Raw genomic sequence first — 133,179 nt, forward strand, 5'->3', positions numbered from 1 at the left:
GGGGTTAAATCTCTCACCGTTCAGTAAAGCCCAGAGCTTTATCTGTTTGTCCACGATGGCAGACAGGATCGGGGAACGGGAGCTCTCTGTCCTTTTAAAGACGGTGTTATCCCGCAGTCACAGCCTGATAATACGGGCTTTACCAAAAGTGGAGCAATTTCTTCCCCAAAGTGCAAGTGCCGTTTCCATTAAGTTACTCTGTGGATTTGTCGACTTGCGGAGTTTCGCTGTCTTTGTACGCTGGAAATGTTAGGCAGTCTCTTGTATTCATATGAATTATGCTGCTTGGCAGAAATCCTTTATTTTGTATAATTCATTGTTCATTTTTCCCTCTCTCCTGTAATAATAAGGGGAGAAAAAATAAGATAAAAAAGAACCAAGGTTTTAATTCCTGTTTGGGTGCTGTAAGCTAGGAATAATTGTCTACAATCTAGCAGTGTCTTTTTAGTAAACCAATTACAATTTCATAGTAAGTCTCTGGTCGTTACCGAGTTTGAAATGTCAGAAAACGCAACAGCATTCCCATTTTCTCTAGGTATCCATTTTGTGCATTGTTGGCTTGCTTTTTCAGGACTCAGAAATACTATACTCACCTTCACACCAAGGCAACGATAGGTACAATACAGGTGTTGTACTGATTTAACTACGGTTGTATAAAATACTGGTAGTACAACTCTCTAATGTAAACAAGCCCGAAGTCATTACTGGAGGCAAGGCAACAGGAAGAACTGCCCCAGAAACTTTATTCCGAGAGCTCCTGCGTTCCTGAAGGCCCTCGTGAAAGCACGGCGTGGTAAGCAAATCGTCTGCTTTCATCGCTCTGGCCCCTGAGCCCTTTGCAGGCTGGAGGCTCCCCTACCACCCAGCCCAGAAGAGGCTCCGTTTTCAGCCCTTCCCCGAGGGAACGCAGCCAGGCAGCAGCTGCTCGGCTGATATGGAACTCTCCGACCGGCATCCATGCTCAGGGGAGATCACGACCATCGCGCCGCCGAATATGAACGGGGACTGATGGAAGGCGCCAGGAGCCACCATGTTAGGCATCCTTGTGCGGGCACGTGCGTTCCTCGGTCCGGCTAAAACCCTCCTGGGCACCAGTGAGCCTTTTGCTGCTTACAGAGCCTTCTAGAGTTGAGCAGAAAGCCCAGGTTTGGGGCAGAGAGAGTAAAAATCCATGGTGCTGGCAGGGCATTCATTTGCCAAGCAAGGCTAGCCCCACTCCTGGTTGTTATGCTGCCTGGACACCAGCCAAAGCCCACAGAAATTAGTAGAAAAACCAACTGGATCAGGTCCATAAAGCCTGAGGACTCACTTCCATTCTTATCCCTTTGATCCAACAAGAGTATATATTTACCGAGTGGGGCCTCTCTAGCCCTCTTTGTTGGCCAAATGCAGAAGTGGTAGCAACAGGTTTTTCATGCGATTTAATCGTTTTCTCTCTCACCGCATTGGGCAGAAGCCTCTTTGTGTTTGTTTCTACATGATTTCAGTGCTTTTATGTTCGGGGTTTTTTGTAGGGCATCTTCTTTGTGGTAGTCCAGTTGCATTTCAGAGGGAGAGTCAGGGCCTGAGATTGTTTGATACTTGCAGGGATTGAAGATATTTTCAGTGCGTTGGTCATAGCGAGGTTTAGTTGCAGAAGTTCTTCCAGACTTTTCCAAAGGTTGATTTGTCCCATGCAGACAGCAGCGGGCATTAGAAGGACCGAATGTTTCATTCCCTCCTCTGAGACAGGGAGGAATTTAACCCCAAAGGATGCTGAGCCCCGTGGTATTAAGAGAAGGAGCTGCCAGGCATCCACGGATCTTCCCCAATTTGCAATCTACTCCAGCACTTGCCCTGCAGTCAAATCCAAGGTCAGCATTCGGGGGATTGCTCTGTTTGCAGTCAAGTCATAAAAGTGGGCATGACCTTCCCAAAGATCTTTTCAAGCATGTCATCTAAGACTCAAGGAAGCATTAACTTGCCCTATTGCCATTCCAGACATTAATCAGAGCATATATTGCAGACAGTCTCCTGAGCAGTGTGCTTAGGTGAGTTGTGTTTGTTTTATGGCTGTCCTGCTGATTTCTCCCTGATAATGAGACCCTGTGCGTGCACTGGAGTATTTGTGAGTATATATTGTAGCAGCTAGGGCCTTACATCTCCATTGTCAAATCATCCTACCAAATGGATAGGCTCATAGCACTAAGCTGCATATATAAATTACATACTAACTTGTTGTATTTGCTATAACACGGCTATCAATAAGGATACACCAACCTAGCGACATGCATTAAGAGCGCAAAGGACTCTGCAGAGGTACTGCTGGCGCAGGTCACGTTCAACGCCGCAGCAAGAGCTTGCAACATCCCTGTCCGAACCAGCCAGGCATTTAATATCCCACCTGTACTTCAGCTCCCTTGTCAGCGGCTGGGAGACAGCTTCCTCTCAGTTATTCATCTTCCATAGTTTCACTCAGCTTGCCTAGCCCTCAACTTCTGGTTGGTTTTGTTACAATCTGCTGTGTTCTGGATTTCTAGAAATGGTAAATGAAGGTACTTTTTCAGCTTTTAAAAAGTCATTGGTTTTTTTTCTGTAAAGGGAGCACACTTCTTGGATTGCAGGGGTGAAGGAAATTTGCATGGCATTGATAAGACACACGCTCCTCTTTGAGAGGGTTTTTTTCCTCTTTCACCCTTGCTAATCACCCTGGCAGCCATATTTTAAAGTTGCTTGGGTTTTCTTTGGCACATTCAGAATATAATATATATTTACTTTAAAAAATCTAATACAATTAAGCAAGTTATTTCCTTTTTAATATTTGTTCTATTTATTTATCTATCCATCCCCAGGAAGGAAATCTGAGAGCCTGTGTCATAAATTAACAGGTGTATAGAAGTTTGTATCAGGATATATAGAGAATGACAATGAAAGGCCATAAATAACAGTGGATGAGACAAAATTGGTGTCTGCTTTGGGACCAGGCGTAAGATTCATCAGGCTCAGACAAAGGTCTTTAAATCAGAAGCTGATGTATTCTCAGAGAAGCTGAGCAGCACTGGTAGGGTCCAGTGTAGAGTTACTAATTTCTTATTAAAGGAGAGGTTCTTAATTGGCATTGCTCTATTTATAAGCAAATAATACTCCATGTTAACAATGCACTTTATTTTAGTAACTCCCAGAAGAAAACAGAGCTAAATACCGCAGAAGTGTTTTACTAGATTAGGACTGGGAAATCTCACAATGGAAAGCCTTGCTAAGCAAAAATATAACCTAGAATAAAGGGCTTAGTACTAGTGATGTTCTAGTGCCAGTTTAGCAGCAGTTCCTCAGAAAATGTTTTGACCCAGGATAAATTCATTTTACCTCCAACTATTACCCTGAGCTTTATAAGGCAGAGAGTTGGTGTACCTATCCCACTGTCTGTAAAAGGTCTCTTAAGCAGGATCCTCTCTTGGGACTTGTGGGGTTGGCCGAACATATTCTTAAAAGTGTTGTGATCCTCGTTAAATAAATCTGCAATCTCGGGGCATAAACGACTCTCTCTTTTCCTGTGTGTGTGGCATATAATCTCGCTCTTCTCTTGATTTTTGCTTTTCCACGGGGTTTCCAAATCGACTCAGCCTGAGCAAATATAAACAAGCATAAGCATCCCAGATGTGAGTTAAAAAAATAAAATCCCAAACATCTCACTTTTCTCCATTCCCTATACTAAAACCTTCACGTGCTACACAGTTCACACCATCATTGCTACTATATCTTTGTGTTGGCCTTAGTGATGCCCACTTCTGCCCTCTCGAACTCACCCAGATAGCTACAGCAATCACCTCTGCTATTTCTTTATCCTTTTATCACATAGCGAACCAAAACCAAGCTCCTTGTTCCTACCTCCAAGACCCTCTGTTATTTGGAGCATCCACAGTGGCATCATCTTCTAGCCCCCTTCCCTACCCTCCCTGGACATTTTCTTCTTCCCTCCGCCCTGTATCCTTTCTGTGCTGTCTTTTGAGACTAGAACTGCCTCCCTGGCTCAAGGAACCACACTTCTTCCATTACAAACACTATTTCTGTCTCCAGATACATGAACTACCAATTTTTAAACATATTGGGTCCCTTTAGCATGGGCATCTGTCTTCTTCTTCACCATGCCTCAATCTTTCTTTGGTGTGGTTCTCCTCAGTCTAGTCAGAGGAGCTGGGATGAGGATTTTGGGAGAGGTGGCACTGGATGGGAAGGATTTGGTGGTGAGTCTGGAAGCTCTGTGCAGAGAGAAACTGTGCTCGGCATGCTCCCAGCCTCTGCTTGGCTCCTTTGGGAGCCTCTCGTGGCTCTAAGAGCAGTCCAGCCCCCAGGAATGGATAGAAATGGGAGGCTGGGATGGAGAGAGCAAGACAGACCATTTTTCTAGTCAAAAAGAGCTGCTGTTGTCTCAGGGCTGTATAGTAGCCATCACACTGGTCGCTCCACTTCCCTCTGATGTATTCCAGGTGGAGGGGAAGTCCAGAGAATGTCATGTAAGAAATGCAAATAAAAACATCTTTCTAGACTTCCTTCTTGTATGTACTGTCTGCCAAAACCTTTGCTCCCCTCCTTTACTGTTTTGCCTATGGATGTGTTTCATCCTTTTATCTTGCTCTTCTGGTAAAAGAAGAAGTACTTGCTGCGAGTTTACATAACTTGCCTTTTACTGCTCTGGAAACGAATGTGGAACTTTGGTCTTAATTAGACTCTCAGTGTAGGTCCTGTTTTAATGAATCACTGAAATATGTGAATAACATTAAGCTTCAGAATATGGCTGTGGAGTTCACTGGGTGTTGGATACTTAAAGCTGGTCGGCCGGCTGGGTCTATAGGGAGACGAGCGCTTAGCACCCAGGTGAAGGTGTAGTAAGGGGGAAGGGACTCCCTGAAACTGGGGAGTAGGTTTGAATTTAGCTGCAGGCAGACCCCTCCTGCCTGTAGAAGAGTTCCGATTTCAGAGCCTGTGCTTGTGTACTGAACACTGTGCTCCTGCATCACGGCTTCACCGTGCAACGAAGTGACAGACTTCACAACGTCAGGGGTTCAGGCTGCAGTCTGAGATCCAAGCTATTACATTACTGAGTTCCTCCTGCAGCCCAGCGAAGAGCCTGAGCTCCACCTGCACCCACAGAGGAGAAGGTTTTTAGTAGTTTGCCCTTGGAAATGAAATGCCTCAGAATATGGGATAGTAGAGATGTCAACAAATGTGCAAAAGCTTGGGAAAAAATACCAGCTTATTAAGACATACTTCTGAAGCTTTTGCAAAGCGTCAGTCTTGTCTGGCCAAACCGGTGACACTTATTAAAGAGCATTTGGAAAAAAGGCTTCCAAAAGACACTCAGCACCATGCTTAGCTGGAGGTCAGCCTGTAACAGTTAATAAGTGAAAGGAAACAACCTGGAATGGTAATCACCTGCCGGGGACCTGTGGACGTCACTGGTAGGATGTCACCTGGTCAAAGCAGGGAGGGTTGAATGGACCACTCTCATGGAAATGCACTAAACTAAAAGTAACATTAAATGGACTAGGAGATTTGCGTTAAGAAGCAGCTGTGGGCTAAAACCCCCTGGTTTTTACATCTCCCTCAGTTTGGCTGACCTTCAAGACCCAGACTTGAGGATGTGCCTCGATGGGCCATTTGGCTGGGGTGACTGTAGGACCTGAGTTTGCGTAGCCAGTAGCATGCAGTGATGTGCTGCTGCTCATCTCTGCCTTTAATTTCATAGTCCAAAAGGCTAAGTACTTATTTTCAGCCGAGTGAAGCAGCGATAGCCTCCAGCCCAAGTCCAGAGCAACGTTCAAACTACGCCTTTGTAATCGGGATACTCTCAGGCTCTCTGCTGCCTCTTGGGGATGAATATGGGGGAGGATTTGTGACTACTCGCATTTAGAACCAGACTTGTAAGAAGGCGGGGAAAGAAAGGGAAAGCAGAGGTCCTTTTAAGATCAGTTATGATTAAAAAAACCTGGAATTGATTTTTTGTTTGGTTTTTGGGAGTTACACCTGAACTCTTGCAGCTCTTCCAGCATTTGATGCAGAATCAATACTGAGAAGACCGGCTCTGATGCAGAGACTGAAATCCAAACAATCTCTCCTAACTCGAAGATCAAATTGCCGATTTAACTCATGTCTACAGGTAAGGTGGGCAAATGTAAGGAGATTTATATAGAGGAGAGATTGAAAAGAAAGAAATTGCAAGTTAAATGGTGTTTGAAGTGATAGGGAGCTCTGGGGAAATAGGCAAAACCTGAAGAGCAGCGATAGGATAAAAATCATTAAGTCCTCTAGAGAGGCTGAAAAAAGTACATTTTATTCACTGGAAAAATAAGATGGGTAAAGGCTAAATCCCAGAATTCCTTACTCATGCAAGGAATCCTGTTGGCTTAAATACTTGTGTAAAAGTATTTCTGAGGGTAAGGGATTCGTTGGACTGCGTCCAAAGCCGGGTTAAGGTTGATGTTTTCACAGAGACGGCAGTCTTTCGTATGCCACCCCGGATAGTAAACAGCAATCATGGGACACATTTTATAGGACGCATGAAATAAATTAAAAAAAAAAAAAAACCCTTTGCTTAAGTGCGTGGGAGGTTCAGGGTGGCGGGGGGCTGAGAGGAAGGTGACTCGGTGGCCTGGGAGGCAGGGTCGCTGGTTACGAGACTCTGCCGCGGCCGAGCGCGGACCCTCTGCCGGAGAACGCCGCTGCCAGCACAAACTCGCACAAGTTGTTTTGGCGCCTGGCCTAGAACAACACGGGGCTGTTTTTTCCCTTTTGTGCTCAACTCCGTTGCACTGGGACAATGTGAGATTTTTAATTAACAGAAGGAAGAAAGAATACAATCTTTTTTTTTTTTTTCCTTTTTCTTTTTCTCCGCTGTACTTATCTTTGCGTGTGGCAATGTTACAAAGCCAAGTCAGCAAATATTTTATTCCGACGACAAGTTTTCGTGCAAAGGGCACAAGGGGCGGCTGTGAAGGACCAGGGCACCTGTAATAGTCACAGACAGAAGACCATGATGTGCTGCCCCTGCCTTTAACTTTCTGCAATGGGTTCTTCAGCTGCGGGCTGCCAGGTCCAGCTGATCCAGAAAGAGGGAGAGAGCAACGAATGGAGCAGGAAAAGGGAGGTTTTAGGTGCTTAAAGCCCGATAGATAAATGAGATAAAAAGTCCTGTCTCTCCCGTGCCCTGCTCTTGGCACCAATGACTCAGGGAGCCAAGTTGCAAATCTTGCACTTGTCCAGATGTGCCTGGATGGAGATGAGTGACTCTGGCCACGGACGACTCTTCCCACATCTTCAGCGCAGCCAGCGGAGTGACCCCTGTGCGTACCTGCCCAGCAGCACCAGGAAGGGCTCCGCTCTGCCTACATGAGCCCAGTCCAAGAAAGCTGGAGGAAGACTTGCTCATCATCCTCATCTTCCTCCAGGACTTTGCAGACGGTCCTATGAACGTGCACAGCCCCAGTGGCATTGAGGCTTAGTGCTAGGCAGGTGCTCCCTGGATCAGGACCTAAATGGTTAATTTTCAAGTGGCTTCTTAGAGCAGATGTTCCCATGTGTATCCCCTCCTTCCCTCTTCTGACACATTTCCTACACAAACAGCAGATTGCATTGCTGCTGTCCTTTTGATCCGCGGGAGGGGGAGGAAAATCCCACACAAATGATATTAGTTCTCTTCTCAGGCAGGCTGGTGACGGTGCGTACGGGCATGTGCCTCCCTCCCACCTCTCCCTGCCCAGATGTCTTTTCTGGAACTTTCTTCTTTAGCCTCTGCCCACTTCTGGAGCTGGTTTTAAGTTGCTTACCTTAAAGCCTGGAAGGAAAGAGGAGGTAAGGTTCGGCAAATTGTGGAAAAATCATGATTGCAAAACACTGTTGTCTGTCTAAACACATACGGAGGCTGGGGTACAGGCTGATCCGTCTGCTGCCACGCTGCTGGTGCTCGTGCGGTGCCTCGCACTTGTGTACCTGCGCTCCTTGCAGACGCTGATGAATTAAGCCACACTGCCTGGGTGAGGCTTAAGATCTTTCCAGACAGGAGGCTGTCTTTGAGCTTGTGTCCAAGACCATTCCCAATCCCAAATTTGCTGTCCAGGCTGGTGGGATGTCGACCCACATGCCCACGTAGCCTCAGGGTGGTCGCAGAGGGACGGCTCTTGCAGCCTTGGTGCGAGGCGGCTCAGGGAGGGATGGCAGGAGCTCGCAGGATCGGATCAGTATGGGAATATCAGCCTCTTTCTTCTAGGATAAGAACCAGGGACAGCAGATAAACTTGGCAAGACGGCAGGTTCAGGATGAATTAAAGGAGGTGATTCTTTATGGGATTGTAGTTAAGGTGTGGATCTCCTTGGTACAGCACCTTCAGGGTGCCAAGACTGCATGGGTTTGGAGGACCACGAGAAAATTTCATGGTCAATAAATTCACTAAAAGGTGTTCAACACAATGCACTGGTTTTGTCTTAGAAAGCCACTCAGTGTTGACAGTGTGAAGAATTTTCTGGGGAAGTATCACTGTTTGCTCACCCTGTTCTTACACTCATCCCTCCATACCACTGCTGGGTTTTGTTGGGGTGTACCTTTGGTCTGCCCCAGAATGGTCTTTTTTATGTTATTATCTCTAGATCGAGATAGGGAAGAAAGCTTGCTTTCACTGTGCTACTGGCAGCAGTTGCAGAAGCCCTCTAGACATGGTGGAGATGATGGAGGTAGGTGTGGTGGCCACCAGTTTTTCTAGCATCATCCTCATAATTTCTTCCTGTGACTTGACTGGTCTGAAAGAAGCAAACAGTTCTGCCTGAGCTCTTTCCTAAAAGACCAGACGTCGTCGTTCGGGAAGAGCCTTTGGGATGGCTGGGATGTTTAAAGCTGCCGATGTGGCTGGCCTTGCTACAGCAGCCGGGTGGATGCACCGACACAGGGCAGGATGCATGCGTGAACCAGCCTAACGCTGAGCTGGCTGCCACCAAGAAATCTAAATGTAGCCAGTGGAGTTTCAGAAATTGGATCTTTTTCTTCATTTAATTTTGTCTTCTTTCCCTGCTTTAGCATCATCCTCATTTCTAACCCCCAGCAGCAGGCTTATAGTATCAGGGCTCTCTCCTGTTGTCTTTGGGGGCTTCTGTAGCAAACACCTGATTATTATGATAATGATGCTTCTTGAGGCAGGGGATGGGAAGGCTCAAACGTGACACTGTGACCAGCCAAAACAGCAAGCCAGGGACTCACTGATGGAAATGCTCTAAATAACAAATTCTTTTAAACCAGAAACAATTCCAAAGAGACTCAGCGTATTTGCAGATGTTATTCATACAGAAGGAGAGTCAAATATCATCAAATAACCCACTAAGCCTGCCTTGCTCACTGGCTTACAGAGGATACACTAAGCTTCGCGCTTTATTTCACTCGGTTTCTTGAGTTTGTAACCAGAACCAGGCAGTTTGCAGCAGTCAGCCCGCATGTTCAATTCAGCTCATTCTTCTGTAGTTAAAATTGTTAAAATTGCTCAAGAGTATGTAACGAGCCCATGTCTGTGTAGCTGTGCACCAGCATTTCTGCAGAGGCATAAAGTACCCGTGGATGCTGGGTGGGTCTGTGCGGTTGTGTGCATCTGGGAAGGAGCGTGCAGCGATGCGGGCTGGCACGGGCAGTGCCGGCACCTCCACGTTCCCAGCGCCAGAACATCTGCCCCTGGCAGAGGGCACCGGCGGCGAGCAGCGCCGCTCTCGGGGGGAGCCCAGCCCTCTGCAGCAGTCGGGCAAAAAATACACGTAGCAGCAACAGGCAGGAGTGGGGAAAGGAAGGAACAGGCTTGTCACACTCCTGGAAAGAAAAGTGTAGGTTGTTTTTCTTCCATGGTGTTTCAAATGCAGCAGCTTTTCCAGGAAGATTTGGGATGTTTCTTAGATGGCGATTTTCTGATATCCTTGGGTTTAGCAAATTTCTGATGTTTAGTGTTTCACCTTGACTCCAGGGGAAAAAAGAAACCTGCCCAGTTCTTGGTCTTCCCCCTTTAGATTTCCTCATTATTTCTCTATTACAACCCATCAAGTGAGCTCTCATTTCAAAACGTATGGGGGTAGGAAATCTGGAGTTTGCTGTACTTTCATTTCCTTGTAAATTTTCCAAAGTTGATGAAATGATAAGAAGTTAGAGACTGAAAAGAAAAGCAGTGGGGAAAATGGGGACAAATTAATCCCTCCCACTCCTCATCCTGGCATCTCCCCAACATCTTTCATTTTATTTTCTTCAGCAGTAACAACAATAGGAAACAGAATTATTTGTCAAGTAATCAAACATCCTTTGTGAATGCTCAAAAAAGTGATTTTTTAGTTTATTTCCAGACGTATTGGGCTTCGCTGCTATATGTTCTCAGGGCTATTTAAAAGGGGGGTTGTTTTTTGGGAGAGCACATTTCGTTGAAAGGACACCAGAGTTGCCTAAAGCAAAGTCATTTCAAATTCAGATGAAATAAGGTGAGAGAGGAGGAAAAATGGGAAAAGTTAAACATAAAAGCTTTGGAGAAAAGCAGGTTATGGTAGGCGCACTCCCAGCCACCAGAAGTTCAGGCTGAATACAGGAGGCGAGGATTCGCCCAGCAGCGTGGGAAGAGCGGGGTCTCCACAAACCACGCAGGCATGCTTGCTCTTAAATATTATTCTGTCCATCAGATCATGTTCTTTGTACTATATCAGTAAGAGCTAAAAGCAATTTCTTTGTTTGTGTCTTCCCCAAGGTTACCGGCATCCCTCGTTCCCAGCTCGCAGTTGACCCATTGCGTGGTACCAGCTCTTCTTCCCAGCTGCTTTTACAGGTCATCCCGGGAGTGTTACCAGAGCCAGGGCTTAGGTGTTTGCCCTTCACATCAGGAGACCGTATGATGCATTTCAGCATTTAAAAAGAGCATTTTATCAGTTTCATTGCCTTGTGTGTAATATATATTTATGAAGTGTGTGTCCATATGATTTCTACCGCTGAGCTTCTAACCCTGTGGCAGCCCTAAGGCTTAGTAGACTTACACACAGCGAGACTCAAATTCTTTCCTTTTTAACATCAAATTGTTCATTACTGTGTGATTTGTTCAAAGGCTGCAGCATGGAAAGTACGAAGTGCCCTTGTTGCCAATAATATAATCACATGTGGGGCTTAATCCTGTAAACACGCACAAGTGAAGTTACTCACATATCTAAGTCTTAGGCGCATGCAGCCATTTGAATGTAAACTCCTCAGCCTGAACGTGCATCTGTACAGTATTTAACGTGAAGGGTTTGAGCCAGCCTGGGGTCTTTGTGCTAAATATATAATAATTATTATACAGAGGGTATTAATGATTTGTTTGTGTGCTGTTCTTACATCTAGTGCCAAATATTCTATAGAATGTGTATCTGGGAAGAATTTAGCCCTTCGTATTTTATATCTGTAATAATCCATGACTGAGTTGCTGGATTCCATCTCATTTGTATATGCCATATTTTTTTCCAGAACATCTGTTTAAACCCACATTGGATAGCTGCCAGATTAGTGGAAAGGATATGGTATAAAGAAGACTTTTGTTTCCTCCGAGCAAGGAGAAAAAATAAGTTACAAGTCGGTGCATATTGCCGAGAAGAAGCAACTTTTTCTCTCCAGAAGCAGATGTCCTGTAGTGTTTGAAAATGAAATGGTTTTGTGTCTCGCAGGCAAAGGTTCTGTGCTTCAACAATATTGATTGTCAGTTAGTACAGGCTGTCAGCCTGCCGTGGTTTAACCTACCAGTTGTTGGAGAGACAATCATGAGCAATTAAGAATCCCATTTCGCAGTTTCAAATGCATCCATATTGCCACTTTATTCAAAATCCTTTTTTTCATGTTGGAAAGTACATTGGTGAGAGGGAAGGAGTTTTCTCTTTTCCCCCTGCCAACCATATTTTCATTGCTGGCCAAATTAAGAGAGATATATATTGCTCATAAACTTACTGCAGTTTCTTGATTAAAATCTTACATGCAGCACTCCTTTCAACATCAATCTATAATAATAAGGAGGGAGCACATTGCATTGCATGTCTTTGTGTTGTGCCTTAGATGCAAAGCATCAGGGAGGCATCAGGGAAAGATTCAGCTGCAGAACAAGCAGTAGCACAATGAGAAAAGGACCGTTCTTTGCAAGGAGGGACCTTTGTGATTTGAAATGGGGAAAAGCATAGGAAGATTAAAACCAAGAAGAGCCGAAGGCTTAGCAGCTGAAGTTACAATGGTGCCGGCTATGCGGCGATTATGGGAACAGCTGATAGAAGCAAGGTAGCAAAGGGCTGAAATCAACCTGTCACGCCAAGAAAAACAACCCACGTGAGAGGAATCGCGGAGTGCTACGCAACCCCAAAATCAGCAGTGCCTGGAAAGCTTGTGGCTCTTGTCACCTCTTTGCCAAGCACCTTTCAAGGCTTTGGTAGCTGGTGGCCTTTTAGAGGGAAAGATCAGAGACACTGGGTCTCTCAGCATAACTCGATGTGTTACAGTGCCAGGCACTGTGCACATTATGTTGTCACAAGCTGCCTGCATGCAGTCACCTTGGCTAGTGGTTTTGGTCCAAACACCTGGGAACCATCTCAGAATCATGAGCCAACATGCCTTAGAAGGACTTCAGGCAAAGACAAATCCTGCCTCCTTTTCCAGAACTTTTCCAAATCAAATAATTTCCTAAAAGCAACAAAAATCCATCAGTTCTTCCAAGACAGCACACTACTCATGGCCTCAGAAGAGACCTCTGACCATCAGATGACTCCCTCCATGGGGTTTCTCAGCACTCCAAACCTCGGAAGCCCTTCCCACGCCTCTGCCACCCACCTCTCATGAAACCCATGCGTGGTCTGGGTCCATAATGCTCAGGGGGATGGGATCGGGAGCAGCACCGGCAGGTTTTGCAGGTGGGAATATGCCCCTTGCAGAACACATGAGGTTCTGCCTTATACACAGGGAAGGCAAGTAAGTGTCAAGTCCTAAGCAAAACCGTATACATCATTCAGAGATTGTCAAGAGCAACTAGTAGAAAATGTCAGCACACGCTTCACAATTAAGAGACTCAGAAAGGCAAGTTGTCTGTGAACCTGTCCATGGAAAGGATTTCTTTCCCACCATGCATTCCCCACCATCCCATCATCATTACAAAAACCCCCAAATCCTGAGAAACATCAAAAGAGAGCAAGCCAGCAATGGACCTGAGCCGAGTATCGCAGTGCTGCCCTGGCATTGCAGCACTGCCGGATTAATCAAGTGAAATCTTCATGATTTAGGATCTCAGCAGAAGTATTTCAGAAGGGATCGACAATTTGGGGCAGCATTACCAGCAAATGAAATGTGCTGAAAATGGGGAATCACAAGAAAAAAGGGAAATTATGTAGCTGAATAATATTGAGAAATCATCTCCCACGCGCAAATATGCACAGGTTCTGATACCAAGGCTGGTATGAGTATAAAAGTGAAGAGTTTCATCTTTAGTAAGACTTTGTCAATTCAAAACTTAGATTAAAGGGATTTCTGTGCAGTCCCTCTCTCTGACTATCTTCACCTCTCTTCTGTACAAAACACAAGTTTGTGGTTTCACAATCACATTTTCCTATTTTTAAAACATGTTTTCTCTGCCGTCTTGCTTTGCGAGAAAGACACTGAAACTGCAAGAGAAACTGTCTCGACGGAGGAAACTGAAATGGCTTCGTGTATGACATGCGAACAACGGAACAAAGTAAACACTGACAAAAATAGAAAGCAGTGCTTTATTTTCTCTCTGATCTTTCATTTTTAGGGGATATTTGTGATTATGGAGAACTTCCAACATTTCAGGCAAACGGGAAATTTTTAAACAACTGATGCAATAGAGAGCTTAGCTGTTAGCATGTGATGAAACAATATCTTATTCTTACTGACAGCAGGATACAAAGATTTCTTCTATTTAGGACTCTTCCTGAAACTAGTAAGAACGATGGATAAATGTCTTTAAATGGACTGCAAATCTTTGCATCACGCTCAATAACTAAATGCTCTGTCTCTTTGATTCTTCTAGGATTAAACATTCAAGAAAACTAAACATGCTTTTCCCCCTCTTCTATATTTGCCTTTGACTTGAGGAAAAATTTTCTATCAAGCGATTCAAGCTGTGGAAAACATCAAGTACCCTGAGCACCTTACTGTGATTTATGATCCCCAAAATCTTGATCCTGATACCAGAGATGAGAAACTTGGGTCTGCTTTGAGAAAATGATTTGATCTTATGCTAATCTCAATCAAACTGTTGACATTGACATTAAGCAAACATAGTGGGGTGTAATTACATTTTACACTGATCTATGAAATATTCATGTAATAATAACGAATACATACATGCAGTCATACAATATCATCATCATAAACTGTGGTCAAATACATATGATATTTGCAATGCTTATACCTTGTTCATATAAATAAATATTCATTAGAACTGAAACTAATTACTGCATGGTCGATGACAGCTGAGAATATTAAGCACCGCTACTAAATTATGCCTTCAAAAGCAATTTTGAAATGACATTCATTTTCAAGTTGTGGGTCAGTTTATTTGTCCAGCTATGATAATATTTTTTTCCAATGGAAAGAATAATGTTTATACTAATTGTCATGAGAATGTCTAAGCATTTTCTGTGACTGGTAATCAAATTAGGGAGTTGTGAGTGTCTGTAAGTACACCAATGTTAGTCTATTTTCATACTTAAAATTGCCCTTTCCCACAGCTCATTCAAGTTTATGTTCTAGCCACATGTCCCACAGATAAATAAACAGATGCTCTATATAAAGAGTTAGATCATATTCTGAATGAGTGAGGAACATATGTCATCATTAAGGGAAGCTTCAGTGCCAACGCTGGCATTAAGGTAGAGGAAAGAAAACAAGGAAGAACTTGAAATAGAGCAACATAATCCCAAGGAAGTTGTCAAAACCAAAAGAGAGGTTATTTGCGCTAGAGTTGGCAAGAAAATGTTGTTCGGCAGTTTTTGCTGAAAAACAAAAGAATAGCAAGAGGAATTTTTCATTTCTAATTAAAAAACATCCTCTGTTGTTGGCAGCTTTGGGCTGAAACCAAAAATTATGGGTTTTCACCTCCACATGCCAAACCCCTAAGTTTTGTTTCAACAGAACTTTTTGCGAGGGATTTAAGGTGCCCACTCCTCCAACGAAAACAACGACAAGACAAGTAAAGCTGAAATTTCCCAAGAATATTTCTCTTTGTTGGAAATATAATTTTTTTTTTCAGTAAGAAATTTTCATGGAAGTTTTTTTTTCACATGCCACTGATGAAAGGAGGATATCCAGATATAGCTGATAATAGATCTTTACTGTCTGAATATAACTAGATGGCATTGTTTTTATTGTTACTATTGTGTTGTGCACTTCATAAATAGAGACTGGAAAGACAGTTCATGCCCAAGAGATCATTGTAATCTAAATATAAGTCTAGAGGCTTTATTTATAAAATGTACAGAATCAGGGTTTTTTAATTGCATGCAGAAATATTGTTCAGAGAAAAATACTGTGCACACATTAAAAGAATTTTAGTTCCCAGGATTTGGGAAAATCATAAATGAAAAATCATGTTCTAAGTAAAAAAAAAAAAAAAAAAGAAAAAGTTATCTGCAAATGCCTTCCCCAATTTATCTGCAATTCGATCATAGCAGATGAGCAGAGGGCTAACATAGCAAACCTGGAAAAGACCGAAGAGCTCCCTGAAGTACCAGAAAAGGGAGGGGAGTCTGGGAAGGGCAGAGGAGAGATCACTGATGCAATTAGAGGGTTTATGTAGGATATTGTTTCAGGTGACGGTTGATTTCCTAAACCACAAACTTCCTAAGATACATGTGAAGGTGCAGTGAATAATAATGCACAAAGCACTGGAAGGACAGAGCTGCTGTTACAACGATTTTTATCTCTAAATTCCCTAAAAAAGAGTTTATTTCTTGGATGAAATCCACAAGAACGGGGGGGATCCAGGGGTGGGAAGGGAGAGACTGTCTCAAGGAAAGGAAAACACCCATTTCCCTGCTGTTGGTGTAGCATGGTGGGATCAGGAAATCGGGGGCCAGGCTGGGAAGCCGCTGGCCGGTGGTCTGCAGGGGAGGTGGGACGTTCTGCATCAGCTCCGGAGGAGGTTGCTGGATTTAGCGAGCTGGATTTTGGCTGCCGGTTGCATTGGTCAGTGGCAGTGTATAAAGATTTGGCAGTACGCGGCCGGATCTGTGTGAGACTTGGCTGCCTGCACCATCTTTTTATGCATTTAATTTGAGAAATGAGTACATTGCACAAAATTTCTGATGGCCTGACACAACAGAAAACATCCAGTGCTCTGTAAGCTGAAAACGTCCTATAAAGCCCCAGATCCAGGTGTAGTCTATCTAAAGGAAACACCTGCCTGGCACTCCGGATTTGGAAAAGAAACTTTACCAGGGAAATTGTCAGAAGGTTTTTTCGGAGCAGGACCATTCACACCAACAAGCTTTGGGCTATTTCTTGTCCAGGGTTGCGCAACCGCCCTTCTACCTGGGTCTTCAGCGCTGCCACCAAATGAGCCCCACACCGACCAGCCCTTGCTAAGGGCTTCCAAACATTTGGGAGTGAGGGAAAGGGGCAGCCTGGTCCAGGGGGACCACTTTTGTCTTCTCCCAGTCGTTGTGGCCATCACCATCTGCTCTGCGTCCCTTGGATGGCAGGTCTTCTGAGGTTGACTGGAAGGAGAGCAGAGCCGTGTTTTGCTGAACGCAGTCAGCGGGTGCTGGCAGCCGGTCAGCAATCAGGTACGTTCCTACCTCGCTCCAGCTATTTCATTTATGTGACAGTTTGTGGGAAACATCTGGCACGGCATCTGACTGACATGTCTCCAGCTACAGAAAGCTGAGAAAAATCAAAGCAGCCACCAGGGATAACAAAATGCAGTTTCATGCATCTTCAGCCTCATTCTCTTCTCTCAACCACCAGTCCTGAGCCAGGGGCAATTCAGCTAAAGTCAGTGAAGGACAGGCTAAAGATAGCGTGAACTTTGGTTAAAATGTTCCTGCCTGATGAGACGATCCCTGAACCAGGCCATCCAGGTTTCCCTACTTGCACCATCACTGATTTTGTGTGCGACCCTGGGCAAGTCATTTCTCTTTCCCTTGCCCCAGTTTCTCTCCCTAAATGAAGGAAAGGAGAGACTGCTTTGGTCACACATGTTGATATCTGCCGGTGCAGCCTAGAAGAGTTAAACGTAATTACAGCCATTCTGCCTCCATCGACGATTGTACGTAACTTTTGGTGATCATCCAACAGCCAAAGGTAAATTAGGACCAGGAATCATAGAATCATAGAATCATTAAGGTTGGAAAAGACCTCTGAGATCATCAAGTCCAACCGTCAACCCAACACCACCATGCCCACTACACCATGTCCCTAAGCGCCTCATCTACACGTCTTTTAAATACTTCCAGGGTCGGTGACTCAACCACTTCCCTGGGCAGCCTGTTCCAAGGCCTGACCACTCTTTCAGTAAAGAAATTTCTCCTAATGTCCAGCCTAAACCTGTCCAGCCAGGAGCTGGGAGATGAAATGTTTTCAGTTCAGCCTGAATGTGTAAAGCATGTTTTTAGGGCAGATGATGAGCCACTGCGATGGCTTACCAGTGACCATGGTGGATTCTGCACGCAGAATATCTACAGGTGGTCTGGGTGTTTTTCCGACATTAAAAATAGAGGTTCTAGAGGACTAGAAATGTGTTTTAACATTCAGTTTTCTTTCATCCAACACCTGATGTCCTCACTACTATAGATTAAAGATAATACTAGTATTTGAGAGAAACCCGGGTCTCTGCAGGGCTCGGATGCACAATCCAGTTCCTGCGAGTGAACAAGCTACCTCATGTCAGCTGAGATGTGGTAACTCTGCGGGTACTTGCTCCTACAAGCAGTAACAATAGCTCCCTACAGCAACTGTGCGCTATTTCAGTTTTGCTTTCCCCACCACAAGAAGTGCCATTCCACTGCCTTTACAAAAGACAAAGCGTGCACACGGTTATAACAGTTGCCCAGCTCAGTGGGGCTGACAAGCGCTAGCTTGTCAAACGGCAGTAACTCAATCGAATGTCTGAACACTAATATTGAAACTCCGCTGAAAATGAGAAGACCTTTTTGGAGATGCGTTCATTCTTAAGACGTGGTAAAAGTGGATGTGGTTGTACGGCGGCAAAGTTCAAACAGGTAGCCCACAATCTTCTTCCCAGGTCTATGCGAACGAAGATCTGCAGCTTCGTAACCAGCTGCTGCTATCCAAAGTCACTGCTTAAAACACTCTCTGCTGTTGGAATACACGAGAACTCCTCCCACATCCAGCCCCCATACAGAACGATCTAAATGCAAAAGAAATGACAAAAAGAGTGGTTTTGGAAATAATTAGGTCAATTAGAATGTAACAAGAAGAGTGGTCTAGACATAGACGGCATTTGAATTAGCAACAAACTGCTCCATTTGAGTTCTTCACCTATTTAATCATCAATTAATCTATGCGAATTCCTAGCAAATTAGAGAATTTGCTAATTTAACATACCCTGAAGGTGGTGACTAAATTATGTATCAATGACACTGATGCCTGCTCTGTCTAACGCGTAAGAGAAACGCAGCCAGGCTCTTCAGAGAGGGGCTTCGGTGTCACACGCTCTCCAAGGATCACACAAAATGCTGTGTTTTAGAGAGGTCTGTAAGGTTAAAAAAATCACTTTGGTTTTGCATTAGCCAATCTGAATTTCATTTAAACTTTCCTCGCCCCAACCTGAAGCCCATGCACAAGGCCGCCGATAAAAGAGGGGGAACTGAATTTCACTTTCAACATGTCCTGTACTCCAAAGCCACAGGTGGTCATTTTTGAAGCCAAAGGTAATGAACAATAATCCCTTTTATAAGTGATACAGTATAAGCAGATCTAAAAGTGGGAGATGATACAGGAAACCATAGCGTTCTCTTATATGATACGCTAAGAAACTAATCCTATGGCTTGTATAGCACTTCTCCCAGGCCATACAAGAGGCCATCAGTCTCTCGCAGTGGAACTAACCCTTACCTGGGCTGAAACCGGCCCCCGTGGAAAGCCTGCACAAGAGTTATCCATCACTTCGGTTGCTCCTCTAATTGCAAGTGGCACATAAAAAAAATCTGTTCTGGCTTTATAATTGATGCCCTGCCAGAAGCCTAAGTGTCCTTCCTCAGGGGCTCAGACGTGATCCTCTCGCGTCCTTCTTCAGGACTGACACGGACTTCAGTGGGACTGAAATCAAGCTCTGAAGAAAACAAGTGTACGGTGCGTCTCCAAAAGAGATCTGTGCAGAAAACATGGGTGGGGAGGGAGTGGAAGATGAGAAAGTTGGGTGGGGAGCATATCTGGGAGGAAAACAAAACTGGAATTTTTGAAAAGTCTAATTTTATGCTGCACAACCTGCATGTTTAACCCTTTTTCCTGTTCACTTTCATTTTAGACCCAGTAGTTTGAGGAAGCCCCTACTGTGTAGTCAGTAACAGATTGAGAACTCAATCTTTGGCTCTACCTAGAGCAAAAAAGATGATATTATTTGTCACACACAGTAGCTCTGCTCGGACATCCCCTAGAAAAGGGCATGCTCCTGTCTGGTGAGACCAGGCTGACAGTCCCAGGGATCCTTTCAGGTATGGTGGATGGAGTGGTACCTCTACAGGTAAGAGGCAGCATCGTTCCAAGGTGAGGCGCGCTTTGTCAGCACACCGTCATCTGCAGGGGTTTCTGAGAGGTTACGTGGTGACTTGAAAACAGGCCTACCGTCAGAGGGTTCAGATGCGTCTTGAGTGGTATTCAAATGCCTAGAGATATAGGGATGGGTGCAGCCTTGGCAAGATTTTAAAAGCAAGATAAGGAGAAATGAATAATTAGGCATTTAACTGGAGCTGAAAATTCACATCTCTCCGCAGGATTGGTGAACTGCTTTGGCTAAAATAAGATGCAATTTGAATCTTTGCCAGTTGCCTGTATTAAACTGAACCCAATTTTTTTCCCCCTTAAGATCAGAGATTGCTTTGTTCAATGTTGGAGCACGTCAGAAATTCTTCTGGGAGCCTTGGAAGTCTAAGTGAGGGGGGATGGAGAAGAAGGAGTTACCATATTGCTGCATTTGGCACGGGGTGCAACTGAGTGAATGCTGCCTCCAGGTCTGGGTCTGCGATTCTGCAAGGATTTTGATAAATTAAAGAGGCTGCATAGATGCCGGTACCCACCTCGGTACCCCTCCACACCTGTTTTAGGACATTTGGCTTGGTTAAATATACACTCCAAAGGGAGGGTCCCTCTGCTCACCCCGGGGCTGGCTGTTTTCAGAGAGATTTGCCCTTCAGCCCAAGACCCTGCACAGACACCAGCTTTCTTCCATAGCCACTTGCTGGCTTTAAAATGACTTGCTCCCTTCCCAGATGAGCCCAGTAACGGCAGGGAGCTGGCTGGCCCCAGGCCCTCGGGACTGTAAAAGGTTGCAGGCACCACCGCTGCAGCCCAGAGCAGTGAAAAACTCCCTTTGACTTCAGCAGAAAGTGAGATTATTTGGGCAATAAATGAATACAGCAAGTATATGCTAACGTGGCCAGATCTGAAATGAAAATAAAGGCAATTTTAGCATTCCTTTACTTTACAGTGCCTGATTGAGGAATCTGGTCACATGGCAGGAAAGAAGGTCACTAAAGAGCGCTCTTTTAACAGAAGTTCATTCGTATTTTAAACTGGTCACATGCCTTTTCATTTGTGTCTTCTCTGACGTGAGTCTCCTCTTCCTTCATCGTTATTTACATTGATCTATTTTCATATTTTGCTTTGAATTGCAAGCAGACTTTTATCTACTAGCCGGTTTGAAAGGGTGGCAGAAGCATCCCCACTCCACAACTGTTTGTCCTGTGTCCAAGAGGAATCATTTTTCCTAATGAAAGAGCATTATGGCAATCGCATTGACACGATGCATTTTATGCTGACTGGTCAAGATCAATTCTAGAAACAAAGTATAGCATGCGAGTGTTTCTACTCTTCCATTTGTCTCTGCAGTCAGGCACCCGTCAAATACATTCCACGTCACGTCACGGATCAGAACAAAAGGTTTGCATCTAAAACGGTGGGACTCATAGCTAACATTATCAGAAGTGTTGCATAGTGATGCCATTGTAGCAAAACACAGATTTCTATCAGAGGAACATGCATCGTGTTCAGAAGGATAGCAGCGTTTGTAAAAGCATGCAGTACATAACGAGGAGAATTTCATCATGCAGAGCAAGGAGACGTGTCGGCGGCTACAAAGCAATAGTTTTAATTCATACCTGAGAATAATTTGATCTTCAGTTTTCCCCCACACTACTTACTATGCCCAAACAGCTTGTATGAGCTATTGACGGGCAGAAATTGTCGGGGAGTTATGGCTTTTTAAGATCTGACTTTCTCAGCAGTTGCAAATGCAAGAGCAGAATGCTGATTAGCTCTAAGATGACATATGCATAAAAAAAAGGACCCCAAGAATATAATAATTCAAGGCTACTTAAAATGAAATGTGTTTTTTGTAAACATTACGCAAATAGTGATTTGGGGAATCTGAGCCCTGAGCCAAAAGCCAGGCTGAATGCATTTAGTACCTCGACCGTGATAAGATTACAATGAGCATTTTCGACTATTGCTAACTATAAACAGAAATTTGAGCTGTGTGGGTCAACGTGGTGACTCAGCAATCAAAGTTACTCAGTCCTGCTGCAGTCAGAGGACTGCAGTTTGGTTTCCAGCACCACGTTTAGGATTTCCAGGGGGAACAGGAGATGAGTCAGGGAATTGGAGCAACCTTGCATTACTTAACTAGTGCTCGTGGCTTGATCAATGGCACTGGGAAGGCTCTGCTGTAGGGAACCCCTGCAACAGTGTCGCAGTGTGCTCGCTGTTACAGCGCTGTGGAGGCTGCCAGTGCTGTCAGATGTTGGGGGGGGAAATAGGGGAGAGAAGCAAAAAAATAGACGGTCAGCAAATAATGTGAGAATTTACTGTAGCATCACATGGCAGATAATATTTTCCCTATTGTGCGTGAACTGATACATACTGTATCCCAGCTGTGATGCAGGTAGACACGAAACTTTATATCACGTGGCTCAAAAATACTGTTATTTTCAAGGTACAGTCAATCACCAGTAAACTGGAACACACACAAACCCCACGATGTTCCTAGAGCAGGAGCGCGTCCTCAGCAGTCAGCTGCAACGTCAGGCAGGTAATTAACAAATGCCTGGATAAAATGAGCAAGGTCTTGTTTATCAATCAACATACTATTAATTAGCTCACGTGTCAATTTTAATTGAAGTGATTTGTATTAATAATGGTTGTCTGTGCAAGTTGTATGGCACACCTGCACGGATCGCTGCTTGCTCCTGGGCTTAACTTCTGGCAGATATTCTAACCTAGGAAACACCTTCATGATTTCAAAAATAATAATTTTGGGAGAGATAACTAGCTGTGTAACTGATGGCTATTTATTAATACAACCTATACATGGAAAATCATCTAACAACTACATCTGAAATAAAAACAGAGTAACAGTGTTATGTAAGAAACTGTCTAGCTGAAGTCGTGTCATTAAAAAACTCCAATGACACACGTAAAGGGGGTAACATTATTTGCAAATTATAATAATAGCTTTCCACATCTGTTCTCATGAAGAGGGAAAGCTGTGTGGCTGATGGTATTTTATTTAACGTTTGAATCCATCCATACTGCTTTACATTTTGTAAAAAATCTATGACTCTTCATTATACTTTTTCTTACTTTGTCAAAGGCAATGCTGTAGCTCAGGTTACTCTGGGGTTGTCATCATCCCAGGATCAGGTTGAGCCTCTTCTGGAACTGAATCGTCCCAGGTGTGCTTTCAATTTAAAAATGAATCTATGAGGACAAATACTAGGGCAATCACAGCTGCTTCTGTGCTACTGAACATGATTATTATTTTATCACTTACAGGATTGCCAGAGCTCCCTGGTGCTGTGCAGTGTCCTGGCACCCCACAAGAGGCAACGGCTGCCCCAAGGAACCTATAATCAAAAACCAGAGAAGGGGCTGGGCAAAGGGAATTAATCAATGATTGACTTTCTCTGCATTAAATACAGGAGTGTCTGAGGTATGGAGATTAAATGACTTGGCTAGGTTATGCAGAGAGTCTATAAAAGAATTGGGAATTGAAAGTAGCCCTCTTCCATCTAAATTCAGACATGTTGAGTCATCAGTCAATAACAAGACTGATTTCCATGGCAGTAGCCTTTGGAGGCTTTAATCAGGTTTCACGTCCTATTATGCTGGGTACTGTGTAAATATAGAATAACAGATACTCTCTGCAGGCATGTCCTTAAACAGATCCCTGCTGATTTCAGTGGAACTCTACACGTCCAGAAGGGTACCCTGGGGTAGATCTGATTTTCTAAATAGGGATGAGATGCAGTAGGTGGGAGTAAAACCTGCAGGATTTATGGGAGAGAGGTTGTAAGTAATGGGATCACAGGGGTGCCTGCGTAAGGTATGCAGTGTAGCAACTTTGTTGATCACTTACTTTATTTTGGAAGAGGGTAAATGAAGAAGGGAAAACCATAAACTTTTTTGCTGGAAGTCTGGTACCTATATGCTTTGAAGTGTCCAAGTTCTGGTGTTTTACTGAACCGCAATGTTTTCCTGCTCAAGAATATAGCAAAAACACTTAAAACAACTGCAGCAAAGCTCTTTTCCATTTTTTCACAAAAATAGTCTTTAGCAGAGAGTAACCTCTTTGCTAACTTAAAAGGTGGGATGGTGAAACGTAAATGGAAAATAAAGATGCTATAATGGGAAGAACCGTGAGCACATTTGGAGGACATCTGCTGAGATTTTATCAGTGGCGAAGAAGCCCTGCCCATTTGGTGACATCATTTTCTACAACTTCCAGCGTGTCCTGGCAGGCTCAGGGGCTGCGGCGGGAACGCTGTGCGAGAGCCAGGCTGGATGCAGCAGAAAAATACAGTGGACCTGATTCCCTCCAGGCTGGCAACGAGTATCCGGCTGAGGAACAGCTAGTTCTCCAGCCGAACGCAGATGACAAGACCGCAGTGAAGACCGCAGGGCAGGTCAACAGGTTGATTTCTTTCACAGTTGCCTTTATTATTTTAATATTTAGTGTGTATGTTAGATGAGCACCAAGAAGCTCCTGCAGAGACCATGCTCGGCACTGGACACAGACATGCCGAGAGGTAGGTCCTGTCCCACACAGCCCCGAAGGGATGGCCCTGTTATGCACGGGCTCTTAATGCCTGAGCCATTCTGTTCAAGGCTGGGATGGGAAGTTCAGCAGACAGGCAATGTTTGCAGACTCGAGATCCAAGAAAACCGGTGTTATGTGCTGAGTGTGGTGAGGGGTGGGGTGGGGAGGGCCACCAAATAGGTACTTCTTATATCAGCACACATGCAGGGTTTTTTAGCCTGAATTTTGCAGTCTTTGTGCATATGCCTGATTCTTATTTCTAGTATCTTCTTAAACTACTTCTTCTTCCTAACATCATCTTAACCTGGATACCATCAGCTCACGTGGCAGCAATGTTTTCAATGCCTGCGTCTACGTTAGCATGTTTGAATCAGGAGTGTGCTTTTGAAGCAAATCTCCTGATCATGCTGATTTACTGTGCTTCGGTTTGTATCACGGACCAGTCTGGGAGTGCATGAACTAGGCTCCCTTCCAGCAAACCTAAAGCAGTGATGTCCTCAGACCAGTTCACGTGAACTCTGGCCACCACTGGGCATGCAGTCCATGGGATCGCATTACAGCTAGCCCGAAGCACCCCCACTTCACCGAAACACCTTCAGTGTGGAGATGGGGTCCTCGACACCAACTGAATCACTCCAGAAAACCACTCCTCTAGGGCCACTGCTGCTCACGCAGATCGAGCGTATCTCGGCTTGTCGCCCACAGGAAACTTCAGGCTGGGGGGAGAGGAAGAGGGTTCAGGCTTGGAGAGGAGCTCTGTCCCTCAAAGCAGGATGGCCATAACTCGCTCTGGCCACAGGGTGCAACAGCCACAAACCTATCTGTAGCTAACAAAACCAGCATAGATGTAGGCAAAGGCTAGTAAAAGCACTTGAAAGTTTTGTGACAATAAGAAGTCAGGCAGAAAAGGAGACCTCCGTGATTTTACTGACGGCGAGTGGTAGTATGAGCTCAAATCTGATTAGACATCAAAGAACTACAGGAGAGAGATGCTCTAACAGCAAAAAAAAAAATTTATATAAATATATAGAAAAATATGTATTTTTTAATATACATATATATAAATATTTATATAATATATAAATTATTACCGGGCCTCTCCTTTCATAGGACTGCTTCTTGCATTATAAATAAAGCAGAAACTCCTCTCTCTTGTTGCTCCATAAGCCGTTGCTTTGTGGTTGATGTCTGATCAGCATGACTGCAGAAACGAGGACGCAGCAGGGCTCTGAAGTAAAGAGAGCACCCAAGATACGAATTTATCTTTCCTCTCTTTTATTCAGGGTAGTGTCATCTCTTTTACCGATGAGGTGTGAATACAGATGAAGACATCACTAAGTGCAATTTTATGGCTGCAGTAGCCTGAGGGTCAGACCAGAATGATGCTGAAATGGTCCCTTCTGTTCTTAAAAGTTTCCAAACTCTACAATTTTGAGGTGATTCAAAGCGTAGCAGATTTTCGCGTGCACGCAGATGCCATTAAAAACACACTGAAGAAATTAAAAGCAATCTCTCCTCTTTTAGCATTAATATACAAATATTAAAAAAACCTGCTAGTCCACTGGATAAATGTCATACATATACACATTTTAAAGGACCTAGGAAGCTCCTGTCACCACAATGCCTAAAACCTTAACAGCTTGATTACAGCTCTTGATCTCAAGGAAATTACAGATGTCATGAGGAAGACTGACCTGCTCTGCGCTGGCTTTCACCTGGAGCTCAATGCAGCCAGAACCGGCGCTCCAAGAACCCGTTGCTGTGCCCGTGCCCATGTCCAGCAGTGCAGCTGCTGCTCCTTCCACACTTCCGTGCAGGGATCTGCAGGGGTAATCAACCACTGATACTGCATCCAAGTTAGTATGCCCACATTGTGCTTAACTCTGTAGTTTTAGGTGAAGAGAGTAATCAGCGTTGGGTGTGTGAGACTTGGGAAGGCAACAGGAACCTGAAAGTTTTTTACTTTTGTTCTGTGTATATAACTTCAGTATTTCAGTCTCAGAGGATTTGCATTTCTGACTATAGTTAAGATCTTGATGTTTACTCACACAGATCATTGGAATTTCAGCATTTTCAGGTATCTTCCCCAAAACTAAGAACTCATGAAATGTTATTTTATAAGCAAGGGGGAAAAGCAGTGGTTTGAAGCAGACTTCAGTCCCTTCAGACCAAAGACTGTATCTTCTGATGTGTCTCTACAGCGCCTAACGGTGCCTGGTCCAGACTGGGAGTTGAGGTTATTACTGCAACAACAGCTGTAACACCACCACGCCAACTACGTTCTATATCTAACTAGCGCATTTTCTATGCAAACCAATTCAGTTCCTCTTCATATACCAAATTCCCCACAGCGTGTTTGCTGCCCCATGTCACAGCTATAATTTCTGGTGAAGAGGACTGTACGACTCTTGCTTTGGAGTTTGTCAGCACCATTTGGGACTCAGCCAGAAAAGCTCTTTTGCGTGCCTTCTTCCTCCCGCTCCGGCTGGAGAAAGCACACTGCTGTCCCAGGGCTGTCCACCTTTAGCACCCTGGCGACCAGGAACAGAAGCTGGAAACCAAACCTAGGTCTCCTGTCCGACCTCTCCCATGGTTTTTAGCGAGCCATCAGCAAGAGCTCCCAAAAATGCTTCAGCAAACAGGCATCATTCAGTTTGCTGCTCCTTAGCGGACACTTAGTCTTGTAGGAAATTCATGGAGGTACAAATGAAATCATACATTTATTTATTCACAAGATGAATTTCTAAAAAGCAAAATGACAATGCTTCAGTATGACTATACTTCTTATTTTTTCCAGATACCCTGCTATTGTTTTGCTATTGAGAAACACACCTTCAAACATTGGATTCATTCAATTTTAGAAATACAACTATGTTTATTATATTTGGCACCACAAAATGCACTTTTCATCTGTATTTTTATTGAGCTAGATTTTTGTCTGAGACCAAACCTGAGTGGTTTGTTTAAAAGCTGTTAATGCCTAGACTGAGATACCAGCTTTATAATTCTAATAGGATGTCATATAGTCTCTCCCTTTGAGTACCTTTGAGTACAGCCCACTTTTTAAAAAGGGAGGAAAAAATACACTGTTGGCCCATAAAGGTGCTGTCATTACTTCCAATCATGGAACAGAACTTGTTCTGCTGGGGGTTAACTCAGTAATTCCACTTCATCTCACCGTGCTAGTCTTTCTTCTTATGCCTGACTGGATAAAAAACATTTTTATCCAAAGCTGCATAATTTCAACATTTTAAAATAACTTTAAATCAAGTTATATATTATCTATATATGTGTTAAAAATGGATGAGAACAGGAGTGTCTGCTCTTCTGGCGTGGTATTGATACACCATCTTTGGCAATCAACCATTCTTCGCCACTAACCCTACATTCAGTATTTTCAGGCAATACAATACCAAGGAACAGTTGATGCACCCTATCCTGAAGCACTTAATAAACTAGAGCCAACAGATGTGAAATTTGAGGAAGCGCTTAGGGAAATCTCGGGACTTCCCTGAAAATTATGGTTTATAGACTATAATCCCATTGATGATAACTGAGTGATAAAACCCACATTGTTTGCATTTATAACAATTCCTGAGTGATTTCATTGTTCTCACAAAAAAATAAAAAGCCTGCTTTTGTTCATTGTTGATACAAAGTCACTCTTGTTGTCACAGACCAGGCACTTCCTACTTTACCTGGGTATTTTTATCCACAGTACTTTACTGTGTTCGAGAGATAAGCCCTTACTCCAGGCTTCGAATTGCACTTCCCCCTCAAATTTGGGGAATGTCGGATCCAGATCAGGATCCAAACTTTCTAGTTTGGGCCTGTCTTTCATCATGGTAAATCAACAGTCGGCAAATCTAAACAATCTGTTCGTGTTGAAATTTCTTTTTTTTTTAATTGTACTTCCTTTCTAGCAAACAACGGAGGTTTATTTTCTTCTCTTCAGGACAGAAAACTATGTTTACTGTATGACCTTATTTTTTAAACTGCTGCTTCGTTTGCAGGGGGAAGTCCTAATGACCTTGCTCACCACGCAGCCTGGGAGCTTATCAATCAGGACGGGGTTTGGCAGGAAGGCAAGAAAGCTCTCCTGCAATCAGATCTATTACCAGAGATCCCCCTGCCTGGACAGAAGCGTCTTACAGCCAGTGAACTCCTGTACTTAACACACGCTCGTTATTGCGAGGTGTAACTGCAGTCTGAAGACTCAGAAGTAGTTCATAAATGAATTTTCTTCCTGTTTTTATTAAGTTCTATACATGTCCTCTGAGCTGCCTGCAGCTTTGCAACCTGATGATTAATTTAATTTTAAATATATCTTTAATACCTACCTACATTTTAATCTACACTAAATATTCTGAATGTAATGCACGGTAGGTCGAAACGTGATCACAAACACAGAGTTTTCCTTTCCGTTACCTTTGCATCTTAGAAATTTCTCACAGCCACTTTATTCTGCCCTGATATCAACAGAAATCTTTCCACTGACTGCAGCAGATGAGGATCTGACCCTAAACTAGGTAATTGGGCCTGTACCACGGGGTCTGCTTATTCCGCTAAGTTGCCCGAATGGTACATTTTTAAAACTGTGCTGAAACATGCCCCAGTAAACCTGAAGGACAGCCACAGAAAATACCATGCTGGTGCAGCAGCTCTGCCAGGAACTGCTGTTTCTTAGTGGGAAAGGAGGTCTTGCTCTGCCTCCCCCCACCACGAAGAAAAGTGAAGCCTTTCCTCCTCCGTCTCATCGTTGGCTCCTCTAGCACACTGGTGTACCCAAAATCCAGTGATCCATTTGACGGTCAGAAACCCTCGTGACAGATATGATTAGACAGACCTAGCTGATCAAAATGGAAGAAGAAAGTGAATTTCACTAAATGTGTACAATCATTCAAATTATGTGGCAGAAAAGCCTCTTATATCAAAGAGGTTTGCCACCAGTGTGAGTGCAGCTTTACTGCTGTAAATGCCTTTTACGCACCTTTATGTAGTTAACGGTGCAAAGCTGCGGGAAGATGTGTTGTTTTCGAAATTCCAGCTAGCTTTCGATTGCAGAAATGCAATCATCAGTGATCGTATGTTTCTATACAAATCCAATCAATTCTTACAGCCTAGTTAACGTTTGTGGCACTGTCAATTAGAATATAAACAAAATCCCTTAATGACCAAAAAGGGCAAATTTTGATACTGGAAGTGCGAAGAAATAATAAATCTGTCAAAGGTATTTCCACAACATCGTTTTTCAGAGCAGAACGGCTCTTAAAAATCTTAGAAAATATTGCTGCCCTGTAAGCAATAGTTCAAGTAATTTGTGATGTTTTTGAGCCATTCCTGCTGCGAGAGCAGGATGGCCTCGAGCGCAGCAAGGCGGCCGGGAGAGCGGCATCCAGACCCCTCTGCCACCCCGAGTCCCCGGGCGACCACTTAACCTTTCCACGCCTCACAGCCCGCCTGCTGCGGGAAGGGATATTGGAATACCCTCCAAGGTACCGTGATACCTCACTATTTAATCAATCAGTATTTCACGAGCACTAGGGAAAGCTCCGAGCGCAGGGTAAGCGGACTGGCACCCCACGCTTTTGGGGAAGCTTGCTGGGGGCACCCCAAGAGGTTTACGGGGCCTGGCCCTTCCCAGAGGTTGGAATGCCGGGGGCTGCCGGGGCCTCTGCCCTACGGCGGCGGCGGGACCCCGTTTTTTGGGGTAAATTGTCCGCACTCTGGGCACCAGGTTCCTAGCGCTGGCGGCTTCCCGCACGGCCGAGTCAGGAGAGGCCACATCACCTCGCGGGGCACGGCGTCCCAAACGCCCGGGTCACGGGCCGGGCCGGTCCCGGGGCCAGGCCGCGCCGGGGGCCCGGAAACGCCGCCCTCGGGGCCTGGGGCCGGCCTGGCGGGTGGGCGGAGGGGGGCGGCGGGAGGGCCGGGCCGGCGGGCGCTGCCCCGCCGCGCTGAGGGGAGCTCCGAGGGCAGCGAGGCGGGGCCGGGCAGCGAGGCCCCGGCGGCGGAGGATCCCCCCCCTCCCCGCGGGGAGCGGCGCGGAGCGGAGCGGCCCCTCGGCGCGGCGGCGGTAGGACCCGGCGGCCGCTCCCCGGAGGATGTGAGCGAGCGCCGCGGAGACGCGTGTGGGACGAGCCCGGCCCCGGCTGCGGGAGCTCGGCCCGGTGGCGCGAGGGGAGGCGGCGGCTGCGGGGGGGCTGCTGAGCGAGGCGAGGGGCGGCCTCCCCCTCCCGGCCGGAGGCAGGGCGGCGGCGGGGGCGAGGCGGAGCGGCGGGGAAGGCAGGCCGGCAGCCGGAGCGGGCGTGTGAGCCCCATGGGCCGAGCGCCTGCGAGAGGGGGAGGAGGAGCCGCCCCGCCGCCCGCCGCCCGGGGATGGTGAGGAGGCGGCGGCTGCCGGGAGCCCAGTGAGGCCTTCGCTCGGCACCCGCCGGAGAGCCCGCCTCGCCAGCCTCCCCCTTCCCCCTGCTCGCTCGCTGGCTCGCTCCCCCCTTCCCTCCCCTTCCCCTGCCTCCCGCCCCGGCTCCCTTCCCCTGCCGCCGCCACCCTCCCATCACCTCCTCCCCGGGCTCCAGCCATGTAAGTGACCCGCTCCCCCGGCTGGGAAGGGCTGGGGGAAGGAAGCGACGGGGCCGGGGCCTGCTCCGCTCGGCCGCGCCGTGCCCGCCGCATTGTGCGGGGCCGGGAGGGGAGGGGAAGGGAAGGGGGGCGGCCGCCCTCCGCCTTCTCGGGGCGGCGGCCGCTGACCCGCCTAGGCCGCGGCGGCGGGCGGGGGGCTGCCCCGCCGCCCCCCCCCCCGGGCACGGCCGGGCTGCGGCGCCCCGGGGCGGCCGGGCGGGGTGGAGGGGGTGAGGGGGGCCGGGCTGCGGGCGGCCCCCGGCCGGCGTCTTGCCGGCGGGCCCGGGGCGGACAGGAAGCTGTTGGCTCCCCCGGGATGCGGTGGATGAGAGGGCGGCGGGGCGGGGGGCTCCCCTGGCGGCCCTCGGGCTTGTCCCGGCCCCCTCGGAGCCGCGGCCCTCCAGCGCCGACGGGGGCTGGGGCCGCCCGGGACCTGCCCGAGCATCCCCCAAGGAGAGGGGGGTGGCGGGGGGCGGTATTTCTAAAATTGTGGCAAATAAAGTCGCCAGGTGCCCCCCCCCGTTCTCCCACCTCAGCCGCCCCCATTTTCTCCTCCTCTGTAGCCGCGTTGTTCAGCCCTGCTCCGTTTTGCGGACCACTAAGTGTTTGCCGACGGGGGTGTGATTATCTCCGTGGGCATTTGGCGTGTGTAGGTGGCTGTGCAGCGTTTGTGGACTTGATTTTTTTTTTTTTTTTGCAGTCGTGTTTTGCAGAGCTGTAGGGAGCTGTCTGCAGATCTCCCCCCCCCCCACCCCCCCAGGTGAAATTCTGCAGTTGCCGAGATGTTCTTGGAGACTTCTAGGACTTTTGCTTCTGTTTCTTTGTAAAACACATAATTATAATCGAGTATATGAACATGTTGGGACTTTTTATTTATTTTACTGACAGTACGCTAGTGATGCTAATGCAGCTTGCACCTTATCGGTATCCCCCCCTCCTCCCACCCTCTTGGGGAAAGTGTTTAACTCTCTTTCTTTTTGCTTTGTTTTCCTACCACCTCTGATATATAAGAAGCAAATCCCTGATTTGCTCTTGTTTGTTTTATTTATACCACAGGAGGGATGTACATTTCAAAATACAGTTATAAAGGGGAGTTACTAACACTTAATTCAGAAGAATATTTGTTTACAGGTAAATAAATTTGACATACTGCATGACTAGTAATTACTTTTATGTAGTAGTTAATTTCCTGATGACAGCCACAACATTTGTCTGAGTTAATAGATTTAAAGACGCTGTGGAACTACCTTTGATTTTTTAAATAGGAGGGTTTTTGTTGTGTGCGATGTTTATAGAACTGTTTTTGGTGTGCAGCGGTGGTAAATCAAATTTAAGAATTGATCCAAAGTCTGCAAGTAACTTGTAGCTCCAGCATTCACTTGCCTGCTTATAAAAATGTCCTGTAAGTAATTACATTAAGAATTAAATAGGTTCACGACTGACTTGGTTTGTTTGGGGCCAGAACCAAACTTCCGTTATAAATGCTTCAAAATGGAATTTGATTAAATGCATTTAAAGTTGGTGCAGAAGCTCTGAGCAGCACCGTTCTTAAATTGTATGAGCATAAACTGTAAAAGGACCTGTTCTTGTTTGGGAACATAAAGCGGATTTTGTCTGGCCTGTGTCTGACAGAGTATGAAGAAGTCTCTTTTCTGTCATCACTCAGTTTTGAAATAGGCAGCTTAGTCTGGCCTATCAAACTGCAGTTGTGGTTGCAGCTTGGACAGCTGGATGTCGTAACTCTGGCCCCTCACCTGAACAATATTAACCTCCTGACTATTGATCAGCAAAGACATGAGAGCACAAGCATTTCAAATTACAGTTTTGTAAACCTAGATTAGGCGAAGAGATTGAAAGAAAGTGGATGTGGCTTTAGAGATTTTTATTCTCCACTTACCATTTTTCCTATAGGTCTTAGTATCAGAGAAGCCTTTCTGAACCGTGTGATAAGCTGCGTGTGCAGCCGTGAAATACCAGTTTAGACGTGGTGTCATTTGACACAGAACATATACTAGCAAATACGAGTGACCACACCTAACTCATGGCCCACAATGCGTTTTTGTGAAGTAAGCTAAGATGCTGGAACAACCTGGTCCCTCTAAGCTTTCTTGAAAGCTGTCTGCCCAGATTTGGTAACTGGGTCATGGTGCGAAGCTACTACAGTGTGCTTAGAGAGCCTTGAGCGCGTTGGAACCGCTGCTGTTCCTGCGAAACACCCAAGGCAGGATTTGCATAATGCAGGAGAGGTACTTCGCTGGTTAAAGCCTGGTGGGGACACTTATCTATATGCTCCACTTGAAATGCTGGCTGGAGCCCAACTTTGTTGTATCTGTGCTGTTCAGGTGCAATTGGCTGTCCGCTATGAGCTTACACTGGGATCTACTGTGGGAAGAGAGTTTGGGTTGCTCATGATATCCCATGTAATGGGCCCAAACACACACCCGTCTGCCCCCCCCAGTTCCTGTGTGTCTCGTCTACTCTGGTGATAGTGTCATGTGGCCAAGGTGGGCAAACAGGGGCAGCTGGATCCTTTTTTGCCTGGTCCTGCTGTTGTGCGTTATAAGAACATGTGAGGATGCATAGCACGTTAGGGCTCAGAGTGTCCTGGGAGCATCAGGACTGTGTCACACCAGGGCAGCGGGCATCGGTAACTGGTGGTGTGATGGGCAGAGTGTTAGTCCGGGAGCACGCTTTGCTGTGACCTGCGTTCTGATCTGGGCTAACTAGTACAGCCTAGGCACAGCCTAACATTCCAGGTGAGGCAGTGGCAGGACCAAGGTTGGTGGGTCCGATCCTCCTTCAGTCTCTTGCTTATACTCCCTCATAGACGAGATAATTACCATAGATGCTCCTGCATCCCATAAGCTTAGGTTTCAGCTTCAGCGTTACGGAAGAATTCCTTTTCTTCCTGCTCTGCTTTAGGGTGTGAGTAGAAATGAATATAAAATTTCATCCTGGAAAGAGGGCAAGGAGGACAGATTCATCTCTCGATCTCGTAGAGACAAAAGAAAGTGAGCATAATAAGTGGAAGAGAATGAGAGAAGGAGCTCTAACATGACTCTCCCAAATACGGAAAAAACGGTTCTGCTCCACCTTCTGTTGGACGGTTGGTTTGACTGACTCCTTAAAGCAGGTTTCGCTGCTGCAGTGCCTAGGGAAGTGAGTTATCTCATTATTTATGAAGACGTTAATAACCTTTAAGGAATTAATACATGCGTAAAACCAGCGTCACCGTGATACGATGCTGATGTCATGCCATTCATGATTTACTGTACTTCAGCCACGTGAGGAATACTTTGGTATTGAAAAAGGTATTACAGAAACGTGTACTGAAAAACAAGCAAACAGAAGGCTAAGAGAGAGAAGTTGTTTCGTTTTTGACAGTATTCCGTCATGTGCAGACACAGGCTGGAGCAGCCAGGTCATACTTACCTCAGATGCCTTCTGTTCACTGGGAACCATTCCTAGATGGTCGTAAATGAGGACTGTAATCTTCCCCCCCCCCCCCCCCCCCCAAGGATTTTATGGAAAAGGAACTTATCTCTGTTTTACGCATCTTCAGTAGTACGTTGACCTGTAGTTAACCGGCTCTTCTATTCCAAGAAATTACTCTTCCTTGCTGTCACTGTCTTCAATAGCGACTTTTACTAAAATAGATATATTAGGCACAGCTTGAATGTGTGTTTTAAAATATACCAGATAGAGTGGGTTTGCTTCTGTTGGAGCTTTGTCTATGGGCATCTTGTTGGGCAGTGAGAAGCAATTCCCAGCTCTTCACACTGTGAAGAAAAATTAACTCAAGTTCACCCTTATAAAATAAGTGCTCTGGCATAGCTGATAGGAGGACTGAGGTGGAGCCCATGCTGCAGGTTGGTGGCAGGGAATGTTTTCCCACTTCATTGTGCTGTGCTGCTCAATCTTCTGTGCATGGCTCCTTTACAATACCCCCTACGCTCTTCACCACCCGTCTCCCCGTGAAGGAGACGGGCAGCTAAAGACACATCCCTGACAGCAGGGCTGCAGTAGCAGGTGAATGTTTCTTGGGTAGACATTGTAGGGAAAAGGCAGTCCAAACTTTTTGGGCACCACAGAGAGTAGAAAAAGTAGATCCTCTGAGCTTTGGATTTCTTTGTTGATCTGCTTTTTTGGGCTGTATTGTCATTCAAATTCAGATTATGAGATGACAGTTTAGCCGATGACAAGAAGGAGGCTGCCAAGTGGTAATCTTGGCAAGCGTTAACCCAGAAAAACCTGGAGTAAGTTAGCTGCAGATTGCAGAATTTTGGACCTTTGCGCTTTTTCTGTTTTTAATAATAGGATTGTCCTTTCTACAGACTAGTTTTTTACATATGGTTATTGAAAAGGATATTGATCGCTCAATGCAGCTAAATTGTTGAATTCAAGACGCAGAGGTAGGTTGCACAGTCCCCATGTTCTGTTATGGCACAATGTTAGACGTGTTAACTTTCACACCTGGGTGTTGCATTTCCAAACGTAAGCTGTGATAATCTTACGGGTTTTGTTCAACACTTTGCAAATTGCATGATGCTTAAACAAAGCCTCTAAACGAGGTCTAGTCTCGACATCAACAAGTAAGTCTAGCTTGCATGACTGTTGTGCATGCATTTTTGAAAGGAGAACAAAAGCCTGCCATGTTCATCAGGTTCTATCCTAATTGCTCTGGAGCTAAAGGAGTTTGTTTCAAGGTAACTCTGGCAGCTGTGGGTTACTGGTTTCTATTCTGCAGCATATGGTGTTCTCATATTTATTTATGAAATTAAGGAATTCTTACATGTCTCTTGTTCCGATGTAATTTTTCGTGTGTTTTCCCTCCCTCAGGCAAACAGCTTATCTGTTTCTTGGAGCTGATAATTATAACCAGTGAGATATGGCAGATTTGTCATTTGGTAAAAAAAAAACCCCAGCTTGTTTCTGGGGAAAAACTAGAAAATAAAGTGTTACTGGAAAAGCGAACAGTGATAAACAGTGAAAGTTCATAGGCAAAGTATCAGGGGAGTGACCTCTTTTCTCCCAGTCCATTTCTGCTTGCAGTGATGGAACTTGTTCGAATTTGACCTCCTTGCTTTGAAGGCTGCCCGTTTCAGAGCACTGGTGATATATGATAGAGAGCCTTCTGTCCTTGCTGGGGTTTCAGTTCTAGGTTGGATTCATTTTGACCACCTGTTTCTTCCATCCAGGGTTGTGTCTTAGTGAGTTATGGGGAATTAGTTGCTTTTTAATCTAGTTTCTGATGGATGGCTATCACCTGCATGCTCAGAGATAATTGATGCACGCGTGCCAAATGCATGCAGAGACGGTATATATTTGTTAGGTGGAATGTGATGTTTCTGTGGTTGGAGAGAGACTCCAGTAAAAGCCAGGTCTTTGGCGATGAGTTACAAATGCTGCTGGGTTCTGTTTTATTAAAATTCTTGGTTATTGCTGGGAATTTGTCACCAATTACATTTTTTGATCACCCAAGTAATACCAAATTGAATGGTGGTATGGACACTTCGGAGAGCACAGAAGTCATTAAAGAAAAACAAACAGAACATTGTACCACAAGCAGAAAAATAATCAGATTCAATTTAGAAAAATAATAAAAGCTAATGCATTTGGGAAGAGATTACTTTCATTGAGGGAGAGAAATGCGAAGAACATTTCTGTGGTAGTCAGCCATGAGCTAGACACATTTTCAATAAGATACGGCAATTTTGAGCTATTTAGATAGGGACTTCATCTCATAAAGCAGAGGGATAAAAACCCTAAGTTGTGGTTAGGTGTAATTCATTGCGAGAAAGACAGCAGCAAACTGCAGTGCGTTCAGGGAAGGGCAGTAAAATTGATCAGGGTGCTGTAAGGGCTGATTTAGGATAAGAGAAAGGTATGTGAGCTTATCTGAGATTCTTTGTATACCTCTAGGAGAGGTAGGAGTTATAAATATTAAAGATAGAGAAGACACTTTTTGGGATAGTTAAGGAGATCTGAGTGGGATTAACAGGATGACGCTGAAGCTATGAAAATTTGAAGGAGAGTATCAGGAATTTTGACTGTTAGGAGTGTATCTCTAAGATGCACTGTGTGTTATTTGATAGACTGCTATACATCAAGCTGTAAAGAAACCTTCCAGAAGACGTTTTGGAAGGAAATATTTAAACCTAGACTTTGTGAAGTCTCAGAATTTTTATTGTTGTGGAGAGTGAGGTGTTGTTGGAGATACAGAGGTCTACTGGACAAGGTCTTGCATCCATCTCTAATCCAGACAGTTGTGAGTCTGCCCACGATCAATCTGCTCAGTGAAGAAGCAGGACTTCAGCAAGCATGTATTTTGGCACCTCCACCTGCCGAGATATAAAAATCCTTGTGAAGAGCAAAGCCCTCATTTAGGATTTGTAATAATAATAAAAAAAAAACCCCAAACCCCAATGAAAGCTACTCCTTGTTGTATCCCTTATTGTACATATGTGACATGCTTCAAAATGATGGTGCACTCTTCTTTTGATCCTTTTAGAAATAGCTGAGAAGGAGAAAAACGGAAAAAAAAACCCATCCCTTTTGTGGAGCCTTCTGCGGGAGTTCAGGAATTTCAACAGAGTGATCTTTTGGCATAAACTGGTTTTTCAAGAGACATTCCTGCCATTATGAATGAAGTAGCAATAGTGAAGGAAGGGTGGCTTCACAAACGAGGTAAGTGTCTCTTCCCTCCAGGACAGTAGATTGGCTTTCTCTCACGCGGTGATCTGTCCTTTAGCAGCATATCTTCAAATAGTCTGTTATTTTCCCGTTCATCCTAGTGTGCGTGACTTGCTATCAAGTTTGAGAAAACGCACGTATATGGGGTTTTCTTTGGGTGTGTGCATGTGTATGTGTTCACCAAAAACTGCGTCAGCTGCTTTGAAGATGATGATAAAGATAGCAACTGAAGGAGATGCTACTTAGAGTGTTAAAGGTTAAACTGCAGCAAATTATTTTGTTTTATATATAAGTCTGTAGCCTTTCTTTTTGTGTTAGAAGGTAGAATTGTCTTGAGGTGAATCTTCATTTGAACAGTGAAAAATATGCCTGTATTTTGCGAGCAATGCTGTGCTCTTGCAGAGACTTGCTAGAGAATGTGCTGTTTTGTTTGTGTCTGAACTGCTCTTGGTACCAGTGTCCTAGACGGGAAGAATAGCCTTGAGTTTGTGCACTCTGTGCATTTCTGTTGTACCACTAATGGCATTTGATTTTTATAAAGTGTCTTTATTCTTGACTGGGTGGCAAAACTGAAATACATAGTCATGTGTACTGTTATGCTTTTTGCATTCTTAAATGTTTTATTCCCAAAACAGTGGGTTGGTTTTTTTGGTGGGGGGCAGGGGGATGTTTGTTTTCAAGTACTACAGCATTGCTCCTATAAGGTACTTGACTTATCTGTTTCTTTGTATTCTACTATTGTTTCTTGGAAAGGAGAGAGCAGTGTTAGGTACTTTCCATAATATCGTCATTTTTTTGGACCAAAAACAGAATCTGTGTGCTCCAGCAGTAGGGAAGCTCACATGGTTCTGCAGACTCAGGATTTTTCTAGAGGGTTTGCAATAACTTACCTAAAGGTGCAAAGGTGTAGCGTAATTATTTCTGGAAGAAAATGGAAATACGCTATCATAACCTTGATAAAGGCTGATGGTTCTTCTGCAACAATAAGAAATTTCTAAGAATTTAGAAAACATGTTGATAATCCATGTTTTAAAAGGGTGGAAACGTGTATTTCTAACAGCTGGATATGCAGCTTAGTTTAGCAAATTGTCTGATGCTTGATGTGAAAATGTTTTGATAAAGTGTTTTCTGTTTTTTTTTTGTTCTGGTTTATTTCAGTTAGAAACGCCTTTCCACTCATTATCTTAAATAACTCGTGATAATTCTAGTGTACCCAGGCTACCTTGTTCTGATAGATAAAGTATTTGAGAATTGTGCTGTGTTTGGATAAAACAGGAGAAAGAAATACAGAATTATGTTTCCCATTCCCATTTATGAATCTAGAAACTCTTCAAATTAAAGAGATATGTTTTTAGTTTTAAATTATGTTTTTAGGCTCAGGTTTTTTTAACCGTCTGTTGTTACAATTCTTCGTGCACTTACCTGTAACTTGAAAAAAAAAAATTATTATTTGGAGGAGCACTGTACAAAAATCTGGGGGAGAAACATTTATTTCAAAAAGTATGAAAATGTAATTGTATGGAATTGTCAGGATGATTCAGAGGTCATGTGTCTGAAACTTTAAAACAGTCACGTTGTATTTCAAGCTTGTCTGTATTTACCCTTGAGAATTGAATTTTCGTTGTTTCTAGGATTATGATAAAGCTACTTTCAAGTAAGGAGACCTCTGGAGGAGGTTTTACTAAAAGATGCCCTTATCTCCTGATCTGATTTTTTTTTTTTTTTTAAATTACCTTGGAGAAACAGATTATTGTCTCTGATGATTTGCTGATAATATTATGAGATTATCTGCTGAACACATTTCCATTTCCAAAATGTTACTCTGCATGTTCTGCATATTTGAGACTGCAAATTTATGCCCAAACGCCCAAACTGTTAAACGTGTCTTGGCGTTTTCTGGATGCCAGGCTTCCTAATCTTTTTAACCTGTTCCCCAATGCCTTTTTGCCTTCTCGGTATGTGCGGTGACACCTATTTCATTCCACTTAATTGACTTTGCAACTGTTAATTTGGCGTTGTCCATTTGAGGAGGGCTTTAGAAAGCAGTGCTATCTCTCCTCCTCGGCTTGCCAGTGTGTCAGCTCCGTTACTCTCTTGGTTTTTGTAGCTGTTTTGGGATCAGTTGACAAATTCAGTTCTTTTGGCTGGGGCTGTGTGGGAAGAACTGATCCACTTGTGTGCACGTGTTTTTTAAAGGATTTTTTTTTTTTTTTTAAACATCTACATTTATTGCCAGACTCTATCAGTTTGCTGGCTCTGCAAGATCAAGTGCTTGAACCACAGGATGTTTCCAAAACTGATGTCTGATACTGTGAGCTTCTGAAGTTAAGGCATAAACAGTAATTACTGCAGGGAGGGACTGCTAAAGGAGGATTTTAGATATAGGAAATGTATATTGTTTGTCTTTTGGATCATTTATAAAACCGAAGGTTGCACTGCATGTGTTCTTTAAAGATCCTAGGGCTTTCCACATGCAAATATTTTAAGTAGTGACTGGCCGAAATCCAGATTGGGCAATGATGTTCTGTCTACCTAACGTTCCCCCATAGCGTTGGTTGGATATGGTGTCTCTTAGTTCACGTCCTGAGCAGTTGAACAGCATGGCTCTGTGCAGTTGAACAGTTGCTACATCTCACCCCAGCAGTGGCTTAATTTTGGTGGTTTTAATGATTTGTGTATGTATAAATCAGGCTGCAAAGTGCTCTGGAGCCCTTCTGGATGGCAGGTGTATATAAGCATAAAGCTGTCATTAGCAGGAGCAGGTGTTTTGGCCTGGCAGGGAAATAGCAGGGCTTTCTAGAATTGTGGGGTTGTTTTCTTCTGTCAGCATGCTTTACATTTCTGTTTTTGTTTCCAAGATTAAAAATACAAATGGAGAAATGAAATTAAACATCACTGCCTGGCCGAGAGCTCTTGGCAGTTCTGTAAGTCAGTGGCTTAAAGGAAGCTCTACTTCCAGTAGCGCAGATGTTTGTTTGTGCAGGGGCCAGAGTCATCTCCATGACATGTCTAACCTCAACCAGGCAGAAATAGAAGAATTCATGAATGAACTGGTTTTTTTCCCGTTTTCCTTGTTGGCAGCGCTTGGTGCTGTTATTCTAATCACAGTGAGGCGGTAGACTGTGGTGTGAAGACAGAAACAGTAGCAAAAATACTAACCGCTCTTTGCACAACTGCGTGGCTGAAGTGTTCCAACACACACATAGAAAATGTGAAGAAACTCAGACTTGGGGTTGGTGTGTTGTATGTATATGTCCAGAATATGTAGTCCCTGGTTGTGTTATGTTGAAGGTTTGTTTAGTGGGAAGGGATGGAGGAAATGGGTAGATGTAGAGGTGCTATAATTGTGACTGAATAGGAGGGGGGAAGGAGTAAATTATCTGCCCAAATTGCTGCTTGTTGAGTTCTGAGATTATAGGTTTTCTGGATGTATGTAATGAGTATCCTTAATTTTGGTTGTGTGTTGTGGAACTTTTTGGATAAAAGAGGTATGCCCGAGTGTATTTTATTTACTTTACTGATCCATTTTAAAGATCTTATTGGATTTCTTGCATCTTTCTGCTGTGGTCCCTGTTTATAAAGGTCCTTCTATTGTCTTCAGTCTTCATCCTGTTTGTTGTTTTTTTTTTTTTTTTTTTAAAGTCTTTCTGCAAGGCTAACAAAGAGGGGGATTGTGCGTTTTGATACTCTGTCATCTCCGTCTTCCCTAGTATGTCCGGTTTTCTTATTAGGGCATAAACTCGTATGGAAAAAGGAGTCTTTTGGAGGCAGGGAAAGAGGGGGAGGGAAAAATGTACACTGACATTTAAAAAAGGAAATAGAAATCTCGATTTTTCACTCTGAGAACTCTGAAGCAATTATAAGCAGCAGGAGAGACCTGTGTATTCATCCATTAATATTTAGCAGCAACTGTGGAGCTACTTTTTGCTTTTGTTTTTAAATAGTATATAAACACCTCACAGTAATTTTAACCGTGAAAACCAGAACATGTCCTCCAAATGTCAATTTGTGTGGACTTCAGGCAGCTAAAACTATTTGACTGGTTGGAAGTTTGGCTTTTAAGCTGATCAAAATTACTAGAGGACCTTAACTGAGAAATTATACAAAAGGTACTTACTCCACTTATGGAAATACTGCTAATTTTTTTTTGTTAAAGAATTATTTCTGTAACGAAACGGAGTGATACAGATGTCCTAATAAATACCCAGTAGTCCATTGTGATTTGTCTTCCTTTAGCTTCATTGCATAAGATGCATGCATGGTCCATATGTAAAATATAAGCCAGGAATTAAGTGCTGATTGTTGCTCTTTTAGCTTTCTCTAGCAGAATAGCACAGACGGTGAACTTTAGCTTTGTTATTTTAAGCACAGGTTCATACTTTCAGTATTCTGTTAGTATGAATCAAAACAGGATCTTACGAGGTATGACCAGAAGTGAACTTTTTTTAAGCCAGTGGGTCTCTTGTGTTGCTGTTTTTCTTTACCTCTTCTTTCTTCTCTCTTTTCTGTTCTCACCATGTTCCCTACCTCTTTGTGTGTGTGTGTGTGTGTGTGTTATTTTGGGGTGGTTTTTATTTTTTTACTTTGGCTTCTGTCAGTCCCTGGGATGTAGCGGTGCGCTTTCTTGATGACCTGTATAGCCAGAACCTTCGGGGTTCAGATTAGTTCAAGGATCGTCTGACTTTCATGGCATTTCAAAGGAGTGGCTGTGGCACTTGATACAAAGGATCCTAAGATACATCTGAACTCTAAAGATGCCAGCTATAGAGGGCATGGCTGCTTCAGAGGTAAAACCGGGGGGAAGAGGAAAGGTAAGAAACAAGATAGGGGCTGAACAAAGAATGGAGGGGGGAAGTTTGTAACAGAGGGAAAGAAGCTGATGCTACTTCCAGAGCTGAAGGATTTGGTTTATAGAGAAATCTGTTGCTCTTCTTACTGGAAACAAAAGGTAAGCTGTGTCAGTTTGTGGTTTTTCTTGTGTGTCTCTTTTTCAACACAAGGGGCAATAGTTTTGCAATGCTAGCTCTCGGTTGCTTTCATTTTGCTTGCCCTGTTCTGGGAAAAGGGGATTGGGGAGGAACCAGGAAATTGTCGACCAATAAATCTGACCTTGGTGGTAGGCAAGATGCTAGAGACATTAAGAAAGGATGAGATCACAAAACATCTGGAGAAATATGAGCTGATAATGGCTAGTCAGCTAGACTTTTGGAGGGTAAATCTCATCTGATGGAATTGTTTGTGGAGAGATCATAGGAAACAGGCTGGATCCAGTGTACTGTAAAAAGTCTGCTTTGGATGACAGGGAAGTCAGATGCTGAGAATTACCTAGTACAGTGTAACTATACTGTACTACATCTTTGAAAGAGATAGCGTAGCCTAGAGATTGCTCATCTTCCTTCCACTGAGCAGACTACTTAAGTCTTTGACCATCTTTGTTGCTTTCCAGTGTCCTTTTAGAAAAGTCTTTCTTCCAGAACATTTTTTTCGTGTAGGAAAACCAGTTCTTTAAGCCACAGCTTCATACTTTTGAAGGGTGAAGTCCAAATGTTTCTTTTTTCAGTAAAAATTACACCAAAAAGATCTTTATTCCAACATTTTCCCCCACCTTTTTTGCAAAATACTTTCAGTTCTTCAGACAAGTCATGCTAGGTTAGATGTTTTTCTCTGTGTGTGTAAACTGACTGTCTGGAACTTACATGTGAGTGACACCAAACACTCTCGCTTTGAATGGCAAAGAGGAAGAGCTCAGATGTTTATGCTCACATTATTTATGTCAGTCCTGGAAGTTTACTTTCATATTCTGTTTTATTGTACATCAGAAGCGAAACAAACTAGCTCTTAATTTTATCTCTAAAAGTGGGGTAGCATCATAAACTACTGTTACTTTTGTTAAAAGAGATTTGAGAATGAGGGATCTAGGACGTTGCAAGCGCTGTTAAAGTGAGCCTGGGAATGCTTGATACAGTCGATCATACAGAAGCTGCCTGCATTGGCTTTGATCCTCTCTTTCATGGTTCCTTCATTTTCAAGAAGGAAAAGGTAGGCCTGTGCAAAAAAAAAAAAAGTTGTCCACGTGTGGTTTTCTGTTCTTTTTTTCTCTCAGTAGGCATACTGAGAAGTCATCAGGTTTGGATTTAGGAAGAAAGAAGTACTAAGTGCATGTGCTATTTTGAGGTAAAGAGAGAGCAAGAGAGTAAAGCTTGCTCGTTGTTCTTGCAAGAGTGGTTTTAGGCAAGGTGTTGTGCCATGTATTTTAAATTTGGCGCCTTGTCCTCACTTGAAAATGTCTTCCCATGCAGCCCCCGTGTGGATGCCAGACGGTTCCTTCCCTTCCAACATTCCCTGCTGGCGCTCTCCCTGCCTAAGCACCATCAGTTGCACTCCTTGCCTGTGCCCGCGGCTTCCCTTGCCTAAACTTGCTCTGTATTAGCACTCTTAGCCTTAGACTTTGCCATCTGAAAAAGCTCGTGAGGACTTTGATGCTCTCAGAGCAGTACATGGGGACAGCTAGTGTATCTCCTTTTATCCACAGTTTGTTACTGGCAAATTCTCTTAAAAAGTGGGGTAGTTGTTGGTCTCGGACTCATTCAGGAAACAAACCTTAATATGTGTTGGAAAGAAGGGTTTACTTAACCTTTGAACATTTAATTTGAATGCATTTTAAAAGACAGAGCATTGTAAAAAAAAAAACTGTCAGCCTTGTGGTTTTTTTCCCTTTTACATATTGAAGTAACTGATTTACTAAGAAAAAAAAAAGAGTTAAATTTTATTTAAAAAGTCATCTCTCATGGGGGGAAGACAGAGGCAGGATTATTATTTTCAGATGTATTATGTTGCAGGTACAATGTGCCTCTTAAAGGGGGAACAAAAACCAGGAAACTATATGAGGAAAGAGGAAGAAAAAGAATGGAGAAAGAATAGCACCATATTAGGTGTGAAGTAGTGTGCTTCTGTGAGAAATATTTACTGCAACTGAAAGGGGGAAATAATGAAGACCAACTTTGAGTGCAGTTGAAAAACATGTTACAGAACTCTGGGATTATTCTCCCACCTCTTCAAGTTGAGCCAAAAATGTGAAAAAGATAGCTGGTCAAACAATATTGTGAAATTTGTCAATTTATGCAAAAGTGCATGGTCATATTTGAGGACAGCAGAGGTAAACAATTATCACAGACTGTGGGCAAGTCAGTTGCTGTTTTCCTGAGTCTCTTGGGTAAGTTGGGAGAGCGTGTTTTGAAGTGCTGTCCAAAGCCCAGGCCTTTGGTGAACTGCATGTAGAAGTACGCCTTGGAGTCAGGGGTTCTGTGCATGACTGCAGTGGTATTTCGTGTTAATATTGAGACTGAGTGCAGCATCCGAATCATTTACAGGACTATCAAATAAGTCTCTTCTGCTTGCGCTTTACTAATCTACTCTCAATGAGGAGCACAGAACGTGCATGCTAGGGAACTGAGTTCTGTGTCGGTTGTGAACCATCGCCTTCATAGGAGATATCTGTTTTGGGAGGGAGCTCCGGTCTTAGAATGATAGGATGGTTTGGCTTGGAGGGGACCTTTAAAGATCATCTAGTCCAACCCCCTTGCTGTGGGCAGGGACATCCTCACTAGATCAGGTTGCTCAAAGCCCCGTCAACCTGACCTTGAACACTTCCAATGATGGGGCATCCACAACTTCTCTGGGCAACCTCTTCCAGTGTTTTACTACTCTCACAGTAAAGAATTTCTTCCTTATATATAACCAAAACCTACCTTCTTCTAGTTGAAAACTGTTATACCTTGTCCTATCACTACAGGCCCTGGTAAAAAGCCTCTGTGAGTCTTTTTTATAAGCTCCCTTTATATGTTGAAAGGCCACAATAAGGCCTCCCTGGAGCCTTCTCTTCTCCAGGCTGAACAATCCCAGATCTCTCAGTCTTTCTTCATAGGAGAGTTCTTTTAAGACAAGCATTGTTATGCTGATAGGAAAGTCTCACTCATGAAGTTGAAGATGGTGTATTTTAGTGGACTTTAGGTGCCAATGGGGGTCAGGGCTGCTTACAGCAATTGATGCTAATTCTCAAATTTTAAGTGCAGCCCTTATGTTTGTTGTGGCTTTATAAATTGGTTCCCACCTGTAGAAGTTGCAAGATTCTCAAGGTTTTGCCCCTTTTTGTTTCTGAAGCAGAGGAGCTTGCTAATCCTCATGATGTAGAGGAAAAACTGGAAAACATAACCCGAGTGCCTTCTCTACAATTTAGACTAAGGAGAAGAAAAAGGGCTGTTTAATTACTTTTAGTAAAAAGTCTCAAAAAGTACACGATTTAAAATAATCTTATAATGTGTGGTTTTATTTTCCTGAACACTCAGCCTTAGCAGTATACCCTACTATTTCTGCAATTCTGTCATGGGGTCTGGGGATCAAGAAATGTACCCTGTTTACCCTTCAGAAAGCAAGCGATGTGAAAGAATAAATTTTGCATTTGCTGCAAGAGGCTTGACTGGTCTAATGGCTAATATAAACATACAAATGAAACTATATTTGAACTGCTTTTTTACCCATCAAAGTCCAGTTAAACTAAATCTCAAGATTTAAGAGAAAAAATACTTATTTGAAATTTTTGCTATGTGTTTCCATATGAGCCTTTGTACATGCCATATTACATCTGCCAAATTAATGCTGCCTTGTTTGGAATGATGTAGTTATACCAATTTGGGAAATACACAAAGTAGGGTCTATGCCCTGAAATGCAAGGATGCATACCATTTTATATATTCTTGCCATTATGCCTAGGTTGGAGCTTCACAGTTGAGGTGTCAGTAAGAAGTTACACCCTTTGAAGAAAACTGTTAAGCAGCTCAAAATCCATTGTCAGGCCTCTTCATCCCTGCAAAGTGGGAATACTACCTTCTATGTGCTGCTTGCTTTTCAAAGACTTCCAGGCATGGATTGTCTGGATTGGGGTTTTTTTGTGGGTCATACATGTCCCTGCACCTGCCTGTGGTCTGTAAACCTTCTATAAATAGCAGTCAGTTAACTAAATGAAAGTGTTTTCTCTGTGATGCAGATTTTTGGGCATTTTGTTTTGTTTCTCTAATTTTTAACTTTTGATCATGCAATCTCCTTCCATTCCTGTCCTCATTGAGGAGAAATGAAACTTTGAGAACACCAAGAGAAGCAAAGGCATTTATTTCTTAATTCAAGACTTGATTTAAATGTGTAGTTAGTTGTATAGTTTTAGTTATATTCCAGTGCAAGTTTATGCAAGGAGCAGGCGAGAATCCAGTTGTGGTGACAGTGCTGGCTGTGGGGCTTGGAAGTAGTTTTATAGGTGGAACTTGATTTCTGGACATAAGGTATGAATCCTTTGCCACTATAAATTAAGTAATCAAGTCACTCTGTGATAAGTGTTCTTTGTGTTGCTCTGGCAGTGTCTTGAGGAGGCCGTGCTTTAGATTGGGAGGTTAAACGCCACTAATCATCATGGCTTTTTCTTCAATAATTTTTTAAAAAAAGAAATCTGGGCTTTTTATGTGGTTGTTAACAGAAAAATGGTTTCGCTGCTTTAATATCACCACTGCCGTTGGTGATATGTTTCCAACAGTGAAGGAGTAGGATAGTAGTTGACTTTTTCAACCTGAAATTTTCTTTGCATCAGAGATCATTGTAGTTCTAGGTCTTTTTTTCTGGTACAGACACATTTTTACTAAAGCACGAACATTTGAAGGTATATAACTGATGTATCTCCTGGTGTGGAAGTCGAAGTTGCCTTGTTACTTGCATGATAGGAAAAGTATTTATTCTAAATAAGAATTAGGGAAAAATTACTTTTTCATACATGGAAAATCACCGCAAACTTGCCAGCAACAGCCTTCAGCTGACTTGCAGAGATATTGCCTATTGAACACTATTGTGACAGCTTGTTTCTGTCGTTTTCGCTGAAGTTTAGCCTGTAAAGTCAAGATATCTTGATCCGAGAGATGGGGAGACAGTTAAATTACATCATCATGGAAGAATACCAGCATACTTAGCTTTAAAGCCATTCAAGACTACATTGGCACCCCTTTGTTATACAGTGTAGCTGAAAACGAACTGCAGCAATAATGAACCAATCCATCTAAATCACAGCAGCTGAACGACTGACTGTTCTATCTCAAAATGCAAATGCCTTGTGCAGAATGGATTTAATTGTAAATGTTTGCTTAGTAGGGAATATGAGCCTTTTAGTTTGCGACAATAATCATGAATACAAAGGCCCACAGAATTTTAGGGTTTACATAGCTTGTCCCTGTTCTCATAACAATATTTCGAAGTCAGTTTTTTAAAATGTACCATTTGGCTTTTTTCTAGCCAGTGAATAGAACTCTAAATGCCCAATCTCTAAGCGGTGTTTCGAAAACTGAAAGATAAATTTAGCTCTGTGTATTTAGATCAGGCAGGATTTTCTGTTGTATTTCTTTCAAATCTATGTTAGGGCTTTTATATAGCATCAGATAATCAGAGGAAAAAGTGCTGACTTTCAGAGCTTGGATTTGGTTTTGCAGTGCAGAAATGCCGAGTGTAACTTAGAGTATTAGCATTTTCTTTGAGGTTCTAGTAAGGTGCCTCTCAAACAGTTAAAAGGTTACTGTTAGGAATTTCTGTTCTAGTAAAACAACCAAACAAACACACCCCCCCCTTCCATATTAAAATCTTCATTTTTTTGTTAAATTCTTGAAACCTGGCTGCTGAATGCAACTAATGAGGATGAATCTCTGTCACTGATTTGAATGAATTAAAATAAAATAGCATTGTCATTTTATGGCAAGGAAAGGAAAAAGCTTTCAGAGTATCACTAGTAAAAAGAGAGAAAGCAGAAATACCTGCCTCCAGGCTGTGCCGAGGTATCTTTCTGTGTAAGGAAAGACAGATAAAACTTTGAAAACACACACACACACAAAAAGTGTGCATGTTTATGCTTCTGTTGGCATTTTGTATGTGTGTTCTTTAATAGCCTTCACATGTGGATTAGTCCTTCTGAAAAAAAAGGCAACCAAACCCCCTGAAGAATAGGCCTTTGTGACACTGGAGAAGTTTACTGCGCCAAAGTTATGGTAAGAATTTGTAAATTTTGGCTGCTGGAGTACTTCCTTCCCTTGCTATGTTTTTAATGTTGGAAACTTACAAGTGTGGAGTAGAGGGTGTTTTTTGGTGGTGGTTTGTTTTTGTTTTTGTTTTGTTTTTTTTTCCAAAATGACAATGCAAACATTCATTTCACAAACTAAACCGCCTGTTCACATGGCGCTGCTGGCTGTATATAAACACCCTGTTGATCTTGTTCTGCAGAAGTCTTCGTTGGGCTTCCTGAGTCATACAGAACTGCTCCGCTGCTCTTTTTGGGGCTGTGCTGTGGACTTAGGCTGTATCTGCTCAGATTTAGTTTGCCAAATTAATGTCCCTGAAAAAAATGTTTTTACTTGGAACAGGGCCCTCAAAGCCAGGATGTTTTTCTATGTCTCTTTTTCTGTGTGTGTTTAAAATGTTTCATTCTGCTATCTTGGGAATGGTTTGTTTTGCCTGTATTCCTCAGATAAAGCTGAACCTGTCGAGGAGACCTTTAGTATTTCTTAGTTGCAGAACCATCTTCCTCTTACATACGATGTTGTTTGTTCATGCGGCTCTTATGTGGAATGTTTTAGTTTGTGGGTAGGTAAAATAGCTTCAGATGAGAGAGCCTGCAGAGCACAGAAGGCCGAAAGGACACTGGTAGCTGCACTGCCAGGTGAGCCTTCCCGGTGGCCTGGGACACGGCAATGAGCTGTGCAACACAGTTGACTTCACAGGGGTTTTCTGGAGTAACCAAGGGCAGAATTCGAGTCCAAGGCTAGACTGTCATGGTGACAAAATATTTAGAAAACATTTTCTTGCTTGAAACAAAAGCTTGGATTGTGCAACACGAAGTACCGTCCCAGTGTAATAAACGATGTTGTGTGTTTTTAAAGGGTTCTGTGCATTCCCTGACCATCAGCTCTTGCCAGATTCAGTGTGTTCAGGTAAAACGGGGCATTTTTCCTCCGGACTGTTGGTTTTACAGGCTGGGTTAATTCTCCTCCTTTACGCAATGGGGTTGCAAAGATGTAGCAGCCAAATCTGGCCTCAGATTTTGAACATGGTGGGCAGCCATGTTAAAGACACATGCAATGGAGAAACTTCTTCTCTTCAGCCATGGTGGCTCAGCTGCATTAAGAGCAGTTGCTTAAAACTTACACCTTGTCATTGACATAGGCTGATCCGATTCCGAATAAGCTCTAGGACTAGACTTGGTGATTGCTTTTATTGGGTTAGAACATGCTGTTCTGGCTGCAGTAGGAACCTTTTGTACTGTAGGTGTTTCATCCTTCCATAGTAATGGCTATAACTTTTTTTTTTTAAATGCCTGAGGTTTTGAGATGTCCTAGCCTTACTGATATCTATCCTCTGACTTGAAAGGAAGCCAGAGGTCTAAAGTGGCAGTGGTAGATTGTTCATCGGGAATAATATAAAATGATTTTAAGATGAGCAAACCTGTGACAACTGAGTGAAGACTACTAGCCAGCCGTGTACAATTCAGTTCAACATAACTGCACCACTTGGAGCTAATGCATTTTTTCCCAGTCTAGTCTGTCTTCCTGGGTAATATCAGTTATAATTTCGGAGAAAAGCATGATTTTACATGTGTACCGCCTTCTCTGCTTAGAGCAGCAGGTGGCCAAATTTCTTTCTGAAATAGGGACTTCTCTCGGCTCTACAGCAACTATAACCAGATAGTCTGCTGAGACTGTATTTTTTGATCTTCAAAGAAGTTGATGTTTTCAAAGTTGCTGTAGTTTTTGGAGTGTACTGTTATTCATGAAAATGGAAAACAAAACCAAAATATGGAGGAGGGGAAGATACTTTTCGAAGGTTTTCATCATCTTGCGTCTTTGTATGCTTGGCATGTAACCTTGTCCCATTCAGAGTGCTGCTCTGAACAGGGCAGAGCTCGTTCTTTGGGCTCCTGCTTTGTTGCTATCTACTAGTTCCTCTGTTGCATTGAGCCGCAAAACCAGCTGCTTTTTCTTTTCATACCTATTTTTACCATCTCTAATTTGCTATTAAGATGTTAACTGGAGGCAGAAGTTAGCCTAGCATGTCTCTATACTGAGACTACAAGTGGGGGCAAGCAACCACTTCTGTGCCTTCTCTTGTGCTACCCTTTCACACTTGGGAAATGGTCCCTGTAAACAGCTGCAGTACTGCTTTATTATCCTCTTTAAAAGCTCTCGCTCCTTGTGTTGCTTATAAAAGGCCTTGACAAACTTGCAGTGCATATGTACTGAGACTGCCGTTCACTGCAATGCCCAGTATTGGTCCCCTCTTTTTTTGTGTGTCTGTCTGTCTGGCCTTCTGTTGTCCGTGTCCTGTGACAGTAAACTCTGCAGAACAGGCACTGTCTCATTGTTTTATTTGTACAGCAGGTGACTCAGCTTCAGATGCGTATCTGAAGTTGCAGTGTACTGCGGTAATACAAATCATTATGGTATAGAAAGCTGTATCTAAAATAGGAAGAAATAAGATCAGATTTACTGTTACTAGTTTTGTGCATTTTTAAGGGATTTTTTTTGGGTGTTTTGTTTTTGGGGTTTTTTTGGTGTTAATCTTCTGACTAACAGGTTACTGGCAGAAATGTGCAAAACTCAGTATATATGAAGTTTTCTTCCCACTTCCCTCCTCCCTACGGCCAGAGGAAAGCTTTCTTCTCAGCAGTAGCTTCAGTCTGCTGGGAACGGGCTACTTCACAACAGTTCTTGTTGGTGTCTTGGAGAGGTTTGTTTACTCCCGCGACTAGACTAGGTGTGCTTATGGCAAAACCTCATGTTTCTGGAGACTTTGCTCTTTTCAGGCACCATTTTAGAAGTGGAATGACACACAACAGGATGTGTGGTTGTAGATACATGTTCACGGTTCAGAGGCCGCGCATACCTTTTTGACCATGTACAATCCTGTGCTATTTCTCTCATGATTCATGTGGTGAAATAAAACATGGAGGAACATGGAATTCATTTCTCCTTTTTATGCCCAGTACACACACAGAATATTTATTGATATTCATCTTTCTGCTGACTCTTACAATCCTCAAACCAGTTACTGGAGGCAAGGAGATTAAAATGAGGGCACACGGCCAAGCAGACTTGAGGTTTTGTTCCCTGAATTTGATTTGAAAGTTACAGTTTGATAAAGTTGCATTAATTCTATTTTTTGCCTTCATATTTTTATAATTCTCCCGAATTACCTGCATGTACTGTTAGTGTCAGGATTTCTTTTGTAGTGTTTTGAAGTGGCCCTGCTTTGAGTGGATGAGATCACCTCTAATGGCTCCTTTCAACATAAAGTATTTTGTGATTCTTGACCGGTTTGATATTAGGAATCTTATGCAAAGCCCAGCCTGATTCTGAAGGAGAATAACAACCCCATTTGTAGAGGTGTTCGGTTTTAGTTTTGATATTCGTTGTGATGGTCATCAAACAGAAAATAAATAGCAGTTCATCTGTTGTCAACAGGCCTTTTCATTTTTCAGTGTTGGCTGATCTGTTCAAATATGGAAGTTGCGATTTTTCAAGGAAAAGATTCAAAACATGGAATAATAAACAAACCTTGCTAATTTACTACTTGTTAGTGTTCTGGGTCTGTGCTTTGGAACCAAAAGTTGCTTTTTGCTTTAATTACTAGAATGTGTGGTTTACTAAGATTGCTACGTAGCTGTGAAGCTGCTGGGAGTTTTGCTTTCTTTTGTTTGTTTGTTTGGCTGTTGTTGCTGTGAGACTCTCTGTCAGAAAGTAGAAATGTTTCTAACCTCATCCCAGCCTTTCTTCTTCACCCCTTTGTAGTCCTGGTGTAAAAGAACCGGGAGAGGCGTCTTCCCAGGATGAAACAGGGGTAGCAGGTCGTGTGGTGGGGCTAGCTCTGTTCTTTCTGGTCCTCTCCAAGCAAGGCTTCAGTTATTTTATGTCACCGATGGAAGTTAAATTAGGTGCCTTGATGGTCACCTTCAGCAATAGCTGGTTGACTGCAGCTCCTTGAGACTCTGACCGTGGCAGAAGAGGTGTGGTTTAGATTCACATTGTGTTGCTGCTTGTTGAAGTTTCCAGCAACAGCCTGTTATAAAAGTAGAGACCTGGGCCATAAGGTCCATCTTATCAGCAGAGATTGACAGGATAGTCTACTGATAGCAGAGGCGACCTGGAAGCTGAGCATGGCTGATCTGGTGTCCTCAGTTAGCACCAACCCACAAATTTCTTCCTTTGTCCCAATCAGAATAGTGACCGTGCCCTTCATCAAGGCCTGTTCATGTTGGTGTAGCAGCAGTCCATCATCCTTTGGCCTTTTGGAGTCAGTCTTGATAAACTAGGTGAATCCATAGTGTGATGGATCTCTGCTGTTTGTTCCAGGGTAATAGTCACCTCAAACAGTTGACGTTAAATGCTGCTTTATGAATGCTCTTGAGTTGTAGAAGCTTGTTTCACAACTGGTTATCTGGATGGCTGCAACTGGAGTCCCAAAGGACAGAGTAAATTTTGGACTTGAGGTGCCATTTCTCTCAGAAAAGAAGACGTTTGAGGGCAGGGTTCAAGTCTGGCTCAGCCAGCAATGGGAAACCTTGAGCAGTCTCCAGCCTCTGGAATTTGTTTTATCTGAGACAAGATTGTTGTGTGAAGCCTGGAGTCAGGGTCTCCATGTGAAACTACATCAGATCTGCATTTAGATCTGTGTCTGAAATGAGATAGCTGTAGTCCCAAAGGGATTTTTTCATTTCTTACTGCTTTGTAATCTGAAATCTCCAGGACAGGGAGCTTCTTGAAGGATACATGTCTAACACCAGCTTCCTATTAAAACTTTCACTAATTTTGTAAAATTGTACTTATGACCTGCAGTGGATTTTTTTTATTTTTCTACTTTGAAAACTTGGTATGTCTTCCTTCCTTTTTCCACAATACCAGGATAGTGCTGACTATTTTGGAAATTATTTTCTTTGTTCAGATTTGGACTTCTGAATGCAAACAATGCCTGCATCTGATACTCTCTCCCATTTTTTGCTGGGCTGGAAATGCTGTTAATAAAAGGCGTAGGCATTCCCCATTCCTTGTTGCCCAGGGGAGATAGGTAGGTCAGTCAAACTGAAGGCAGAGCATCTAGAAGCTGAAGAGATGGCTGGTGTATTAGAGTATTGTCCTGGAACTGAGAATCGAAGCCAGTCCTCCCCTGCTCTGCCACAAACTTCCTCCTATATGATCATCTCGGATAAGGTTGTTTTTATCTCTCTGTGCCCCAGTTCCCTATCTGTAAAATGGTGATAACAGCACTTCCCTACTTCACAGGGATGTTGTGAGGATAAATGCAGCTCAGGCTCTGGGGCTCTTGGATACTGTGGTAACCGGGGGCACAGATGGAAGAAGGGAAATGTTCTGCAGAAAAGCTTTCTGTTCTTTAAGCCCAGCAGTAGGTTACAGAACTGATGTGAGCGTGGTTTCCACTGAAGTCATGGCTTGACTGGTGCCATGTCTTTTCCCCAAATGTTTCCTTGCTCACTACTGCCTGCATACCAGCAAAGCGCTTAATGTCCTTACTAAATGCTGTTGTTTGCATCCTTGGCTCTGAGAGCCCAGGAGCTGGGGTGAGACTTGCTACCGGCATGGGCTGCTCACAGTGACTGAATGGAGTACGTGCTTCCGGCAACAGCCACCCAGTGCGTTTCACAGACTCACTCAGACCCTGAAAGGAGGTAAAGATACATATGAATGGATTTTCACTTGCGAAATTCAAACTACTGTAGCAGTTACTCTGAGCAAGCAGTGGACTGCAGTCTGACCAGAAGAAAGCAATTGTCCTTGACATAACTGGTTAAATTTCATAGAAACCACATCCTTTGTGTTGCCACTGACAACATAACATTCCTTAACGTTTGATTTCAAGCAGTACTTTATTACCCAGCTGTACATGCAAACATCATTTCTTCGGAAGAATTTCTGTCCAAAGACACCACAGAAGAGTGCAAACCTCTTTCCGTTTTAATGTGGACTTCGTAGTGTTTGTTTATATATAGTACAAGCAGGTAAGAGACAGGAAACCTATCTGGTTAGCATTTACATTGTCACATGTCCAAAGGGAAGGCTGCGGTGAATTGAATATTTGTTCAATCAAATCTTGCTCATGCAAATTGAAGTGTGTTTTTGGGGAGCTTTTTGGACCAGGGGGTAGGAGTGTACTTCATTTATTGCTTGCTCCTTGAAACGTGTAACTCATGTCATCTTCCTTGTTCACCTGCTTTGATAAATTCTATATTTAGTTGTCTCTGCCCATCCACTTGAACAGGACAAAAATAACTTCGGTGTAATCCATCCTCTCTGTCCTTTCCTCTCCACCCCTTCCCTCCCCTTTCCTGCTGCTGGGTTTAGGGCATTCAGTTGTTTGGGAGGTGGTGGATTTCTTGTCTGTTTTGCTTTGTTTCCTTACAAGTAGGGTTGGGGGACAGGAGAAAACATTTATACCCTGCAATAAAATTGTTGTGAAGAGTATGCAAACTGTCAGAAACACTTCCTTCTCTCTTATAACATTTGCTGAGGGGTCAGAGTGTGTGCAGAGTGCGTGGAGGGAGGTGGAGCAGAGAGGTTGGGAAATGACTTGCATGTGGCATACATCTGTCTGACAAAAAGCCAACCGTGCCAGGGGATAAATGGACAAACAAATAATGTTTCAGTTCTGAACTCTGAGGTTGAACCTAAAGTTTGCGCAGGAGCAACTCTTCAGATAAGTTTCCGATGGACCTTGACTCCTGTTGTGCAAACATGTAGTAGCTAGCACAGAGGAGACTGTCCTCTAAATCCCTGCTCAGGAGAGGATCTACGTGTAGGCTGTGCTTTGCATGGCTTCTCCTATGTCCCACGATGGGCATATATATATATATATAGATAGATAGATAGATAGATATAGTCATAAAGTTTGACACAAATCAGTGCTGGCCCAAACCCCCAGAAGTATTTAAGCGCCTAACCCCTTGACTTTAGCATGAATTAAGCACCAAATTAATTAAGCACTTTTGTTAATCTAGCTGTGGATGTTGACTGTTTTTATCTGTGATTGGATAAAGAATGTCCACTGAACTTACCAAAATGTTTGCTGCCTATGTTATCTGAAATATTATTGTCTTCCACTATTAAGCTGATAGGGATTTGAGGGAAACTGTATTGTTTTGGTGAAACTGCTTTGAGATACAGCCTGCCAAGTTCTTGTATCTTAAGCTGAGTGTTGGGTATGTTGTTGTTCCTGACAGACGCATTGTCTGGAGATGTAGGGAGAGTGTTTGTTCCCACCAAAAAAAATTCATTTTTTGTAACTTCAGCGATTTTTAGGTTGTATTAAAGATGGTGATGAGGAACAGAAAGATTGAGGGGAAAAAAACCTTAGTTGATGCCTAACAGAATTCAGGTTGTTTCTTGTTGAAATTTTTCAGTTGGTATCTGCTTTTCAAAAGAAAGTGAGAATTTTTTTTTTTTGCCTCTTGTTGCATTCATAAAATTACTGTAGGACAGGAGGAATAAAGAATTGTTTTTGAAAACTGGTCACCATTTTAAAGATGAAAATTCTCCTTTCTCCCTCCTCTTTTGCCTGTGTGCCGATGAAAGCCCGAGCCCCGTGGCAGCGTCAGGGTGGCAGTGCTGCCCCATTTTGACTTGCAGCACCCTGGGTGACGCAGGCGTGGAGGACAACTCACTGGGGGACACCAGATCACATAGGGACTTCTGAGACATGAAGTGTGTTGGCCACTACAGTGGAACCGCTAACCAAACCTGGCTTTCACTTAGGAGCCTAATTCCCGTTTGAATCCCCAGGCTATGAATTTGTAACAGGACTCCCTGCCCGAGCCTGCCTTGCCACCCACCTCTGTGGGGTGGCATCCGATTGCCTTGGCCCCCACGCTCTGTCCTGCTTTAAAAGCGAAGGGCGCTTTAGTTTTTTAGGAACGTTAATTCCTTACTTCACAAGTGCAAATATGCGCTCTGGGTGTTTGAAAAGAAGCGGGCCCTGAATTGAGAGTGCACTTCTTATGCTTCCAGGCATAGTGTAATCCTGTTAGTAGTCTGGGTTGCTGCGATCGTACCGGGCAGGCCAGGCTGCCTCGCAGGCATCTGCTTCTCTGCCTATTGAGTCAAGTCAATATCCTCAAAACTGTAATTTTCACTGTAATGATGGATTGCGCTTGTCACGGTTTACAGAACTTTGTCTTGTGTGTTTAATAAAAGAAAACAGATTCTAATGCTTATTATTTCTGAAGTCCAATACATCTGAACTAAAGCTCAGCGTATGCAAGACAAACTACGCTTTAATTTTACAATTGTCTGATGGGACTTTGCGATTTATTTGTTGTTACTTCCTTAATGATGTTGCAGTCAGAGGCACTGTTTTGCTAAATGTTGTGTAAAAAGTAAATTGTAGCACAGCAGATGTTGGTATTTGGATGGATGTCGGTGCAATGGGGGGACAGCAACAGTCATCTCTGTCAGCTGTCTTCAGGCTCGGCAGGCCTGCTGCGTGGTTACTTTGGTGTGTAAAAACAGCTCATTTTGCAACTGGGAAGTTTGGCATTACATTTGGCACCGAGCCATGTAACTGGGTTAACACAAGTGTTTATCCAGCGATTTTCTCAAAATTGGTAACTTGGAGAAAATGTTTATTAAACCTCAGTACAAAGGAAGGGGAAATATGGCTGGATCTCTTCTTTTTAAAAGACATCAACGTTTGTAATGCTGAAAACCTTTTTTATTATTATTTTTATTTCCTCCACCCCTGTCTGTCTTTTACTGTTTTATCATCAACCTTTTTGTAGCTTACTATTTATAATTTCCTTTTTAAAGATTAAAACAGGGAAGCATACCTGCTGAAATACAAAGTATATAGAGTGTTGTAACTACCCTTCTCTCCATCCTGTGTGCTGTCATGAATTAGGTGCAAAGAATTGAGGACTGCGAATGAAGCTATTTAATTACCACCACCCCCTGTTTGGTAGAAATTCCAACTACAGCGTGGAACGGGACCTCCGATCTGCAGAGCGGTTGATTTTTGTATGATAAATTACTGTAGATTTTACCTTTGGGTTAAGTACAAGAATCCCTGCAGGCCGTCAAGAATTTTTCATAAAACTCCTGTCAATATCAGACATGTTTCTTTATGGAAATAGCAATTTGGACTGCATTTTTAGTGAGGAGCAGCAGGAGAAAGCGGTAGTTTTGCAAAGCAGCAGCAGTTTCAATCAGATTTTATACCTGAAATTGGGAACCTGTTGATTTAAGGTTCAGGAAACTTTATCATAATGGAGACATTTAGTTTGGATTAATGTTTCTAATCCATTTTAATCTTGTACTGCCCCTGTGATTAAATAACTAAATGTCTTCAGTGCTTAAAAAGGCTCCCATTTCTTTTGGAAAAGGGAAGATGATTAAACTAGGAAATTAGAATTCTCTGGTGAGAGGAAGAAAAGTATGTCAAAAAACATATTCTCAAACCAATGACGGTGACTCAGTAGTGGAGTTGTGCTTAGTTAGTTTTGTAGTTGAACTGCAATTTTGTCACCAAATATAATACCAGGATGGTAATTTTCATGTGGGTCCTTTGTTCTCTCTCTTCTTTTTTTTTTTTTTAAAAAAAAAAAAAAATAAAGGAGAAGGTGTTACCTGTACCTTCCAAATTCTGTACCCAAGTGTGGCTTCCTTTAGAAAACCGTAATTTGCAAAAAGGTCTGCCCACTACAAAGATTCATTTAGTGTGCTGTGGATAAATGAAAATTGCAGATTAGCCACTGCAAGTGTGCAATGATTGCTTTTTGGAAACTTTTTTTTGTCTCTTAGCTTGATACTGAAACTGTAATCCTGATATTAAAATGGTTTTCTCACAGTATGGAATGGGAGGGGGAAATAAATGCAAGAAAGCATTAATTTGGGAATAACCTAAACTTTATAGCTTCCCCAGACCAGAGGGTGGGCTGAGTCTCTGTGGCCAGCCTGACTTTTGGAAGCTCTGCCTGTGCTTGCCTGTGAAGGAGCAGGGTCAGTGCAGCGATGTTGTGTGCTCATGGCCAGGCTCTGTGTTAGCTCTGTTTAACATATGGACGTGTGTGTGTGTATTTAAAGGATGTCGCTTTGCTATTTAAACTCGCTCGGATTTGGCCATGTTTCAAGAACAAGATCCTGAATGGGGAGCAACTGGGCACAACCTGCCCTTCCAGCTGCCCCTGTTGCTGCTGGGACGGGACAGGACCAGGACCGGGACTGGTGATGGCCACAGGCACAGCTGGCTGGCCCTGGGTGAGGGTCAGGTTGCCACCTCTCCCTGCCCTGCCTGTGCTCTCAGGCGCCATCCCCCCTGCCCAGCGGAGACGCGGCACCGGGGACACCCCGTCTTGTCCCTTTGTCACCATCCTCCTCTCTGATGCAGCAGACTCCAGCCAGAATTGCGGTAGTCACATCTTCGCTCACCTCTACCACACTCTTCCCCCTCCACAAGGTGCCTCTGTCCTCCCCTTTCTCCTCCTGCTCCTCTCCCGCCTTGCTGGCAGCAGCAGCAGCAGGGTTTTCAGCGTGGCCTTGCTTGGCTTGACCCCTGGGGTGACAGAGGAGCTCCTAGCAGCTGCTGTCTGAGCTGATAGCATTAGATCAGGGACCAGTGGAAGAAAATGCTGTAACCAAAGCGTGCGGTAAGCATCGAATGACAAAGCAGGGTTTGCATGCGGAGTTTTCTGTACGTGTGCACGTACCTTCCTTTGCAGAAGTCCCTGAGGCACGAACATGGCCCCAGATGACCTTCTTCAGGAACATTACCCCAGGTGACCTGGAGTTTTTTTGCTCTTTTTTTTTTTTTTTTTTAATATTTTATAAACAAAACAAAGCAAAAATCCCCTCATATGAGTTTAAAGCTTTATTTATGGCTTTCTGGTGTTCTCACGCTTAAGGTATGGGAATCTAACTCTTGTGGGTGGTTGCCGTAGTTGTTGCAAGTTCTTCTACAAACCTGAAGGGTAGCTATAACCTGGCTATGCAAGGGATGTATTTTGGTGTTTGTTTTGCTTCTGTTTTTTGGGGGCATGCTAGTAAGAGTGAGAAGATGAACTACAGAATGTGCTCAGTCATGGGATGGGGCTTTTAGGGTTCAGGTGGTAGAGGGGATATGCGTGGCGAGGAGCAGTCGTGTGGTGCACTGTGCTTGGAAAATTGGGTGCGGAGGAAAGGTGGGGCTGATGCAGCAGTCCCTAACCTCTGAAAATCCAGTGGGGCAAGTGCCCCACAGGTTTGATGCCCCACAGGTTTGATGCCCACGGAAACTGGTATGAGTTTAGGGCTGGCTGCGGTGGTGGTGGGGGTGATGTTTGTTTTTCCCCAGGGAGTAGGAGCAATTTTAAAAGAGGAGACTGGAATTTTTGCCATGTCTTCCCAAAACAATAGGATAGGGCACTGCAGGCTGGAAAGTCTAATTCAAGCTCCTATCTTCCTGTGCCCATCTGCTTTTTGCTTCTGTGTGGTGTGTACCTTTCATTTTTGATGCTTTTTTAAAAATGAAAAGTAGCTTTAATGTACCAAGATGCTGTTGCAACATGAAAACTAACTTATGGTAACAATGTCAAGGTAGATGGGTCTTTATTCAGTCTTTATTCAGGTGGGTCTTTATTTCATTCCTCTTGTGTGAGAAACAGATTTTTGTGTGACTGACTGGAATTCATCTCTTCTGGAGCTTTGAGCTGTTAGGGAGAGGTATGATGGGCTTACTATAATGGATTACTTTTGGGTTCAAAAAATGAGTCATGATTATATGTACGTGTTTTTAGTAGTACATAGATATATTTCAGTGTTATAGGACTAAATTGTGGTACCGCTGAAGTCAAGCAGCAATTATGCCTGTATTTTTGCTTTGTTTGATTATATTGCGACTCAATTTTTTTACTGTGTATTGTAAAAATAAGTGAATAGTGTTTAAGGTGACAGGAGTGTGTCTAGCTGAGCCTGTGACCCTGTTGAGGCAGCAGCATGGATTGTGCTCTGCTTTACGGTGATGACACACCTCAGTCCAAGGCACAGAAATCCTTGGCAACGTTTCTTACGCCTGTGTTACTTGGCTAAGCTTAGTACCAGAACTACGAGGGCTGTTTGCTCTCACGTTACCCAGTGGTGAAGTTGCTTTAATAAATTCTTAGTATGCAATTCAGTTACTTTGCAAAATTCCTCTGAAGTGAGGCAGGCAGTCCTGTTATCTGGAGGAGTCTTTCGTTGCTGAGTTTGGGGTAGTGACTCAGTAAAAGCTATCTGTGGAATACTAAATTTGGAGTTGTAACCAGGAGGTTGCCATGATAACAAATATTAGAACTTGCTTTCTGGGAAGTGCTTGTAATTTTTCCATTGATGGCCATTAAATGGCTCAAGATAAATGAAACGTTTTATTAGAACTAACATGGTCTCCATGTGCTCTTCCAGGGTTTTGCAGACTTGCTAGTGACGAAATGAAGAAGGGAAATTCAAATTAGCCCCACCCATATAAACAGCACACCCCTTTTTTTATGTTGCTTCTTATTTTTGCCATTGAAATATTTGCTTAACTTGGCTTTTATGCATCTTTCTATGAAATATTTACCCAGTAACTGTTTGTATAAACATGTTTAAAATTCTGCATTGATTTTTTTTCTTGGCACTTTTAAGAAATTTCCTGATGCACAGCATGATCACACAATTACTGGTGGAGCTTTTATTGTAAGTGGCCTAAAACAACTCTGTGTATTTATGTTGAAAATTAGGACCCAAACCCAGAAGCTAAAGGATAACAATAAGATGTGTTAATTTCTTACCCTCCATAAATTGCTTATTTATAAAAGTCCATGTTCTGCAGCTTAGTTTTTACAAATAGAGCTTTTTTCCTGTTTCAAACCACCTCTGAAGTTGATCCATATCATATGTTTTAGAAAAGCTGCTGTTTCCATAAATCTCCCCTAATGTCCCATAGCCTTTTTTTCACCATTTCTTTACAATTCCCCGAGGTTTTGATTCTCTTTGTGAACGACACAATGATCTAGTAATGGGAGCCTAGAAGACTGAGCCAGGGACTCGTGAGTCCTCGCCGCGGATGTTTTCTGCGTGGCTGCGTCCTGCTTTTTCCCTCCCCTGCTCTTGCTTTCCTGTGTGCACCCACCCCCCAAGTTACCAGCTCACCTCTCAGCTTCACCAACTTTGGGATTTTAATGGGGAGCCTCTGCCGAGTACTTTTCAGGTTTAATGTTCGAAAAGTAAATAAATGCATCATAAAAATCACTCTTGCCTGAGTCTTTGGCTCTCCTAATCTTTTTTTAATGGGGCAGAGTGGGGGAAGAGACCTGAAATCAATTTTTAATCAATTAATAATGCTTTTCCTGAACATCATCTATGTGTAGGCACCTCCAGGAATACAAGCTAAAACTGTGCTTTCAGACTTACTTTGTTTAATCTCTAGAGGAGCTTTGGTTTGTGTGCATTTCTTTGCTTTGTCCCCTCTTACACTATCTGTCAGTCTCTAGACAGGATTTACTGAAGAACAAAACTGGGTATGTCATATTCAAATAAGGCATGTCTTCAGATAAGCGCAAGAGTCACGGTTACAGATGCTTATGCTAAGAGGTAAAATAATTAAATCAGCTTTTAGATGATGTCTGGAAAAGCCCTTCCTTGTTCAAATACACCAGGGTGTGGTGTGTTTGGTGTTTTTGGTTTGTTTTTTTTTTTTCTTTGTATTTTTAGTAGAGATCATAAAATCTTTGGAGGATTAAGTCACACCCTTTATATAAATACATGCAGTGTATTTAAGAGTCTGATTTGCAGAAATACTGATTGTATTAACTTCAGACTGAGCTCGAGGAATAGTTGTAGCTACCTCCCTCTAAGGGAAGATATTTAAGAATATCTTCCTTATTAGCTTAAGTGCCTTGTTAGCTGCTTGTGCTATTTTCCATCATAGTGTCAAGGTAAAAATTACTTGGGGAGAAATTATTGTTCCAAGAATGCTTAATTCAGTTCAGCGAGTCTGACGTCTCCTCTGTCATTTTTATTTATTTATAAAAATGAGAGAGAGTTGGGCACCTGTCAAGAGCAGAGGAATACGTGATGGCGCTTGCTGTTTACAGGTAAGTTTTATTTTGTTAAAATGCTGTAGCTGCTTGCGAACGTATTACAGAAAAGATTTCTCTAATTGTGTTGGACACCTTGTGGTAGTTTTAAGTCCTTTTGCTCCCACCGTGAGGTGGTGGAGATGCAATTCACTCTGAGATTGTTTTCAGTGTAGCTTAAGAAATCACATTATACTTTCCTGTAATTTATGTAGCTATCCTTAAAACTGCTGTTTTTAATGAAACTTCATTTACATCTTCTCCCACTGGAGACAGCTGTAGGTTAGGACTAGCCTGACTAAGCTGTGCCAAAGGTAGGAGTAAGGAGTTTTTTACATGCTGATTAATTCTCTTTCGCCCCTTTGGGAATATCTGGTATTGCTTAAATTGATTGCTGTAAGCAATATGGCAACATTTTTGACCTTCTAAACTGAAATTCAGCAAAAAAAAAAAAAAAAAGAAAAAGATGACCCTCTGTGTTTCAGTTTTACATAACTGTACGGTTGAAATGCAGTGATAAAAAATACAGAGGTGTCATCTTCTGTAGTGGTGGTGTTGGCTGGTGATCTCAAACCCTTTGACAGAGTTGGAGTTGGAGAACGTGGTAGTTGTCCATCCCCTGCATGGAGAAAGTATTGGGTGAGAATCTTTTCTTTCTCCGTAATCTGACTTCTAATCTCTCCCATGGCCTAGCTTAGTGAATCAGAGCACCCATTCCTTGCCTTCGTTCGGTGTTTCCCACCCGGGCTGTTGTGTAGCTAAAGACAGAGGTAGCTTCCAATACACTTATTTTTCTACACAGCGCGCCCATAGAGCTTTGTGGGAAGCGCTAAGCCAAGGCTGTTTGTTGCTTTCTGAAGTTAACGTACAGATGTGGGGTGCCAGGTGACCAGGGGTCCTCGCGGGGCTCCCTTTGTCCCTCGAAGGCCAGACCGCTCGGCCGTCCTCCTTCGCCCCACCTCCAGCTCCCCTCTTCCTTCCCTCCCTCCCCAAATTCCCCCAAGATATGATAATGAAGCAGGTGCCCTCTATTGCAGCTTTGTGTGAGCGTGAGAAACGGCAGTAGGTTTAGAAAAGCTGGAGCCGAGCTGGAGGAGGAGGAGGCATTTCTTCTTAACCTGTTGGCAGCCACGTCAGTCACGGCCATGCGGGCTGCGGGCGCACCGCACGACCGTCCAGCTGCCTGGGGGACAATAAAGCGGGCAGCGGATTTGCCGTGCCCCGAATTAGCCTGTTGCGACCGTGGGACCCCGCGTTAGAGCCGTGAAAGGCGCGGAGGAGCCGGGCTGCGAGCTGTGGAGCGGCGGCCTGGCACAGGCGGGCCGCGGGCTGCGGGCTGACCTCCCCGCCGGGGAGCAGCCCCGGCAGCAGGCCCGGCCGCCTCATTGAGATTCAGGGCACAGTCGGCGCCTCCGCAGCTGTACGCTGGAGGCGGCGGCCGAGGAGGCATCCAGAGAGGGGCCAAAATAAAAAAAATCATCAAAGAACCGGCCCCCTTCGCTGCGCCTCTGAATAGGCAGGCAAACCAGAGGTCCTCCTCTCTCCGAGCGTGTTGGGAAAGGCATTAGCATAACCTTTTTTTTTTTTCTCTTTCTTTCTTTTTCCTTTCCCCAAGCTACTGAAAACCTGGCACTGTGTTTAAATATCTTGTTTTGACAGTTTTTTGAGGGAAGGGAAGAGTGCTGCACCAGCCTGGTGGGTGTCTGTGCAGCTATTTTTAAAAAAGATACATATTTGAACTGAGAGTTTTCATTCGGGTCACCCTAGACTTGTTTAATTGTTCGGTGTCAAGTCATTAAGATCCAGAATTAGCTCGCTGCATTTGGAAAGGGCTTGCTTCCGAGTGCTTTGGAAATGCAAAGGCGAGTTTTCAAGCCCTGTTTTCTTCTTCCAAATCTGTTTTGATTTCAGCTGGTTTTGAAGCGAGCGGACACATACCCTATTTACTCGAGCGGTAGAAACTAACTGTAAATCCGCGTCCCGCTCTTCAGCGCGCACGAGATGGCAGCTCCTGAAAGCTTCACGTCTTTAAGGAAGCTGGCATCTGTTTTGCGGAAACCTTATTAGGCCGACAGGATGCAGACCACTTCTCGCGGCCATTGAAGTCTCAGAAATGAGTCATTCCGCCTTTCACCGGTGGCACATTAGCGCTGCGATTGGCATAACTTTCGTGTTTCCCTCGGACGGTTCAGGGCTGTACAATCAAGGAATGTCGTACATCTTCAGAGTGGGTGGGAACGTAGTGAAGGCTGGCGTAACTCAAAAGCTCTAATATTTTGAGTGTTAACTTTAATTGTAATAAATGGTGCTACTTCTGATGCTCAGAGCAGAAAGTTTAATGCATTATTTATCCATAGATTTGTGGTCGCCACTTGAGTGCATTTAATATAACTGCGACCTTGTTTTCAGTCGGTGCTCCTGGGCTTGTTCTGGTTACTTTGGGGCATAAGGAAGTTAATAGTTGGTCCAGTGCTTTTGTAAATATCGAGGGTATCATTGGATGCTGACTTGGTTAACCTAATGATTTTTTTTTCAAACCATTGGTATGTACGAGTTGATTAAAAAAAAAAAAGCAGAGGCTTCTTAAATATAGTCTGTTCTGAATTAAAGGGTGTGGTGTTGGCTTTGAATGAGCTTGATGCAGCAACAAGCATGCAGCAGTTGGTAAATAAAGATGGATTTTCTTTTGTTCTGCTGGTGCTTGCTGCTCATTATTCTCCACTTACCCCGTGAGCTTCCCAGGGAGTGGCAGCTGTTTCTGATGTTAGACACTCTATCAGTGGTAGACAGCTCCAGATTCGGTGAGATACTGTTGTGGGGAGGAGAGGAAAATAACCTAACCCTGCATTATTGTAAATCCTCAGTAGAATTAACTTTTCATGAACCAAAAGAGTTTTGTGTTTAACTTTTTCTGAAATATTCAGGCGTAAGTGTGCTTTGCAGTACGTGTTACTGTGAAAAAGCTTTGCTGGCATGAAATGGGTTTACATTGTAAGTGTGTGTTAAGTATTTTAATGTGCAGTGTGTGGGGGCAGACACAAGGCAATAAAGGAAAATCGGTCTATAACAATCTTCGTGTATATTTCCAGATATATACAGTTTGGGAATCTTTGCAATTTGGAAATCGCTTGGAGTAAACAGAATGGTACATAAAGATTTTAAATAATAAAGCTAGCAAGTTACAGAGGAGCCTATTTCGTTCCAGGATTTTATATGTAGGATTTATAACCCATGCTTTTGCTTTCCTGTCTCTGCAGTGTTAGCATTCTGTTACTGAAAACAAAGAAGGCTCTGCCAGGGCATTACACAAGCAATGAATCACAGAGGAAAAAATGTTTTGCTTTGTAAATTGTTCACTTTTCCATGGTGGATCATTATTATTTTTTTTTTATCGTTGTCTGATAGAATTCGCCACACATGCTTGCATTTACTGTACTTCGTACAATTCTTCTAATGTGACTGCATAACTAATAATATTAGTGACTTCAAGTAACTTCTTGCTTATGATTCTTAAAAACAAAACCGCAACAGGAACAAAAAACACAGGGCAAAAATTGAAACATCTCAGTTCACTCTTCAGGCATGACAGCTTACTGAGTATATCAGAGGAAGGAAAAGGTGTTAATGTTTTTCAGTCAGCTTTGTCCCAGAGGTTTCACGTAATTATTTTTTGTCTGTATTGACAAACTCCTTTTCTGCCTAAAATATTCAGATTTGCTGTCGTGATCAACGTGGTCCTCACAGGTTGTAGGAAGTTTATAGTGTTTTAGCTAATCATAAAAATACTGTTTCTTAAAAATATGCACTTGATACATTTTCTTGCTGACTGTCTTGGTGAATCTGTGTTTCAGAACTTCTGTAGAGAAACGATAGTTTGCTCAGTCTTGAATGTAAAATTACACTTACAGATTATCTGATTGGGAAGTCACACACCAGGCAATGTCTTGCCACTTCGCGGCAAGATGCAGAAGTATAACCTCAGTGTGTTATATAGTAAAATTTATGCCACAGATGCTGCAGTGTGCCTCATACTGTCCTTGGCAAGAGCAATAATCAATAATATGTATGCTTGCCATACTACAGGATTCATTAAGCTCCAGACATGTGGAAGAAGTTGTTTAAAATCATGTTACTTATTTGCAAATTAAAAAGGTGGATCAGGAACCAGAACCAGCTAAGGCAATGGATAAGTGAAGGTCCAAGTAGAATGGTCCTTGCAAAATGCCTGGCAGTAATGAAATCCTTGATTTCTCACACAGAAAGAGTGAAGAGTGAGTGAGTGTGGAGGAGGATGCTATATATGTATGGAATACACAGTTTTAAAGACTATGTGATTAATCCTGTTAGATGATGTGCTTCTAACAGAGAAACAGATCGGTGGAATAAAGCTGTAAGAAAGTATGAGAGCCAAACATAAGCATGTAATCTAAGAGGAAGAGTCTCTTGTGACAATACAGTGTAGTTTTGTGTAAAATTATGCATAGCTCACTGAAAATAACCAGATAATAATTTCAGAATCTGCAAAAAATAAATGTCTCCTCTGTAAATACCGATGGGGAAGACATGTAGCATAGATTAGGGAGTAAGAGAAATGGAAACTCTCTGTCTTGCCCCTTTTCAGATATTTTTTGCCCCATCCAATCTGGATTTAGTCCTAAATGCAGGTATGATAAGGGCGAGGGCTTTGAGATGGTTTCTAGGTCTCCTGGGTCTGCTTTATGCAAGAGAAGAAAATACCATCGAGTCAGATATGTAACAGTGTGTTCCAAAATCGTGATAGTCTGGGCAGCCGCCTCCCCGACCTGCTTACCTGGCAAACCTTTCGGCAAGAGCTAGGCTGAACGTGCCGTGTATCTTCTTGTCCCTGTAGTCACATCTGTGGTGTAATAGTAATGAGATTGGAGTAATCTCGCTGATCTGGGCTGAGTTGGACTGGTAATTTAAATGTGAAAGGCTTCATAATCTCCTACTGATCCTGGAAAGTTTTCAGCTTTTAATTAAGGTCAGAATTAAAAAGGCGACAACAACAAAACCTTCTACATTTACTGCCTTGCTTATAAATGTTAAGCCATGACAGCTATAGGTGAGTTCTGAAATTCCTAAAGCGATGATGACATTTTTGTAAACCCCTTATAGGTTAGTATAACACTTGCGGCTGTAACAGACGTCTCAAAAAGAAAGACTGAGAAGGTTTGTGCTCATTCCTTTTCCTCTCATCTTTCTTGCCTCATGTGCAAGAAACATCAGTGCAAATGGATGTTTTCTGCAGACATGGCCGCTGTTGGAAAGGTAGCTCTGTGTGACTCTCTCCTCCGGTTTGGTAACTCTTAGCTTTTTGCTTTAGATTAGAAAATTAAAAGCCTAACGAGGGCTAAACAGGTGAAAGCAGCAGCTAGGGGTGTGCGTGCCCATGTCTGCATGGCACGGGCGTTGGCGTTGCTTGCGCTTCTCTATGCGGGAGAGAAAAGTATGAGTCTGAACAGAGGAGAAATGACACAGCTGGTGCCCGAAGCAGGTTGAAACTGCACCACAGAAGGAGAGGAGGTCTGTGGGGAGAGGAAGGAGGTAAAGCAGCTGCAGGGGAGTTCCTGGGGCAGGGTGCACATCGCTGGGAGAGAAATCACTGGCGGAGGAGAGGCGAGCAGCAGGAAAAGAGGGTGTGAGCGGAGCCTGAGAGAACAGGAGAGCAGCAGGAGGTTGCCAGAGCCAGCAAATCTGGGGAGCCTTTTCTTCTCACTGCTCTTGGTGGTTGTTTGAAGAGCTCGCCAGCAGATGAAACCGTGGGTACTGGGTACCAGCTGCTGCAGGGGCAGCCTCGCGGGCGTGCAGGCGTGCTCCTGCTTCCGCAGACCTGAAAGAAGCTTGGCTCCTAGTCTGCTCCCTCTTCCTCTCCCTGATGCTGAACAAACAAACGAGAAACCATACTGGAGAGAGGAGGGTATAGCTGCTGCCCAGCTGTGGGTGCTTTGTAGTGACCACTTCTGTTTTTAATTTTTTTTTTAAATCAGTTGTTGTTGGGGTGAGCAGAGTTGGAAAAGTGTGGCTGGTACTCTGATTTGAATAGCACCTTGAGTGAGGCTTTTGTGATTCAGCTGATAGAAACATGACTGCAGGACCTTGTAGGACCTAGAGGCCCATCTTGACACCATATAAAGCTATTTGAGGTTCTGGAGAGACTGCCTGGGAAGAGGACAACATGGACAATGAGCAAAGGGAGAAACTGAGGCACATTGACAGAGTCACCCAGAAGAGCCACAGGTGGAACCCCTGTCTTCCTTCCCTGAAGCCCAACTGAGTAAATCCAGTAAATAACTGAGATTTTGATCAACTCTTTTCTTTTTATTCTACGGCTGGAGATTTTGAACGTGGCTGTAACACAATCACATGACTGTTACCTGCGCAGGTTGGTCAGATGAGCAGTAGCATGGTGTGTGCAAGGGATGTTTTCTCTGACAAAAGTGGAATATCTTTCAGAATAGGTGTTTGTTTTCTTCTTTGTGGTGGCTGTACATCATCCAGTGTTTTCCCCTTAATATTGTGATATATCATCTCATGTTTCACGCTTGAGATGTTGTGAGAGGAGTGAGTGATGTTATGTAACTTAAGCAGAGAATTATCTTCTTACGTTCTAAAAGTGACGGTTGGTTTGATAAAGCAGTTGACTAATTAGTAAATTACCCATTGTTGTTTAAAATACTTGCGCTGCAAAATGTAAATGAAAAAAATTTCTCCACTTGTCAGTATGAAAAATGACAATAGCAAAAATAATACATAGGACATCTGCTCTGATTTTTTTAAAATTTAAAATGCATTTAAAGCAGATGTTGCAGAATTTGAATGGAAATCAGAGTAGATGGAAGAACAAAACATAGCTGTTTACCTTTTATGAAGTCCCATTTTTATGGTTAACATCACTAGCAATATCTGACTCAGTGCCTGTATTTTTCCACTGTTTGTATCAGAATGAACTGAATGTTCTTAAAACTGCTGCTATATCAGGATGACATATAGTTTCAATATTTAAAAAAAATAAATTGTTGGCAAGTCAGTATTTAGGGGTGTCTTCTGATGATCTCTCCCTTTGCCCGTCCTTTCTTTCCAGGAGAATACATAAAAACATGGAGGCCGCGGTATTTTCTTTTAAAGAACGATGGCACGTTCATTGGCTACAAGGAACGACCGCAGGATGTCGACCAGCGGGAATCGCCTCTAAATAACTTCTCAGTAGCTCGTAAGTGTTTTCAAATGCTTCCTCGTCCAGTTTAGGGGTTGATGTCTTCTTGTAGTCATAGTGCCTGTAAACTGCATCAGTAACATTTGAATCTGCCCAGAGCGATGTATCTAAACACTAAATGTGTTTATTTGAGATGATAAAACCCCCGTGTTTCTCAGGAATGACTGTGATGTGGAGGTTTGATGCTCTGGTGTTTTTTTTTTTTTTGCAGTTTTCTACTAATTTACCGTTTTAAAGCAACTGCAAGTTGCTTTAAAGTGAAAATTAACTGAGGCGCATGTCTTGGTACCTGGCAGGTAGGCACAGCAGAAGTGTTTCAGCCTCTGTTCTGCCACGAAATCTGGATTCAAGTGGCATTGACATAGGTCAAAGTTACTTGATTGTTAGCATAAGAGAACATGGATTAAGCATTGCTTTAATGAAAGACACTCAGTTTTTCTTAATTTTCAGCACAAAATCATATTTATTATATTAGAGCCAACAAAAAGGTGTGGAAATAATAACATCTCCTAACCTCTGCACTCCGTCCTATGCAAACATTTCCGACTTCGCTCAGGTACTGCAGCACAGGATATGATAGAAGAATCTGAAGATAATTTCCTTTTCTTGCTCATGTTTTTAACCTTTTGCTGTACACTTCCAGCTGTTATATTTTCTCCTGTTCTTAATCTTTCCTGTCTCATGATCTGCCTGTGTCTCGTTGCACTGCTTAAAAATAGATCATTGTGGCATCTGTTATTAACAATGATCTGTTCCGTGTTCCTGGTGACTAGTGGAAGTGAAGCTTTGCAGAGAGAAGGGTAGGGGCTTTCCCTCTTCGTTTCAGGGTAGCTTGAAATACATGGGGTTCATCTTTGTAGTTGACCTTTAAGCAGACAGATTTATTTTGGAACACCCTGGGCCCGGAATAGGGCTGGGCAGCACTAGGAATTAATGCAAATGTTCATTTTTTTTTTTCCGCTGGTAGCAACATATACCTGTTGTGAGTGATGATGGGAATAAATAATGGACATGCTGTTGCCTGGTGCCTCTGTGCAGGATGCCAAGAGTGCTTTGGGGTTTTTTGTCTCATTTTAGAGAGAGAATTGTCATAGTGTTTTCATTTTGGTAATGACACGGTACTTTCCTCTTTAAACTGGTATCTCCTTATGGATCAAGAAGGTAAAGAAAAGCAGCAGAAAGCCATTAATTCATAAATTAGTTCAGTACTTGGTCTGTAGCCAGGGGCTTTTAACAACTGCACTTTTTGCAGGACGCTTCCATCCTGTTGCTCCTAACTGCATTACTTAGGATAATTATTTACTGCAGCTCAGTGCTGAGGAATAAAAAAAGATGTGTCCGTTGCCTTCTCTTTGTCCTAGTTGCCTTCAAAATGGGTTAACTTAAATCGATTTTCACAACAGGAATATGGTGCTTTTTTGGCAGATTGAGCCCATCTTGGCATTTATAGATAAACAAGTTTGTTACCATGGTATCGGAGCATTGTCGAAAAAGACGCGACACATGCCTATAGAGTAAGGTGTAAGAGGGATTGTGGGGAGGGTGGTGGGTGGAAGGATGTTCCTAGCAGTGGCTCTTGCCTGGTGAACCAGTGGCAGGTCAGGAAGGCCTTGATGATTAGGGGGTGGCGTCCTTGCTAGAAGTCATTATTGTGGTTTTGGGCTCACAGAAGCAGCTGTTGCTCCACCAGGATTTAATGTCTCATGTAGGCACTGGCGTGCAGTGCTGCCAGCACCTGATGTGCGGTTCCCTTCTGGGTACCCTCCACACTTGTATCATTTGGATGTGTTCTGCACCACAAGTTTTCCCTTTGAACCTGCTTGCTTGGTACTTTCATTTGGGTTAACTTGTCGAGTTGCTGCAAGTGAACTCGAGCTGCCTCTGGAGGAAGGCTCAGGCCAGAACGCAGCCTCGTGCTGCGGAGGCAGCCTGCAGAAGCCTCCTGCCAGTGAAAGTGGGGGGGAATTTAGCTTAAATGTTTTGTAAAAATTCATCCTTTTTTTTTCTTTTTTTTTTCCCCCAAGAGACCATGATAGCCCTGACTTTTTTGTTAATTAGTGAACTAGATTTCTCTTTTTTTTTTTTTTTTTTTTTTTAATGAGATGGCAGGCTGTCTCTGTCAGTCTGTTCTTTGGAAGTAGTCCCATGTTTCTGATTAAAATCTTTACTCTCTTTTTGCTGTAAAATAATGTAGACTTTTTTTATCTTTGCAAGTAAATGGGTTTTTTTCATAGCTAGGGGACTCTTCTTACTTGTAGTGTAAAATTCATATTAAGTGATTTTGTCAACCCATGAGAGGTACGAAATATTCAATTCAGGAGAAAATAGTGAAAGAAGATAACATCTAATGATGATTTGGCTTTTCCCTTAACAGGTATGAAGAAAGTATTAGCAATAAGTACAGAGTGTGCTTTCCATGTGCTTGACAGTCTCTTCTTTCTCCTACACTAGCCTTTTCCTTTCAGTCTGTGAGGGTTTTGATCATACATCTTTGAAAACTTTTTTAAAGGGCCCCCCCATGGGTAAAGAGAGGCTCACTTTTTTTTTTAAGTACCTTTTTCTCCACCTAATTTTACATTTAAAATAGCCATATATCTATGTTTGTAACTTAATGATATGTTTAAGTAGTTTATTTTTCCTGGAAGTTACCTTTCGTTGATTTATTTAAAAAAACAGAACAAAACAAACAAAGCAAAACTTCTGAAAGATGGTGCCTGAGCATTTAACTCTGATTTTTGAGTCATATTTGTGTTTGTGTTCTGTACTTCACCACTAGTAAGATAGATGGAATAAAAAAGCCTGTACCTAAATAGGTCTGCCCCAGAGACCCTGCAGATAAATAACCAATAGAGCCTGGGTTGTAAATCTGCGAGGTAAGTAGCCTTCATACCGATTGTAATCTCGGATTATCATGTATGTCTGCCTATTAAGTTAAAAGCCTTTAAAACCATATAGCTGAGAAGAGCAGTATGTTGTGAAAAACCACATGGAGGGAGAGGCTATTGCTGTTAGAAGGGATTATTTCTCCGACTGTCAAAAAGGAGGGTGGACTGTGGTGGTTTTCCTGTACAGCTGAAAACGTAATTGCTCAACAATATGAGTGCTCCTTTTGGGACAGGACTGCGTGTCTGCAGTCAGGCATTTATCACAGGCCATGGGATGGCCAGATAGTGGACAGATTTTCTGTGTCTGCTGTTACTAGGGGCCACCTTATCCAGGTCTGTAATTCAGGGCTCCCAGCTCCTCGCTTTTGCCATGCTGAGCTCTTTGGGGGCAAATCTATCCGGTGCTGCTAGCAGAAAAGGAGTGCTTCAACGTAATCAACATAATATTCCTGTTTGCCTTTCCAAAGTTTTATTATATTTATTTATCATTCTTCATGCCTTGATTTACCTTTTTTTTCTTCCCCCCCTCCCCCCCCCTTAAAGAAACTAAAGCAGGAATAGGAAGGATTCTTCCTTCGCATTATTGTTTTAAAGTGTGATGTCATTATATAGGGAGCAGAGTTTGACACTTTCATTGCAAGTAATCTGCCTTTTAGCTTAAGTGCTGGGGAAGCAAATATTGTGACATTTTAGAAAGTCACTGGGATAATACTAAGTGTCTTTCAAATACAAAATGGTAATTTACATTTGAATGCCTTGGTGTCTATTCCTGTTAGGAACAATTTCTCTGTCCTACTTACTTTAAAAGACCAAACGCCAGGAAAGAATCAAGAGGTTCTTTAAAGCAATTTAAATCATTTTTAACAGGCTGCTGTTTATAGTATGTACTTTGTTGCAAATGGGGAATACTTTTGTTGGCCTGTTTGACAGGAAAAACTGTCTTCAAAGTGGGTAAGTGACCCTTGGCCCGTATTTGAAATGTGAATGTTTTTATAGCAGAAGCCCCAAACATACCATGAATCAGACCTAATATCATACAGCATCTTTACCTGAGCTCTGCTGTAATGGTGCATGTTGCAGTACATGATTATAGAAGGCAAGTTTGGTGCTTCTTTAGCTTGCCAACTACAGTAAAGACCACAGAGTCAGTTTTAAAAGTAAGAAAAAAACCTACTGCTTCATCATTTCGTTGATAAAATCCATGCGATTGTTGTATATAGGGAGAACTAAGTGGTAGCGTCAAACTTTCTGAAACCTATGTGGTACAGCACTTTGGTAAAGCAATTTAAAAATAAAGCCTTCTGTATTTCTTGATATGTGCTGTTATGATTGAGCAGGGTAATTAGACAGCATATTGTTCACTAAACAAAACACTTCTATGTGACATACTTGAATTATAGTGGTTATTAACTGACAAATCTCTATTATTCATCTTGCTGTATGCCTTAAAGATTGCTGGATCAGCAAGCTTAACAAATATCAATGGACAGTGCTGATTTAGGGGAAAAGTGGTGATGTTTAATGGATCCCCTTCTGTGACAGAAGATGCCTTGTGTAGTTTATTATGCTGAAATTAAATGGTTAAAGTTTAGAGTTCATGGCTAGTTTAAATATCTGTGCTGCTATTTCAGAATACTTAATCTGAGGCACTAAATGTGAATTTAAAGGCTGTTTTTAAAAAAGTAAGCAAAACCTCTCAGTGTATTTCTTCACCATGTTGCACTGCTGGATGAGTAAAGGAGAACAGCTCTGGATTTGCACGAGGTTAGAAACAGCCTGATTTTCTTCTTCAAGTCTTCAGCCAAATTCAGTATCTTAGGGCTGCACTGTGCAGGCTCACAGAGGACAACCCCAGCCTTCATCTAATCACGTTAGGCAGACGAAAATGGGAGATGGAATAAACAATAAAACAAAGAGCAGCTAAGCTCAGGTGGACGATCTGGGAGCAGAAATGAGATCTCTTGAGTTGAATTTATCAGAACCAGGGCTTTCTGGACTGCGCCAGCTCGTGCGGTTGTGTTTGGCCTTAACTTCCATTCTGCGAAAGAGGATGGAGGGAGCTGGAAGGCTAAATACGGTGCTCTGCAAGCACCGCTGCGTCACTGTGTGGAAGTTCTTTAATCTCCGTGAATGAAAGAGTGCCGTTTATCACACTAAAACCTTTTCATGACTCATTAATAAACTTTCTCTTATCTAATTGCAGTGCTTTAGTAGGATGCAGTATAACCTCAGTGTGCTATTAAAGAAAAATTAGATTTTCTTGTCATGAAAAATGCAACGTTACTCATTGAAAAGCTTATAATTCCAGTAGCAAATGAGGCATGAAATATATTGCCAAAAATACGGCGCCCAAAAACACTGGCGGTAAATATTTTATCTTGGTGCTAATTAAGAGCTTGAATTTAAAACTGAGCATTCTAAATTTTCACAATAATAAAATTAACTTAACGATACCAGTGTAGCCTTAGGAAAGTGCACTGTTACTCTGGCCGGATTCTGTCCTCGACTTGCACATTGCTGATGGTGGAGGATGTTCATACCTCTAGCAGTAAGCAGAAATTTCTTCTTGTCTTCATAGTGCCTTTTTATTTACTTGGAAGTTGATTTAGAACCTGAAGACCAAATAATAGCAAGCTTGTGGTTTCATTAACTGCAAGGAAAAGAGTTTAATGTAAGGAAAAAAAAAGTTATCTCTCTTCTTTTCTCCCCCTGCCCCCCCCTTCCCCTCCCCTGCTCACTTGGTTTCTTAATTTGACTTGCCTTTAACTGGAGCTGCTTAATTAGCATTAGATTTTCTATTAAGATAAATCTGAAAAATGTGGTGTTTCGGCTTGTGTTGTTATTTCATTGATTTTCTTTTGTTTTTCAGATTCTCTCGTTTAGTATAGCTAGCGTACCCTTAATCAGGTGCATTTTCAGGCCCAGATTTGAAGGAAAAAACAGTCATTATATCCTATGAAGCTTAAAATAGTAGGTGTGATTTAAAAAAAAAAAAAATTAATGCTCAGCTCTCGAGAGAGCATTTTTATGAAGGAAGTGGTGTTTTTGCAGGTAACCGTACTTCTGTAGACTTTTTAGGTTGTGCTTAAATGCTGACAGTGATGGAAGCTGTTAGCTGCATGTCCGTACAGCATCCGACTGCGGCAGCTGTCCCGAAGGCGTTTTGAACGGGGTCTTTTCTGGGGGTGCCTCTGCAGTTTGATGTTCCCTCTAGTGTTTGAGGACTGGAAATGCTGAGTCTAATCTTTGTCAGGTTGCTGCAAAATGACCAAACACATTCTCCAGCAACTCCTTGAAAGCCAAGGACAGGGTTTTATGTTGGGAGAGTCAAAGGGAAGGAACGTGGGGGCTTGGCTTTAGTTTCAGTAGATGTAATTGCTGCATTATCAGCTGACTTTGTCCGTGTGCTCTGCTCCGATGACCTTTGGCGTGTAGGACCTGAGTCTGAATGGCTTCTGTGTCATCACATCACATTTTTACTTACCTCTCTGGGCAGACCAAATGTGGAGCCTGTCTAAGCAGAATTTGATTTCGGTGCTGCTTAGATGACTATCTCCCAAGCTATTTATTGGTTTCATCAACACAGTAAATTGTCTCAAGTCTCCTAAAGAAGTACTTACAGAGATTTCTATGGCTGATTAATCGCAACAGTTTGCTAGATAAGAATAAAGACAAATGATTATTTAAACCTGCTTATGTACCATGACTCTTTCTTCCTTGATTGTGGTAGAGTGCCAGCTGATGAAGACAGAACGACCTAAACCAAACACATTTATCATTAGATGCCTCCAGTGGACCACAGTAATTGAAAGAACATTTCATGTGGAGACTCCAGAGGAGCGGTATGTTTCATTCATATTTAATACATAAACTACTTGCAAAAGCAGATGCAAGTGTTCAGCATTAATAGCGAGTCCTTTGCTGAAGCTCTTATTTATCAGATGATGTACGTCTAGACTGAAAAGCGACAAATAATTTTTGAGCGCCTCAGTTTTAGTGCATGTTCCAGTATAAAAGCTACCTTAAAGGGGGTTTCAGAGGGTGGATTTTGAGTAGCATTTGTAAGTGAAGTGTTGCTAGGTTGGGTATCCAAAACGGACAGGTGCAGGTGTGTAGCAGCGCTCAGGTAGTTATTTCTGGAAACTCAGGGTTCATTTCTCACTGGAAATGTTGTGGTATGTGAAATGAAGGGTTTCTGACCTGGGAGTTTCTGGAAGGATGAGCACAAGTGAAATAGAGATTCAGGCAAAGTTGGGTTGTATCAAAATACTGACCTTTTAAAGTCTTTTTAGACACCTTGTTTTTAAAGGAAAAAAGTTAGTTGTATCATTGCTGATGCTAATGTTTTATGCAAATTAGATAATAAAGGTGATAGTTATCTGCTGCAGGTGCAGATTTCTGTTTCAGCTGTTAGGAAACAAAGCTAAGAGCGTGCATCCTGTGCTCTCATCATTGGAGAATTGATCTCTTGCCTCCTGAGAGAACAGCTTTCCAGCACAGCTATTCTACAACTACAGAGTATTTAAATATTAATTGCTCTTCAGGAACCAAACTTAAATTATTCCAGTACCATTGCCCTGTGGGAAGGGGTATTTTAAAACCCTGTCCTCCCTAGATATGATACTGGCACATGTTTATTTTTAAGATCAGCAAATTCTACCTAATATTATTTGCTTTTTTCTTTTGTAGCCTTTGCATGCACTGGTTTAAAGAAGGTTCCTGTTTATTGCTTTTGATTCTATTAGAATGATCAGAAGAAGGTGAAATCAAATTAAAAGCAAAGAAAAATAAACTGGTCCTTGTTTCTTTTAGTAGCTTTGTGGTCAGTGACCCTAAAGGGAGTGAATAACAGTTTCCACTTGGGGGAAGATGGTATTTCAGTCTTGTTTTGTTCCCTCCTAGCCAGTTAAGTCAGCTTTGTGACACTTCAGGGCTCGGAGTGTTAGTCACCTCTGTTGTGTACGCTTGAGACATAAAAGCTGAGGGTGAAATTCTAGTCTCCCAGAAATCAAAGATACTCACTTCAGGAGGGCCGAGATCTCAACCAAGTCAGTAACAAATCTTAAAAGAGATGTGAAGGTAGATATGCCATTAGCTTTCTCTGTGCCTTTAAAACCAACACTTGTTTTTTGAGAGAGATGGAGAGATAAAAATATAGAAGAAAAAGTTCTTTTTGTAATAGTTCTGAATATGAAAATTGACTAGTAAATAAAGGAATGTGTTTGTGATGGTGAATGAAGTAGTCTGTGCTGGGAGTATAGGGAGAGTGCTCACAACGTTTAGCATTACCTTGGTGCCCCAGACAGGGCTGGATAGTGCACGTTCAGACAAAATCCAAAATAAAAAAAGCACAGGGTGGGAAAGACCTTATGTGTAATTGGTGCAGTTTTTATTAGAATCTTGTGTTGGGTTTTTCCCATGGACTTTGCTGCCTCTGGGGAATGATCTGCCTCTTCCATCCATCACAAACTGAAATTCACATGTTCAGATACAATTTTTTTTTTTTTAATAATTTCATAGAACCAGTGAAAAATTTGCAATTGATTAGGATGGCATGGCTTCACTGCAGATTGTGCATGGAGTTGTTCAGCATTGGCTACTTCTGTTCCTGCTGTAGTAGCAAAGTATTTTACCTAGGGTGTCCTTGGGAGAGGAATTTAGCTGGTGCCCAAAAAATATCAACTAAACCGCTACATCCTGTTCCTTACAGATACAAAAGATAGTAAAATGTGGTAAATTCACATAGTCCACTGAACATGTCTTCAGCCCCTATATGCCTTAAAGCCCATCCCAAAACCCTGTAAGGCCTTACGAGTTGTGTGCTTTATATACAATAAATTTGCAATGAAATGAAGTGAAGGCCAAGAACTTTCACTTCAGTAGTTTCCAAAGGTGTGAAATTTCCCAAAGGACATTGGAGTGGAAGTGGTCTCCACAGGAGTCGAAGGGGTCAGTTTTAGAGCACCCATTGCTGAAACAGCTCCGGAAACTTTATCGTAACCGAGACCTGTGCCTAAGATAAAATATATCACTGCTTTTGCTGACATTCTGCTAAAATTTACACAGGAATTGCTGTACTTCTGTCATCATCTTTACAACAGAGGAATAACCTAAGTATCCTGGGCTTTATTACATTCTCCTAGAACACCCCTTGCCATTAAAATTTGGGATATGTGTATGAAGAGGTGGCATAGTGTCCCCAGCAGTTGGGTATATGTGTTTCAATGCACCATAGGAATGGAGGAGCTGTGTTTAATTGCTTTGTGCTGCATGGGAGCCTTTTGCTTTTTGGTTTTGGGAAGTCTGGTTTTGTTATGTAAATCTCTCTATCACCAGGTCATATCTTAAGCTGCTGACTGAATGCCTATTAGAAATTCTGTTGTCTGAAAAGCCTTATATTATGTCCAGACTGGGAGGACTTCAGTTGTCTCTTGTTTCTAGTATGATTAATAAAGATATATGTTAAAAATGCTCTTAAAAATGCATTTTTACAGTGCTTGAAAATGCACATAATTCAGTGTATGTTGCATTGATTTATCCAAGAGCATTAGTTGCTCTGTATTCCGTGGTGACCCTTGCCATGGCAGACGGTAATCTAAAGTCACAAGTAATGAATGTCTTCGCTTATATTTTGCCAGGGAAGAATGGACAAAAGCCATCCAAACAGTAGCAGACAGCCTCAAGAAACAAGAGGAAGAGATGATGGATTTTAGATCTGGCTCTCCCAGTGATAATTCAGGTGCTGAAGAAATGGAAGTTTCTATGACAAAGCCAAAACACAAAGTGGTAAGTGAGCAGGAATAACAATATTTTTATGTAGACAAGAAATAGCCATCAAGACACATCTGACCAATCAAGGTCAGGTTGGACAGGGCTCTGAGCACCCCAATCTACTTGAAGATGTCCCTGCCCACAGCAGCGGGGTTGGACTAGATGACCTTTAAAGGTCCCTTCCAACCCAAACTATTCTATGATTCTATGTTCCTGTAACAATTACACAGTTAGTTGTAGATGCAGCTTCTGGAGGAAACAATTGTCTGAGCTGATTAGGTACTAGGTCTGGGTCCACCGGAGTTCTGGGTTCAGATGTCCTTACTGTATGGCTTTTGAGGCCAGTTCAGGTCTGGAATTGGTTTGCCTATTTTCCTGTGGTACGGTGCCTGAAATCATAGCTCCTGCTGGACCGTGTGACCGTGTAAACTCCTTGCAGGCTTGTGTAAAGACATACCAGTGGATTTGCAGGACTTAGGGTGGGTCTAGTGGATTTAATTGCTCGGGATTAAGGGTTTAGGCTAACTCCCAGACAGCCACTGCGTTGTCTGTCCGTAGTGTTCCTAGAGCTCAGGTTTTTGCATCAGGCACAGCGTTGTCTGAATGCACAGGGCCAGCTCAGCAATGGCCTTCCATGAAAGGAGTATGTGCCAGAGGAGATCTTTGCCCTGTGGAGCCCTTTTAGGTATCTGTCTTCAGCCCCCTTCACTTCTTTCTACCCCCTTGTGGTCTCCTGTTTGGGTTTCCGTTTTCCAAAGTATTCCCATCTGCTCTTGTAAGAAAGAATTGATAGAATCTTCTCCCATGCGAATGCTATGTCTGTGGATTGTACCAAGGCACTTCTTTGTGTCTTTAACTCACCATTGTCATCCCCACTTACTTTCATGAGTCTGTTTCAGTTTTTGGAAAACTGGTGAGTTTTTAAAGAAAAAAGATAGCCATCCACCAGTGTCATCACTAAGTAAGTGTTCTAGCCTTGTGTCATGTCAGTGGTTTTAGACTGATGTGGGTGGCTACTTACACGTCACTTTGAATTGTAGCTGCTATTAGCCTTCTGTGTCCTTGACTGAAGGGCTCTTGCTGAGCAGCTCTTCGTAGAAATGCAAGAACCACCTCGTTGGTCAAAGATACGTGTTCTTCTGAGGCAGTGACTGTCTCCCTCTGGGCATGTTAGTGAGGATAGTCAAAATGATTATTGGGGTCCTGGCATCAACTGTATTGAACAATTAGCAGCTCAGCCAGCTCTAGGGAAGAATATGGAGCAAGTTTGCTATTGGGAGCATATTAAAGTTTCTCCCCAACCTAGGCTGCAGTAGCCTTTGGCTGTAGAAGGCTTACTATTGCCATGTTGGCAATGGTCATCGATATGACAGTAGAGAGACTATCCTCAGCCTGCAACAGATTCTGATTTTCCCCAACATTTTTCCTAATGGTGAAACAAATAAGAGCGAATGGCTAATCTGTAAGGCAGTCATTTTGTCTGTGGGTTTTGGTGCTGTTCAATGAAGGACAAGAAAGCTGGTCCCCTAAAGAAGTGGGGAACATGAGAAAAAAGGTATGGGTTTAATCCCTGGAATCAGAGCAACACGTGCCTTTTAGTGAATGTCTGCACTGACAAAGTGGTCAAAATGTCTATGGATTAATAATAATATGTGGAGTGGTATTTGCACAGTTGAGAGTGGAGTCATGTGAAAGAGTGTTCTGTTAATTGAAAGCTTGTGGTTTTCCCTAAATAGTTTGATTGATTATCTTTGGGAGTGCACTGGTATTCATTTTTATGGAAGAATCATTTCTGCTCCTGAATTCTACTAAGCAAAAGGATTAAAAAAATCACATATGCAACATACGCAATGTATTCTCACGTGAATGAGAAATTCTAGTCTGAGAATTATATACTTTTTGTTTAGTTCATGTAATTCAGTTCTTGTTTATCTGTATTGTTAACAGACCATGAATGAGTTTGAATACCTTAAACTACTGGGGAAAGGCACTTTTGGAAAGGTCATTTTGGTTAAAGAAAAAGCAACTGGACGGTATTATGCTATGAAAATTCTGAAGAAGGAAGTTATTGTAGCAAAGGTAAGTAGATGGGAAACTTGGGAATGTGGTTCACCCTTGATACAGCCTTCGGGAAAGTCATGCCAAGGATTCTCTGAGTACTTGTAAATAATTGCTCCGTTAGTGTTTGAAATGGACCCCTGATCTGGGGAATCACTTTGCTGATTTCCTTCTGCTTGTCTTTCAGGATGAAGTAGCGCACACGCTGACAGAAAACCGTGTTTTACAGAACTCGCGGCATCCATTCTTAACAGTAAGCATTTCTCCCTCTGCTGAGTGTAACTTGACATCATGACAACCAAGACTTTCCTTATTTTTTGTTATTTATATAATACATCTGAGATCTGTGTTTTCAGAGTGGCTGTGTATTTTTGTACCCTTCCGTTTTGGGAAGCACAAATTAAAATGCTTTTTTAAGTCTTCTGATTCTTGCAGAGCAGGTCCTCAGCACCTCTTGAAGACAGTGTTTCAGGGTGTGGTTTGACTTTATGGCTCACCCATTTAAAGGCTTGCTATCTCTGAGAGAAGCATCTGCTTTCCTTGTCCTCCAAATGCTTGGTCTCCTCTTTGTAGCAGAGATCAGGGTGACCCTGATCTTATGACAGACAAGTTCAGGAAGATACAGTGGGGGAAAAACCCTTTAATTTTGCCTGCCTTTGTTGTTTTTTTAAGCTCCCGGAAGTAACTCACTATGGAATCAGAGCACTGGTAATGCCAGCCAAAGGATAGTGGTGGGAGCATGTGGGATGGGAGGGGGAAGAGCAGGGCCGTGCTTTATCCGCTGCTTTCCTTGTTGATTGGCTTAGCTGTAAAACCAAACCATACTCTCAGTTTAGACCTCCAGCGCCAGCAATCTCTCTGGGTTGAGTTCAGATACCTACGTTCCACCTCAGGATTTTGTTTCTGGTATTTATTACAAGTTGGTTCTGAATTGTTTCCAACCGCTTAAGCCCTCTTAAGAGACCTGTGTAGGATCCCCGTTGTTTCCTTTGTCCAGGTACACAAGGACTTAACTGGAATTTAGACTTCTAAGTGTGGCCTCTGGAAGTAAATATTGGCTGTGTTGGGTATAATCAGTAAATGTTTGTTGACATGTCTAAAACCCGATCCTCCCTCTCTCTGCAAAAATATGACTGGTTTAAAAATGCCACCCCTAGTAATGAAGACGATGATATCATATGCGGTATTTTCTTTTTATTGCTTTCATAAACTGAAATATCTAAAACAAGGGCTGTCTTGAGAAGTCAGCTACAAGACTGGGTTACGACCAAGAAACTTAAGACTGTGGCAAACAAGTTGATGTTACTCTTGCCACAGGAATACACGTGACAGGACTGTACAAAGGCACCTTGTGACGTTTCATCACACCCTCCGACCGGTCTGTTTTTGTGAATTGCTCACAAATTGATATTGACAGCATTGCTCAATCCTCTGGCAGGCTGTCAACAGGGAGCAGTTGCAGGCAGCAGGGCAGAGACCAGGGGGCTGGTGTGTGTAAATATATATGTGTTTCATATAAGAGGGCTTGTAGCCAGCGCGGTAAAACCTAGTGTTTGGTTGTGCCTCTTGTCTGTGAGATGAAACTGTGGGAGCTTGTGGCCTGGGGAGGAAACTTCAGAGCCACTATTGGTACGTTTTGTATCACTTTAAATGGGCCAGGACTTTGTTTCACAGCATTATAGGCGTTACTGATAGCTTTTGCAAGGGATTGTTTTAATGTTTTATTAAATTTATTTAATGAAATAAGTTGGCAGTGGATCAGTCCTCAGCTGCAACAGGAAAGTGTAAGTATTATGTAAGATCCAAGGACAAAAAGTCCACTAAAATAGAAAATTTCACGTCTGTCTATGTTTCTGAAAATCTATTAAAAATGCTTGTATAACTGTCAGTGTGATCTGTCTTCTAACTTTTGGTTTAAATCTGTTTCAGGCTTTGAAGTATTCCTTTCAGACACATGATCGCTTGTGTTTTGTTATGGAGTATGCTAATGGAGGGGAGGTAAGGGAAATGTAATAATGTTTAATACTTTAGGATTTTCCTGTACTACTACTAATTCTGCTTGACATTATTTAGCTAAGGTCCATGTTTGCAATTCTAATTAATGCAAGTTGTCCCAGTTAAACAGAGCTGTTTGCAGGTTTAACTAATATTAAGAATTAAGACTCTTAATTTTCTTAACTCCATTTTTAGAGAATAGAAGTTTTGGGTGTAGGTTCATATTTTACATGACAGCAACATATTGTAATCTGACATTTAGTAATTCAGGAAGGCAAGGTTGCTTTCTAGTTGCTCTTCAGAAAACTTTTAACACTTTTTAATGAATATTATGAGCACATGTTACTTTGGAGGGAGAACTAGAAACAGCAAACTACTGTTAGACAGTCAAGAAGAAAAAATTGGAATATTAACATGTCTCTAAATGATGCATTAAGCTGTATTTTTAATATGTAATTGTAGTTCAATCAAAATGGGTTTTTATAATTTTCTGTACATACAAGAATGTGCAGCACACAACCTGGTTATCAGTGTGCATCTGTGAATGAGAGATATAATTGTCTAGTCATTTAATTTATGATGCTTTTTAACACATTTAGGAACACAGCTGGGTGAGGATGGGAAAGGGTTTTCTCTTAGGTAATATCGCATTCCAAGCAGGATGGCCTGCGAACTGCGAGACGTAACTCAGAAACATGTGCAATCTAAAGGTAACAAATTATTGTTCTTGTAGTTGTTTTTCCATCTGTCAAGAGAGCGCGTCTTTTCTGAAGACCGGGCTCGGTTTTATGGAGCTGAGATTGTTTCAGCACTGGATTACCTGCATTCAGAGAAGAATGTGGTTTACAGAGATTTGAAGGTACATAGAAAAATAATTTCATAGGCTTTTTGGTTTGGGGCTTTTTGTTTGTTAGTCACAAAAGCAAATGAGCCTGAACTATAAGAAAGCCTTTCCTGACTGAACTTTAACATAACGGTTATTGCAGCTGTTGGACTTGACTTTACAGGATGTCTAAACACTTTTATAGTCTAAGAGGTTGTATAATGCATTTACCAGGACCCTGGCAGCGTTTCAGAGAACATGAAAGGGTACTGAGCTACTTGGGTTGTATTTTCACTTGCCTGCTTACATTCTAAGAGAAACCTTGCTGGCTTTTCTGTGTGGTGGAGCATAATCCTGGTCTCTTCATCTCAGGTCTTATCAGATAGATGCAAATTCATACTGTGTGGATGTTGTGCTTCCTTGCAATGTGCTGCGCAGCACTATCTTCATAGTACCTGCCGGCAGTTAGAAAATTGGATAAGCTTCAAGTCACTTATTTGTTTGGTGAGCAGAGAAGGGAAAAAAAAAACCCAGCCAAACAAGAAATCTCAGGGCAAACAAACTTGGGAAATTCTTGAGGAAAATGCAACAATAACTTTTTTTTTCCCCCCCCTCCTGAGAAGTGTTTTCAGAAGAGGATGAGGGGATACTGGTAGTTCATTTAGGAGCAATCTAAAATGAAGCATGCTATGTAATGTTTTCAGGCTATGTCAAAGTCATTTTGGGATTCCTGCTGGGATTTTGTCTCCCATATCACCATGATTTGTTTGAAAGTGCACTTTATTTCATACACAGGACAGTGGAAACTCTGTCCTGAAATCTGGATGGCTTTCTCAAAAATTAGTGGCACAGGCTAGGATGAATACCAGGTACTGAATAAATGTATAATGTGATTCTCACGTAAAGGGTCTCTTTGGAAGTGGTTCCTTAGCCTCGTGTTTGATTTTTGTTTCATTTGCTATCCTTTACTGGTACAGAATATTTCATTAAATCACTTAGAGTAAAAGCAGGGATGAAGTTGTGTGAGGGGGAATACTTAATACATTTTTAGAAGAACTGGTGTTCTGTTGGTGATAATATTGTAGAACCATAAATACAATGTCTACATTCTGCATTCTTTCTGTATATATGATTGGTTACCCAAAGACTGCAAATTAGTTACCTAACATTCCCTAAAGAACTAAGGAAAGTGATAAAAATGTATGTTTACATCATGTGTGCTTTGGCAGCTACTATGGTTCTGACCCCAGCGAGAAAGAGGTTGAAAACTGATCTGCAGAAATTCATGTCTTTCATTGACTTGCTCAGGAGCAGTGTATGTTATACGTAATAAGGTCTTCCACTTGGATTTTCTTCTCAGTTGGAAAATCTTATGCTGGATAAAGACGGACACATAAAAATAACAGACTTTGGACTATGTAAGGAAGGCATCAAGGATGGAGCAACAATGAAGACTTTCTGTGGCACTCCAGAGTATCTTGCGCCAGAGGTATGTTTATGTTGACTATTGTACTAAATTATCTTCTTAAATGCCATCCGTAATAGCAGTAGCGAATCAGAATAATTCCTGTGCCGTAATGTGTTCGTACAGTAACTACTGTTATATAATAACACATACTGAGAATCTTTTATTCATCATGTTCTGGGACATATCTTTAGCATAATGATATGTGAGAATTTTCGGGCAGGGTAGTATCTTCCTTCCACTTTAGGGAATATTTACGTTTTACTAGAAGAGTGCTTGCTTCTTGTGTCAGAAATCTAATTTAAAAAAAACCTTCTAAATCACTTCAAATACTATTTGATGGATTGGTAACTGTTTTGCAATTTGTTTGCTGTGCGTTGGCCTATTTGAAAGCTATCAACAGGACTTCACTTAAATAGTAAAAGTATTGTCCAATTCTTTTACTATTTGAAGACCGTGTAAGGCGACATGTTTTCGGAAACAGGACAGACCAAGCTTTTTCTGCAATATTTAGCATGGTATGCATTAAAAGTGCCAACTGTTTTGTGACTGTAAGAGCACGAGATGTTTCTCAATGTTAATTTGAACTTTTCAGTTTCAGAGGAAATAAATCCAAGCAGGGGATCTTAGTCCCCAAAGTGTATGTTTTGGGGATTTTTTTGTACTAATTTTTTTTTTTTTAAGTGTAAAACGCAAATGTGTGCTTGCAACTTTCATCCTGGAAATACTCCTCCTGAGAGTTGTGCAACACAGGTGGTGTTATAGCCATGAGTTAGTTACAGGCAGATCAAAAGTGAAATTGTGTGATAGAGAATACATGTATACATGGTATTTTGCAGGCAGACGCTCGTTTTCTCTGCCCACGCTCTGAGCTGCCTGAAAGCTGACTCGCTGTGTTAGTAGGGCACCATGCCTGAGCTAACGCGGTGTGCCTCACGGAGGGCTTGTTGCCTTGCAGTGGGTGCTTTGCTACCCGTGGCGTTAAGGCTTCCATCCAGCTCAGAGCACAGGCAGAAGCAAGTCTTGGGCTGCCGGCAGATTATATATTGTTGGCACAGCCAGGATGTGGTCCTTCTCCGAGGTGGGAGACTTGGGCATTGCAAACCTTTCTTGAGTTGAAGTATGCAGAAGTACAAAGTATGGAAAACCAAAGTGGAGGAGGAATATTTCTGCTGAGAGCTGATATCTTTGCTGATCAACACTTTTGCGCTCTCCACTTGCATAGCCGTAGCAGTGTGCTCTTGTTTTTTATTTGGGTTTTTTTTTTTTTAAACTCCCAGCTGCTTTCAAGGGCCTCCAGTGTCTTCGTAATAATGAAGAACGTGGGCACCTGTCGAAGTAGCTTGCAGCAAGGAGGTGGAGCCAGTCTCGTGATAGCTGCCAGCTCTCCATGGATCATCAGAAGTCGTCTGTGAATCTAAATTGGGGTCCGTGCACCACAATTTGAGATTTACTGATGCAGGGAGTAATTAGCAGCATGACAGAGTGTTTATTATTCATAAACATGGCTTTTATTTTAGCTTCCCTCTTAAAAATCAGTTGCTGAAGTTCAGTTTCTCATCAAGGATTTTATGAGGAGACTAAAAATATTTATTGTTTTGGTTTTGTTTTTTCCTAACTTGGAACAAGGGGATTCCCTGTGCAGGCATTATGTTGTTTTTTCTGTTATATTATTTGCTATTATTTTTCTTTTTAATATTTATGATGAGTTGGCTCATCCAAAACCCTGAAGGACAAATCCTTTTGATTAACCCAGCTCTATCCCTTACTTGCAAATCCCATCTGTGAGTTGGAGTGTTAAATTCTGGAGGCTTTTGTCATCTGGTCGATAGCATGCAAAAAATCTGGAAATTGCGCGCGAGTGATATTCCGTGCGTTTAAGGTCATACATCCTTAAAAGCAGGGGTCTCAATCTTCATGTCTGTGTTTGTAACCTGAATCCAGCATAGCGGCATGTTTGTACAGTTGTTGCATCGTTGTTTTTAGGTTCATACTGGAATCTAGTGCATGGATGACAGTGACTGAACCATGTCAACTTTGATGTGTCAGATGCATCAATGGCTGTGATGTTTACGGGAGGTGAAGGAAAGAGTTGTAGTTAGTAGTCTAGATTATAATACGGAGTGTTAATACGCTTACTAAAGTAACATTTTAAGTATTTGCTGCATTTCGAAAGCACCTGTAGTATTTATTACATACACAACAAAAGCCTCTGTGGTTTTGTTCTTCTTTCAATCCTCTCCTATTGCATCTCTTGCAGCAGTTTAAAAAATAAAAATCGAAGGCCCCGTGACTGTTTTATTTTAGGTAACCCAAGTGTAGAGGAGTGCGAACAGGAAGCGCTTATTGAACGGGGTGACTCAGAGAGCGGTAACTGCATTGTCACACAATATCTCCTGTGAGCTGAAGGGCCACGATGCCTCGGGAAGGACAGGGCCGGCTCCTGGAATCCTGTCCGGCCGGCAGCTGTGTCGGCCGTATACATATACAGGGCAGCTGCAGAGCCAGCTGTCGTTTGGTGTGAATCATACGGCAGGGGATGCTGTAAATAGACCAATGTGGGGTAATCTAATACCTGGCAGCCTTTTGATTTTTACTGCAGGCCCTTTCCCTCGTTCAGATAATTAAGGGGAATAATTAGTGAATAAAGAGAGGCAGAGTGCATACAGTTGTTACATGGAGTGTCTCGATGCTTCTTTTTTGTGTGCAAAACCTTTATCAAGGTTTGTAAGAGGTTCAGATCCTGCTTTTGTTAAACTTGCGTCAACTTCATTTGGCTCTTTCACCCTTTTAATTTTGAGTGTAAAAGTATTCTGAATTGTAGCAACATAAAGCTCACACAGACACCATGCGGCAATAAAACACGATGGTGGTGCGGTCGTGGTTTGTGCTCTTAGCAAGAGTTCAGTGCAGACTCGTGAAAAGAGTAAAGACGATAACTAAAACCTGAGGACAGGGTCTGGAACATGAGACTGTTAGTGTCAGCTACAGACAACTGCATAGGAGACACAAAGTCTAGAGAAGTCCTCGTAACATCCACTCCACAAGCCACAAAACACTCACCACTCCCTTCAGCAACCTTCAGTGCAGAAGATCAGAAGTGCACTGTGACAGGGCTTCTCCAGAGCAAGCAGGGGAGATGGAGGGCACTGCTGGGGTCCCGAGTCCCTGCACCAGCCGGGGCTTTGTTAGGTAGAAGTGCCCAGGGGAAGGGAAAAATAAACTGTGCGGGACTCCTTCCGCTGTGAGACCTGGCAGAAGTCCACCCCACTGACAATTCCTGGGTTTGCAGCCCTCTAAGCAGAGGCAGGAGTGTTAAAGCTAGCGAGCAAGTGCCTTTGGAGTGGAGGGAGGCAGAGGGGAGGAGAGGAAACGTTTCCAGACAATTTGGCCGCTGTTTTACGGCCTTACAGCTGGTCAAATGTTAGGAGTGGCGTTCTGGCTCTTAGTGTTTAATGTAGATTAGTCATTTAGTATTTGTGGGTGGTCTTTCAGGATGTGCAGAGCCACCCTTTGTGGGGGGCAGGTTGATATGAAGATGATGGGGATGTTTGGCTTGTCGCTTGTGAAGTAACAGGTTGACGCTCTTGTCTTTTCTCCCTGTGCTGGCTCCTTGGTGGTTTGGGGTTTTTCTAAAAAATTGGATCCCATTTGGAACAGTCTGTGATGAATAAGTGAGAATTTAACAGCTGGCTCTGTAACATGAGAACAGTTCTCAGCCTTTGGGCTTTTGGAGGTTGTGCTTATCATGACCATAATGTGAGGGAGAGTGGGAGGAAGAAGAGAAGGAAGCTGCCGTAACATATCCGCTGCCTCCTTTTCCCCCTAGCATGGTGAACGTGGATGCCAATTCTTTTCAAATGGATCTTCTGCAAATACTCTGCTGGTAGATTCGGCTGTGACATGTGAAAAGATGAACTTGCTGGGGTAAATTTTGCCTCGAGTTCTGTGTTCGTGCCTGGTTTGGGAATGTCTTCTAAAGCCTTTTCCTTACATTTCTGCAGGTGCTGGAAGATAATGACTATGGTCGTGCAGTGGACTGGTGGGGTTTAGGAGTTGTGATGTATGAAATGATGTGTGGCCGGCTCCCTTTCTACAATCAGGACCACGAAAAGCTCTTTGAACTGATCCTGATGGAGGAGATTAGATTTCCACGCACTTTGTCACCTGAAGCAAAATCTCTCTTGTCAGGTTTGCTGAAGAAAGATCCTAAGCAAAGGTGAGACTGTTGCTTAATAGTTGCACTTTTAAGCACTCGTGCCCTCAGAAATACACAAAAAAAAAAAAAAAAAAAAGAAAAAAAATTCTGTTAAAGGCTTCACAAAGAAGTTAATAGTTGTGCTATGCAGAGGTGTGACTACAAAAGGGAACTATCTTCGAGACAAGTGACTGAAAAGTGACTGTTTGTGTGCTGCCATATGAAAGGCCCGTATCGCCATCATTGAAAAACAATTGAAAATGGCACTGCACAAAGGGCTATGGAATGCACGCATGCCAGTTGTTTTTCTTTCTTTAAAGTTGAGGAAGGTATTTAAGACAAAATTGTAGTTTTGTTTCTAATCCACTCAAAATAATCATCCACCAAGATGCCGCAAGTGGACCTACTGATTTTTGTTTTAACTTTTGACATGAGCTGACGCTGCAAATAGTGATATGAAGCAGCTTTGGTGATCAGAAGACTGAACTTCAGAATACGATGGCTGCCATTAACACAAAACGATAGCCTAGGACAAAGCAAGTTAACCCTGCCTTCAGTCATAGCGAATCCAATGGCTGCTGTGGGTTATAAGCTGCTCTGCACTGAATGCTTCCACCTTCTGTCCCAGTTCAGGCTGCGGTCCGTTTTCTGAATTTTCGGCTAAATCTGTGCCAGTGATTTAGCATCCTGCTTTGGACAGTAGGTGGTGGTGTTTGTACCGTGTTTGTGGTGGAGTTTATACCACGCTTAATCTACTTTTCCTATTTCCTCCTTTTGTTTTTTTTTGCTATGCTGTATTATTTTAAAAGTAACTCTTGATTTAAAAACAGAAAAAAACAAAACAAAAAAACCCAAACCCTTAATGGCTAACAAACAGAAAATAGAACAAGATCCAAAAAGGATGTTGACCTTCACCCAAAGATAAACATCAGTTTAAAAACCTGCCATCTTGTCAACCCAGACATTTTTAAAACAAATAATATTGTGACCCTGTCCCTGATCTCCTGTTGTGAACCTTCCACCATAAATGGGCCCCAAATAGGAAATCTTTCATGTGAGGTGCAAGCAGAGTATTCTGGTTTGCTTTCTGATGTTTGTTTAGTCTGTGTGTGTGCGTGCACATAGCAGGAAAATGTTTTTTTGCCAGTACATGGATGCTTGTAGCAAGGATTTTTGTCATCACTGTAGGCTACTGCCATCACTATTTTTGATGGAAAATCCTGTTGAGAGGTCTTGTAGTGCAAATCCACGATTTGTACTACCGGAGGATTCAACTTAGCGGAGACATGGGGAACTGGGAACAGTTGTAGTCAGGAACATCGCCAGCCTTGTACTAGGTGGCAACAGCTGCACGCTCCTCCTGAACCCGGCGCCTGCAAGGGGACCTCCAGGAGAAGGTTGTGTAATTGATTAGCAGCCCCCCCAGGCACTGTGCTCTGGTTGCAGCCCCTGCCAACAGGATTCCTGTCCAGGAAAGCTCTGGGTTAAATACAATTGTGACCCTTTTGTAGCTTATTCAGGTGGGGCCTTTCAATCACTGGAAACACAAGCAGCATCTGCTGTAATTTGTTCTTAAAGGAGCATCTCTGATGAACCAAAATGCAATTTGTTTACAAACAAAGAACGCCCACTTGTTTCTAATTACAAGGTTTTCCCAATGCCAATAATTACTCCACAATATGCTCATTTTATACAAATAGCCACTTCTTCACATGTATCTTCTGCAGGCTTGGAACAAACGATGCTCTGATCTGTTGGACAGATGATTTTTCATGCTGGTGATAGAAATAACTATAGACTAGGCAAGCCTGCACACATGCCCGCAGCTTGCTAATTACACTGGTGCTTCCCAAGCTTTTTGGATCATGGACCATTCTTAAATACTGGTTTCTCACCAATCACCGTTCACCCAACTTTTTAACTGAAGTTGTCATTCTGCAAATCCACTGCGCTTCATGGCGTTTTGAGCAGTACAGAGAACTGAGCTGGAAGCAGTAGGGGTAGAAGTCCTGAGTTCTGGCCTTGCAGTTTTGTTTTCTTTTTACTGTGTGGTCTGTGTGCTGGGGTGGGCGCCTGGGATACTTGGTAGTTGACTCATAGTGAGTTCATGGAGCCATATTGAGAAAAGATATCTTTCACATTCAGTGAAAAGTTAATAACGTGCAATAGTCTGGTTGACATTAGCCCATTGATGATGCTTTGGGGAACCACTATGTAATTCAACAGAAATCCCCTCTTCCACAAAGCCCAGTGGTGGACAGAAGGTGGTGTCATTGTAATGTTGTCTGTGGCAGAAAACATCAGAATTGGCAGCATTTAGTAACCACTGATGAACTTCAGAGTGGGACGGGGGAAACAGCCAAAGCCATAAGAAAAATTAAGCTGGGAGATGTTGTCCCTTCCCATAAAATCCTCAAAAGAACCCCAACAACAAAAAAGGTTGATATAATGAAGCTCAATGATGAGGATATTTTAAGGTAAATATCAAGGAGCTAGGGAATTGTGACCTGCGTCAGTGAATTAAATCTTAAAAATTACCTGTTGTACCTGAGCTGGGTATATAGAAGCAGTCTTAGCACTCTGCATTCACTAATACCATTCCCAAACTTACAGGCATATGGGAAAAATGTGAAGAACAATAAATTGCATTCTGCTTTTAATCATGGCTGTTTTCTAAATTTGGTCATATAAAATCCATTTTGTAAGAGAAAAGGAATTTTGAAGTTTCTTTTGGGATTGATATAAGTTTATTAATCATGTAATACGAGCCCTAATTCTCCTAAGAAGGGAAAAATCTATTCTGTAAATATTTCCTTTTAATGTGACCTGAAGTTCTCCTTTGCTGCTTTGTGATCAAATGGAAGGAGGTAATTGGAGCATTTTTTTCACACATAAAAAACAGCAAAGTTTTTAACTTTTATTATTCTTTCTCTCACTGTGGAAACTGCAACTTGTGAAAGTGGGCATGGATCAGAGCGCTCCATGTAAATGGGCTAAGTTTAGATGGGTGGGTGGGTTTTGTAACCAGCAGTGTCTCTCGCAAGCTCTGAATCTTGGCAGGTTTTAAACTTGAGAGAACTTCAGGATGGTTTCCTCTGAATTTTGATCATGTGTTTTCACTACATGCCTAAGTGCTCCCTATCATAGGTCAGGGTTGTTTAGGCTCTTTCAGATGGGGTTTGTCACAAGCTGCTTCATCTACTTCTGTCTTCTGTGGTGCTGTTGGATCTTGCCATTCAGGAAGAATGAGAGGAAGAAGATGGAGCATTTCACAAACGCCTGTTAAAAGATTCAGCGACTTCACAAAGTTGTAGTTGTGGCTTTGGAATGCTGAAGCTGGTCACTGGGAACTGGTGATCAGTCCTTGCAGCCACACAGAGATCTGGCACTTAGTTCTTTTTAGTGATGGTTGTTCTTTCCACGTCCAGAGTGCAACTTTGGCTGCAAATGCTCAGGAAGATCAGGGTCAATCAAGCCTTTACCTGCATGAAATCCAAACTCCTTGTTTTTTTTTCTTGTGAAAGGAGGCGATTTGTAGTTAAGGTGTATGTCTGTGTGTTCTGTTTGTGGTGCTCTGCCATGGGAAGGGTAGATGGCTTCAGCAGACTTGCTCTCAGACATAGCTAGGTCTGCAGCCCACGCAGCTGCTGCTGGAGTTGGAAGAGGTAGAGGTGACAGTCTGGGGACTGCAGGAGCCTGGAGGTGGTCTCAGCTAGCTGGTGGCAGGCAGGAGGAGGTAACCTTGCATAGCTGGTCTTCTTAAGCAGCAGACTTCTTGTGGGCATCCAGAGTTCTGAAGCCACGCATGACAAGTGTCTTGTGTTTGCTCTGAAATGTCATGAGTACAAAAGTGTTTCTATCTCCAGACAACTCCAGTGTCCTGGGTATCACTTGAAATGCAGAGTGCTCATCAAGTCTTCATGCATGTTTCACCAGGTTCTTTGAGGTAGACTGAGATTTAGCTGTTGTATATAATTTTAGTCTAAATCGGTTCAGTCCAAAGCTGAGTTTGGACAAACTCAAGCAGTTCACCCATAAGAAATCTAAATTGAAGCTGAGGAAAACATAAAAGGCAAATTTAAAGAGATTTTTTTATCCCAGCTTTCTAGATATCGGTAGTTTAGAGACTTCCCAAACCTCAGCATCCTCAAACACGGCTCCTTTGTGGTTACTAATGTTGGGGGGTGGGAGCTTTTCCAGTATTACTGGATGCACTACGTTTGTGTTGCACGCATGTGGTTAATGAAAGTGGGGAAGTAAAGCTCAGCATAGAGTTGGGAGTTGCGTTAGGCTTTCCAAAAGTCTTAATCTCTGAGTAGGAAAGCCCCCAAAGACTGTGTGTACAGGGCTTTGGGAAGAATATGGCCTTTTCCTTCCAAATCTGGAGTCATCAAATTGTGCTGTTCCCAAAGCCAGCCAGAGCCTCTCTGTGCTGCTTGTGCCGGTCACAGGAAAGCAGTGTAGGTGCAGTTCCTAAATCCTTCCCTGTGGCTATTAGAGACCTCTGAAGGTAAAGGCCATAGTAAAAGAAGTTACTAGTTTCCATCCTGACTGTATCGGAGAAGGAGAAATACGCATCTGTGTGCCCTGAGCGGGTGAACACCAGTAGCTTTTGCTGAGCTGATTTTCTTGAGCCCGGTGGGTATATTTGCACTGTTGTAGAACCAAGTTTGGGGGCAGGGGTGAGTCAGAGAAATCATGTGAAGACAGATCAGCAACAGAAATGGTGCCTAAAACTGTGGCGGTCTTCTCAGATGAGGATGGTGCACGTGCAAATCTGTAAACAACAGAAATCTGTCACCTAAAAGTATGACAGTCTCTTCAGAAGAGGAGTCGCCCACAGTCAGAATCTGTATTGTGGCTCCTAATATGGTGAAGCACGAGCTTATGAATGGGATTATTTGGCAGGGCAGTGAAGGCGGTTGCTGCCCACTTTCGTGTGTTGGAGCCTGGCTGTCCCTACTGTAGAAACTTTTTAACTATAAAACTAGAAGTTTGTGGGTTTCTTCTTAAAGAGCTGGGAATGGAACTGGGTGCTGAGCACTGTTTACTTTTACATGGACAAGTAGCGAAACAGTATTTTTCCTGTGACCCACTAATTGCAATCTCCTGGCCAGTGATAATACTACTTTCACTGTTGACTGTGGGTTTATACACTATATTTTTTATATATAAATAAATAAAAATTACACACATTTTAGAAAATATTTGCGTATGATTTCACTGTGGAATGATAGCTGATTGCCCTTGACTCGTGGAGCACAGACATTTGTTATTAAATGATTAAAGGGACTTGCAAGCAATACACAGTTTCATAAAAATTAAAAATGTGGAAATGGTTTCAGTTTAATATTGATGTTGCACTTTATTAATAATTTTCTCCTTGGGATTTAGCTGAAATGTAGAAACAAATGCTCTCAAATATAGATGAAAGTTAAATGAATAACCAGAATTGTTTGGCAGGTATTTTTTAAGGAGACCAATTTAGACAGAAGTTTGGTTTTGAGGGTTTTTTTGTTTGGGTTTTTTTTTTTTTAAATTGCCTTTTGGCCTCTACGCTTTCTGTTATATTTCCTTGGATACTGTAAATCTCAGTAGCTTTTTCTTTTTAAGTCCTATTTATACTATTTTGGTTCTGTCTGAAGACTTAAATGCACAGAATTTAACTTTATTGTACAGGAATTTTTCAAGACACTTATTCCTGCTGTATTTTTCTTCAGTTGTTGCATGTCCTTACGAAAGACAAACCTGCTGCTCTTTCAGTTCTCGGTGGTGCTTAACCATGATTTTTGTGTTAGGTGCTGATTTAATTTTGTTCTCCTTGAGAGGGTCCTTTCATACTAATTCTGAAAAACAAAAGTGTATTTTGGAATAAGTCCATATCCAAAATATGAGGTTTCTATCATTTCCCCATTCACTTTGAATGGATTTGTTTAATAGTATAGATTTTTAAAAGGTAAGTAAAACATCTGGGGTTTTTCTTGGCATTTCCCTGAGTATGTATTTGCCCTTCATGGATCATCGTATCGTATTAGATAACGCATTCTCCGAAGCACTTGTACATGGCTGCAGCCAGCCAGCCTTCCTACATGCTTCTGCGGAACACAGTTCAGGTTCTTCTTAGCTTATAGTCACTCCTGATCTTCTGTGCAGAAGTGCAGTCTCTTGACATCTGTGGATAAAGAGGATTGACTCCACCCTCCTCTTCACCGACCATTGTCATCTGCACTGGGGAAGCAACGAGATGCCTGGTAGAGACTTGGCAAAACCTCTAGACCTGTGGGGAACCAGCCGAGAGATGATTACTCGCAGAGTTTGTCTCCGTTCCCAGGCTGCCCTGGAGTTTGCCTCTGTTCCAGGCTGCTCTGCAGCTGTATAACGCGCTGCCAGGCAGATGGGAAAGCCATCGTCTGGCTTGGTTTGGCCTGTGGGGCTCTAAGGTGAACTTAGGCTTGGCCTTAGAGCTTACTGGGGAAGGAGAACATCACCCAACACTGCGACTCAAAGACTGGGGATCTGTTCCCTGTTCCACCGCACATTTCCTGAAGGAACATGAAGGAGCAAACCCCTTAGGTTGCTGTGCCAGTAAATGAAAGAGGGCTGGGAAGCAAGCATGGACTCTGAGCTGCCAGGCCCTCTGCTGCTTGGTCTCTCTGGTACAGCTGTGGCCTCTGCCAACTTGCACTCTCTGAAGACAGTACTTGGGCATGGCTGAGAGGGTTGCATGCACCAGGATCCATTCCCAGTTGGCAGTATGGACAAAGCGTCACCGTATTTGACTCCTCCTCATTAAACAATTGTCCAGTGCTGTCCCAATAGCATTGTGCCTTCAAACTACGTCCCAGAGCATGCAGTATGTTCACGAGCTGTCAAAATACCACTTCAATGGCATGTAGCATAGCCTTCACATTATCTCTGATATTCTGAACCGAAACCCTTCCCTCCACCCCAAATAATCATGTATTAGGGCCACAGGGTTACCACATGTGGCCCGAGGAGATTCAGGGCCAACTGCTGTGCAGGAAGGAGGAGGCCTGGCCGGGCGGCTTGGCTTCAAGGTTCAAAGAACAGTCCTTGGCCCGTTTTTCTACAGTGTTATAGCTCTAACCTTGGTCATGTAGAGCTGTTGTTCCAAGCTCTAAAAATAAGAGATATCTCAGTTTGCCAGTGGCACCAAGAATCAGAGAACAAGCAGATACTAGAGGTCAGCTTGGATGAACATGGTGACACCTCTTGTACTTAAAAAACCCTGAGCATCATCTTAACCTTGTTACCTGAAAGTAAGTCTCCTGCTGATTACTCAGTATGTGTTTTGTTTTCTCAGTGCATGCCTTTGCTTGCAGATGTGGTTCAGTCTTTCAGAGAACATTTTAACCTCCACAGCAAAATTTAAGCATCTGTTAGCTCAAGACTGCAACTAAACTGATTGCATCTATAAGCTGTGTGGACAGTTTTATTTTGGAATAAAAGTGCTTTATCTTCATATACCTTAAGTCAATAAAACACTCTTTGTGCTTTTGTGAAGCCAAGGAGGAGGAAAGATTTGCATACAACACGATATTATCACTGCAGTTGTCAACTGTTTTCTTTAATGGAAATTTAAGTCAGGTTGCATAAATCAGTTTGTCTTAAAAATCCTTGCCTCTCTTACACTTCAAAATCAAATTCAGTTTTACTGCTGGCATTACTCTGGTCTAGAAAATTGTAAGGGGTAGTCACTTACTAATTTAGAAAGAAAAGCGTGTGTGGCTCAGACCTTTCACTTGCAGGATCTGCTGTGGTCCCTAGCACAGCATCTTTCCTGAAGGGCAGGTCTTTTGAATTGTGATTATTACTTTTTTTCTTTGTTTGTTTGTTTGAGAGAGACCTTTATTCTATTTGTTAGAGTGTTTTCAAATCTTTAGTGGAACTGTGTTGAAGCCTAAAATAGACTATCCTGCAGCCCTTGCACAAAAAACAAATATGAAGCAAATGCTAGAACTGCTCCCAAATGTATTATATAAACTCAGAATTTCTTTATTTACCGTTTAATAAAAACTGTATGAGAAAAATAACTGTACTCAAACATTTAATTACTTATTTTGCCTCAAACAGGTTAGGTGGCGGTCCTGATGATGCCAAGGAGATTATGCAGCACAAATTTTTTGCTGGCATTGTTTGGCAAGATGTATACGAGAAAAAGGTACTTATACAACTGTTCTTCCAAGGTCAATTGTAGCTGTGGATATACTGAATGTTTCAAATTTTGTTGCCCTCTGTAAGGTACACAGAAGCCCTCCACGGAAGAGGTTTGCAATTGTTTTTAACAAGGCCAAGTTGCTTCATGTTTCTTGAAATACTGTAATGGGATTACTTCTGAACCAAAGCTTGCTTTTTTTTCAGTGAGAGGAGTATCTCTCAATGAGACACTTGTTTCTGTGCCTGAATAAATAGGATGTAACCAAAATTGCTTCCAAATTTAGACAGTATATAAGCTTTTAAAATGGCTTTTCTGTGAATTCTTGGTGCCATTCCCTGCTATCAACTGACATATCCTTTGTGAGCCCAGGAGTTATTGTTGGTTCCTGAGCATCTGGAAGCAAAACTTCCTAGAAGCAGTAGTGGAAGATGGGCTCTTTGTTCCTTTTGCATTTTTCCTATCTTGAGTGATGAAATTAGACTGAATAGACAAATGCAGAGAAGTGTAGGCTTTTACATCAATCCAAGCGTAATTTTTTTTTTTTTTTGTGACAGAGGGCTGATGTGAAGTGTCTGGTGTTTCTCATTGGTTTTCCTTGAGACCCACTGAGTTCGTAGACTTTCCAATGGGAGCCACTGAAGTCAAAGAGCCCAACCTTTTCCGTATGAGTGTGTTTGATCAATTGTCTATGCCTCACTGTCCCTTAGTTCACAGATAACTTATTCCACTCCTCCAAGATGCCCTGTTTCATGCTCTCGGGGTGATCTGCTGTTGTCCTCTCCCATTTGATTCTCACAAGCCACATTTTCCATAATGCTCACGTGAAATGCAGCTAACTAAAACATAGGTCTGGTGATTCAAGGCTCCCATCTACTGGTGCCACATGATCTCACTCAATCCCATCCTTTCCTGATTTCCCTCCTTCCCCCTGCAGCCCCTCATGGTATCAGATCTCATTTGATCTCTAAATACAGTTTAGTTCTCCCTCCAGTTGGTGGGAGGAGGTAAGAAACTTAGCAGAAACTGAGTTTTAATTCTTTGGATTCTTTCAGTAAAACTAATACAGTGATCTATTAGCAATGTTTGTATTCTTAAAAAAATAGAGCGTAACACCACTGGTTTCCATACCGTAGTGGGAGAATTGTCCAGTGCCTGTATACAATTACAGAGAGTGCTCTGTTTCCTTCTCTTCTTTCACTTCCTCACAGATTTGTGTAGCTAAAGGGAACTGAAAAATCATAAAATAAGTTTTTGTGCCTTGAAAGCATAGATAGAGTTTAGACCTCTGTCCTTTCAAAGCATCCCTTGAGAGAGAGCTGTGTGCAGGCATGAGGGCAGGAGGGAGTTGCATGGAGTTTATTCAGTATAATCTGAAAAGTATATCTGAATTACTGTTCTAAACAGATTATCCCCATTTTCACCCAGCTGACAAGCTGAATACTTGGGATTTTGCTAATTTTTTGCAGTTGAAGGTAAAAAGTTGATAACGGGGCTCAAATGTCTTTAGTGAAGTTATTTGTTATTTGATGGTAATCCTGCTTCCCTGAACAGAGGACGAATCATACAAGCTGTGGGCAATTTTTTTATCCATAGGACTGAGAAAGCCTTCATAAATTGTCCCGTGGTAGTACTGACTCAGGTTGTTGTGGAAACTACCAGGAAATTCCAAGTGTTACATATTTTGGAGAACACAGTGTGCTAATTGAGACTGTTTCTGACCTTGGCATATCCAAGGAGGCTGGATTCTGGGTTTGCTCCTGTCCTGTTAGCGTGTGCATCTGAAATTGGAATGTAAACCATTACCTACTGTAGAAATAGCCATGTTGTGCAAATGAAGAGATTTCAAAAAGCCTGTGAGTAATTGCTGCCTACGTTCTGGGTGGCCCAAAGAGAATCTTGCAGCATTTACCTGAAACACAGTCTCATGGATAAAAGCTGAATTTTGTCAGCTGCCTAGAGGTGTTTATGTGCTAAGCTTGGTTACCCACTATCTCCAGATAATGGTGAATATGTTTATGAATATAGGCTTGGGGTAATCGAGAACACTTGCTTTGTAATTAAGCTTTTTGGAAACATAGCTTTGCTTTGAATTACAAGGAGTTTTGAATAACTAGGGTTGTCCCAAGAATTTAAAATATTCATTAGATTCTCCTGAAAGAGTGTTTTTATTTGTCTCTGGTGCAAAGAAAGGTGTGATTTAATTTGCATTATTTTGCCACCCAGCAGCGAAACATATGCAATGAGATTTTAATCACATGTTTTTTTCTGGTCTTTTTTGTCTCTTAAACCAACATAAGCCTGCAGGTATCATGCTGGTCTGCAGCAGTGGGAAGCTATGGGTGGCACCTCTGTGCCAGTTGAACTGCAGAGCTATTGCAGTGACAGCTTTTCAGTAAAGCGACATACTTGCTTGGTAAAGCCAGCGTTAGAGCTTTCTGCGGCTTCCCCTCTGTTTCCAGCTTAATGTTCTGAATTTGACAGCTAGGGGAAAAAAATTGTCTTGTGGGTGCATCATAATCTGTCTCAAATTGCTTTTAACAGATACTAAAATAAAAGGGAAAATGATACAGGCAACGCTAGCCCATTACACGTGTGTTCTGACTTAGGATTGCTGCTCCAAGTCGTTCTGATGTGCATAGTTCAGGTGTCTGCTGCAGTGCCCAAGTCCTAAATCACTCTGTGCTGTGCACAGCAAGCTAGAGCAACTGGGAGCATTGCGAGTGCCAAAACCACCATTAGCTTAAAAGGACAGATACAACTTCACGCACGCATGCACGCACAGCTTGTCAAAAACAACCCAAGGTTCGCTTTAAGGAATAGGCAGACAACTGCTGTAAGGTGAAAAAGAATAGAGGTAAATGTGAAAAAAGAATGCTCATCCTGAATAGGGTTTTTATACATAATATGCTGGTTTGACTTGATTGAGAATAGCATTATTAACATTATAATGCGAAGCATTCCCTCTTCAATAGCTTCAGGAGGACTGTAAGGCTCAGAGTGAGTTGTGGCTTCGGGATATCCTGTTCCCTTTTCCTTTTTAAATTCAGGACATAAAGACCACTTCTAAGGACCTAATTTTTTTCACAGGAACATTTGCCAGGCTCCTTTAAGCCATCCTTGGGCACAGAGGATCATTAATAATTCAAAAAAATGATGATGAATATATACTGTAATTGTGCTCTCTTACAATAAACAGAATTTTAATGTCCCTTAAATTTTAAAGATTGCTTTTAAACTGTAGAATGTTTCTTTGTATTTGGAAATATCACCTTATGTGTAGATTACACTTCTTAAAGTCTTTACATTGAAAATGAAGGAGCTTCATTGGATTGTTGTCTGTAAGTGCTCTCAAAACAGATCAGAAAGATGATCCTGGCGATAGGGAGCTTCAAGCTAGTGCTTTTCTTACTAACCGACTTGCCAAGCAAATGATTCTTCAGATCTAAGCTGGAGGAGAAGTTGGGGGTGGGGAAGAGGTGTTTTGTACACTCAAGATTTGCAGGTAGTGATTTCTGTCGGCGGTGTTCTTATTTCTGTAAGAGCAGAAGTGCAAGTCTCAGGGTCACTGCTTAATTCCAGTTGGAGCAATTTACCATTTGCCTTGATAAACCTTTCCCTGCAGTTTCAGATTGGAAGCCATACACTTCCTCAATCACGCTCCTAAATTGTTGCCTGGTGTGGCTCTGTGCTATTAAAAGATGGCCATGCTTAACCCCAGTGATGGGCGAACTGAAGCCCAGCGCTGAGAGCTATTACATGTCCTCTGTGGGAGGGCTAAGAACAGTGTTTACATTCTGTTTCTACCGCATCGTGCAGCGGGGAGGTGAGAGAGGTCTGAATCCCAGCTCCGTTTTGCCCTCCAAAATTGTACGTGTTCCAACTCTGTGCATCTGTATGCAACCAGCTCCGCCACCCCGCTTCCCAGGCGTGCTCCTCCTCCAGCCCCCGTCAAGCAGCTCTGCTCCATCTGGAGTTCCTCTTGCCAGAGCTTGCCTAGGTACACACGGATCATTTCTAGCCTGTCTGCCCAAGCGAGTGTCAAGAATAAAACCCAAATAGTGCAACTCGTGGTGTAACAAGAGGGAGAATGTTCACCGCTAAGCATGCTTGATTTTTTTGTAAGCATTCCAGATTTTCTAAGTTCAGAGTTGATATCAAACTGCTTTTGGGGACTGCGAGTATAAACGCTTAATGTTGCTGCTGCCTTGTCCTAAATTCTCCCAGGTTGGTGCGACCTACAGCACCGTTGCAGTCAGAGCTGCATGGGCACAGTAATTTTTTTGGTGAACGTTACAACGCTTGTGGTAATACGCAAGTCTAGCTGATCAGTTTGGTATCACTGAGCATCTTTCTTATTCATTTTCATCCTCCTCAAGCATAAATCTGACTAGATGCAGTTGACAATTTCCATATAATTAGGTGGGGAACCAGTATATACTAATATTTTTAAAATTTGTAAGCATATTATTTATTACTTGAAGAAATGTTAGGATTCTAGGTTTTTCTTTGTGCAATCAAATCCCAACGACAAAATGCCTCAAATGCCCCATAAATAGGTAGTGCGCACCTAAATAAATACTTTTTACTGTACATGGTTCCTTCTTTATGAACTGGTGTTTTTTAAACTTATTTTAGGAATGTAGGAAAAGGCACTGTAGCTTATAACTCTATTTCAAATTCTACCTGTTTCAAACAGTACTGCAAGAACCTGTAAATGGACAGTATTTTTTTTTTTCCTTTTCATAGCTTGTACCTCCATTTAAGCCACAAGTTACATCTGAAACAGATACAAGATACTTTGATGAAGAATTTACAGCACAGATGATAACAATCACTCCTCCTGACCAAGGTAAAGTTTTCCCAAATGTTGCTCACTATTTTCTCCAGACGACCAGAAATAATTTGCTGTAATGTTACCTGGTCTCTTTAGACAATGTGAAAAAGCATCAGTTTAAACTTGCTGGTTTTCCATATATGTATTTGATTAAGAATTTGGTAAACTGATGTGAAAATTTCCAGTTTGGGAAATGAAAAACCTGTTTTAGAAGATAGTGAAGTTATTTGTACTGTTGTCTTTTCCAAATCTGCACGTTCCCACTGGAAAATAATTCTTTTCATGAGTTTTGCGTGTGTACATCTGCACAAACACTGTGTATATGCAAGCACCAGCGTGCATATTCAATCAAAATATATTTTATTTGCGTGGTAACTGAGCATGTTTGATGCTCTGAAATAGCAATTGCCAGAAATTCAGAACACCGAATATGGATTTAAGCAATGCAGCTCCTAGCAATGTTAAATGGACATCCAAACAACTATTTACATACAACAATCAGGATCTTCTGTGATGCCCATTTAATGGGGTGAGATTTAAGGCTTCCTGTTTCTTTGTCCTTTCAAGTTGTGGAAGAAAAGGTGAAATTTTCTGAAATAACTTTACCATGCATTATCTTATTGTTTGTTTACTTTAAAAGGTAGCAAATGTTGTCTACTGTTTTGGTTTGTTTGGTTTTTTTTTTTCCATTTTTCAGATGACAGCATGGATTGTGTAGATAACGAGAGAAGACCTCATTTTCCTCAGTTCTCCTATTCAGCCAGTGGAACCGCTTAATGTTTTGCAATGTTCTCCCATTCAGAAACAAAACAGACTGCATTTTGGGGACCTTACTTCAATGGACACTAGAGAACTTTCTATATTATCTGAATTACAAACTGTGTTTGTATTACGATTTAGATGAATTTGTAGGAAGCCTCACAGATTCTGTATTTAAAACAATTCTTTGATGCATTTTTGAGAAGGAAAACAAATCCATTCTTAAAGTATTATGTCAAGGCTTTTATGCTGAATGACCATAGGTTTTTAAGAATATACACCAAAACTGTTTACTTTAGAAATAATTAAGGTATTCAACATATCAGCAACTCTGACCAGAAAATCCCCTTATTTTATTTATTTCATACAGTTCATTATCTAAATATAGAATCTGCACTCTGAACAATTAGATTTATATAGGAAGATATAAGACTTTAGTAGCTAGTGCAATAATGTAAGCAACAAAGTGAACAAACTCTGGAGGGTTAAGGTTCAAACTCATTTTGGACAGCAGTGAAATGTCATCCAACTCCAGAAAACCAACTATAGGAACAGCATTAATGGCCTCAGTGAGGTAAATCAAAAAGCGAAAGTTATTTTTGTTATAACATCTGCTACAAGACATTACATATCAAACTGAATCCAGTGAAATTGCCACGTCGTACAGATGAGTATTCCATTCTAGACAATTATTCCATTTGCATAGAGGAATACTTCATAGGATTGGCTTCTCAGAACCTAGAAAACGCTTGATTTACCAATCTAATATGAAATGCAACAACACAAAATCACCCACTTTCACCACTGTATAAAAATACCATACAGGTCTAAGTGAGGAATCATCTTAATGAGCGAGTCAACCAGACAAAAGTACATTTTGGCACTGAAGTAATGACTTGTTGCCGCTTTTTTTTAATGAAAAGATATATGAATATATATAAACACTTAATGATTTTTTGCATCATGCCAGATCATTTCTTCTTTCTTGAGTGTGCATTAAAGGTATCAGCCAACAGTTCATGGTGCCTTCTCACTCTTGAAGATTCACTTTAACAGTGTTTCCCATGTGTAAGAAAAAAACTAGGTTGAAACTTCATATGTGTTTGAATAATAATGGTGTTCAAAAAGTGAATTTTTTTTTTGTTTTTCATTTTTAATCTTAGTGGAAAATTCCCCACACCCTATTTTTGTTGTATCATGTTTCTTTGTAATTTTCATAAAAGCAGTCTTATTCTGTCTCTGCTGCGAATGAATTTATTCCATTGTAGGTTGCGTTCTCTTAAATTGCTTTTTTTTTGTTTTTCATTCTCTTGACTGTATAAAAAATGATGACATGTACTGCAGTTAACTAGCATTTAATTTTTTATTTGAAAGGGAGTATGTTATGAAAACCCTCGCTTCCCCTTTCCATCAGAAACTGCTGTGTTTGCACAGAGAGCCCATCATCTTGACTTTTTTTTTTTAACAACGTTCAACTCTAGTATTTTTACTCATGATATGAAAGTTTCCCTCCAAATACTTAAATAAAAATTGCTTTAACAAGTTAGGTTCTTATTTCTTGTGGTAGGAGCCTCCTGAATTTGTAGAGATGCAACAACTGCTCCAGTTTCTTGAGTCTGATGTGCACATCACCGAGGGATTTAGGCTTTTCTGCCCCTCCTCAGTTGTTTCATCTCTGTGCTGATCATTATGCAAAGATAATTTTGGAAAATGCTTGTTAAAAGAAATAACACCCTGTGCCAGAAATAGTTTGTCTTGAGGTGAATGAGGACAGGCCTCATTTTGCTGTCCTCCTGATGCCAGTGCGATTGTGTTACTGAGGCCCTAATCTTCAAAGGTATTTCTATTCCAGTCACTTGGGCCAGCATACAATATATAATACCGCATTTCCTTTCTAGGGAGTAATATTAATCGCTTCTAGGATGTAGTTATACAAGGCTGGAATGTCCTTTTTCAAACAAGAATACAGAGAAAAATACAAGAACGTCCAAGAACAACTGCACTATGCTTCAAACTAAGCACAGAAGTTGCAACTGTAGTAAGCCATTAAACATCCAAAACATTTTTTGGTTCAAGGAATAGGCTGTAATTCCCGGTAGAATTTACTGCACATTTTATGCAAGGAGGGAAGGTGAAAGGAGGGATCTGTGTCTCTGTAGAGGATACCCTGCACTGACGCTGGACAGCCTATCCCCTTCTGCAAGTCTGATCTCCTGACTGCTCTCCTTCCTTTGCTTCCAAGCCTTCATCTGAGTTTGCAGCCAGCCCGGGGATGAAGTCCAAAGAACACTTCTGCAAGTCTGCAAGCCCCGACAAGTTCTGAACTAGCACATTTCGTGCATCCAAATATAGGCAACACGAATGAGCAAAGGTTACCATCATCTGCCCCAGGAAAATCTGGTCCTTCCAAATGCAGGAACAGACATGGATCGGGTTCTGTTGAGGCTGATTATGTCTCAGAACAGTATTTTCTGCCAGTTGTTGCTAATGGATTTTTGTTTTAATTCCCATATAGAAAATGGAACTTAAAAAAGCTGCCGAAAAAGTCGGGGAATCTTAGTATTGTTAGCAACAGTGAGCTGCGAGGGCCACACCTGAATGCAGAGTCTTCTGGATATTTTCCCTCATTTTGCCTGTGATTATTCAAAATGCCTTGTCTGTTGTCTATAATTGAATGATTACCGGCGTTACAGCTGTCTACCTGCAAACGTAAAGTGTGTTCTTCAAATTTTGGTTTAGCACAGAAAATGAGGAGTAGCATATCCATCACTCTTAGCATCCTGTTGTCTTTCCCTGCCTATCGCAAAAGTCTGTGACACGAGTGCCGTTCACCTCTGATTGCTTTTGTACCATATATGCAGAGACTGCTTAAATCTTCTATGTTCCTTTAGCTCTTTTATTTGAAAACCTAAAACTTTTCTAACTATCTGTACAGCCAACACCTCCTCATTCTTCCTTCTGGCATTGACAAATGTCATTTTGCTCTGGTGTTGTACATTGCAGCAAAGATGGTGCATCCCAAGTGCAGAACGCTGGTAGCATATGTATGTTACAGCCCAGGAACTTGGTTGTAAGCTCAGGTTGGGAGAAAAATAGAAAAAAAACCTGTGCAAGAGCACGTAAGTAGCATGCAGTTCTCTGTGTGCCACTGACTGCAGTCAGACGATGAGGTCAGCTGAGCACTGGTCGAAACAGAGATACACTGCTTGTGCTATTTGGGGTTAAGAGACATTGGCAGAAGCCAGGTAATTCTGCAAATTCCGTTTTATATTATCTTGTGTAACTAAAACATCCAGTACAATCCCAGTAGGATATGGCAGGCTGTTCTCCCTTTAAACTGGACGAAGATCACGGTGGTTTATAGCATTCCCAACTCTGCACAAACTATGACCTCTCACCCCCCACAATAAAATAAACTGCTTGCTTCATTTTTCTTTCTACACCATCACCCCTCCAGACGGTAACCTTCACGTGCTCTCCAGCTGCTGCACTGCTCTCATGCAGGCCTCGAGTATCTCGGCTGCTATTTGAATTTGTTCCCGGTTTTCCACCTGAGAAATAAATTATGATAGTTTTTGGAGGTTTGAGGGTAAAAACTTGCCTTGATTGTTTGAATTGGATGATCTTTACTTTAACTGGGGGTGAATTTTCTTGTCTGCTACTTTGGATTACTTACGTGCGTTTAAATGTACAAGAGTACTGTATTCTTCATACTCGTAAGTGTTTGTGGGGTTTTTTAAAATCTTTGTCAAAGAAAATACTCTTTGCTTTTTAGAGAGCATATGCTAAGGCAGATTTCTATCTCCAGTAGCAGGATTTAGGATGATGGTCCCAAATGAGAGGTCACAACCTATAGTGGGAATGCAAACTCCAAGGAGACAGAGTTGCAGAAGAGAAGCCCACACACGTAAAGCGCCTGTGAGAGTTGCATGGGTTTTCTGCCGGAGAAGTTTGGGAAATGGTAATTTAGGGGGAAGGTTTGATTTATTTCACTGTATCTAAAACAGCTTCAGAGGTAAAAACACATTTGAAGAAATGGCTGAATGTAGAAGGATCTTGTTTCTTCAGTGTTGCAAATGAGTGTTTGTCTTCCACTTTTAGCTCAATTTTCTTAATAACAGGGAGGTTAATTGCCACTAGAAGTAAAACGAAAAGAACACACAGTGCCTATAGCAAATGGGAGCTTATTATCCCCAATGCAGCTGAATGTACAGACGTTTGGTAGCTCTGGCTAATGGAACATATGTTGCATTCTAATCAGGTGATGACTAGTTGCTCTGTGTCTGAAATAATTTTAAACAAAAACATTTTGTTACAGTAGTCCCTGCATGCCACTTTTTTGTCCTTTTTTTTTAATTTTAATTTTTGTAACTGCTGGTCGCCATTCTGGGTTTGTGAGCATGGTGGGGTCTTTCTTGAGGACCAGATCAAGGACTTCGTATGTGAAAACACTACTTCCCTCTGTGGTTTTTCAGCGTGGTTGTAGCTCGGTTCTCAGTTTCTCCTTCACTGAAGCACCGCTTCATGTGGTTGTGTGCCTGTTACTGCTCACTACCTGTTTCTCTAGAAATGGACTTTATGAATTTCTTCCTGTGTTAAATGTAACCCTGGTGTATGCTAAGATTCTATTTTTATGAGTGTTTCCACGCTGTTTCTTCATGTCTTCTGTCATATTACTGTAACTGCTTGTATTTTGCATCATCAGGTCTATGAGTTTGTTTCAAGAAGATAGTGACCGCACAGATGGCAGTTGCTGGATTTTCTGAATTCTGAGGGTCTCTCAAATTCTGCATATTTTTAAAATAATACGTAACTTTCACCCCACAGAAGATACTATAATTATTTTGAGTACAAGAGTGAAAATTCTTCACAGAAACAGAGGAGACACAATCCCTACCCCAATTGTTGTGATCTTTAGTTACTTGTAAACTCCACCATATCTATTTCCTTGCACTATTATGTTCTTACAGTACTGATGCTGTTAGCCAGAAAACTGTTGTGTAGTACTGAGAAAACCTGAATCAGAACAAAAAATGGCAATTGTGATCTTCAGCACAGTGCCTGGGAATTCATTGAAACTGAATGAAAATGATCAGAAAATATGTGCTTAAACATTATATTGTTTTGGAAAAAAGCAAAACCAGTAATACTGTTCTTCCTTCAGCTTATTGAAGTACAGCGATTGGAACAAATTGGACTCCTTTGGGGAAATCTTGCTGACCATGCATGGAGCAGGGGCACTGGGCTAGACAATCTCCAAGAAATCCCTGCAAACCTCAATTAGTCTGTGAGTCCATTTAATGATTTAGGTCCCGGATTTGAGAGCACGTGCTTTAGTGAAGGAGGTTCTTCATGGTGCTTTTTTTCCTATCATCATCTCTGGTATGTATTTACACTTCCAGACTGACACGACCTGTCTACTACTTTCATGCAATCTATGTGAGTTGGCACCAGCCTTGCTTTGAGATGCTTCCAGTAGTACAAATGCTGCATTTTTTTTTTTCTCATTTTCTTTTATGTCATTGGCCCTGGTCATCCCAAGTTCACTGCACTTACTGTTCTAAGCGAAGTATGTATCTGTTGAACGCATACACATTTTATTTCATTATAGTTTTGTAAGTAATTTTCTCGGGGATATGAAGAGTACATTGTATTCTAGTTCGTTGTCACTTCCTGAACTGGAGGTTGTCAGCGCATTCCCTTGCATTGCCTGAGGTGGGTGCAGGCAGGCTGGATACTTTCGGTTTCCTTCTGGCATGACTAGGAGGGAAGACCCTGAGCGATAGTCACTTTTTCAGGTGAAGGATGATGTCTGCTTTGCAGTAGGATTTGCACTCTAACAGGATCCTTTGGCTGCTTCTGAAAGGCTGCATTAACAGCATCACCACCAGGCACCTTCATCTCTGCTTGGGTTTGGTGGTGGCAGCTTTTCGTTCCCGCAGTGTCACGCCCAAAATAGATTCCTTTAATGTTCTTTTCACCTGTCTGACACAGGTCACTCAGAAATGGTTTCTAGTGCAGGCTGGAGCTGCCAGCTCCCTTGACGTGGCTGGCACCTGGAGCTTCACAGCTGTACCCTGTGGATTTGCGTATGCTTCCAGTTTGCTGACTGCTGTTGAAAATGCCAGTTTGACTTAGGTCTCCTGACAGAATTGAGTCCAGCAGCTCGCCACATGTCAGCAGCGCCTCAGGTGCCCCAGAATGGCTGAGGGCAAGGTCTGCGCTGTAGACGCTCCTTAGCCTGAAATTGGCTTTTTATTTTTAATTCAGTGAAGTGCAAATCTGACTACGAAGAACAATTGCAGCACCTTTTCCCACACACAGGCCTGGCCTGTGGGCATGATACAGCATTTGAGTGATTCTTTTTTTTTTTAATAGCTAATGAACTTTTCTAATGTGTTTGATAAATTGTTCCAATGATTTTAAAGGCTTTATGGATGTGGAGAAAGATCAAAACATAAGCCCTTTAATAAACTTTCATAATGAAAATGGAGTGATACTATTCCTAAGATGGTTGCAGCATATAGTAAGCTTTCCATACGATATGTTCAGCTGCTGCAATTGTTCCTTATTCTGATATTATTGGGGGAAATGAAACTAAACAGGAAGACAGGAATACCTGCTGACAGCCCAGTGATGGACTGAATAAAATGAAACTGAATAAAAAAAAAAGTGGAAGGAGCAAGGTCACTTGGTGCAACTGCGGACTGGAAGGTTGCCGAGGAAGGAAAGTATAAGAAAGCAGAACAAAATGTACTTATTTACACAGGTGAGGTTGTCATAAATTTAATGTGTAACTAAGATAAAGGGATTAAACTTAGTATCTCCCTTTACTTGATTGTAAAACTTGAAATCACATTACCTTTCCAAAGTTTTACTTTCTGTGCTCATTTGCTCAGCTGTTAAGGAAGTGGACATCAAAGGTGACCGCCTGTTATTTAAAATGGATTTTTTTTTTTTTAATTCTAGTAAGCAGCAAACTGAATTGTGACGGGGGTGATGCTTCCTGGGCTGCCCAGTAGTTTTCCAGGTGACTGAGAAACTTGTCACATCTGTGCTTTGTTGGAGGTAGGAGAGGTATCCTAACACCATAGGAAGGCACTGAGACTGACTGATGAAGTCAGCGTGTGGGTGATGCAGCGTTGTCTGCGGTTCCTCTGCAAAACAGTCGTGTCAACTTTCTTTTCAGGTCAGTGCTGGTGGCCCTGTTTTTATTAGCAATCTCTCGATAATGAAAAAACACAGGCGCATGTTACAAGAAAGGAAAAGTCAACCAGGATACTGTTCAAACATGGAGAAAACCCTAGATATAAATACACCTATTTTTCTAACAGGTTCAGCTGAAATTTTCACAGTACTGAGATGCATGTGTGCACATGTCTAAGTAGCATATGATATGGGTACGCAGTCTGGTGGAGGCCCCGAGCACCCGAGGGCTGCTGGAGAGGAAGGCTGTAGCAGCACAAAGAGGCTTCCAACTCCCCATCTGGAAAAATCCCCCACAGGAGCACAGGCAACGGTAATGCCATCTGTCCGTCTGCTGCAGAGCGGATCTCCTCTCCTGGGAGCAGGAAAAAAGCTGGCGCCTGGAGGTGGGCTTTCACTTCCCTGCTGCACAGAGGTTGGATGCAGATTGCTGGGTGTTACCTGTAGAGACCAGGCTGCTCTATTCTGTCTCCTCTCCCTTTTTTTAGTCCATTTTGTCTGAATTCTCTTTATTTCTCTTTTTGACTTTTTCCTTATGACACCTTCCTTCCCAGCAGACAAGAAACAATGGATTTCTTCCTCCTTTTCTCCCCTGTCTTCTCTCCTTTTTATGCCTTCTTAGCCTATTTCAGATCTTCTTCTGCAGTCCCTTCTAGAGGGTGTGTTATAAACTGACAAAATATCTCTTACTTTAAATAATGGTTTTCTCTTGGGAAAACCGATGCTGGATGCTCCTTGGGTCGCTGTGGAGACTTCAGAGACCCGATATACAGCTAAGCTCCCTTCTAAATGGTAAAAGGAAGCTGCAAGACCCTCTTTCCTTGGTCTCTCGGACAAGAGCAGATTTAATGAGCAAAAGGAGGTATGGTAGTTAAAGCCTATAGTGTAGTCCCTTCTCCCACCAGCACTGCCTGGTGTGGCGCACGAACTGGGAGACCAAGTCCTGGCCGTAGCCTCCAGTGTGGGTCAGGACTGTGCCTGCTGCTGGTCTGAGTGTGGTGGCTTTCCTAGAAGATACAAAATGCTGAAGACAACCAAGTATTTGACTTTAGGGATGGACATATTAGCTGTACTCTATCAATGAAATCTTATTTTGGATACTACAGTTCCTTGATGTAGCAAAGCTGGGTGAGTTAATTATTTTGCCATCTGACCCAAACCTATGGGACCATTTTACATTGTCTATATAAACCTGCATCCTCAGAGTTTCCTGTAGAGTCTTGACTGATGTGTTATGGCATGAAATACTGGGCTAAGCAAAGAAAAGAGCATGTCTCCCATAGAGTTTTAAAGTGATTTCCTATTCCTATTGATATTTTTAACATCCTTTCTGCTGCGGAAGCACAACTAGAAATCACTGGGGTAAGAAGAGCAGATGACTGACCAGCACCTTTCGTCATTCACTTCACCAGAAGGCAGTCAGTTGCTTTCAAAAAAAGATCTGGTCATCCCTCACTGTCTGGCATCCATTTCTGTTCCAGAGCATCTCTAAATTTGTATGGTTTTCCAGCTGGTAAATGTAAGAAACCTGGGGAAAGCAAAAAGACCATTTCTCTGCCCTTTATCTTTTTATCTTATCTTATTTTTTTATCTTATCTTTTCATTGGGGTATGAACTACCAAGTTTAACCTATCCAGAGTTCTCTATAAAAATACAGTTAAATCCCTGGTAAGACATTGACTGAAAATTGCTGATGGAAGACATTTACGTATTTTCTTTAACTCTTCAAAACTCTTATAAACTCTTAACTCTTTAAAATCTGGGAAACGAACACCAACCTTCTTCAGCATCCTCAAGTTCACTGCCTTGGTCTGCAGCCTGTACATCCATCCTTTTCTAGTGGTGTGAAAGGCTAGCGGGCTGACTCAACAACGTTGGTTAAACTCTTGGACACAAGACTTAATATTGTCCTTTCCCATCCTACTTCTGCAGAACCACCGAGGCTTTCCGTCCCTGGCACCCATCCCTCATCACCCCCTGGGAACCTACTGATCTAATTTTTAAGAGGAACTGGGGGGGAAGTCCTGCCAGGCAGCTCTGTGGAAGTTGCCCAAGAAGTTTCAACACCCTATTCCTGGATGATACTGTCCCATCCTATAGTTACCCTGCTTGGCTCCAGCTAGTCTGCAGATGCAGCTTCAAAATAAAATGAAGACAATATAACCTCCCCCCTTATTTAGGCAGCTAAGTGAAATACAAACATATGGACTCCATAAATTCTTTTGTGAATGGCCTTGTGTTAAATACGCAGCCAAAGCAATGGTTATCATTAAACAAATAATGACAAAGCTAGAGCGTAACGCAAATTATATGCAGGAGGAGATCCTCAGCTGTGTAGCTCGGTTTGCCCAATGACACGAGGCTGATTTACACCAGTCCTGTGGGCTCAGTGTTCGTGCAATCAGCTAACTGCTACAGAACCAACAAGGAATCCACACCGTCCTCTCGCAAACCTTAAAGAAGCGCACTTGCAGCTTGCTAAACTCTGAATGAAATGATGTTTTGTAGTGTTTGCAGAAGAACAGTACATGATAGCAAATCTTTCAATAAACATACAGCATAATCAAGAATGTATCCACAGCTAAGCAAACCAGACTAAAACAACTGAAATAAAATACTGCTGGAGACAGGTTTAAATATAGACTGACTGAAAAGCATGTGAAGAGCAGTTCTACTGCTGGGGCAAACTGCCTCTCAGTAATACGAAATGCCATAGGGAATGTGTCAGAATAGTTTGCTGTAACAAATAAACACACATGCGCACACCCCCCAGCCTACTTAAATTTTTTTGTAATTAATGGTAAATTCTTATGTACAATCTAGGTATTCCCAAAGCTTTCTGAACAGTAACGAAACTTTAGAGCACATTACATTAAAATAAGTATCAAAATAATGATCCTAAATTTATGTCACACCTTCCAAGGAGCTCAGTTCATAGCACTTTTGCTTGTGTGGCATCTGACCAGATTGTCAAAACCCATTCTTACAGGGTGCTGCAGGGTACTATAACTTAAGTGATTCATGCATGCAGCTGTTGGAACTGCTTGTTGGGTTGTGAAAAAGCTCACGGTGCCAAGTGCTGATCTAAGAGAACTCAGATCTCCATCAGCCGTCTTGGCTCTGAGTAGTTACTGAACAACAGATGGTACCACAAGTTAAGCAAACTAAGAAAATAGTCTGAGTGGAGGAATAAAGTAAAAAGCCTCGCAAGAACTGAAATTCTCGAGAAAATACAGAGAACAAGTGTCAAGGTTTGAACTAGTTTTCATGTCCAAGCGATGTACGCCACTAGACGTTAAAGGGTAGTCTCATTTCTCAATGAAGCACTCATAATAATGAAAGTTTTCATTTAACTTGGGCAGAAGACACTACCTGTGAAATGAATATTACAGACACTTCAGATACAGCTCAAAGCCACAACTCTTGCATATTAAATACTCTTGCACTGTAAAATACAACCAAAGACAATATCTAGCACTAAGGAAAAGATGAAAGAACCCCAAATCACATCATTTTGCAGTAGATTACAAGCACCACCAGCAATGAAGGGACAGCATTGTAAGCTTCCATGATCCCTGCAGCAGAGCGGGGACAGCACTACACTTCCACAAGTGGAAAACTTACTAGCGTTAAGGTGAACAGAAGCGCACAAGCTCTCGCTGTATCCACCGGTAGCATCAGCACAGAAGGGACAAAGTCGGTACAACATGTAAGAAAAAAAGGTTATGGCAATGATCCTAAACACAAACACATGGATATATGAAAGTGCACGGAGTAAACAAAGAGTGGAAGACTTGTACCGGTGAAGAGGGCAAGTCCCTCTAACTTGCTTTACAGTAACTTCTAGTTCTTGGTCTCACTAAGACAGTGCACTCCAATTCTGGATCAGTGAGGAACAAAAGACATTCTCAGGACTTAGAGGTGCTTGTGTTGAACAGTGCTGATACGAACTCACATGAGTGAAACAGTTTTCTATAGAACTTCTTTATCCACACGATGGCTGAGTAAGAAAGCTCTTGCATTCATGTGAAAATACGACCCATCTAAATACACAGGTATCTTAAACCAGCTCTGTAAGTAGCAATACACGTAACTACACCCAACTGAGACCAAGTTCTCTCATTTCCAGAACAATGTGGAGTTAAACCACTCAGCAGAATATGAAACAAGGTATGAAGGAAGTATTTGAGCTGGCTTTCTTCTTTTAAGATTTTTGTAAGACCTTGAAAATTTGTACATTGACTATATGTTTTCAGCCTTACATTTTACTATAATTCCTTATACTGTTCATCCAAAATGACTACAGTCCCAGGTTTCTAAGCTTGTTTTTACTGGGTTTAAAAATATTTTAAAATCTAGTTTAGGGCAGTAAATAATCTTGCTATCATGGAAAGAGAAATCAGAACAATCAGATCATTCATTTAGCAAGGTATTACTCAGTGCAAGAAAGCGTGGGAGAATCAAGCTCCTAAAATGAAACTCTCTGCGACCGAGATACATAAACATGCATTATTTTTTGTATGTAAGCTACTTGGTTGAAAATTTAATTATTTATTTCTTTCCTGCAAAGTGCTGCGCTCTACAGCACAGCCCACCAAAACCCTTAAGGATATGAGTAAGTTTCATCATATCAGTAGTTCTAGCAGAGTAAACAGGACGTAACAGTGGACATACTCAGACCACATATCCTTTTACCAGTTCCTCATTTCTGACAGCTAGCAGTAATCAATGCTTAGAAGAACAGAGGAAGAATGCAGCAGTCTAAGAGTGCTGAAGAGTTTCAACACTACTATAAATTCCTAAGTGTATTCAAAAGCACCATACATGAATACACAGCCTTGGAATCCCAAGAAAAATCATAAAATACTTGTGCTCCTGATAAACTCTGAAGGCCACAGACATGCCCTACCTGTGAACTGGAAGTCGCCAGGCTTCCAGTCTGTTTGCCTTGTCTCTCTGCACTGTAGGGTCTTCAGGACAACTGAAGCCTCCCTGTGCGACAGTAACACCTCTGGATCTCACGCACAAGGGGACCCGCGCTGCCTGTGCTCTCGCTAACGCGGCCCAACATGGCTTTTGCCTTTACCACAGCAAGGACACGCTGTGACTCAGGTCCTTTTCTGCAAAGCTGTTTTCTAGCCAGTCAGCACCCAGCCTGGGCTATGGATGGCGTGGCTTTGTCCCCAGGGCAGGACTTTGCACTGTCCCTCACCGAATCCAGGAGGCCCCTGCCGGCCCACTTCTATGGCTTGCTGAAGCTCAGTGCTGCCCCCAGCCCAGCATCATCCAGGGACTGGCTAAGGGTCTGCTCTGTCCCATCGTCCAGGTCATTAGTGAAGACATCCAAGGGCATCAGTTCCAGTAACAACCCCCAAGAATGCTACTGGTAATCGGCTGCTGGCTGGGTTTGCCCTGCCTGTCACAGCCCTTTGTATCTGACAGTCCAGCAAAGCTTCTGCCCACCTTACGGCTTACCTGTCCACACCACACCTCTCCAATACGGCTTCTACAACAGTACGCTGGGGGGCTGTGTTGAAAGCCTTGCTAATGTCAAGGTAAATGACATCTATGTCTTCCATCTGGTGATGCTCAGTTAGCTGGGTCAGACGTAATTTGCCCTTGATTGTGATTGTTCCCAATTATGTTCTTGCCCTTCATGCGCCTGGATGTAGTGCTGGACACAGCTTTTGTGAGGATTCACACTATAATCTTCCTGTGGACTGAGGTCAGACTGACCAGCCCGTAATTCCTCAAATTGTTCTCTTCAAAGAATGCCATAACCCTCACCTTTTCTCAATCATCAGGACCATCCCCCAGCTGCCACTGCCATTCAAGGTGATGGACAGCAGCCTTCTACTGATGTGAGCCTGCTCGCTCAGCACCCTCCAGCCCATTTCAAAATCCAGCTTTATAGTCCTACTACTGGCAGAGCAACCACCGTGCTCTTCCACATCTTTATGAGAAGCAACTTGTATGCGATAGTTAATTTAATGCAACAAAATGTGGAATGTCACATAAGGTGTTTGGGTTTTTTTGTTACTTTTAAGAAAACAGTGATATAACTTACATATTGTCTGGCATAAAAATATCCTTGTTTATGATACTGATACATTAAAGTTCAAAGAAAAAATAATGTGATCAATTTAGGTTTATGCACATGATTTACATTTTGCCTTTGTCTTTGTAGACAGCAAAATTGTTCATTTTCAATTTCAGGCTATTTTTTATGAATGGTACAAAGTATTTTTGGATAAAAAAATTCTGGTTTGGAAGCATTTGTTTTGGACCTACAGATTTATGAGGGAGATACTTCAAAACACACACCACCCCCCAAACTGGCAGACCAATTATAACAGTATCAATCAAGCAGTAAGGACTTGAGAAAAAACTAAGAACTTGGGTAACAAGCCACACAAAACTAACATAGTGATGCCACCCTGTGGCTATCACATGAAACTTCTACTGAAAAGGTAGGATGAATGATTATGTTTTATCTTAAGTCTCCAATCAGATTAAAGCGGACATCTGCACAAGGAGCCGCTGGCAGTTTTCGGAACTTCAGTGCAAGTTTAAAAGCCTATGTATGTAGAACAGATCAAGGTAGTACCTCATGAAACTATGTTGATTTTGACATTGCTGTGCAGGTTATCAAGTGGACGTTTGGCCCCACCTACAATTGTATTTGTCAGGGAAAGAAACAGAAGAACATCCGTATCTTACAGAGCAAGTGACAGCAGAACAAATGAGAAGGGGATCATGATTTCAACTATCACATTTGAGTAAAACAGTGTAAGAAATTACAATTAAATAAATCCTAAAGTTTAAAGTAAATCCTACAACCACAAAATGTTTAAGAAATAACAACCTCTGCAAAAGATAAGTAATATAACATCTATCATTAGGTTTTAATGGAAATCACAACCACAAGAACTAAAAACTTGTAATAAGTGTGAGCTATAATCATTTGATTGCAGCTGAGGCTGAGGCTCTTCCTTAAGGAAAAGACAAAATAACAAAAGCCCAGAATACACAACGCTAGCAAGTATCATTAACACTTGTATTACATTTTGAACTGCTACCATTGTAATCTACTATAAAAAGTATTATATTTCAATTTCTTTAGAAATAAAGTATCTATACAAAAGAAAAAGAAGTTATGTATACAACTATGATAGTCATTAAAATATTATAAAATACACAGTGTCTGATCACTTTCACTCTATTGCAATTTTATTAATGTACAATAGAAGGTAAGATTTAGAATAATTTTCTTCCAATTTTCTATCCACAAGCAGTATTGGTCTTTGAATTGCATAGCTCCTATTTATTTTTAAAAGACACATTAATGTTTTCTGAAGCCTCTTCGTTAATAGGTTAACCAGTTTGCTTCAATATGAACAAAACACAATGTTCAAAGCTTTGCTACCTTCTCCTGTAAGATTCAGTAATGAAAAACCCTAAAGAGAGTGGAAGAAACAGCACAAGGAAACTCAACATCAGGGTACATTTTGGTCTTCCTTATCTGTCCTCACACAAAAGCCTGCTGGAAGAAAGATGCTCTCTTGGAAGAGCCTCCCACCACCCCTCTCATTTCGCAACTGCAAAGCTGTAAGACCCTATGTTATGTGACAAAGCTTGGCTATATCATCTTTGTGCTGCTGTAGCAGTGTTGTTCTGCCCATTGGCAGAGTGCTTCTGTTGGATGGTTTGAGGTTTTCCTCCCTCTGCTTGGGCAACGCCACACGCTTCTACAATAGCTTGGGATCTAAGCTTAGTCTGACAACCAATGGGAAACCACTGCATAGAACAAAAGACAAGCTTGACATACACAGAAGAGACTGTGGAGATCTACTGCCACACTCTATGCTATCTGGAACGTCCCCAAGCACTGAGGACTTCATGCCTAGGTAGTCAGCACTATTGGAATCTAGATGGAAGGTAAAAGTGGCACAAATAGCTAATAGTTGCATCATCTGCCACGATGAAACAGTATCACAACTAACCAAAAATTACAAGGGAGCAGTATATCCAAGTTTGTACACATACAGCATAGGTGGGGGTTTAGTACCAGTTAAGTTTTGCTAGGATTCAATGTTTTAATCCAGTCTGATCTTGTCAAAACACAAAACCATTGTGCAACTGGGTCCTGCACGGTAAGAGTATTATTTGCATAGTGCTGGCATTTGCTGTTGACTAACCAATTCACCTAGAGGCTAGCTGTGCATTTTCAAAAGAATCAGACTTAACACACCTAGGGAACAAAAATACTGTTTCCATTTCTACTTCTTGGTTGCGCCTCTTCAGATAAGATTCAGAAGATTTAAACCATTTGTAGATTGCTGCCACTTCTTAGTATCTCACTGATACTGGTGATGGTAGCAAATATAGCACAGAAGCAAAGCATAAATATCTTACCCATATTCACAAAGGAAAAAAGGACATCATCTTTCGGTTACACCTAAATAGCTTGGGTTTTGTGCCCTGTCCTAAGATAAAAATACAGCTGCATCTACTTATCACCTGTCCAGAAATAATTTTAAAAAGAAAAAAAAAAGGCTATGAATTGGCTACAAGTCAGGGTCCAAATGGGTAGGACACTAAAACGAAAAGAGGGGAAGAGGCTGAGGTGCTGGCTATATTAAACAAGAGAGGTACCAATCACACAATGGCAATGGTTAGATTTGTGTCCTGAGCTAAGATTTTTTTTTTTTTTTTTAGGATGTCTGGATCATCTGTGTAATGGCTCACTTTTCTCTTGGAGAGCAAACAGGCTTCTGACCTGATCTACAAAACATACAGGAATTACTCATTGCACACACAGGACTAAGGTTATTTGTGTAACCACCAAATCTGATCTACCCACCAAGGACACAATACTACTATGAGGGATGCATGTAATGGATAAATGCTGTTGAAGGAGATAACTCAAGTGTATTTGATCTTTTTACTGAAGTTCTTCATAATATCATGTGGTTTTGTTCTAACAGATTGTAGATACTGAAGACTACTGAAGTCATTTACCGCCTTCGATTGTCCCTAAAGAAGTATCTGCTATCTCTGAAACTATACATTTCTAGTATTTCCTCACATATTAGGCTTAAAGGAAATTGTTTTATCCTGATCAGATCAGTTGACTTCCTTTTAGACATAAAACTGTGCTCTTTGAGATGTATTTCACCAGTAATGATATACAGGCCTCAGAAGAAGTTTCTCATCCATCTGTAAAATCATTACTGTAGGATATTTTCACCAATCAATATGCTGGCTCCTCAGAGGATCTCCTTCCCTTTGAACACCAGGCAAACTTTGATTTTTGACACTTTACACTGAATAGGAGGGGAAGAAGATACAATAACAAGAAACCACAGTGTAAAAAACAACTTCCTGCTCAATTAATAAATCAGACTATTTCTCTGGCTCTCCTGTGCAGTCCTCGGAGTACCCAATGTACAGCTCTATGACCAGTGGCGACAGAAAAGGTCTTGTGAGTTAATTAGACAAAGAGAAAAATCTTTGGACCACTCACCCAAAGATTCTTCCCTTCCCATACGTTTTCTCTGTAGGCAATATAAAGATTTAAAAAGAGTCCCCAGTCCTACCTCCCATTGTTCAGCTAAGAACTGCAGGGCTAGAGCAGGAACTTTCCTCAATAATGAGATTTGAGTACTTTTGGGAGATAGAAGCACATGAGAAGTTTTTCACACCTTCTGAAGCCAGGGAAGCAAATGAGGTGGTAACCACTAAAAAAACATTTCTTACACGTATGATGCACCACCCTGATGCAAGAGTTGACCACACTGTTCTGTGCTTCTCCTGCCCGGCTCCTCCCAACCTCAAACCATTCTGTTCCAGCCCTCCTGCTTTCTTCTTCTCCCAGCTCTTCACTCCGCATCAGGTACCTGTCCTAATGATCAAACATTTTTCAAGGGGCAGGCTAGAGGATAACAAATAAGAACTTTAAGCTATGAAATCCATGTCATTGTTTACAGAGAACAGCTTTCTGTGAAATACAGCAGTGACTAAATGAGCCAAAAAACATACCCATCAACTGCTTCAAAATATTAATCATTTGCAAACAACATGTCTCATCTCTCCAGGAGCCTGGAAGCAAAACAGTATTTTCAGTCTCTCACCCTCAGGAGAGAATGACAAACAGCAGATACATACTTAAAAGGTTTCCATTTGAAAAACATGCTTGACTGAAAAACATTTTCATTCACTTGCTTAGAGCTTCAAATGAAACAAAGCCAAGCTTTTAAATTCTTTCCTAAAACTAACATTTAAATGCAGTAACCCACAGATTCTTCCCACTTATAAAACTCAGCTTTGTGTTCTAAGATGATTACCACAGGAACAACATTTTTATCTGCCCTGTGATACCTGATAGCTGGGAGCTGCACCAAAGATCTGCCATCATCCTGACTTAACCTATTACAGTTTTGAAAAGATAGATAATACTGTGGAATTACTGCACACTCTTAACTAATACTTTACTACTAGCTCACTTGACTGACATAGACTTTTGTTTGTTTGTTTTGGGGATGGGTACATTTTACAGTTGCTAAAAATCAAGACTGGGTTAAGAACTAGTAAACTCTCCCATGTTAACCGGCTACAAAGCATGCAGAACAGGGAAACAAGTGGGACTCATCAGCCAGACTATGCTAGCACACAGATGGTTGACCTAGTAGTGAAGTGACCACCCCCCTAAAGGGCACAAATGCTTTTGAAGTGTCTCTGTTACACAAGGTATTACGCTGGGGCTAGAAAGAATGGCATCTTGCACCTCATTGTGGCCAATATATCCAAAGCCATGCAATGTGCAGCTATGAAGAAGCAGTGCTATTCAGCAATAGCTATCACCCCACCCCTTGCTAAAGCATTTCTTGTTCTGTTTGGTTAGTTGCAGTATTCTAAAATGTAAAAATACCCAGTAAAAATACCCCAAATAAAGATGTCCCCACAAGAGAAGTAAGTCTTTCAAGAGACACTGAATGAATATTCTGAATTCTATATCACATAAGGAACACCAGGTAAGAGCACAAAGTGGCCTCTTCCAGATGAGCATATCACAACTAGGGAAAAGGAGAAAGTTTACTCGAAATAATCTAGAAACCCTCAAAATATAAAAGTTTATTTAGCTACAATATTAAAAAGTACAATATAAAGATATAAAACATAGAAATTCCATAATTAATTCACATGCTAAAAGGATTAATTGACCAGCCGTAAGGAGGAGACTTCATGAAATTTACGGACGTCTTAGCCATAAAGGCTATTTCATCAAGTTTCAGACTTGAAATATTGAACAACCATTGCAGAGAACTTGCTCTCCCACATCACCATAACTAGGAAAAAAAAAAAGAAAGCCAAAAGAAACAAAGTCAGTGTGTCTACTGTTTCTGGAACATAACAAAGAATGGCATCCTGTTCATTATCAACTGTAACCACAGGACTCTCACACAGCACACTGAATATTTCTTTATATCATAGAACTGTAAACAATGATGGCAAAAACTTAAGATTACTCCTTGGGAGTGTATTCATTCATCACTGGCCAGCATACTATATTGCTGGCAGGAAAGCAAGAGGATTTTTTGCCTCCTAGAACATTTAAAGGAGAAGCTAAACTAGACTTGCACTAAGACTAATTAGACTACTTCACATAGACATTTTATTCTCCATGCTTCAGACAGTTACTGCTGCTAAAGCAACATGAGAGGAGTTCCAAGTCCATCATGTGGATGAGCTCGATATCTTGTTGGGTCTTCATGTGCTACAGTCAATTTTCAGGGCAGTTATTTTATAATTAAAATAAGTTTAAAAATTCAAAAGGCACTTACTCAATAGTGGAGCACAAAGAACAGGTAACTGTGTTACAGCAGCTGCAGAGCCTGCTGCAGTTCTGGCAGACGAACTGGTCGCACTGTGTACACGCTTCCTTGACATCAGCAGTTCTTACACACGATGAACAGGCTTTGGAAACTCCCACGGGTGGAACTGCTAGGAAAAGATGCAATTAAGAAGACATGTACTTCACAGCAAAACAGAGAAAGCACCTGGAAGTTCTGAGAACTGCAGAGTGTGGTATCTCCACTCAGCATTACAGCTACAGGTGGCAGCGCTCTGCAGAACACGCTTGCAGGCACCAGCACAGGGGCCACCGCTTACAGTTTTGTTGGTTCTTTTTTTTATTCCATGGCAAGCTCACTAAGAGACTGTCAAGCAGACCATACATGCAACAGTTTCTAAATGCGTCTGTAAAGCTCAACTCTAACACTTCCTTTAACAAAAGAAAATAAAGAACTACTGCGGGGCACCCCCCCGCAACGTCTGCCTGGAAGCCTGGGGGACGGAGAGCAGCGCCCGCGGCCTGGCTCACGCAGCAGCGCCGGACGCCTGCCCGCGGCGGGGCCACTCACCCTTCTCCGTGGCGGCGGGGCGCCTCAGCAGCTTCCCGTCGTGGCCGATGAGCAGCTGCCCGCTCCAGCGGCGCCCCGCGCTGCCGTCCTGGGCCTCCCCGCCCGGCTCCGGCGAGCGGGTGAGCGCGCAGGTGGCGGCGGGGCTGGCGGGCCAGGCGCCCTCCATGTACGCCTGGGCGCCCCTGAAGAGCAGCCGCCGGGTCCTCTCTGCCGGCGGGAGAGGAGAGGAGAGTTAGGGGCAGCTTCCCCCCCGTCACCGCCGCCGCCAGGCCCGGGGGGAGCGAGGCGCCGCCTCGCCGGAGCGGCCGTTGGGAGGCTGAGGCGGCTGGGGAGGCCTGCGGGCCCAGGCCGGGCCCGGCGGCGGCTCCGGCGCTTCCCCCTCCCCTCCGCCCCCCACCTCACCGAAGACCTCCCGGCGGTACTCCTCGCCCCGCACGCCGCGGCTCAGCTCGCGCAGCCCCACGCGTGTTTTCAGTTGGAGCGGGGCCGCCTCCCCGAAGGGGCAGGAGCGCTTCGGCATGGCGGGCCCGGCCAGGCCAGGCGCCGCCCCCCACGGCCGCCCTTTCTCCGCGGCGTCAGCGCCGCGCCCGGCCAATGGCGGGGCGGCAGCGGGAAGCGCGAGGGGTTGGCGGCGTCGCCTCAGGCCCGGCCCCGGCCAGACCTGCCCTCCCCAGCCTGAGGCATTTCGGAGCCGGCACCGCTCGGTTCTTGTCGCAGGGAACCGATCGCTTCGTCCGCAGGAAAATTTCGCTTTCCGCCACCTCCCCAGGGCCCGCTGCCGCCCGTTTGTCTGAGGCGCCCGGCCGGCCCCGCCGCTCCACCCGCCGCCGCTCCTCACGCGCCTCGACGGCTGGAAGTCACCTCCTCCGTGTCGTGCCCTCCTTGGTGCAAAGGACCCGGCAGGACACAGCAAAACAAGGCTTTGAAACTCGGCTTTGTCCATAATCCCTCTTTCCCCGTTAGCGTTTTCCGACTCGTCTTCCCTTCTGCAAGCCCCGCAGGTTACGCTTGTGTTCGGGCTCAGGTAGTTCTTCCTAAAACTTAAACCGCCTGCCAACGATTCAGCTGTCTAAATGCTGTAGAACCAACGAGAAGATGCACAAGTGCAAGAATTCACTTTTTTCGAAACCAGCAAGGAGGCTGGGGAACCTCGGCTGGCCCGCGGGGCTGCGCAGCACCCGCTCACAGCCGGAGCGATTCACCACTCGTGGCGCGCAGTGGGGTCTCAGGGACTGATCCTCGGCTTCAGCTACATCACGGAGCTCCCTGAGGCTTTCTGCTGTCGTTGTCTGACAGGGAATTACTACAATTAATTTCCTGTTTATAGGTAAACTGTCTATAGCAGTCTAGGTATCGTTTCATTGACTAAAAACGTCACATTCAATTCCAAGCAGCGGTCAGTCTGGTTACTATGTATACTTTGAAAATACATTGTTTTCTTCAGGGCAAACGACCTATAAAACTGGTGTTGGTGTTTCTGGCACAATGTTTCGTGTCATTTGAAGAGCCTAATCAGTCATAACAGTTGTATTTCCTCCAGACAGGTTTCTGAATTCAAACCTTCACCTATGTGCACTAGGATTCTCGACAAAATCGCAACCAAGTATAGGAGTGATTTTTCCACCAACGAACACCAATACTATGCTTCCACTGGCTGCTGAGCTGCTGTTAGGTTGCAGGTACAACCACACTGATTTCATACAGGTTAATGTGATTTTTTTTTCCTGTAGAGCCCAGCCTTGTGGTCTGTGGAGTGCAAGCTACAGTTGTAATGCACAAAAACCCCTTCTGATCTGGGAAGTCTGACTCCTGCCACGCTTTCTTTAACTGTGAAGATTTCTGCTTTGCTTTTTTCTGAATATACTTGCAAATGCATGCTTAAAGATGTTCAGCAGGCAATTTTCCACCACATATTGAAAACTCTTGGTCTTTTCTTTCTCTCTAAGGACATTTCATTGTAAATATTCATTAGATATACACTCTGAAGACCCTGAAGCTCTTGGGGGAATATGGGTGAATCAGAATGATAATCCCAGTCAGACAGAGCCCTGTCAGGATAGAGGGCAGCAGATGACACATATTTCATTAAAATGGCAGAGGCTAAGTGTGGATGGAACTCGACTGTCTGAGAACTGGATGAAATACAAAGAAAAAAGTTCTGCTTGTGAAGAAGGAGTGCTCTGAAATGCTGATCTCAGAATATGAAGCAGATTTGAAAGTGAGCAGCGTGTGCTGCAGCAGTGCTGCTGGTGCTGTCACCAAAGGGTAAATTTAAGGGCACTTTCCCTGAGGACTGACTACATTTGATGGGTGCTACTGCCACCCCACTGCAGGGCAGATGCAGAAATCTTCTGTTGCAGCTATCTGAGTCAGCCTCAGGTGGTGACATCTCTTAATTGCTTTGCAAGCCTCAACCTTAACAACATCTGTTACTGATCAGCTATTTTCTATTTGTAAACTATAAAAGCAAAATGATTCGGTCTGGTCTGTACCAAGGTACCCTAGCATCCTACAGGGAGGGAACTGGTTCATCTGCCAGTCTGTTGACTGTTTACCCAATGATTCTGAGTGTTTTATTAGTTTCATAGCAGTAAGCCTTGAGGAAGATCCACTGATGATTTGGAAGTAGAAGAAAGGCTGAGATCTGATCTGCTCTGATCTGATCTGATCTGGCAAAGCTTGCTAGCATTGAGCATTCGTGAAAATGAATGCTGACAATTTCCCAGGTTCGTTAATGAGACTGTTTGTTATGTTACACAGCTGCTGAATATGAAAAAAACAACCCAAACAAATCCCAAACCACTAATGGTAATTGTAAAATACAATGATTTTGGTTTATCCTTGAAAATGTGTTTGTGAAAAAAAGCAGAGAATAAAAATTACTGTCATTTTCTTGCTACTTTGCTTCTCCTGTGTCAGTGTGAATATTACAGACAAATTGCCTGGTTGATAGCTTTGTCACTTACACAACAAAGAAAAATTGTGTTTCCTTTTTTCCCAATAGTTTTCATTTCCAGTAAGCAATTTTAAAGAGCAAAATGGACTGGATTATGCTTGCTAAGTCCGTCTCTCCTAATATTCTACTTCTACTGGTGCTTCAAGAAAGTCAGCGCAGACAAAGAAGGACTCCGGCCATAGTTCACCTTCATTGCTTCTAGCCGTTTAGAGTTCAGAAATTTTCTGAGCCAAAATTTCCAACTGGATCTTAATATTTAATAGTTGTCAGTAGGCCCACTCTTCATGAATTTGTCCGGTCCCCTTCTCAAAACTGGTAACATTTAATTTCTTATTTTATCTAGCAAGGTCTATAACTTAGCAATATATTATTTAAAAAAAAAAAAAATGCTTCATCTGGTTTGTTTTCAGTTTGCCAACTGTTAATTTCCTTTTGGATGTCTCCTATGTCTGGTTTCATAAAAAATAACGAATAACCATTCCCTATTGACTCTCTGCATAACATCCATGACCACAAAGATGACTGCCATATCATCCTCCTTCATCTTTTATTCAAGTCAAAATATTTTGTCACGTTGAAGCACTGCTTTGCTGTGTGTCCTGATCCACATCACCTGTGCCACATCCCGGAGCGCAGCACGGGAAGCCTCAAATGTGCACTGCTGCTCTGGAGAGGGACTGGCGTGCGTGGGGGGGGAGCCCCGGGTGCCCCAAGAGCCCCTCTGCTCTGGGCGGCAGGGGCTGGGTGGCCGAGTGCACCCGGCATACCTAAGCTGCAGGGTACAGACAGCATCAAACGTCCTTTTCCGTACCTCTCATTGTCTCTAATGTCCTTCCTGAAGCTGGGTGGCCAGTGCACCAGCTGCAGGCATGCTATGCATCTGGACAGCTTAAATCTAAAAACGTTTTCTTCTTGGTCCTGATGTAGTAGGTACAGTATCTACTATTCCATACTGCTTGCTTCTGTAATTCTACTGTTCACTTCTGTAATTATAAACAATGAAGACTTGTTGCTTAGAAGTTAGGTAACTAGCAGGTGTTGTGTTTGCAGGTGTGTAGAATTGTAACTAGTCTAAATTGTGTATCCTGGAAGCACTGTTTGTTAGACTCTAGTGAAGAATAACCTTGGAAACTATAAACAAACGTGGTCCAAGCATGGCTCAGGGACAAACTGTGACCCTATAAGGTAAAGAGGAAATAAGTTCATGAAGAGTTCACTAGCCTGCCGACCACCAGAAACCACCCGAGACCCTCAAGGAGACCCTAAAGGCTTTAGTGTGCATGTGTTTAAGATGATGTAATATCATAATTAGTTCTCGGAAATGTAATGAATATGTAAAAGAGAAATTTAAAATAAGTACGAGAAGCATGGATATAAACAGAAAGGTGACTAGACCAGGTGTGCTTGATTTGTGGCAAGTCCATTGAGCACCCAGGCCTGAATAAAACAATATCTCTCCTGAGCGTGTGGAATTGGTTACTTGCACACCGGGCACGAATCCGCTTTTTGGACAACAATCCGCTTTTTGGACAATTCATTCATAGGAATGAATCATTCCTAACGTCTGATTCATCATTTTGATTACTACTGAAGTACCAAACTGATGCTTTCAGGGAACTATTCATACATGGCTCCCAGCATCGCTCTCCTGAGTGCTAATCACTTCATTCAGAACCCATCACTCTATGTATATAACCGGGGTTATTTTCCCCCCACGTGTGTTAGTGTGTACTTACTGACATCGCCAATTTATTGCCTGTTTGGTATAGTGAGGGCCTTGAAAATACACAGCTGTAGCTCTTCCCAGTTGGCTTTTAGGTTTGACTTTTAACAAGAATGCAGCAAACACTGGTACCTCACTGCTTATCTCCCTTCCTCAGAGTACTTATAAATACATTGGATCGCCAGAAGCTTCCTCAGGTTTGCTGACATACGGTCCTCAGGACCACACCGATAAATGTTTGCCGGTCAGCCAATGCTTCCAACTACTCCAAAATATAATTAGAAATAAACATGTAGACAGAGATAAAAATCACAGACAGTGTAAATCACAGACATAGCAAATCGAGACCGGATGCTTTCTTAAAAGGAAAAGAACTTACAAAGTTGGAAAAGAGCAAATTGAGGAAAATTCTGCCTTCTGTTTTAGGGAGGGTGGGACAAAATATCCACGATGGCTGATTTGGCTTTGTGAATCTAAATATTCATCAGTCGTACTTCTTCCTGTCTATGCCTGGTTTTGCAAGCAACTTTTATCCATTCACTGTAACAAGTGTTCCATTTTAGGAACAGGTGGCAGATAAATAGGAATCCAGTAGATTATACTAGCTTTTAAGCTGTTCCAAATGCCTAACAGTAGGTTCCCATAAGCATTGGAGGGCCTTAAAAGTATTTTACCCTTTTCTCCAGCTTCATTTATACCAAAGCCCTTCCTTCCACTTGCTTGTAGTAAAAATTCCTCATTTATTCTATTATTTCATTATTAGGCCATTTAGAAGAAATCGAAATACAATACCTAGAGGTGGGATTCTCTGAATCAAAAAACTTCAAATCAAGATTTTCCTTAACTATTTATCTCAGTTTGTATTGATATAAAACGAATGGATTTTGGCCAACTCTCTGGCTCTTTTCTAATGTTTTCATGATAAAAGGTGAAAGGAATATTCTGGAAATTCTTTTACGTGGAATATATGTTACAGTAGTTGGCCGTGCGCCAGCCTGCAGCCTGTGTTAAGTCGGACGGAGCATCAGGATGCACACGCATCCTCTGTTAGGACTGAAGCGGAGCACCGCGCCCCACGCACTCAGTCCCACCGTACTCTTCTTTCTGTGCTCTGCAATATGGATTCAAAGATAAAAAACCCTCCTTGAATAAACCTGCTTTTACTAGAATGGCTCGGGGCCGTTTCCTTCCTTCTGTGCCCTTTACTTTTCATATTGTATCGTAGCACGTGAGCATTAACAAACAACGTTTGCAACTCGGATCGAAGTGCTACACGCAGTTCAGATGTTATCTGTTTGCAAGTGCGTGTCATTTTACTATGACTCGTTAGCAACAGAGTTCGTGCCCTCATCTTGATGAGTTGGTTTGCGCATCAAAAAACGTTTGATAAGCCAGTGATGTGCAGGATTAAGGGCTGGCTCTTGAAGTATGCTGCTGTTAAGCCAAGGTTCTGCCATCTTGGCACAGCAGCCAGTACGCGCTCTTAAATTAGCATGGCGTGGTGGAATTCCATAGCACGTTACTATTCTGCCAGCTATGAGATAGACCGGTTCTGCTCAGCAGATCAAAACACTCGAAGGTCCCACTCACACTAGAGGGCACTCTCAAGACTGTGAATTGTCACTGCTCTTGCAAAGATGATGTTCTGCTGACAGCAACGTGCAGGGTTTACAAAGGGGCTGCTTTCTCCAAGGTTTTTTTTGTGGTTGTTGTTCCTGGCCTTTCCAGCCGTGTGCCTTCATTTCTGTTGCACACAGTTTCCTCTTATTTTGGCTCTTGCCAGATTATTTTAATCTATCAAGAAAAAAAGGAAATTGAGCTCTGACAGTGATAACTGCCATTCCTGACCTACCATGGTGCCACGGCGTTCTGATTTCTTCCTCTGCAGGCGACAATGTTTTTCATTTAATACTAGGTGGTTGTCCTAAGAATTCTTTAAATTTGTGTCCAAATAGTACTATTCCATTATTCTATATGGATTTACCTGGGAGAGGCTACAGGTATCTCTGCCCTTTCACTAGCCCCACACAGTACAAAACATCCTCTCCCTCACACAGCTTGGGAAGGGCGAGGCAAAACCTTTCTCCCTCCACATTGCAGCTGCATCCAGCCCTGGTCTTCTTATTTTGTTGTGGAAATGAATCCTTGCTTCGAGACAGCATTGTACGTTGTGCCTCGCATGCTTGCCTTTATCCACTCCCTAAAGCAGCCGGAATAACCCAGGGTACATCCGTTCACCTCGAAGGGACTGTGTCAGCACATGCTGGCGAAGAACCTGGCTCTCGGCCCTCACCATGTCTAACAAACGATTCCCCAGCAGCAGCCCACAAAGTGTGTTTATTTTAAATACGTGTGGCTGGATAGAGAAGATCTCTGTCCAGAAAACAGAAGCTGCACAGACTCAAAGCGAGTCCCCAGGATAATGTGCCACAGCTACAGGGACCATCACTAGGACTAATTTTCTCAGTACAGCCTTTTCGGTTGAAATCTGTTTACACTGGGAAGTTTTGAAGGCACTCATTCTCTCTTTTTGCTCTCTGCTGAGCAGTTCCCATGAGTGGTGACTCTGAACCACTTTAACAGGTGAAGCACCGAACATAAAAGTAATGTTCAGTCCTAGGCCTACCATCCAGGGGGCCAATTAATAAAATGAGACTTTTTTGTGCTGCTGGCATGTTTCTCCTGCATGGAAATCATCAATACATTTTGCGTAGGGCTCAGACTTCTATCAGTACCAGCTTTGGTATTTTAATTATGTAGTCTGGTGCAAATCAATCTCCAATAGACAAAATGTCTTATCCCATTTGTAATGCCTTAACTAGCTAATGTCTTTTATTTCTTCCACTTGACCTCTTTTTTGTTTATACTGAAGTGTATTATAACTTATTCGATGTATTTATGCTCAGAATGGCAAGGCAAACCTTTTGCAAACTTACTCAGTAAATGTCTTCAAGCTGTATTTTATGTCAATTAGACATGATAGGACGAGAGGAAATGGCCTCAAGTTGCACCAAGGGAGGTTTAGATTGGACATTAGGAGAAATTTCTTTACTGAAAGAGTGGTCAGGCCTTGGAACAGGCTGCCCAGGGAAGTGGTGGAGTCACCATCCCTGGAAGTATTTAACAGACGTGTAGATGAGGCGCTTAGGGACATGGTGTAGTGGGCATGGTGGTGTTGGGTTGACGGTTGGACTCGATGATCTTAGAGGTCTTTTCCAACCTTAATGATTCTATGATTCTGTGATTACAGCCCCGTTGGTACAGATATAAACTGCATTCCAGAATTCTGAAAGAATGGGTCTATGCAATTGCAAGACAGGAGGAAATACTTCTAATAATCTTTCAAGTTGAGAGTGGTATTGTATTATTTGAGAACTTAAAATGTAATACTTTTAAAGGAGGTAGTAAAAAAATTATGCCGATAACCAGAGGGTTAATAGTCTAGACTCAGTAGTTTGCAAGCCGTTAGCAATTTTTTCAAGGAAAGGCTCACTAAAAACATGGAGGTAAATGCAAAATGGGATAAAATGCAAAATGGACTTAAAAATAGATGACCCCTGAGTATCTTGGATAATAGCTGATTTTATGGACAAAGGAAATGCAGTGGCTATAGTCTATTTAGACTTCATTAAGCATTTGATATAGAACCATACAGGGAATAATTAGTTATTAGTTAGGGATTCGTATAAAGTGAACAAGGAACTGTATAAGGGGAAATGGAATGGCTGATGTTCAAAAGCTGTGTCTGTATTAGCAAGCAGTGCAGCCCTACAAGAACAAATATGCAAAGCATTGGGTGCGCAGGACCCAATATCCACACTGTGGGTGGAAGGTTGCTTCTGACCAGCTTGTGCGGCTCCACGGACTGAACTCCGATTAGCCTCTGGAGCATAGAGGGGGCCACTGCTGGAGAGCAACTATTGTTGAGTTTCACCCAAAAGGAACCTGGTTTCCACGCCGACACTACTCCAGAGTGCAAACCGAAGCGTGGAACAGTGATAACAGCCATTGCAGAGCAGGATCAAGCCACCATGAAGGCAGAGCCTCAACAGCTGAACAACTGAAGCAGAAAAAAACTGCAGTATGAAATGCAAATTTCAGAATTTGAACTGCATTGCTTGACTAAGCAGTAAAGTTGTAACTGTCGTACTGATGTACCTGTGGCTGTGCACTGCAGCTACCGCTGGTCTTATCTGTAGCAAAGCAGATCCTTGAAACAAGAATGTCACACCAACTCCCTGATTCTCCTTTTCTTCTTCACCCATTTACTTAGGACATAAACCATGCCATTACAATAGATACCAGTGGACATTCAGCATGAATCAGGGGTACTACTCACCAGCATGAATAATGGGAAACGCCTTCCCTCCACCTCCTGGCCATTATCCCCCCTGGTATAGCGCAGTAGGCCATTTGCCTTATGATGCAAGTGCATCATTGGCCCATATTCACCCTGGCATCTGCTGTAAACCTCGGGTCCTTTTAGAAGAGCTGCTCCTCAGCCAGGTGCTTCCCAGTCTGTACTGAGACATGGGGAACCCTGCGCTGCTTCTGAGCTTCATCAGCTTTCCGTTGCCCAGTCCTCAAGCTTGTCAAGGTCTTTGCCATTTGTTGTCGGCCACGCCTGAATTCAGAACTCAGCAAGGGACAGGTTTCCATTCATGGCAGAGCGCTGCACTATTTACAAATCTCGAAGGAAACATAACTCTAAATACAACAGATTTGTAACTGAGAGTTTCCTCTTCAGAAGCAAAGAGGACCATGAAATACCTTTTTAGTGACTGGTAATACACTGTATAGTAACTGGTAATACACTGTATTTACCAAGTTTGTCATTTTGCTAGGCTCACAAAGGTTGACTCCAGCACCCCTTGCACAGAAGCATCTCCATTTGCAGGCCAGCCGGGCTTCCACAAACCTCAGCGGCAAGCACCGTTTCCAC

General features: G+C 42.6%; 2 protein-coding genes across 6 annotated transcripts; one reads left to right on the forward strand and one right to left on the reverse strand.

Annotated features, from left to right (window-relative positions):
* The first annotated feature begins 30,239 nt into the window (after positions 1–30,239).
* AKT1 (AKT serine/threonine kinase 1) lies at positions 30,240–105,168 on the forward strand. 4 transcript variants are annotated; one of them, XM_075150944.1, is made up of 15 exons: positions 30,568–30,856; positions 31,952–32,026; positions 37,407–37,582; positions 69,832–69,960; positions 76,579–76,690; positions 79,487–79,634; positions 81,567–81,698; positions 81,865–81,930; positions 83,607–83,675; positions 84,406–84,531; positions 85,856–85,984; positions 89,965–90,179; positions 98,253–98,340; positions 103,084–103,186; positions 103,869–105,168. In XM_075150944.1, the coding sequence occupies exons 3-15, from the start codon at positions 37,537–37,539 to the stop codon at positions 103,946–103,948; spliced, it is 1,443 nt and encodes a 480-aa protein (XP_075007045.1). In that variant the 5' UTR covers positions 30,568–30,856; positions 31,952–32,026; positions 37,407–37,536; the 3' UTR covers positions 103,949–105,168. The 4 variants fall into 4 exon arrangements, with proteins under 4 accessions (XP_075007047.1, XP_075007044.1, XP_075007045.1 ...); XM_075150945.1 differs by having other exon boundaries at positions 30,570–30,655; XM_075150946.1 differs by lacking the exons at positions 30,568–30,856; positions 31,952–32,026 and adding an exon at positions 30,240–30,380.
* Positions 105,169–122,252: 17,084 nt separating this feature from the next.
* On the reverse strand, positions 122,253–124,125 carry SIVA1 (SIVA1 apoptosis inducing factor). Of its 2 annotated transcripts, none has more exons than XM_075150947.1 (4): positions 123,961–124,125; positions 123,559–123,765; positions 122,980–123,139; positions 122,253–122,484 (listed from the first exon to the last, which is right to left on the reverse strand). In XM_075150947.1, the coding sequence occupies exons 1-4, from the start codon at positions 124,076–124,078 to the stop codon at positions 122,427–122,429; spliced, it is 543 nt and encodes a 180-aa protein (XP_075007048.1). In that variant the 5' UTR covers positions 124,079–124,125; the 3' UTR covers positions 122,253–122,426. The 2 variants fall into 2 exon arrangements, with proteins under 2 accessions (XP_075007048.1, XP_075007049.1); XM_075150948.1 differs by having other exon boundaries at positions 122,980–123,136; positions 123,961–124,123.
* Positions 124,126–133,179: the final 9,054 nt, after the last annotated feature.

This window comes from Calonectris borealis, chromosome 5, assembly GCF_964195595.1.
Source record: "Calonectris borealis chromosome 5, bCalBor7.hap1.2, whole genome shotgun sequence".
Lineage (NCBI taxonomy): Eukaryota > Metazoa > Chordata > Aves > Procellariiformes > Procellariidae > Calonectris > Calonectris borealis.

Excerpts from the sequence above, each read along its gene's own strand:
- AKT1 (XM_075150946.1), top strand. The coding sequence starts at position 37,537 with ATGAATGAAGTAGCAATAGTGAAGGAAGGGTGGCTTCACAAACGAG. Across the intron at positions 69,961-76,578 it reads AAATAACTTCTCAGTAGCTC|AGTGCCAGCTGATGAAGACA; the intron begins GTAAGTGTTTTC and ends TGATTGTGGTAG. Across the intron at positions 90,180-98,252 it reads AAGAAAGATCCTAAGCAAAG|GTTAGGTGGCGGTCCTGATG; the intron begins GTGAGACTGTTG and ends TGCCTCAAACAG.
- SIVA1 (XM_075150947.1), bottom strand. The coding sequence starts at position 124,078 with ATGCCGAAGCGCTCCTGCCCCTTCGGGGAGGCGGCCCCGCTCCAACTG. Across the intron at positions 123,140-123,558 it reads CCCCGCCGCCACGGAGAAGG|CAGTTCCACCCGTGGGAGTT; the intron begins GTGAGTGGCCCC and ends ATCTTTTCCTAG. Across the intron at positions 122,485-122,979 it reads TCTTTGTGCTCCACTATTGA|TTATGGTGATGTGGGAGAGC; the intron begins GTAAGTGCCTTT and ends TTTTTTTCCTAG.